This window comes from Limanda limanda, chromosome 1 (genome assembly GCF_963576545.1).
Source record: "Limanda limanda chromosome 1, fLimLim1.1, whole genome shotgun sequence".
Taxonomy (NCBI): Eukaryota; Metazoa; Chordata; class Actinopteri; order Pleuronectiformes; family Pleuronectidae; genus Limanda; species Limanda limanda.
In genome coordinates this window covers 15,490,237-15,632,867 of record NC_083636.1, presented here as the reverse complement: position 1 = coordinate 15,632,867, position 142,631 = coordinate 15,490,237, and the positions used below count along the sequence as shown (strand labels likewise).

Here is a 142,631-nt window from a genome sequence, read left to right as displayed (position 1 = left end):
AAATGGGCAGCTATACACTGGAACCTGACAGCCAAAGAAAATTGATGAAGCAATGGCAACATAGCTGACGTAATAGCTGAAAATAGATTTAGTAGTTTAGAAGTAGAACTTGTGAAAAGGAGGTTGATTTACATGAATTGTAAAAAAGTTAGTGTGAACAATGTATGAAAATATGAACAAATCAGAGAAATATGATTACTGCACTGATAAACTGCACTGGGGAGGTGTATATTTCCATTTTGGATGAACTACTACTTTAAAACATCTCATGAGAATGAGGAATTAGCTACATGGCCTGAAGTATTTATCTTTTTGCTACAGTTACTAGTACTTACCAAGCACTTCATGAAAAACTTTTTGGTATCTTCGCGGAGGAAAATGGGCAAGCCTCTCAGTGCTGCTGTCTTTCGGTGTGTAACAATGTCAGATGTCTAAAGAGTATCCAGTGGAAAATAAGTATTTCAATAAGTATAGTACTGTACTGAACATACACATAATGCAAAATCAGAAATCTTTTAGTACTGAAGATGAAGCACACACAACTTTACTTTAACAAATTAAAATACTGTTAAACCAAATGCCACCAAAACACAAAGGAAGGACTGCGGACATCCATTTTTACTGAAGCATATCCACTAAGGTAGTTTTTACAGCAGCCAACATCTTTTTCTGTGTCTGTTATAAGAAAGTATATTCATGCTCTTCTAAAAATGCCAGGCAAAGGAGCACTTCACTCACCTGATCATCGAGTTTATCAAGGAGGTCTTCCATTTCTTGGCCAAAACCACCCTTCTTAGTCCGGTAGAGTTTTAGCAGGCCAGGTCCAAATCTTTCAAGAGATGCATTAAAAGTCCCCAGGAGGTCTTTGCTGGTGATACGCCGAAATTCTTCAGATATCTAAACAAGACAATCAACAAAATATTGTAATTAATTGTAATTGCAATTTCAATTAAGCATGGGGATTTTTTTTTCTTTAACTGGAAGAAATGGGCTTCCATAGGAATGAGATGGTTAGGGTAAGAAAATTAGGACAGGTCACAGAATCAAATGGATCATAGATTTAAATGTAACACTGGCAAGACAGAATTGACACATTTCCCCAGTAGATACTGTTCTTCTTCAAGAAAAGCCAATGTAGTTGTATAAGACAATTGCTAAATAAATTAGGACATCCTTACCTCCTGAGACGAAAACAGCGCAGGCCACCTCTCTTGGACCTCAGATACCATAGGCTGACAGATCATTATGTTTTCCTTCTCCTGAGGAGAGACTCTGTCTAAAACGAATGCTTGCACCATGTTGTTGTGATCGTTGTTGTGTTTTTTTTAAATGAAATGCAGTCTTAAAGGGCAAAAATACCGTCTGAAAGTTGCAATTCCGTTTTTCAACTTTTTTTTGTTGAGGGGGGGGGGGGCTCTTGCATAGAGCGCCAAATATGCTAGGACCGCCCCTGTGTAGCGCAGTGATTCTCTGTATGGTGCGCTCCACCGGTGCGGCGCGGAGGCATAACAGGCGCGCAACCGGGAGGAGGAAATGAGAGGCGGATCTAATATTATAGCCGAACTAATGTTTTGATGTCCGCACTCTTTAACGGCGGAGCAGTAAACAAACAAACAAATCGCTCTTTCGCCGTAGCCAAGGGTCTGCAGACCGCGGCTCTGCAGCCCCTCCGCAGTGGATCCCTGTGCAGTGTTGTGCCTGTCGCGCATATTTTTCGCGAACAGTGAACTTTACGATCAGTTTTCATATGTTGAATGTGCACGTTAGGGAACGTCATCCACTCTATGCAGCATCTACCACTGCAGTGAGAATTGCCTTGCCTTTCGTTACTTTACACCCTGACGAACACATACACAATGAAAGAAACAGAGCGTTCCTTAATAACATACTTTTTAATCTTTGGGTTTTGGGGAAAGGAGCAAGTCTCATCAAGTCAAAAGGTTCCAGTCCAAGTGAAGTCACGAGTCATTGATGTCCAAGTCCAAGTCGAGTTGCAAGTCTCTTTACATTTTGTCAAGTCGAGTCTAAAGTCATCAAATTCATGACTCGAGTCCAAGTCATGTGACTCGAGTCCACACCTCTGGTAAAAACGCACTTACCATACCTTCTTGAGCAAAATTGTTGTGGGCTCCGTGCGTTGTCCATCCAGAAAATGTCCGTCGCTCAGGTTCAGCAGAGAGCCGTTAAAACCGGTTTAAACTGGAATCTACTGAGTTGGCCCAACTTAACTCAAAAATCTGCTCAAAAATTTACAAATCCTTGTTGTGCTGATTTAAAATAGTAGTTAGGACAACAATGAGAGAAAATTGCTGGACAGACAAGATTTTATAGATTGCATATTGCAAAGCCTTATTTCTGAGTCAGTTTAATTTGAAAACTCTTACGAGATCAACAATTACTAGTTACCATTTTTACAGTGCATGCAAGTGGAAAACTATCTCTGCCTCTGTAAACAGCTAAACAAAAAAAAGCTCAAGTCTTTCAAAAGTTTGATATTAAGGCCATCACTTTGTTATTCTTTGCCACCTGCTTCTATCATCGATTCCCTGGAGCTTCTCTCCACAAGGTGAGCGGCAAAAAAAATGAATATGATAATAGTAAAAATACACAAAAGACAAATCTCCCAACATAAATGAAAAACACAGCCAGGGGTGAGTAGATAAGGAGCTACACATAAATGGAAATTGTAAAGGTATAACTGTTCCACAGACTGCAGGTATAAATATGTATTATGAACCTGCTCTGCTGGTGCATTGCTGTGGGCTGCCATTCTTCCACATGGAAAACAGCTACGGATGCCGTGTTTTAACCAATCAAATTTGCCCCTGGGCAGGTCGTTTTTGATGCAGTGGAGCACAGTAATCTCAGCCAATCCTTTTGCGTGACTGCTGGGGCTTCTGGGTCAGAGACGAGGGAAGTGGTATGAGGAAAACTTGCCAGGCAACTGCAGTCACAGCCTGTGGCTATGAATAAGCAGTAATGCCCTGAGAACTAGTGTTTCTCTGTTACTCTTCAAGTTCATCACTGCAAAGTTCACCTGATTGTATCACTACAGACAGTTTAATAAAAGGCCCAATATTTATATATATTTACATTGACATTTATTGCTTTTATGTGTTTTGTATCCCGCACTGAGGCCCAAATATAGGAAATATTACTGCGCTCAGTAGTCGACTTGTGGCTGTTGTGATTGTACGTCATTCAGCAGAGCCAGCTTCAACAGCAACTCTTCAGAACAACAACGCTCTCAACGTTTTGGTGACCCTTGAGATACTCACACCGTTTGTTACAACTTATTTTTGCGAGCAATACTTTTCGAGGATGGTAGACATGAAAATTAAGAAAAGGAACAGACTTGTGTTGTGAAAATGATATGAGAGTGGCACTTGCCAAGGTGAAGCCGCGCATTTCTGAAGCTGTATCTGAAAGGCAACAGCAAAAGTCACATTGATTTGCAATAAATATTATTTATTATATTAATTATGTTTTTGTGTGAAATTCCTGTTTATTGGTTTTGTCCTTTGAACACAGTGATTTTGTGTGCACCTGATGCATGGTTAATTTTGTGCACTAACAAAATATATACCTATGTTTTGAAGAAATAATATTTTATTTGTCCAATTACGAAGGGTTCGGTGAATGCACTGATGAAGCTTGCAGGGTTCAGTACCTCCAATAAGGTTAAGAACCACTGCTTTAGTGCAATACATAAGAATTACATAACATCGTAGGATTATTGTTGAAAAATGTTTTTAAGGCACCAGGTGATCAAAAGTGGCAAGTTAGTGTAGTAAACTTTAATGTTTCTAATATATTGTAGAAACAAACACAATTTCCTGATTCCGGAAGAGGGATTAAGAGAACACAGAAAACAGGATTTCAGTTTTTGTTTGCGTGTTAATTTGTACATGACAAAGCAGACGGGAAAGCCATGCTCCTTAGTCAGTGTCCCATTAAAATGCAAGTGTGTGTGTCTGTGTGTGTGTGTACACGCAGCTATTTTCATGTGAATGCACCCGGTTGCATTTGTGAACACATAAATAATGCAGGTCAGCTGGTATGCAAATTATGATAACATTGTAATCCTGTTAGAGCTTGAAGGACAGTTCAAGCTCTAGATGCACTTTGCCAGGTGGAAAGTTACTGTTTCTGCCCGGTTTCCTTTTCCCTGACAAACTACCTGCTTTAAACAGCCTGTACATCTTTACTCCTGACAAAAGTTAGTAAAATTCTTTGTTGATATTATTTAGCTGTGAAGAAAGGCTGTGCATTTCTGCTGTGCAGTTTGAGAAATTAGCTTTCTAAAAGGGGCTGTTGTTAAATGCTATTGATTCAGTGATTACATTGCAGTGTTTACCAAGGTTGAGCGCATTAGGGGGTCTGGTCCCTGTGCTTGTCGGGATGCATCGGTAAAACCAACAGCTCAGATACTGCCCTGGCGCCAACATGCACAAAACAATGCAGATATTCTGGGAATGAATTAAGATGTTTGGGGTTGACGTCCATCTATCTCTGGTTTTAGATTTATAATACAAGTTGTCTCTCTGCTCAACTGTGCACTGAGTGTGTTTGGAGCAGCAAAGAAACACAACGGTGAAACAGAAAGCAGAAGACAAATGCGACCATAAATGACAACATCCAACAGACTCTCACACTGAGCTGAAATGAAAAGAGTGCATATAAATTAGATACATATAACAAGTAGATTTTTGGGGGAGGGTAAGTGGCAGGTTGCCCCAAGCTAGGAAATTTAGAGATTTGGCGTTCAACAATATCATTCCATTGTTTACTGAGTGGTCTGGAAAGTATCTGCTTGGCCTCAACCACCTCACAGGGACTGAACTGAACAAGCTGATTCACCAGTTTTGGTTTGATTGAGTTTAAGAATGAAAAGCTTTGTTGACTTGGCACTGCCTCGTGTGGCAGCTGTTGGTAGACTCTAATGCAATGAAATTAAACTTCAGTGAACTGTAAACATATAGAGTGAGAAGTGCAGTAATGCAGTTGTGATGCAAAAGGTTGAGAAAAAATTTAAACTTTTAACAGGAGTGTTTGCTTACTGCCAGTCTGACAGAGAACACTCTGGACTCTCTGTTGTACAACTTGTTCCCCAAATCACTGCACTTTTGAACCTACTTGTATTCTTCCCATATTCTTAAGCAATTCTTTGGACTACATTATGTATGTTCTTATATTTTGTACAGGTTGGGATCTATAAGGTCTGTCCATTTACCCACTTATCTACCTATATACCCCCCCCCCCCCCCCACCAACCTATTTTGGAAAACATTTATTATTAAACAACAGCCGCCTCTAGGATCACCATTATGCTCTGATGTGCAACAATCATACACTACACTACCAAATCCATAAATACAGCATGATGCATTGCAGCCGAGGCATACAGTATTTTGTTGTGGTTGTTTTTTTGCCTGAGGGAAAAACATTCATTGTCCTACATGCGGCCACAATGTATGAGGTCTGGCATGACTTCATTCGTTGTATCACAGCGGCAAGTAGTGCAGCGTTTCCTTTCAAATGTCCAATCGGAAGCTCTGTATCTGACACAATCTTCATGTATAACAAAGGAGAAAAGGGTCTTAATCTTGTCAAACACAGCACAAAGCAATCAGAAGGGCTGATCTTCGATGAGGGGATGGATTATAATCAAATAGAGGCTCAGGGTCTGGATATCATCCCGTGGAATTAACTGTGGCACATCTGCGGACCACACGAAGAAGAACAGTATCACCATTATGAGAATGATGGAGTTTGTGCAATTGGCAAAAAGAGAGAAGATTGAGAAAACAAGGATTACAACATGCCGGCAGGAGAAACTCTGGAGAAAGTCTGCAGCATCTCACTCGTACATTTGATCTCTCCTCCAGAGAATGTCAGAAGATTATCCGCAAATCGGAGAGCAGGTTTAGAAGAGCAGATTTTAAACTAAAAAGTTGTAGCATCAAAATCGTGTCAGTTGTATTTATTGTATTTGGTATGAAAGCCATAATTCCCTGGAAGAAATGCAGGATGCTGGATTGAAAAAGAAAAAAAAAAAAGCTCTAATTATCTTTAGCTTACAAGGTGAATGTATGGCCGACAGTTTTATATGTGATAGCACCATTGTTTTGAACGCAGACATAATAATGAACTGTGTCGTTTACCAACCCCGACAGAGCTGAACATGCTTTCAGTTAAACATTGTACAGACATGCAGAAAATCTCAGCGATGGATCAATCGCTGTGGTTACATGGCCGGAAGTCTGATTGAGTTCAACCCCTCGATAAGGTGCCTTGCATTATTTATGGTTACCTGCAGAAGCCATTCATTAGCCACATTTCAATACCTGACACAGATTGATTGATGGTTATCTCGTTAGAGAAAAAATTTATTCATTTGGCACATTACACAATTTAAATGGATGGTTAGATAATGCCGAGCACCAGACTTGTTAGTGAGAGGATCCCTAATTAACATCAAAATCAATCCGACGTGTCTGCAAACAGGGGAAAGGCGCGGGGCTGAGTGTTGACAGGGTGACGGGTGGAGGGATGTTCAGTTCCAGTTCACACCTGCTCCCCTCTGGTCTGTAGATGAATGCTATTTTACCACATTACAATTGTATTAATGGAATTATTTTGTTGTTGAGCCTGTTCGGGCACAATATGATTTTCTATTGTGGCAGAATCAATTTCACACATAATTAATTAAACCTATAGTTATTGTACAATATTTTTTATTTTAAGACAATACTTAAATAGATACCAACTAAACATGTTAGAGAACAGAGAACAGAATGAGAAGCCCTCGGTTTTCAGAGGGTGGGTCTCATGGGCCTCTAGTTTCACAAACACAAATGTGTGCATGGAACCAGATGTTCTAGCAAAGAGAATCCCACATTTCAAACCCAGTTTGGTAGAGGTGGGTGAATTAATTTCAACTTTTCTTTTCAAACCATGTGTAAAACATCTAAATTGTGGAATGTGGGTAATTAAAATGTATTAAAAAGGCCAGAAACAATGTAGATTTTTGCTGAGTGGATAAGTTGTCTTCATTGAAGACAGACCATTAAATTAGTTATGATGAATATGCACATTTCACAATATACAAAACTGAAAACTTGTGCTAACTCGTAACAAATCTAGCCAACTGTAAATCCGCTAAAAAAAAGTAATTAAATCCTTACCCATTGCCACCAGAGGAGTTTACCTTTTATTTTTTCACATTTGTTATCATGAACACACAGAAAACTGAGGCGCTGGCTCACCTTGCTGCCAAATCGAGAAACAAGGAGTTGGAGCAGATGAATTGGTGAGCCAAATTTCAGTTTCTGTACCCGTCTGGGTTGAAAGTGTTTGGTGAATCATCTTATTGTGATATCCCATAGCTGTGTGAGATATAGCCAGGACCCGTGCAAACCATTTTGCAGAAGCATACGTTATTAAAATATAAATATTTCAGCCCTGTTTATTAGATATCCAATTGCATTTGTTCAGAAAGTCAATTAACATTGTGCACCATCCATCAGCTTGGAAAAGAAAAGAAAAACAAAGATTTTTTTTCCTCGCCTCATCATCCTGCTCTGGTGGAAAAGAAAAACACAAGATTCAATACTAACAAAACGTGTTTTTCCTCTGTATTAGAAGGACTGAAGCTCCCCAGGTGCCCATACTGTACACACACACACACACACACACCATCACCGCTCTGCTGCACAACAATGCACGCACACACTTCACAAGTCTTTACCCATATACGCTTAAGTCCTCTTTCTCCCTTCAATGCACACGGCCATAAGTAAATACGAGATGGAGGACATGTTTGTGAGTTTGTCTTTGAGCCCCTCAATAAGTCATGGGTCGTGTCAAGGAATTTGGTTTGTGGCAGCAGAGACGCCAGAAAAAAAGATAAACATGCTCAGCGTTTTCCTTTAGGGTTCATTACTCTGCAGATCCCGGGTGGGCCAGAGTTGAGGAGAGGAGTTAATTTCTACCGCGTGAGAGAGGAAAAAAAACACATTAACTGAGACCTATCCATCTTCCAAGTGCTGACACCTCCATTTAAATTTCTTATTTCTAAAGGATGTAGAGGGAGAATCCTCTTCTCTTGGTATGAGCCTGCATGTATGAAGAGTGTGTGTGTGGGTGTGATGGTCTATGCAGTAAAATCGTTCATTATGATATTTTCAATTTAAAGAGGCTGAGATTTCCTGCTCTTTTGAAAAATTAAGTGGCATTTTCTGTGGATTAATTTTCGACATCTGGGAGTGTATATTCATAATGCTAATGCAGGTTGCTGTCTTTTCATTTCGTCCAGGGGAATGAAAACTGTGATTTGGGGTGGGTTTCTATCAATCTATCCAAGGCCCATATTTTAAACACGGGCCACATTAAAATTAAACTTGACATTTCATCAACAAGAGGTCTATAACACCTTAAGGGCAAACTATATGTAAAGATGAAAAATGACATTAATAGCTGATAAGTCTTGAACATGAGCTCAATCCTCTAATGGAATCTTCTATACAAAAGTTTTTCTACCATTCTCTACAACTTTTAAGTGCCCCCCACCCTCCCATTATTTTTAACCTAAATCTCAGACTACCTGGCTTATTATATATGCTAAGTGGTCTTGTCATTGGGTCCCTAGTTGCCCGGTGTAATGAGCAGCCTTAGAAAGGGATCGGCTGGCTTTAATCAAATTAGCCCCCAACGTCACCAACTCCCCAACGAGACCAGCTTTTTGCCAGGGCTGCCAATATTATGCCCCATTAAGAAACGAGGCCCAGCTCCCTCTCTCTCTCTTTCCTTCACACACACACACAGATTAACACCAATCAGTGAAAGAGTGCTGGGGGGTCATAGGAGAGTTACTCAAATAGAGGTAAACTGATGAATGTTATAAGACATGGAATATGACACCTTAAACCCACTTGGTGTTTTGTACGTTCTGAGGAAAAGAAACCAAACATTAAGGTAAAGTGTAAATGCTCAACCTGTTTAGGGAACTTGCAATTACGTTGTTGTGCTGCAGTGGTGGTACATCATTAGAAACCTTAACCTTATAATTTGGTTAAAAGATTGTTGCTAAAAACAGTTTTTCTCCTTAAGGATAAGTATCAGCAGGTAGGGGTGTCCGATCCAGAAGATGGAAACTGACATGTAGATATATCTTTGGTTTGTTTGCTCCAGGTACACCAGCTGTCAAAAATGTAACTATAGACTGTCGAAAGACTGGCGAAGGATGGGAACGAGGTCCCGTTGAACAACCCGCTCGACCGAGTCAGAATCGACCGACACCAAAAGGTGATTGAGATGCTTTTGCTTGACCTATGGGTAGCTGTCATGGCGTATCTTTGTGGACAGTCTATGGTTAAAACTTGAGCCTTGTGGCAAAAGACATAGTAATTATCCACCAATGCTAAAAACTAAAAACTTTTTGCGCACAACAGAGCTGACAATCTGAACAACATACTACTGAGACACAAAATTCATTATCCCTTTTCTCCCGAGCAAGAACTGAATACCCACAGTACGTTGATTACTGAAAATCTACTGTATGGGGCTCAGCTCAAACTGTACCCACACGTGTGCACAAACACACGCGCTCCCACTGGACCTAACCTTCGGAGTAGCGAGACTTGCCTTTTCCACCTTAACAAAGTGGAAAATAATTTCCAATACATATTAATGAAGCAGAGTTGAATCCATGCCCTTGGAACTTTATGAGAGTGTGTGCCAATGCGATGCTGCGACAGAACCATAGTTTATGTGTGGCTTAGATTTTGGGGGGTGGATGCACAGGGTGGTATTGCTAGCTGGGCTCAATAGTAAGAGCCCTCATCTATCATGCTGAGCTCAGTGTGATGGGGCCTCATAGGTCCATGTGAGTGACCCTGACTATGAAAAAGCCTATCAAGTCTGGATAGGAGGACTGGCAGAGCTTCACAACTCTAGCATCTACTAACTGTATGTGTAAGCAATTTTAAATGTTGGGTTAATGATTCAAAACACAGAGAGAGCTTCCATCAGTGATGTGTGGATGTGCAGGCAATCTCACATGCACTCACTAAATGTATCTGCACTTGCACACGTACACACACAGAGAGAAGAGAAAATCCTGCTTCTGCAGCAAATCACGCAACCCGGCTTGTTAAACACGTTAATAACTACAGCCACTGGCAACAAGGGTAAACAAAAATAGGTGAGCAGACCGGCAATCATGAACATGTACACACCTATAATTTAAAATTGTGCCAGCAGCCACAAAAACATGTAAGCTTGTGTAGGCTTTTCAGTAATTAATAACTTGACACAACATATACGCATGCACAAGGTGTTGCGATCAGGTTATTCAGTCTCACAGGCATTAAATGAAATGTGCACAACAATGTACATTTTATAGAAGAGGAGGGTACTCAGGACTGTAATTAAAAGTTTTCAAACAAACACACACGCACACACACCCAATACTCCTTTGCTGTGTTGCTACTGTATCATGCTGATACCCTGGGGCAATTTGTTATGGACATCAGAGGAGCGGCGAAGGTCACAAGCAAGACAGAGTATCAGCCAGTCTCATCATGAGCGCTGCTGTTCCAGCACTTTTCAGACATCACCTGCTGATGTTGAGAAAAGAAAGTGACGAAAACGAGGGAGAAGTCAGAGACACGGTGATGAGAAGACACAGGGATGTGCAGGTGGACTGTAAAAAGGGCAGTGGTCAAATTTACAGCAGGCAAAACACCCCTGTCAGCTCTTATCACCACAAACTCGCTTGACACATTTGTCTGTGTCTTCTACGTGCCTGGCTCTGCTTTCTCACCTTGCCACCTTTGAATCCAGCGGAGGATGCCCTGCTATGTTCTCACATCAGTTTCTCCTGACTTTCTGCAGACTTTCTATCAGGGGGCCAGGCGAAGGTTCCCAGATAATCCGGAGGCTCTCACTCGGACATTTGTGTTCACACATGCACCTTCTCTGGAGATAGTGCGGATAATCTCTGGAGTTCAGTGCATGTCTGAAAGCAGCTGCTGAGATACTACTGATACTTCTTATAATTATATTACAGTGACAGAGAAACTAACAAAGTAAACCAGTTCATTAATTTTCTCCAATCAATCGAAAAACTTTGAACATGTTTTCTGCTAAGACTTAAAAGAAGATACCATCTTAGACTTATTTCTTCCAATCAAAAAACAAATTAGTGTGTTCTCTCAATTGAAACGTGAAACCAAAACTAACCAGATCAAATATGAACAATTTACCAAAGACATGATTGTTGGTTTTAAAAGAAAACAATATTCAAACTCTTACCCATGATTATTTTATGTGAGCGCCATTGCTAAGTGGTTGGATTAGTAATTAAAAGTGAAAACAGGAAACAATTAAGGACTTGTTTCTATTCAGCTATTCATTCAGTGCAATGACTTTAAAGGCCAAACATATCTTAACAACAATCGGATGGCATTACACACTCAATTTACATCACACTGACACTGAGCTACAGCATCTTCTACATAATCCATATTTCAATTATCTCAAAGCCTACAATTCATCTAGTTGTTGTTTTTTGTCTAGATAAATTGCAACTCTCATAGAAAGTGAATCGAGACTATCTTTTTTTTCCAAGTAGCGAAAAGGGCTCAAAAAGAATAAGGAAGACATTTCTGCCTGAGGGAATCAGGGTATGAGGGATTACAGGCAGTGTGGCCCCTTGATCATTCTAATTAACACTCACAGCAGTGTCACAACCCCTCACTACTACTTCAGCAGTCAGCCAAAACTGGGCAGATATCCACAATCTCCACGAGTGGAATTAAAGTGGTCTCATCAACTTAATACTTCCTGACCACTAAAAAAGTACTGGAAAGTGGAGTACCGGTGAAAGGATGAAATATTTGACAGTGACAATGTGACCACTAAAACTGCTAACTGGAGCTCTTTGGGGCCACAGGGAGACAGAGCGAGAGAGTTTGAAAAGAGATTGAAAGTCCCGTAAAGACAGAGAGAAGGAAGTAGAACTTTCACAGGGCAGAGCGAGACAGGAAGAGTGAGGAGTATTTAGGTCTCTTTAGTGCTGAGTTGCAGCCACTTCTTGACTTGGAAATGGAAAAGCTCTCCAGCAAGGTGCTTATCTCTGACCAGAGCTTACAGACTCAACCGACCACCAAACTGCTTCACCCCGACAGCAAGACACTCGCCGGGTAAGTTCCAATCAGGCTGTGAAGAGAAAACGTCCAGGAGAGATAGTTCCACCAAGCTTGTGGAACTTTTCTCCTATTTCAACATTTTCTCTCTGTACCAGGGCCGCTCCGAGGCCAAGAGTTGACAGCTCAGAGCACCACCTCCCAAACTGTGGGTTCAAGTTTGTATTAGGCAAAGTTCATTAAATAATGCTGTTGGATTCTTACAGAAAAAAAGAAGTTTGAATCCAAGACACCAAAGCAGATTCAGAGCTATTGTCTCAAATGATTTGTCGTCTTAGTCATCTTTGATGTAAAATCCATATGTATCAGAAATAGATAATGCATGACTCAATCTGATAATGTGTGACCCAACTGGTTTAAAATCGCTGTTGAACGAGTGATTCCAGCAAAGCCCTCAATTTAGGGCGTCTTTAGGCACCTTGGCGCTAACTTAACTACACTTGATTAAAATTAAATAATGTAACAGTATTAATAGAGCTATGAATAACTTATACCAAATTATTATGGCCTATTAAACTCACAAAATAAGCCTACGGCTGAGTGTCCAACCTAAACGAGTCTGAAAGCATCAAAAGCTCAAGTCTGTATCGAAGTCTGAGTCCCTGGTGCTTACGTCATGGAAAGCACCTGAGAATATAATTAAACATCTTCAAGTTCAATAGAACTAAGACCAATCGTTGTGATCACACATGGAATAAAATGCTTTGATTGACCTGATATGTAAAACCAACTGATGTAAAGCCGTGTTAAGAGTAGTAGTGTTAAAGTGTGGCCCTGATATGGGTCATATATGTCCCCAACCTGGTACAGAGTTATTTTTGAGACAGTCTTCAGTTGCTTTGTAGGAAACTCTGCAGGGGGGCACAAGAAGTATGCCTTATTCAGCAGAAATCTAAATAGAACAGTTATTTATTTCAATGTTCTTGAAAATTGTTCAATCAGTCTTGTAAATGGAAGATACACAGAGCAAAAACAAACAAATCTATTGTGATGACCCATATACCTTAAGATGCTGTGTAGGATAACGACTCCAGGGAGTTCCACCTGAAACATGACCCTTTACTTAAATACAAACATTGCTGAACATCAGCACATTCTAGTCGTCGCCAAAGTTCTCCTTCCTCTTTGCTTCTGTGAATACCTGCAATAGCTCTTTTGCCGCTCTGCAAGTCCATTATCGCCTGCATGTATGAGATGTTTTGGAAGTACCGCAGGGGAGCAAGCCGAGCCGCGGGTTGGTGGGCGGATGGATGGAAGAAAGAAAAGGTACAGTCCTGGGAGAGCAGAGGGAACGAGTGGCAGATAGAGAGTTAGATATAGAGGTGTGGTGTGCAGGGCTATGGGCCTCTGTGTCCTGCAGGGGATTACAGATGGCCCTCAGAATTAAATCAAAACTGTGCTGACTGCCAAGGAATGGGCTCTGCAACACATCGAGTGCCACATGAGAGGGGGGTAACACGAGTGCGGTGGGAGGAGGCTGGAGCAGAGGGCTGCAGACACAAATTCGCCTTCAAATGAGTTTTTGAAATATCTAAAAATAAATTGCCTTTGAAAAAGCTCAACAGACGAGGGCTGGATGGGGGCCAGGTTAAAAGTTGCCCTCTCCACTCCTCATCTCAGCGACTTCTGTACCTTGGCATAATTCACCTTCTCACATCTCACTCCCCTCCTCGCACACACCAGCATGCATGCAGGTAATATACTTACACGTGGGTTTAAACAGAGGTCAAGTCTCTAATTTGGTTACCAATTAGCAAAAGTTGGATTAGAAGATGAAAAAGCACCTTCTCCTGGCCGGCGATATTTATAAACTAAATACTGTACATGGGGGTTTGGTCCAAGGGCCCAACAGATGGTGTGGTCTATTTTTAGAGGAAAGGATTGAATAATGTGTAATTGACTGTGTCTGCTCATCATTTCCTTCATGCACATGCTGCATATCATACCACATCTACAGATGGCATTAGCATTATACCTGGCACATAAAGTTGATTTCTGTTGATAGGCGATTCAAAACATTAAAGCTGCCTATACTGCTTTAATTACACGCCCATTATAATGATGCTTATTTATTTAGCCTCTTTTTCAACTCGCATCTTTCCTCAATGAGGGAGCAGCACTTCATCTTTGAAGCAGGCCTGATGTCTCCATCTCATTCCTGAGCCCTGTGGAGATTAACTTCTAAGCGCAGTGTGTAAATTAAAATGTAGCATCTTTAAAATGCAAATGAACACACAAATGAGTCGAGGGACATTATAGCTTGACTTTTTGAACTCTGCGCCCAACAACTTTCAGCAAAGCAAGCAAACTACGATGGTTGGTAATCTGGGTTGGTAAACAACATTTTATGTCTGAGCTGAAGTCCCCAAATGTTTAGGTATATGGTTGTATTTGTGTACTTTAAATATTTATAATCTGATCACGATTGCTCTACAATAGCGAAATAGTAAGTGCACAAAAGGACACGATTTTCCAAACTGCATTGTTCTTATCAGAGAAAACAGATGCATCCTTTTGAATGGTAATTCTTTACTTTCACACAATCACAGATCACAGACCTTCCTAATAACCTAAATGTTAGATAGCACAGTTTATGAAACTGCTTCAAACTAAAACTGTCCCATTTGTAAACTGTGGCTGTGCACACTTTGTTCATTCCCAAAGCACACAATTAATTATATTTCCCCAGGCTTACAGTCTGGGTGGTGAAAGGACTTTGTCTTTTCAAAGACGCTCCAACACAAAAGTATAAAGGTACTGCTGCGCCCAAATTCAAAATAATGAATCCCCTCAAGAAAGCATGAAGCTGTAACCACAGAAACAAAATGTTAATCATTAGGGTCCATAGTCCATGACCTCAAAACAGTGTACTGTAGTTAAAAGGCAAGACATAGGAATAGTTTAGGCAATATAAATTTAGAAATATGTACTCATTCCCAGAAGCTTCTCTAATGCTCACTTAATTTCTGAAGTGTCTCAAAAGGTGGACGTCGAGGTGAAGTTGCCATTAAACATAGATTAAGAACACGGAGGCTTGTTGACCTCCATACAGTGGAGACCTAACCTTTAATACTGGCAGCCCATAGGAAATTCAGGTAGTTTCCCTTTAACTAAACAACTTCACATCCGCGTGCAAAAACACAGCTGTATCTATCAAAACTGAATATAATCAGTCAAATTAAATCAGCCGCACTACATCAAAAGGACACAGCAACGTACTTAGCACACATCAGCGAATTGCTCCCCATTCACGTGTTGACCTTTTCTGACAATATTTTTTTTTTAAATCACTCATTTGCCGACCAAATCTGAATACCATCTCTATCAGTCCTGGGTCACACTAATTGGCATTTGCAATATATACAAAGTGCTGCCATTTAGAACAGAGATAAACAGTATCAGTGGCAACAGGTTGCATATTTTTTTACAATAAATATTCTTTAGCTTGATGGTTATGACTTTTTTCTGATAGTCACATGTCATTGCCACTTAATAACATATTTAAAGGAGTTACCTGTTTGAATCAAGTATGGAACCAGGCATTGTGATATGCTGCCGATAAAGCATGGGGATATGCACTCATAATAAAGCTGTGTCTCAATTCAGGGGCTGCGTCCTTAGGAGGCTGCGTATGAAGACCAGTTGCATCACAGCGGGCAACTAGACCCAATTTCTAAGCCTCCTTCCCAACCAATGCCAGAACTCATAGCACTTCAGTGACGAACCTTTTTTTAAAGAGCCAATGGCGCAGGCAAGTGACAAGTTAGCCAATACTTGAGTATCAGGCTGCAACTCAACCAGTTAACAGTGCACATATTATAAAAAACAAACAAAGGGGGCGTGTCAGACTTCAGCTCTGTTGCTAGGCAATAGCAATAAGTGCATTACAAGCTGGTGACATCGATCACTGAAAGCCTGTGTAGACCAGACAGCGTCATTTCAGTTCAGTCTTCGCAGTCTATGCGGCCGACGAAGGAGGCGGTCTCCATGAACTGGGTAGAACGCGTCCTCTGAAGGATGCAGCTCCTGAGTTTGAGACACAGCTAGTGTGAACCCAGATAAAAACTAAAATTGGGTTCTCAGTCTAATGATGCTGCTTTCAATTTAATGGATGCTGAGTTTTACCCACTGGCCCTGCCCATGGTACCGCACTACTTCACTAACCTCAGTGAAAGACCCTTAATGCTCCACTCCCAGCTCCATTATTAAGGCTCATCTCAACTTTCCTCCACCTCTGACATAGTGATGCTTCATTATTTATCAATCACATCACTTTGTTTCTATTCTGAAGTAAGTTGAGGACAGATTAGAGAAAGAGTAAAGGACGTGTGTTGAATCTGTTCACCTTGGGAAGCACTTAATGATAAACTGGGTTGGCGCAGAAAGGCGTTTTAGGGAACGGAAGACCACTATGCTTTTTCAATATCTAACTACAGTCTGTTAAAAGCCAGCAATGGTCAGGGAGAACAAGTTATAGTTGAATAATAGAAAGCACTACATGTTGTAATTAGGAGACCTAAAACTAACTATACTTTAAAGGATCATTTTCCTAAAGCGTGGTAAATGTTCCCCGGTGAGGCTTAAGGGACCTTGGGGGGGAACTGCAAAGGAATAAAAAAAAAATGAAATAACTTTTTTCTGCAGTATAATAAGGAGAAGGTGAACACTTATTTTGAGTCACGCTGGTCAGAGTCTAACATAGATTAGAAAGACCACCCCTTTCTTGGTTTCCTGAAAGCCCCTTCACATGACACTCTGATCCATTAACACACTGAGCAGATCACTCCTCAGGAATATGAAACAACTGGGTGAGCAGGGGGAGGAGATGATGAGGGTAAAGAATACTGAAAATGCTTTTTGTCTGTCTGCGACGATGATGATGATGATGATGATGATGATGATGATGATGATGACGATGATGATGACAGTGAGCGTTGGGGGATCCAGGCAGTTTATGAGCCACTTTCTTAATACGCTCCACTTCGATGCTGCTCCCTGGTAAAATAGCCTATTAAGCTGATCATGAAAGCACGTCTGCCATCAAAATGGTCTCTTTCTGCCCGTGAGGGAGTCCCCCTCCCCTTCATTAAAATGACAACAATGATTCATCCTATGCATATGCAAATAGACAGAAATCCAGAGTAAAATGCAGCAGATCTCGTTACACTTCCTTCTTGTGTCTGCATGAATCAGAGCTTCAGTTTACAAAAGGTGGGATTTAAGACAGTGGCCTCTGCTCTCTATCCTTTACAAAGTCCAGATGTACTTGGAGACTCAAACCAAACAGAGCTGAGATTTATTTATGCCTGATCCTCCTTCTGGGAATTACTTGTAGCTTGCGATACTAAGAAGGCAGATGCGTTGGCACAGGCAGGGAGCAGATTTAAAATGGCCTCAAAGGAGACAGCGATCAACACGTCACTCTTAAAACTAATGTAAATTGTTGAAGGGCAGCGCAGAGTTGCTCCAAATCCCTTTGGTGCCATTTGGCTCCAGTGATGACCATAAAAAGAGAGAAAAAGGGGACGCTGACAGGCAGATGTATAGAAGTGCATGTGGCCCAACAGGGCTGGCCTAATAACAAGATTAGCCATTTTAATTTAGATTATTCGAGACTTGTTGCCACGTAGAGACGACCGCTGTCGCTCCAACTAGCACAAAGGCGTAGAGAGATCAAAACGACGAGAGGGTGTCATGCTTTCTGCCAGGGGTGGTTTGTTAAGCCAAACAGCTGGGGAAAACTGTTGGAGCTGGCACAGCCCCCACTGAGGAAGAAAAATGGGGTAAGGTCCTTCATTTGGAGGCTGATCACGCATGCTTTAGGGAGCTTACATGAAAAAAGACAAACCCAGTTACCAACTGTATGAGTTAGGACACAAATAGTAGAATTTTGATATGAGTGGAAGCGGTGGCACTAAAACAAGAACCAGAACACGGTGTTCTCAGGAAGACCATTCCGATTTTATGTGACCCAAGCAAAATCAAATCTCTTATCATCAGTCTGTTGGAGTCCTGTACAATTCACCACACTTTGAAGTGGCAGGATTCATTTGAACAGACTTTGCTCGCTCAGCAGAAGGCACAGGAACTTAAATGCTACCTCTGGAATAGGAAATGCCTCTGAGAATAAGCAAGTCAAAACTAATAGTGGCAGTAGTCTGTTGTGTCTTTCTACACAGTAGCTACAGCCACATCTATTATATCTACTGTGGACATCAAGTCCTATGCTAACATGTCAGAGCCTATTCTAACATTTTGCTATCACATATACAGATTGTGATTTTTCATTTCATACTCATGAGGGTAGAATAAGGAAATCCCAGGGTGGTGATCAATCGTACATGACCTTAGGCCTCGTCATAACATTGTCACTTTATCCAACCAAAACACGTGCCACTGTCTATGATTAATAAAGCTGACACTGTCTCAATTTCTTCAATTACACACACACACAGAAAGATACACAGCACCTCTGGCGGAGCAGCAGAAACATTAATACCACATCACAAGTGCATTTCAGAGACATTATGAATAAGCAGTGATTCACAGCAGCTGCATTCATTACACAAACGTGATTAAAGTGCTGGACCCCTCGGGCGTCCGGGGGCCTAATGATCCCACTCTGCCTTTTGTTATTCACGTCGGCTGAGGGCATGCGACTAAGCAGCAGCCCTGGGTGTCTGCTTGCGTCGAATGAGGCCTCATTAATAACAGGCCATTCACAAACCCTCACATTCATACCCGAGTGCGCGGCCATAGTAAATAAAAGAGGCCGTGCACCCACACCGAACCCCCCATCCCCACCCCTCGGACATACGGGTCTACCCCTGGCGCAGATGGGTCGGCATCCTTTCCTGCATGATGATGTCCATTTGTGTGTGTGTGACAAACTGACATGTGTTTTGCGGGGGCATTCATGGCGAGCTGTTAGATTGCACGCCTCGGGTGCTCTATTCAGACCCATCAGGGCACTCTTCCTCCTGAGACTGACAATGTACATATTTACATAATGCTCTAATGCCATAAAACAAATGAATACAGTCCTGTGTGTGTGCTGCGACAGGGGGCCTAGGTCTGAGAAAACACACCAGCCCACATTATTTGGACGTTGCAGCTGCATATCAAGTGCTCGTCGTACAACTACATAATACAGACAAAGGAGAAGCTAAACTGGTTGGGTCTCAAACTCCTTGTATATAATAAGCCTCATAATCCCAGAATGGCTGCTTGAAGATAAACTTTTAGGAATGTCCAGACCCAAGGACCAAACCCTTACCGACAAGTCTACCAGGTATTTAAAACTAGATTTTCAATCCCAGTAATACCAGCTCTGATTTATCTCACTGCCATTACACTGGAACAAAGATTTAAATACTGACCTGAAGAGTTGCTCATATAGGAACTGGATACAGGACATGTGTAACAGGACCTACAATACTACTACAGTAGTCAAAATAATTACGATAACAGTATATTGATGTACAGCCCCAAATATAATACAGTGCCATAGATCTTGCTTCATGCGAAGACCGTAATCTACAAACATGACTCCAGATAGACTCGATCCATATAGTACACATAGTGCAACAATATGCATTTTAATGCCCATTCAAATTTCCTGAACTGGATATACCTCCTGTGCTCTTTCTGCTCATCAGATGGATTCTGGATCACCCCTGCTGCTGACCATGCACTAAATTATTCAGCTGAAAATAAGTCCACATTAAAAATGCAGTGACTCGCAGGAGTAAGACACTGTAGAGCAAACTGCAGTGCTAAACATGTAGGAAGGGGATCAATGCATTTTTTTCCATTTGCATTTCTAATTTTGTACATACAGGTAACAGTAACTCTGATAGGGCATCATACCTTTTGTCAGATGTACAGAATGAATCTAAATTACAAAGAAAATGAAACACACTCCATTTAGATGGTTTTTACGGCTCCCTGAATGCATGAAGTTTTACAAATGGCAAATAATTTCAGATTATATGCAAATTAATAGTGAAAAACAACCATATCTATAAACATCAAGAGATTTTAGTTAATTCTCAGGAGCAAAGCAATTCACAACCTATTTCACAAAAATAAACCTTTACTCTTACAGATTTTAAGCCATACACACATACAAACACACGTACTTGTCACAACAGAAGACCAAAGTTGACACAAAAGCTATTTTACCAATGAATACAGAGGAACATTTCAGCTATTATTGACCTCCTATGTTTTTTTCTGGAGATAATCCAAATCAAATAAACTACTCGATACTGATGATACCGTCAGAAGGTTGTATTTGATACAAATTTTGTTGTCTTACATAATCTAGCCAATAAGACTGAAGGTTGTGCAATACAGAAAATCTGGCTGCAGCACCAGCAAAACCAAAAGTGGCCTGGTAGGAACAAAGGAATATAAAACTCAAAGCAACAATTACACCGAACTCCACATGAATGACACATAAGTGTTGGATTATCCTTAAAGTGATAAATCTCAAACAAGGACAATCTGCAGTGCAAACCAAGATGAGAAACACAACTAATTCCTTGTGTCTCCAGGGACACTAAAATTAAATTATGGGTCCCAGTATGTGGTAATAAGCCTGGAGACAGAGTCCAGCATGTTTGTATTAGTGGCTCTTCAGCAGCAATAGCTTTTTCTTCCACATATAACAGGCTCACAGAGCCTGCATCATTTCCTATAAAACTCTGTCCCTGTCTAAAAAGTGCAGAATATACCCCAAATTCAAAGGATTAGCATTGTGAATTTGCAAGTGTCATTCTTGATGAAGACCGTGAGACACACTCTTCATCTCATCTCGGAAGTTTGCTGACAGGACCAGACTCGGACTTTGCAGACTCTGAACTTTCATACCTGGACTCAGCAGCTTATTAAGCCAGGTTTAATAGCCCTGAGCCCGAACCCTGCGGTAGAGTCCTGGAACAAGTAAGGTCAAAGGTCATTATCCTTATCGAGCCAGAGCAACTCAGAAGCGTGTAGGATGTTTGGCAGGAATCCATCTTCGCTTCGACCACATAAAACACATGGAAGTTCGTAAACCAAGTCTTTCCCCAAGTTTCTCTCCTTGAAAATGTGCTCAAGCTCGCAGTCAAAGGCAGCAAGGTCTGAAAGCACCCTCTTCTGTGACCTTAGCCCAAAGCAATCCCAATTCTATTTGCTTTTAAAGGTTGAGCTTTTATAAGGCACAACAAAGTTATGAGCAAGAGGGGTGACAAAAGGTACTTGGCCAGATCCAAACCCAGATCACGAGGTTATGTCGAATGCATTTCACACCCAGGTAGGCTGGATACTATATACTTTAGATGAGAATGCATTAAAGTTCTCCGTTAGGTTATCGTCCTTAAATGCGACATTCAAGAAATATGGGAGCACTAACGTTTAAGTACAAGGCAACTGACACACATGTTCTGCAGGATTTGGTCCATATCATCTCAAATGTAATCTTTAAATATAAAGTGTTTATTTGGATTCATAAAGTGACAAAACACAGACATCTTGTCCTTTCATATGATTCCTTTTCTTCTTTATTGGTCTCTCTCCTCCACTCGCTTCCCTTTCTCCCTGCAATCCGTCTATTTTCCCTCACTCGGCAATCACAGTCCTCACCGTTTTCCCCTCGCCGCTTCAGTAAGTGTTACGGACGGCTGGAACTGAGGGTACAAGAAGAAAAGCAGTAAGGCCTGTTGTGAAACGGCTATGGGATCAATGGGGGTTTTAAGGAGGCAGAACACGTAGCCGCAACTGGTCAATTAGAGAAAGGACAGCACAAGAACACACGCACACACACACGCACACGCACACACACACACACACACACACACACAACAGAGAAAGTGGCTGGCCTTTAAAAACAGAGTTACTTTTTGCCTCTCGTCAGCTCCTTTTCTCCAGCTTTAAATGGATCAGCATCAGGGAATCTTGGCTGAGATAATATAGTCGGTTGCGGTGTGGACGGAGCCCAATTGACTGCGATAACAAATGGCTCGAGAGACACTGTACATACAAGAAAGACTGATGGCAAATGTTCCTCCTCCGATAATGAAGTGTGGAGCAAAGTGCTGAAATACATTGTGACACTAAGATTCAACATCATGGGCTACAAGGAGAAGACAAACAATGCTTTGTGTCACTGTTGTACTCTACAAGCGCTCAGTGTGAGAACGACACTTCCCATTATTATATTTTTAAAAAAGAAACTCAAAAGAGGAGTGTGTGAGAACTTAATGAAGCTCATTAAAAGTAATTAATAAATATTGTGCAATTAAGTATGACAGAGTTAGTCACTGGTGTCAAAATATGCGCTCCCTCCAAGTCGAACCAGGTTATTACCTCCGTCAAAGAAGTTGTTTTGTCAGCTCGCCAGGTATTGAGGTTACTGTGTCAGTTCACAGTTTACAGCTCACAGAATGTACTGCCGAGTACCTACATACAATACAGAGGGGGTTAGTTTTCACTGGTATTTGTGTTTTTTGGATAATTGCATTTTAATGCAAACACAGGTCAAGCAAACAGCCTGTTCCAAACAGACGTGTTTAGAGCAGGCACTGCAATATAGTTATGATAAAATAGAAGAACAATGATAAGGATAAACACCTTGAAGCTCCCTGTAAATGTATAGTACACTCAGCACAGTGATGATAAACCCTCCCATTTTGTCGTGTACATTCTCTTGTCGTCAGTCCCTGCAGTTGAAATATCACATCTGTTTTTTTACACACTAGAAGTTGCCTTTACAAGGTGTTCTGGACGCCACTATAGTGCCCAATTTCTGCTTTGCTCATGATGTTCAGTCTTGCGATGAAAAACTGAGCTTGCAGAATGCACGGCCGCCCGGCTTGGAGAGGCAACACTCCCTTGTTTGGCAGGCGTTAAAACGAGCGTTCGCGGCGCCACACAAGCCGACAGGGGCCCAATTATGTTGGTCCCAGTGATCAGCGCGTGTAAGGAGACATCAAAGTGCACCTGCAGCATTTCAAAGGGCGCAGATTCGTGACCACAGTACTAGAATTGCAATTGTCCCTCATGTATTCATTTCCCTCCATTCTCCTCTGCTTAGCGTTTTTCCTGGACGTTCGCACAATAACACTTTGCTAACAGGGAATAGTGTAATAATAAGTCAATAAACAGGTTCATTACAAGCACTACAGTCCCAATTAAGCAGGGGAGCACGTCATGAGGGGGGAACGAGAGACAATTCACAGTGAGAGACAGCTCACTGATGGTTGTTACTCTACATTTTCAGCTTGCCTTCCCTTTCACCGTTTTTCTTGCCCTTTATTATCAACCCTCTCCACACTCCTGTTTCTATTGACAACAGGCTGTGCTTGAAGAATAACAGCGAAGCCTTGACTTGATTATCTGTAATGAAAACACTACACTCACTCCTCTCTTCCCGTCTCACACACAGCAGCAGATTCGCTCTAAAATTCTTGAATTCACTGCTTTGAAATCATTGTTTCCATCTTTTATTTATAAACCTCATAGTTAAATCACAAATAATACAGAGAGAGAGAGAGAGAGAGAGAGAGAGAGAGAGAGAGAGAGAGAGAGAGAGAGAGAGAGAGAGAGAGAGAGAGAGAGAGAGAGAGAGAGAGAGTGGAGGGGAGCTTGGGGAGAACATGATGAAACATGCATCTTTGCAGCAGGTAGACCGAAAACTACAGCCAAGAGATGAAATCCAAAGTTGACTATATTCTAAACATTCAGCATCTATTATCATAGCTGTATGGGAAATAACAGGAGCCCTTCCAATCAAATATCCTGTTAGATTACATAGAGCATTCATCACTGACAGCGTCCTTCAGCCAAACCCCCCGGGGGAGTGGGATCTACACAGGGGGAAACGTGCAGCGGCTCCATCTGAGCCCGAGAGCTGTGAAGTCGTGTGATCACCTGGAAACCTCAGCTGCAGCATTAAGACAGGTGACAGTGCATCGATGCATTTACAACTCCACAACTAGCATTTATCACACTTTAGCTAATCCCACGACTGCTCCCAGTCACACGTGTGGTTTAGCATTCTGTACATGTTCTTTTTTGGCTGTGGTATGTTTGGCAAAGGAATAAAACCAATAAACATCCAGACTGCTACGTTCGGCTGCTGATATTGACTCTTACTATTGATTACTTGAGGTACTTAAACCATTTCATCACTACATTGTTTGCGCAGCAGACGTCTGTTCATGCATCTCTACAGCAGGTAAGGAGGCAATGTTCCCTAGCCCAGGTAAAATGATGCCTCAAAATACAAAATCAGGTTTTGTCTGCAATGTTTTGCATCTCGAACATTTTGTGGTTAATCAGATTTTTTTGGTGTCAGCTCTAAAAGGCTAGAGGCTTTAAAAAACTTTTGATGGAGCTACAAGAAAATCTAGGAAGAAGAAAATGGGAGAAAATATGAAAGTCCATAAAGTAAGAACTGTGTATTCAAAGAAGCTGTTCTCTCTGAGCTCTTACACAGCGTACCCACCACAATGTAGTTTTTTACTTTCAAGGTTACACTATACAGCCTTTCCTTTTTTCTAACCCTCATGTTAACACTTATTTTCTGCAACAAGAAGTAAATTCAACCAAACCTAAATTCCATATAATCCACAGGAAGATAACGCAGCTCAGATTGTGGATTAATTTTGCTCCGGGGAACTAGATGGACATAATCTTTGAATGTTCCCACAGTGAAATATGCATGAATGTGTCATTTCAACGGGCATGACTCTGCAGAGCAAAGTTTCTGGTTACGGGTCAATGCGTGGCGGTGCAGTGCCCCCTGCTGACGACTGGGAATATTTCACCTTTGCCTGTTCCTGAAAAGTCCCACCCTGAAGGAAACCCTTGATAGAATGAGAACTTTTCCTCAATCAGTATTATGTGTGTTCCCTGAAATGCACACACAGCGTTGATTTAAAGCACACAACGCAAACATTTACAAAAACACCATTTACTATTAAAACCTACGGTGCAAAACGACATTAAACTGCAGATTTATAATCCTAAAACAGATGCTATGTTTTAACACTGCTGGGCTGAAAGGATTTTGGCAAACAAGTGAACCCTTTCCCACATATACAAATGTTGAGGTGCCATTCAGCAAGGCAATAACTGCTTTAATATTATCCAGCAACAATACAGCTAGGATGTTGGGTTTTGGGCTACTATGGAGTTACAACAAGGCAATTCTACCTCATATCAACAGCTTTCTGACTTTTTTTCCAGACTGACTATTTTGGATTTACTGTATACTTCATGTTAATAATGTTAATGCACCTAGCAACTAGGGTGTTCGTGGATTAGAGGCTTTTAAAAATTATAAACTACAGTTCTGGTTAAAAAATTCAAAGTTCCATTATAAGTCATTACTTTTTAACTAGTCATGCGGCATGATTTACTATGAGCTCTACAATGATCAGGGGGAATTGGTGAAAAAATGTCAAGGTAATGAGGCCTTAAAAATGATGTCACACCAATCTTTTAAGTACATATTTCCTATGTATGACACAGTAAACTCTGAAAACAACCATACTACTGGAAAGACTATGTTTTCAATACAACAATTACATAATATGAAGTTGGTACATTGAACCAAAACTATATTTATCAAGCTAGGATTTAATACAGACAGAGCTGCCAACGACAGACCACATTAACCAGATAATACCTGTAGCTCATAGTCCTTATCATAATACTGCAATATGTAAACTGTGCACAACATGGTTGAGTTTATCAATAAAGCTCATCTCAAATGCTTCAAACGAATGAGATAGAAAACCAGAACCATCTTGCTTAATATGTGTGATCTCCAGCACTGCTAATTTTGCTCTTCCCAGTTGATTCCTGTGGCTCAAGAATCAACAACACACACAACCAAAGATTTATCTGAACAACTGCAACACTGGTTTGAAGCTGTGATTTAGATTCAGGCCGATCAATCTTGTTTTTTGCAACATTTAAAGAGCGACAACTGATGCCATAGAAATGTTGTATACAGTCGCTATAGGAGGACTACAGCGAGAATCCTTTTCTTCCCCATCGACCTCCTCTTCAGTGTGTCGCCCTCTCTCCAGTGCTTGCGAAGGTCCACACAATTACCTTCAATTATCCTCGCTTCCACCTCAGCAATTATATCCCTTATTGATTCCGGACCCCCAGACTGTAAGCCTTATCTCTACCATGGACGAAAAAGGTGGAAGAAGAGAGGGCAAATAAACGTTTATCGGATCCTGGACATACTCCGCACAAATAATTGCCAAAATCTACAAAGAAAGTTCAACAAATTCCCTCAACAAGATAATAAATAAATAATACATCCTGTCTGCAGGTTTCTAAACACAATACACACAGAGAGAGGGACAGAGAGAGAGCAACGAAGGTCAGTCCCACAGTATGGAAGCTGTAAAATGTGGAGTCACACACAGCAGCTCTCCTGCCAGATTTTTTGAATATGATACTCGCTGACATTTAGTGAAACACAAACATAAGCTGCTGTCACCACAGACTAATGTAAAACATCCATCATCTTGAATGCGCGCCAGGGCTCCTACAGAGAGGCGCATCGCTGAGGCCTCACTGCCATCTCCTGTTACTGCATCACAACCTGAGAGGCTGAGCTGCCGAGAGGGATCTGTGATGCAATGCTGCCCTCCTGAGGGCTGTTTGGATTACAGCTGTCTGCTCTGTGATGCTTGTCTCCAGGAACAGATTACCTTATTATCCCTTCAGCCCTCTTCTTCAGGAAGGATGTCGTCTTATTGGATCCGAAGCAGAAGTTGAGCACCACAGGTTGTGTCCTTTTAAACCTGAAGTGAAGCATAAGTTAAGTATTGTTAGTATGGCTGGGTTATAAAACTATTTATCTATGCTATTTTCTTCAATAGCAATATCACAAATGTTCTATTGTGTATATGTATTGTGTTATAATACATAATGCATCTACCTCAGACTTATATATATTTAAGTGTTCATCATGCTCTTCCCACAAAGAAGAGTTTCAAACCACAACCTTAACTTAGGAGCATAGTTTACTTAAGATGTTTTTCTTTTGTTGTTTTACCCTTACCCAAATTTGAGAATATTACTTTCAGATAAGGATTTCTCTCATAACTGTATATTATATACAATATTTAAGTAATATTTGATCATGATATAATTGTGGCCATATTCGTTTCAAATATGTTTATTGGGAAACCAATCACGTAACAGAGAAATTAACAGTCGACAGTTATGTTTCCTTTGTTTTTTACAGAAGGTGAAAAAGTAATCCCTGACAAAAAAGAGTAATGACAAAAAAGAACAGTAAATAAACAAGCAATGCCCTGCATCAACAAAACAGATGAAACAGAAAGGACAGGACAAAAAAGACAACAGTGTGTAGCCCCCCCCCCCCCCCCCCCCCCCTTAAGGAGTGCATCCAACTAGGGACTCAATCAGATTCTCTTTCGAGATGAGAGACCAGAGGTTGCCAGATTTTATCAAAGTCCCTCAACTTGTCTTTTAGAATAAATCGAATTCTCTCCAAATGTAAGCTGTCTGTCAAATCAGTCAACCAATGCTTAAATGAAGGGACCTCTCTCTTCTTCCAGTTGAGGAGGATCAGTTTTTTTGCTGTTATAAGGCCATATGTCAGAAGGTGCTTTTGTGCAATTGTGGCCATATTCACCCTAACTATTAACAGTACATTTGTATATCTGCCAACAACACAAACTAAAAGGACCAAAGTCTTTAATAAATCGAATCATTTATGAATTAACTATTATTAAGATACATCTCGTTAACTGACTGTGACATGCTAAACATTTCCCTTGTGAAACTATTCATGAAACACAGTGCATGTGTTGAGTTGGACTGAGAGTTTACCTGTAGACACGTGAGAAGAGTTAAGAGAACAACCTTCCGCCTTTAAATCACTTCCATGTCCCAAACACAGATTATTCCTCGAGTATAACTAATGCTCGTTTCACAAAGCGTAAAAGTCTTTAGATGAAAAGTTTCCTGAGGATGAATCATCGCTTCCTGCAGAACCCAGCTGTTCCTGATTGGAGACGCGTTCAAGGTTTGTCTTGGTCCAGTTTTCTGTTGTTTTACTCACGACCGCGTCATTAACTGAAACTCGTGTTTGTTTGTTTGTTTGTTTCAGGTTTCTTCTCTTGATCATTGATCTTTTTCCACAGAGGAACCTGAGGAGATCAGCTGAGGAGCAGCACGCCGGTCTGCAGACAGGGGGCGTGGTTTCACAGGTCTGATGGGGCGTTCAGGGATCGCCGGAAATATCACTATATGTTGTGTGAATGAACCGATCTGGATTCAATAAAAAATGAGAGTACTTTTGTGTGGATTGAAAGATAAAACTTCTAATAGGTTTATCGTGAATAACATAAAGTGAGTTATTCGTATTTTCATGATTTCTTTAATGTTTTTAATGTATTCCCCAAAACACTTTTGATTGTTTGTATGTATGTGCATCCATCTATCTATCTATCTATCTATCTATCTATCTATCTATCTATCTATCTATCTATCTATCTATCTATCTATCTATCTATCTATCTATCTATCTATCTATCTATCTGTCGATCTATTGATCTTTTTATTTATCTATCTATCTATCTATCCTTCTCTCTATCTATCTATCTATCTATCTATCTATCTATCTATCTATCTATCTATCTATCTATCTATCTATCTATCTATCTATCTATCTATCTATGTATCTATCTATTTATCTCTCTATTTATCTATCTATCTCCTGTTTTACCTAGTGTGACGCAGTCGTCAGTTATCACCATACAATCATGTGTGTCTTTCTAATAAAATAAAATAAATAAGAGTATTTCTGCTGCAGCACTGTGGATGTAGTTGTGTGTAAAACCCAAATGCACCATGAACCGTGTGACTGTGTCTCCGAAGAGAGTGTGCAGGGGTCCTTGAACGCAGCACTAGTGCAGCTCAGTGTTGTGTGCGCGGGGCTGAGCCTGTGTGTGTGTGTGTGTGTCTTTGTGTGTTTGTGTGTTTGCTGCTGGCTCCCCCTCTGTCCTCCATTACAGCTCGGATCCATCCCGGCTGTACGGCGCAGGCCCGAAGCAGCGCAGCCGCTCTGAGGTTAGTGCCCTACCGCGCAATCTCCCTGCATTCCGCCCCGGCGCAGCCTCACATCGACCCGGCAGCGTCCGGGCGAGGAGCTCTCACCATCCAGAGGGTTCGGGTGGTGACTGGAGCCTCGTTGTGATGCTTGTGTGTTTGTTTTTCACCGGCGATGGAGTGTGTTGTAGGCGGGTTTCGACATAAAGCTCACACATAGAGAAGAGTCGTGTGGATGAGTCGGGCCGCTGGGCCTCGATTTGGTTTGATATTGCGCGGGGTTTCGTGTTGGAGGCTGCGATCACAACATGTACCTTCCTGTTCCCTGGATTCACTTAAACCCGGTGTTCGATCCCCACCGACCCACTGTCCCCCTCCACCACAGCCTTTGTTCATTCAGAGCACCGAGAGCACACCGACAAACGCTTAGCTAGCAGGCTAATTAGCCGAGTGTAGGACGTTGCTAGCTTAGCTCTTCGTTGTCAGGCAGCCGGCAGGCTAGCATCGGACTGTAACGCTGCAGTAATAGCGTTATGCGTTCAACTCCAGATATTAACTCTACGTGTGAGTTGAAAATCAGCCTCAGTTTAGTGTGTGAATAAGGATATTACGTGTAAATGTACATGCATCATGTAGCATGTCAGCAGCCACAGTGCATGTACTCATCACAGGCGAGATCACATGTAAACAAACTCAGTCCCATCACAGATGTGGGACTCCAGATGTGTTCTCGTTTTTTTAATACTCGCTCTCTGTCTCTAAAAACAATGATATATACTTGCCAGAATACATATTAGTATAAATCAGCTGCCCATTATGAATGCACAGTATATTAAACTGCTTCACTTCATGTAAACAGCCTGTCTCCAGTCACCATACATCAACTGAGTGTGTATTTATATATCATAATGTGTGATTTTCCCCTGACACTGTAACATGGATCCATCACATCACACACATGTGCATAATACCAGTGAATATACAAACACCAATACTACTGTTTCACACTGTAAAGGCTTGCATATTATATTTTTTACTATCACCAGTCACTGCAGGATTTGAATGTATCACAGCCAGTCTTCATTAATGTGCTGGATACATACTGCTGATTTATCTTTTGTAAGATTTAACACGTAATAAATGGGATTTGTAAAACATTTCTTTCTTGCTTTTATTAAAGTAATGTTTTAGTGAAGCTCCGTGGTGATAGATTTTGAAGCCTCCTTGGAGCAGTGGTGCAATCGGTGAACTCAGACAAGACAAATAAAAAAGCCGCAGGCATATTTCTACAAATATTGGAGACTTGTTCTATAACCTACCAGACAATTAGATGCTTTTTCATAAGCCTGAACTAGGGCACCACCGATTTATTTAAGAATATATAGCCAATAAATATCAAACATGAACTGGCATGTATATTTGCCAGCATGCGGCGATATGGAAACTCTTATTTTACAGAATGCAGTAAAGATGTGGATTCATGTTTATTTTCTTTATTCAAGATTTATTAATGTGGTAGCATTTTTGATATTTTTTTTGTAGATATTTATAAACAAGTTTCTGATTTAATTGTACAATATCAAGACTCAGTTAAATTTCTTATTGAGAGATATATTGGTATCCAAAATATCGGTGCTGGCTTCAGTCGGGCTCCAGTCTGAATTTGTTGGAGATAAGCACATATACTGTCAAGTCATTCTGATCAACATAAACAATAGTATATTTTTGAGGACCGATGCTTAACATGCAATACTATGCATCTGAGGAACTGTATATCAATAGTCAATACAAACAAGATTAATCCCATACAAGGTCTGTGTTGATATAATGAATAAATAGAAATTATTCAGACATGATATGCGGCTAAAGCAGTTGCTACGGTTATCTTATGCTCCATCTCTGCTTTTCCTTTTGCTCCACTCAGTCATTGAACTGTCGATCTAGCTGTGTAGACCGGGTGACCAATAATGGAGGAGCACAGCGTTCACCATGAACACATGACGACCATCGAGGCCGGCGCTGTCAGCCAACAGGTCCATCAGGTAAACTGATAACCCAAATAATGAACTAGTGGAAACCAGTAAGAAAGATAGACGATCATGATTGATTGATTTTACCAGCCAGATAGATCATTAGATTGAACCATTAACCCTCAAACTAATCCTATGGTATTTAGTTTGAAACCCATTTTAATTGGCTCTTTACTGTGCACAGGTACACGTGACCACTTACACTGAAACATCCATGATGAGTGCTGAGGAAGACTCAACGTCCTCGCCAGATGACGATCCTTACGACGACACGGACATCCTCAATTCGGCAGGCACCGATGAGATCACCGCACACCTAGCTGCTGCAGGTAAGTCTAGACACTACTCGATAGATAGAAACCCAGCATTTGGGTCTTAATACAATGCTCAGTGAGCAGATGTGCATAACTTCCATCTCTCTTGAATTCAACGAATCCAAAACCAAACATCCAAGACGTCCTGATATCAGTGTAATGTTTTTATATGAACAACAGGTGGAGCCAGTGTACTGTTTAGTGGAGGCAGTGTGCCACCCTTTCAATGTTGCCTCCTGTCAAGCTCAACTGTTGAGGGAAGGTGTCAGGGCTGACCGATAAAAAAGTTTTCTGGCTTCAGCTTTCAGTCTCAGTTTGGTTATGTTTAGACAAGTAATCTACTACTTTCTGGCAGAAAGCCTTGAAAGCAAACAACAGCTCCTGACTCTGCTTTTTGTGAGCCACAGTTGCAACTCAGCTCCCCTTCAAACCCAAGTTTCACGATTTAAAAGCATATTCCAATATCAAATATAAAGAGAATAATAATAATAACAACATCCATAAAGTCCATACATGTTGGAGTCATGCACAACACACAGTTTAGTGGTCATTTAAATGAATCATCTACCAGTACACAAGCTTTCTTTTTCTTCTCTTCTCAGGGCCAGTAGGCATGGCGGCAGCTGCTGCCGTGGCAACCGGCAAGAAAAGAAAGAGGCCTCACATCTTTGAGTCCAACCCCTCAATCCGCAAGAGGCAGCAGACCCGTCTGCTCAGGTGAGCTTCAAACACCAAGGAAACAACTTGATCCCCCTTTCGTGTAAAACAGCTACGATGCCAGAAATGTCACTTTCAGCACCTTAGATCATTGTGCACTCAGAAGGTGGTGTACTGTGTTGCTTTTATTCTGAAGCAGACAACAAATGTCGGTGTTTGTTTACAGGAAACTAAGAGCTACACTTGATGAGTATACCACCAGAGTGGGGCAGCAGGCCATAGTGCTGTGTATTTCTCCCTCCAAACCCAACCCAGTGTTCAAGGTGTTTGGTGCTGCTCCTCTGGAGAATGTGGTGAGTGTTCGAGTCTAGCATGTTGAGCACATCTATCTGCTGCACAATTTAAAACAGTTGAACAACCATTTCTATTTCTTTCCAGTAAACATTTGCAACTTAAGTGATCACAAGGACACATGCAGAACTAACCTAAAATGTTGTGCCACAACCTTCTGCCCTCCAGGTGAGGAAGTATAAGAGCATGATGTTGGAGGATCTGGAGAACGCTCTCGCTGAACACGCCCCTCCAGGTGGAGACATGGCCTCAGAGCTGCCCCCCCTCACCATAGACGGCATCCCTGTATCTGTGGATAAGATGACCCAGGTCAGGCTCCTTACTCTCTTCTAATCTATTACACTTCAACCCGCCAAGTAAACATCATCATATATGCCGCAGTGTACAGATGCTCCTCTATCTTTTGCCACCAGAGGGCATTAGTTGGAAACAAATCAGAATCCCAGGTTATTTTATGTACATTGTGAACAAGAACTTAGCATCATAGTTGTTTGCACATGTCCATTGTCACTTAATAAGTTTTTTTCATCCAATGTCATTTAGCCGTACATTAGTTTGATGCATAGGTCTGACAACAAGCCAAGCTTCTTGTGTTTGTAGACAGGATGTGGCAGCAGTGAGTGGAGCTGCAGTGCACGCTGCTCATTGTAGGCCTTTCAGTTTCACTGCAACATTAGCACCATTGGCAGCCTGAGTCCTCTCATCACCCGAGGGATCCCAGCTTGTTTACTCTGCCGTCCCAGTGCTGCTGACGCATTCTCTGGATCATCGTCAGAGTAGCCAGCATGACAGTGGCCCTCGGAGACTTCCCTCAACTCTGGGAGCACGCTGGCCAATCCCGAGGCAGGATGAGTCCTCGGAGGGCAGGTTCTAGTTGGTGCTTGTTTTTCCGGAGGTTGTAGGATGCGATTATCTCTAGTAACCTGTTGCCTCGCTCAGCTTGACCAAGCCAGGTGGAATGGTGTGGGCAGGTGTTTATGGAGGTGCCATGTGTTGGAGACAGGATGTTGTCTCGTCCCTCTGGGAAAAGGCCGAGGGACCTTGGAAATATCAAACAGGACAATGAGAGTGGTGCGATGAATGAGAACTAAGCTAACTTAGTTCTCCTGATCTGTATCGAGAAGACCCTGTCTTTTTTACTGACATGTGCAGTAGATTTTGTGCAGCTGAAGAAATCCCAGTAAGGTTTAGTGACGCAGGCAGAGGCCCTGACCAGTCCAATGTACGGAGCATCTGTAGCAGGTGATCCATGGACTAGCCTGAGCCCATAATTATCCCCTAGCCTTGTTAGGGCCAGGAACCGGGCATCATAGTCTCCCTTCTAAATGCTGATTGGACCATTGCTCTGAGGATTAGGAGTGGGGTGGTGGGTGCCAGGACAACATGCCACTTAACTCACTAGCCACTGTAATTAGGCCATCTGGCCTTGTGCACATGCATCCACATACATCCACACCAGCCACAGGTGGAAACGTGAAAACCTTTTGGGTTCCAAGACCTTTTTTTTATTGACCATCCATTGTCAATCAAGAGCCTTTTTTGTATTAACTCATTGTAACATACTAAGAAACCGTGAACCTGTGTTTTGCAATTGTGAATTATAACAGGGGTCTAAAGGGGGAGGAGAGAGGGATTTATTTCCTGCGGAACCAAATTTAGCCCGTAATGTCATGGCAGGCAGACGCTGCAGTGCCTCATTGTGCAATATAATCCCTCAGTGATGCTTGCATATTACCAGGACACTGAGGACACTGGCACTAAACCCCACCCTAGCCTGTCAGTGAGTGAGTGAGTGAGTGAGTGTGTATGTGTGTGCCTGGTCTGGAAGTGTTGACGTGATGGTGAGTGAATATATGTCTGTGTGCCACTCACTTGTGCACCTATAGTTGTGATGCTGGTGGGTGATCAATAGCGAACGAATCAGATTAGCTCAAGACCACACATGAAACAAGGAAGCTAACATCTCTCTCTCTTAGTCAGCTGCCTTCATTGAACCTACACTCAGTTGCACGTTGCTTTGAAAATGGACTAAATAACAGACGTGTGCACTGCCTCAACAAAGATCATAATGGCATCTCCTCTGAAACATATCTGAACAAAATAACCTTGATAAATGAAAGATTTACTGTAGGGCTTTAGTATTAACTTTAGTTTGAACTAGGTTTATTTTATCAATGAATACATATTTAAAATCTGATACGACTCCCAGGGATGAAATTAAAAATTAACAATTTAAATAGACATGACTATTGGAGTCAGACGAATAAATTGGATGAATACATTTTTGTATAATTTACTCCATTGTCAGTGTAATGAATTGGCACATTTTAACAGCTGAAAAGTAACAAGGAATCGCAGCAGCGGTCGGCCCACGTTTCCAGTTCACTTGTCTCCTACTTCATTGTGAATGGTGCCCTCAAATATAGTGGACCAGCTCTCCCTGATACAGTCTGGTGCAGCCACAGTAATGAAATGAGGATATAATAGTTCACCCCATGAGTGATCAAAGTTAATCTAATGTCTTTGCATTGATTGATATTTTTTTTTTTTTTACAATATTGACCTGCTTGTCCTTTTTAATATATCCGCTGAGTGTGCTGGGACTTTGCTGGGACAGGTTGACTGCTGAAGTGTGTTGGATCACCCCTGGTGTTCTCATGGTGTCTGTCTCACACATCAGGCTGGAGCCACAGCCATAGATTGGTCTGTTAATAAACATGAGCACATTGTTCCCTTTATAGAAAGACTGTTTCTATTTGCAGACCCTGACCACCTCAGCACACAGCAGCAGGTAGCCAATCAATAGCTGCCTCCTGCAGCCTGCTCAAGGGCATGTGTGTGACACTGCAGCTCTCCACTTTGGAGTTTTGGTGTCTGTATCATATTTTTTTCCTCCTATCCATCTGTCCTCTGCTTCAGGCCCAGCTGCGAGCATTCATCCCAGAGATGCTGAAGTACTCTACAGGCCGAGGGAAGCCTGGCTGGGGTAAAGAGAGCTGCAAGCCAGTGTGGTGGCCCGAGGACATCCCCTGGGCCAACGTCCGCAGCGATGTCCGTACAGAGGAGCAGAAACAGAGGGTGAAAAAATAACTGGGAAATACTGTGTTTGATTTGGAAAGTTGCTTTTAGAATTGGTTTTATCGTATTCTGTCTCTGTCACAAATGGTATCTGATAACCTGCTATCTATTCGACAAAGAGTTACCTATAAGACAGTAGAAAATCTGTAATTTTTGCATTCAATACCAGTAGTTTTAAAGTCACTCTGTAGAATTAACTCATAGTTTGAATGGCCCAGGTTTCTTGGACGCAGGCGTTGCGAACCATCGTGAAGAACTGCTACAAGCAGCACGGACGTGAGGATCTGTTGTATGCATTTGAAGACCATCATATAACGACGGTTACCACCCAGCACCACCACCTGACCACAGCGCAGAGCATCGCTCACCTTGTGCCGTCACAAACTGTGGTGCAGACCATCAACAACCCCGATGGAACAGTCTCACTCATTCAGGTACATTTTCTTGTCGCTTGGACGTTATACCCTCGAGTGGCACTTTTTCAAATCTTTATCTCGTTCAGTTTCTCTTTAAGTGATTTCACTTTCTGTATTTTTTGACTCTCAGGTTGGCACAGGACACACAGTTGCCACTCTGGCAGATGCCTCGGAGCTGCCGGGTGTGACGGTGACACAGGTTAACTACGCTACTGTGACGGATGGAGAGGTGACAGCCACTTGCACTCAAACACACACATCTTAATCAAAACATGCTTGTGTCCTGATTGTATAAAGGGCTCCTGAGTTTCCTAGAACACATTAATGACTAAAACAAAAGAATGTTGCAGCACATTAGATTATGATATTAAGCATACTCTATGGGAGCTGTCCATTCAGCACCACAAAATCAAAACAAAAATGTGTTCACCAACAAACATAGTACCGCAGTTTTTATGTTTACATAACATTTATCGTCCCATTATTGAAAAATTTTTTGGACTACTTTTCTCCAGGTGGAGCAGAATTGGGCCCTCCATAGCGGGGAGATGACAATCCAAACCACTCAGTCATCAGAGGCCACGCAGGCAGTAGCATCCCTGGCTGAAGCTGCTGTCGCCGCCAGTCATGAGATGCAGACTGGTGCCACCGTCACGATGGCTCTAAACAGGTGAGAATTGAACATTTTAAAAGGGTTCAATGGTTGTAGAATTAGAACAAGATGGGAAAGTTTCAGGGGAGATTTGTTGGAGAAGTGATTTGTTCAATTGTAGGTGTACAATCAGACCACTGTCATCAATTATGAAGAGAACATTAGTCTAATAGTTGAGCTTACTAAGCCTCAGGTCCTTTATCATACACCTACCAGTTAGTTTGTCAGCAGCAGTAAAGCAGAGTTGGCACCGTAGAGCTCTCACTGCAAAACTGTCACCACTTTTTTGGGGGGGGTAAAAATACTGCAGGATTTAGTGTTTAGCATTCACTGATGCAACCTTCATGGGTGTTCAGTCCCTGTAGGTGGAGCCAGCGAACACTGCAAACCATAAGAGGAATCCGTAATTGCACAGGCAGCTTTAACAACTGGATGAGAATGAGGCAACTGTCAGGGCAGGTCACTGGGGTCCCCTCTAGATTAGTGAACTACAGCTGATCCTGGTTCAGCATCTAATTAATTAGCCTGTGGCCTTTATAGTGGAAGGGAGCGATGTGCACATATTAACCTGTGCTAATTTTGCTTATTAAGTGACACCAAGGCAGGTGATAAATGCATGATTCCATATAGTGTGACAAAGTCAGTAAAGGTCTGAAATACAATAACCCATAACCTGTTGTAAAAATACAGTGAGCATTGAGTGTACAGACTGTCGTAATAAACAATGCACATGGGTTGTGTTGGACCGTTTTTCCTTTTGGGAAATGTGCCGCACACATTTTTATTCAGATGGGGCCTACAGCGGGATCTTAAAGCGTGTCCCATGGAGGACCGGTCGTCTGCAGGATCGGGTTACATCACAACAATACAGCAGCTTGACAATCTCAGGTAGATAAATACAATCTTGCCGCAGCCTGGTTTAAATGAAAACCTACAGCGCTGTAGCCACTTCTGGATCCACAGTTTTGATATTCATGAATTTAAAAGGTCTTAAACTCTCAGTATTTATCCTCCCGACTGGTTTTTCACTGCACTGGTGTCATGGCAATAATTTCACGTGTGTGTGGGTATGTCCCAGTGGGGCTTGTTACGTGCACCCACCTGAGTCCTCCCTCCTCACCCCTCACCTCCCCTCCTGCTGTTTACCTGTGCTGAGTTACCTTCTGCTCCACAGGCTCTGGAACATTGTGTCTCTGTTTTCCAGCTCCTGGAACATGGCCTCCTCTCACTGTCGTTTCTGCTGTGTTGAGCTAAAAATTGACACCGTATAGACAAAATGAATCAGACATGGTCCACTCCCACTGTGGTTATATTTTTCATGACAAAACATCAAGGCCAAAATTGCCTGACTTTATTGCCACCATCATTTCTCTGTTCTCTCTCAGCTCCTCTTCCTTATCTGTCCATCTGTATTTCTATCTCAGATGTGATTATGAGCCAATCTGTGAACACTTCCATTAGTTCATAACGAAGCTGGTGTGGTAATAGGCTCATGGTAAATCCACTGGAGAGATCTGGTTGATAACACTGCTTTGTTAGACCTGTAGCACCTGGCGTTTAGGGAGATGTGACAGATTTCTCCATAAGTCCAGACTGGAAAAGCCTCTTACATCTCATACGCTCCTAGCTCTTCACCCCACATCTCTCTAATAACCCCTGCCTTTGTGAGCAGACTGTGTGTGTGCGCCCGTGTGAATGTGGTCTAGGCATTACTCATGTTGTGGGGACCTAACTGTTTTATATTGTAGGGATTTGACTTCCTTTTGAGGACATTGAGCAAGTCCCCATAGCATGATTCTTTAAATTTTGAGGTGTATACATTCTTATGGTAGTTTAGGTCTCCACAAAATAAACCTAAGTATTTATGTGTGCACTGTGTGTGTATTTGTCCTTTTTGTACACATGCTTCACAATATCTGAATGTATGTGTGTTTCTTGCAGTGAGGCAGCTCATGCTGTAGCGACGTTGGCAGAGGCCACTCTACAAGGTGGAGGTCAGATCGTCCTGGCAGAGACGGCAGCTGCTGTCGGGGCACTAGCTGGGGTTCAGGATGCCACAGGTACATATTTATCCATAATGTTATCATCAGCACAGCAATCCCTGAGGCACCGTGCAAAATACACCTCAGATAGTTTTTCAATTTTTCAGCTATTTGGCTTCTTCCTTTCATTATATCAGTTTCATTTTATATCATATATATATCATTTTTTTAATGAAGTCATATTAAAAGTAGAAGGTTAATGAATGTAAAAATGATAACACTTGAAAACCTAAGGAGGGATGTTATTTGTTAAAAAATATATTAGGAATATTTAGGAAAATAGATTTTTTCTATGGTGACCAATGTAAATATAGCACAAGAAATGGGCTTCTTTTCAGCTTCTCATTTTTTTTAAATGGTACTTCTGCTGCCAATCTTATTTCTTAAGTCTTACAACGTGGAAGCTTTCCTGTACTGACGCCTCTGAGCTCATACACTCATAATCTACTCTGTGCTGATGTCAGACAGACACAGTGTGGTTTTGTATCTTGTAGCTGAGCTCCCTTCTTTTAATGTTATTTTTTGTTAGCTGCATGACCCTGTAGTGGACGTGACAGGATCGGACTTTGTAGCGACAGCTTCACATCCTTGTGGTAAACAATTAGCAGCCGTTCAAAGCATATGCTCAGTCAATATCAGTGGGCCTTAGGGCAACTGTCTGCAAACAGGAACATCAGAGGAGGCAATGCTCACCTAACATTGATCACCAAATGTAGTAAGTATGTAGTCAATAATGTGAGTGTCATATTGCACATGAATATAAATATTTAGGTGACGCTGACGATGAAATACATTTTATATTGAGTAATTCCTAGTGACAATTTTTTGATTTAAAAAGTATTTATTATAATTTACCGAACAATTTATAAGTTAGATTCAAGATGTTATGATGTTTCTTTTATTTCTAATTTCTGCTTTGAATCATGGTTATTTACAATCAGTGTAATGATGCAATAAACTATATATTTCACCTAAATTCAAAGTGTGAGCTACACACATCTTGTGAAGTCTTGTTCTTATTCAGGATTTCTTCTGACTAGTGCCATCCTACACAGGGATAAACACAAAGACACACACTTATACAAATTACACTAGTTCCAGAGGCATCAGCCGGCCCCTCGGGGCCCCACCTAAAGAGCTTTGACTCACTCCATTATCAGTCCATGGACTAATCACTTGGCCAGCTGTCAGCACACAGCCCCAGGTTCTCTTGCTCATCTATAAACATAGACATACATACACTACCAGTATATAAATTCATTCTCTATCTCCTCCTCTAACTGTCAATACTCTGCATTAGCATTAAGAAAAGCACAGAACTAAAGCATGTTCACATTGAATCATTGATTAAATCAGTCTGTGGTGTCACAGCTGCACCGTTGACCAGTGGTAACTTACTGCCTGAAGTAGCCTTCAAGTTTCACATTTTAACAATTGGCTCTGAAATTGTTGTGATAAGCAGCACAGGCTGTTGCAGAAATATGGGCTTTGTTCAGACTCCAGCTAAATCAGATTTGTTTCTCAAATCAGATCTTGAGGACTGTCCACACTGTTATTTCTAAGCAATCAGATCCGATTTGTGTTACCAGACAGCAACTTATCTGCATTGCGTAGATAATACCTAAATAATACATTGTGCAAATACAAATATGTGAACTGTGTGCCAGTGTTCATTTGCACATTGTTACTTAAATGTAAATTCAATTTATTCAAATCTAAGATCTGCACCTTTTGTTGTTTGACATCTTGCTTCCTACAGGGTGCTTTAGCTGCAATAGCTCACTTAAACAACTAATGGAGCTGGCAGAGCCAGTCCTTCTTGCAAGCTATTGACCTTAGCAAATCAGCGTAGTGCTGCACAGGAGTGAAGAGCACCGTTTGAAGTGTGCTGGCCCAGACACTGCTGATTGGCTTGTATAGCAACCCTTCACCAACACAGACATTACGACCTGCACACACACCGATACGTACACACTGCGGCACCAAGGCACGGCCCTTAACGTCTTAGTAACCATGTTGAAGTGGCAGAGGGAGGCACTTCACTCAGTAGCTGTACTGTGTCTGTACATCACAGTGCCATGCCCTGTTCCCAGTAAGCCCTCCTCTGTAATCACCGCCAGCACAATTACCTGCATCAGCACAACTTAACCCTGTCACAAATCACTGGCAAGTGGGCTTAGAGGCCAAGAGGACCAACACTTACCGACCTGACAAAAGCGGACGTTTTTTTAATTTGGGAGAACTTAAGAGGAATAATAATGACGGTGAAGTTTTTTAACCCTCAAATTAAATCCTTAAATATTGAATGGACTAAAATACATTTGAAATCTGGCCTGTGTCATGTCACATATGTATCTGAAAGGATTCATGTATAATTTGTGGGTGAGGCATTCGGTGTCCAGCCTCTTAGCTCACACTAATGGGAGCAGGCATGAGCCACTGCCATCCCCTACACTGACCTTCTTGCCTGCCTGTGACACTGTGACAGCTTGTAGGGTGGGGCAGATGCCCACGTGAATGCAGCAGTAATCCCTACAGGCAAAGACACACACACATACACACACACACAGCTGGGAATGGGGGTAGCAAGCTAAGGACGTTCAATCGGACCATTGTTCAGAAACATGGCTGCCTTCTATCACAGACATCTTCATCGAGTGGAGTAATAAAGAGGAGAGATTATTATATTGATCATTTCTGTGCGCCTAAAGCAATATGTTCAAATGACTTGTTTAGCAAGATCAACAGAATTGAATTAAAATGATTCCAAAAAAGAGAAACCAATAAAACTCACTCGAGCAAATGACTAACTATTTGAAATAATCAAAGTTGTTGTCAATGAGTTTTCTGACCTTAACATACAGAAAAATCGGCACGGTGTGTGTTTGTGTGTCTAAATCCAACATGTCCCACCTCTCTTCCTCAGGTTTGGTCCAGATCCCGGTCAGCATGTATCAGACTGTAGTGACCAGCCTGGCACAGGGGAACCGGCCTGTCCAGGTTGCCATGGCACCTGTCGCCACACGCATAGAGAACACTGTCACTCTGGACGGCCAGGCGGTGGAGGTTGTGACCCTTGAGCAATGACTATTGGAATCCTGAAAGGAGCAGAAGGCACTGATTGGCCACCTTGGAGATTTGTCTGTCCTACTGCGCGTTGTTTATTATGTAAAGACTTGACTTGTTGGTGTAATATTTTTTTTTCCCCTTTTAGCTTTTTTTAATTTTTTTTTAGCTCTTTGATGTTGAGTATTTAGTATTTATTTCTTACAAGTCCACCTTTACTTAAAACAAAGATGAACCAAAAACCCCGGGAGGAAAGCCACCACTGCTTCAGTGTGTTGTCTATCACTGTTCTGCATTTTCTACATTGTCTCTGTGCTTGAATGTTTTGTTTTTAGGATGCATTTACGATTAGGTGTAGTCAAGCAACCACTGCTTCCCACATCCTCCATCACTGCTCTGAATATCACTCTTTCCACTTGGGCTCACTTAAACCTCTGAGCTGTGGACACTCCCCGACTTTGTCCTCACATTAGATGGTAATTTATGTTGAAACACCATGTTGTCGTGTGCTTTTCCCCTGTGCTGTTTTAATTGTGGTCCATGCACGTCCTAAGATTTGTGAAGACTCAGGATACACATCAAGTTTTTGTCTTCGTTCCTGCTGGATTGCTGAGCTGACTTCTCGCAGCGGCCATTTTGACGACCTATCCATTTTATTTTCAGTGCATGGATAGAATCAACTCCTCTAAATGTTATTTTTTTAACATGAACTTCTTTGTATGTCACCTAAGACTCGGAAGTCAACATCACTTTGTATATGACAGAGAGTTGGTCATACGTGGACAGGAAGTGCAGTCTATGAAAGGCAAATAATGTAAAATCTTGAAACAAAAATAATTGCTTGCAAAGAATCAGCTTATTTTGATGCAGCTGTAACAGTTGATTCCACTTTCACCAAACATGTGTATTTAAAGAAATAAAGTCCAATAGACTGACTGCTGTTTACCACTCGCACTGTGTCTGTCTCGGTTATTAATACACTGTTCACCCAACAATTAAACCATTAATAAACTATTAAAGCAAGATTTGTTCAGTGTTTTAACATTTTAGATTACATATAATTAGGATTACATGATCAGTGGAGCGCATATGTCCGCAGGAGACCAATAAATCTGTTGAAATACTCTAGAAACTCTAGTAAAATGTTTATAGTGAACTGTTAGCCATGTTTTCAATAGCTGATGCTAATCGAATAAGGCAAGCTGTATTGGCAGGCGATAGCTTATTCCATACAAATAGCCACTAGCCCCAGTCTGAACATTCAAATTCAAGTCGACCTTGTTGAACTTAAACTTGACCGCTTGACTGTGAGGCAAACGAAATGGAGGGAAGGTAAGGCGCTACCTAGCCTAGCATGGTACACTTTATGCACGCTAAGCTAGCATAGTATAACATACACTTTATACACGCTAAGCTAACAGGATAACAAACACGCATTGTGTGTACCTGTGTTGCTTGTGCTTGAGGATACGCCTCATTAATTCGGTCACATTAGCTTGTTAGCTTACTACATGCTAGCCTACGAAGCTAACACTCGTTAGCTCTGGCCCCTTCCGCACTGTTTAGGTCCAGGCAGAGTCACAGCTTTTTATTTGAGCTAATTAAAGTAGACATTTACCTCTGGGCCAGTGCTGTGTGGACGTCGGTTGGTTTTTCCAAAGGACTTTTCCCATATTAGAGATTTTGAGGTAAATGGCTCAAGTCCTGTTTTGTGCGTTCAATCAAATATCAGCTCATAACAAATGTGTAAAAAAGTGTATAACTGCACAGAATGTCTGTTTGTTGAATGATTATATATAAGATTTATTGATTTATTATCTATATACTAGTGCAGTGCCTATTGTCTGTTTACTGTTAACTTGACCTGTAGTGATGCTACAGAGTCACTTGAATTTAATTATTCCTCGTCATTAGTGAGTTCCTCAAACAGTTCTACAATATACCGTCACTTTTTATTTTGTGTTCATCCTACCTGGTTTATCTGCAGTGAAGATTTTATAGTCTTTGTTTTTCCTAATATTCACAGCTTTTCAAAGTAAAAGTTTTGTAATTCTGTTCGATATAATGCATTTCAGCAACTAAGTGAATGTGGGGTTTTTACTCTGTAGACTAGTTGGTAAAGATTTTATAAAAGTGGTTGCCATAATGGAGATATATGAATATCTGTGTCAGTCCGATATGGTGAAATAAAAATAATAATTTGCTTGCCCCTGCTGTATTTCAGACGTAGAAGCGGACACGTTCTACTGGGTCCACAGACCAAACTCGCACCGCCCCGCCCCCACTGACTGCTACAGAGCACCGTTGTCCTGTTTGTGAAATCTTTATTAAAATTGAACATATTACAGGATATTTGACACTGCGCTTCCTGGGGTCATTAACAATTCACGTGCCAAGTGTGAAGCCGATAACATGCAAGGTTCCATAGATATTCGTTCCACATACAGACAGTCGTTTGTGAGATTATTGGGTAGACATTGAGCAGTAAAAAAAACAAATAATGGCATAACAGTTTAAGAAGAAAACATAATAAGACTTGACTACAGATACAATTTTACAACCATGTCTATCCCTTTTCTGAGCGATACATTGCCACAAAACCCGATAAGCCCCACACTAGCCTGCAGCTCCCCCACCTTCCCTCCCTGCCGTGACCGACGAGGCCATGATTACATCATAAGCTGCCCGAACCTCCTCTGCTTTAAAGCCTGGGATTTGCCAGCAGGGCCCTTCTGTTGCAGAGTAGGACGGAGAGAGAGGGAAGCGTTCAGTCCTTAATCTATCAGGCGTCAGTGTATATCCCGTTCTTCCTCCAGATTAAAGCTGGAGCAGGTTGCATTTACCACACATGGAAAACTATCCCATTTATTCCTTCTTGTTTTAGGTTTAATTCTCCTTCTTGCAATCATTAGATTGAAGTCACTGGGAGCAGTGCATCGTGTGGGACGAGAGAAAGAATCGTAGGTGTGTGGCACGCATGTACATCCAAGTCACTGCAGATTAAGGCCTTATTAGCATCCTTTCTTGGAAAAAGACCCACATGCTAACTATAGCCTCTCCCGCCTCTCTCTCTGTCTGTGTCTGCTTTGAAATCGTTCAGATTAGGAAGAAGTGACACAACTTGTCTCAAAGTGACATTGTTCTCTCCATCCAATTAACTTAAAAATGTTCAGTATTTACATATTTCTATTTGATTTAATATTCTCAAAATAAGACTTGAAATATATTTAAACAGTGTGGACTCTGCCCTTCATTTGCAAAATGAATAAAAGAGAATTCCGTGTTTGACAAAGACATCGTCCAAAAATTGATTATTTCTTTTTGGTCTTTTGTGATCAAACTGAAGAAGAATCTATTTCCTATGTCTCTCAGAGATCCAGCGCTAGTAAAATGATTGGCATGGCTTTAATATAATAAATTCAACTTGTTAAACTTAAACATACCATCAATGACCCTCATGAAGGTCATTGTATCCCTAGTGGTAAGTACACTGTAGGTTTTCTCTTTTATAACATTCTTTAGGGCTGCGATGACAATAATATTTATTGGTCAATCAAACCACTCACACTATCTGCCTCCTCGGCCTCAGAGCTTTGACGAGGAAAGAGCTGCATTGCATGTGACAGTGTTACAAGTTACATCATCGTGCAGTGCACTCTTCCAGTCGCCACGTCCATCAACTGACTTTGAACCTGATTGGATGTCGTGAAAAACATCCAATCTGGGCAGTCGGGCTGCGGAGTGAGTGCTCCCACTCTGCTCAGGGGGGCAATAGGTTTAGTGGTGGAGGATCAGTGGGCAGAGGAGAGGCAGCGCTATTGATCCTCCTCAGTCGGAGGACGAGGCTGCAGCCAGGGCTCCACAGGGGGCACTGCGGGGGGGTGGAGGGAGGGGTTGGTCATTCTTGTTGCCTCAGAGTCGTGCAGGCAGACTCCAGGGCAGAGCTTTAATCTCCACTAATCGTTTCTTAATACGTGCATCCCGGGCCCTACACCCCCCCTTCACGCATTCACACACACACACAGACACACTGCTACATGGGCACGCACACATACGCACAGACCGCTTGCTGCTGCCCCCACTTGCTTGAAACAAGAGATAATCTCCTACCCCTCATCCCGAGCCTAGGGTTAGACCACATCCCTCTGATACCAGGAAACACACCCTGCAACCTGCAACACTGACATCATGTTCCTCAAAAGGTGAATAATTGTCTAACCATGCAGAACAAATACATTCCTGCTGCTGCTTCTACGGGCTGGAGATGGAAACAGCTCTTATCTGTGGAAGCAAAGTGAAAAAGAGTGGAATTGCTGCAACACGATACAACAAAATCAATCTCAATATACATCCGGCCTCATGCAGACTTTCCAGTGAAGCCTGGGCATCAGCAGACATGTTGCTGATGAGGCGTCTTCCCCATCATGTAGTCTAATGGTGTAATAATGGAATCCTCACCTTCCCAACTCACACCTCTGTCCACCTCCAGCCCAGACACTGCGTAAGAACGCTAATAATCTCATTTCACTAATGCTCTGCAGCCTGCATTAGAACACAGGCGAGGCACTGTCTCGGCCCGACTCTACCCAACCCAGGGAGCTCTCTGTGTGTGTGTGTGTGTGTTTGTGTGTGTGTATTCCAGAGTGTGTGTGTGTGTGTGTGTGTAGGTGAGGGAGAGAGAGATGGAGAAAGGGGCCAGGGGGGCTGTGGGATAGAAGGGGGCACTGAAAAATGCGGTGTAACCTGAGCCACTTGGCCCATCTGGAGAAGGCCTCACACAGACAAGATTTTTCCCACAATGCACTTTGCTGCACAGAAGATGGTTAGAGGGAGTCCGACACAATGGAGCAGTCTTTTGAAAGTATTTATTTGCATCACAGATAGAGGAATTTGTATGAGAAAAAATATGACTTTCAGGGGAAAAACGGAGAGCAGATGCACACACATACTGAGAACTTGTCATACTGTATGTGCATATGTTCTGTAACATGAGACACAACCACAGTAAACATGAATCAGTTGTTCAGTGACTAACAGCTCTTTATGTCAGCTAGTCTGGGTATCACCACAATCTCCGCACTTACCCGCTCTCCAGACCTTGCACAAAAGCAAAAACAGCCTGGGCACGGGTCTGATGTCGACGTCCACCATGCAGCTCAAACATAGCCGGCCTGTGGGCATACTGGTAACAATACAAATCATATTAGCTAAAGCTGAAGTGTAGGCTATAAAGCAGGATTTATACAAAGGCAGATGAAGAGATTTTAATCCCAAGATCCCCCTGTCACCTACATTAGCAGACCCTGACCCAGATATGTGCAGCTCAGGCTGGAACAGCTTTTTGAGCCATATACCGTCTACGGACCTTTACAGCGTAACAGACCAACATCTCACAGTAATCAGGCTTTTTTTGTCGTTTGGAAAGGGAGGAGGGGAAAAGGTCACATCGAAACAGAAGGGGTAAAATGACACCGCACAGTATGGCAATTGTGCCACGGAGCTAAGAGAGGAACCCCTGGATGGTTGGAGCTGAGCAGTCGGACATGAAGTCGAGCACAGGGGCCGTCGTGCTGCACGGCTTCACCCGCATGACCTGACAGCGCTTGTCAAACATGATCAGAATGGAGGAAGCTGCAAGCCAGATTTAATACATGTAAAGATGCAGCCAACGAATACCTTCATACTCAGTTAATTTATTTTATTCTACGTGAGGAGATGCCAATCAATAATCCATAAAGCCCGAGCTGACCTCCCAGAATTGCTGTTTTTTTTCCCAACAATAGCAAATATTCACATATAAAAACCTAGAAAGACAAATTTCAAGCGATTAATCAATTGTAGGTTATAAATCACGTATGAAGGTTCACAGGTTTGGTCTCAGTTGGATTTAGAACGAAGATGGAGGACAAGCGCTATTGTCTATGCAAGTAATGTACAGAGCAAACATTTGAGGGTGTGCTGACAGACGTTTTTGCATTGATTGCATTGGAAATTCTTGTTTCAAGAAACACTTATATTGATTTTGGATCAAAATTTCTGCTGGAACTTTACCCATCCTCCTCATCCTGCAAGTATTTTAAAATATGTTACAGACACCTGATATAGCAATTGAGACGTATCCTTGTAACTGAGTTATCACCCCTTTTTCATATTTCAGTTGTACAGGTCTTTTTTAAGTCCTCAGCATCCAAAGTATCTACAAATCCTCAGGTTTTGATAGATTATGGTTTTTATTATGGATTCAACTAATCAGCATAAATTGACTTCCACTTCTTGATAATCCAACATTTCCACGTCTTGTCCCGTCTATGTCACGGCCTCCATGTCCCTCACAGAGTCACTGGAGTTTTGAGGCCAGGGTGCGCAGGGTGAGGAACAAGATTCTCACCCCACCCTTCACCACCGTCAGCCACTCACTCATTCCCTCACTGGCTAAAATTTTCCTTCAGACGTTTCTCCTCTTGGGACTGGAGGGGGTGCTGGTCGACGCTCTCAGGCAGTAGTTGGCAAGTCTAGAACCACCGGATCCATCTACCTCACCAGTGTGAGTTCTACCATTGCCAAACACCACCAGAGAGCTGCCGGGCCTTGTCGGACCCTCGAGAGCCAGACACATTGTTCCAACAGGGCGTGGAGCGACTCAGATTGTAAAAGGAACCAACAAAGATGAGATGGCATTAATCTTAATTAAAAAACGCTCAGCAAATGTGTCAGCCTTTAATAAACAGAAAAAAAACACGAAAATTGGGTTGTTTCATGAAATGTTTGGGTCACATTTGCTGACTATATCCTCCTGGATACAGACTGGCATATGTGGTGTTATACTATCCAATCGATGTTCCTATACAGTCGGGTAATGAAGACCAAAACACATGAAGGACGACCGTAAGCAGAATATGTCTTAAGGGGACAGGGAGGAGAATTCAAGGGTCAATCATGATCAATTTATACCTTGGAGATACCAAAACATGCACCGACACAGAGAAGATTACCCTCCACAGTTATGCAGAAATGATGGAAGTCTGTCTTGTCCTATATTGGCACTACACATAATTGCTCAAAGTATATATACAGAAGCAAAAATGTGCTAGTGCCAAAATGGGCAAAGAAGAGGAGTGACCATGGAGGGGGGCATCCAAACACGAGATACACCAGCGCGGACGAATGTCGAAGTAAACCCAGCGAGATGGGCACAGCTCAGCTCATGCAACTGCACCGGAGCCATTACATCACACTCACTCCACCCACAAGCAGCGGAGGACAGAGCGTAAGCCGCTATAGACGGGGCATCGTCAAGTGGTTCTTTCTCTGCTCTGTTTATGGCCCTATGGTAATTCACTGATAGTAAGCTCTCACAGTGAATTCTACCAGTGCCATACACAGAACAGGAGTCGTTATCATCCCAACACCCGGGCACCGGCTAGTCTGCCCATGTGAGGACGGCCAGCCAGGAGAAGCAAAACTATGCAAACCACCAGCGACCCTCGTGAGGCGAGCAGAAACAACAGCCTGGAGAGAGAAGGTCAGAGGAGGAGGAGGAGGAGGAGGGGTCAGAGATACAGTACGAGAGAGCTAGTGAATCAATTATGTGAAACAGTGTTGCAGTGACGCAGCTCAACTGAAGGCGGACTGCACTGCAGTGGGTGGATCCACACGTTGAGTAACAGGTCAAAGGCTGGTGGGTCTTAATGTGGGCGACTAAATATAGGTCCAGTCCATCCTACAAGTGAACAAACATCCTCATCTGAGTGTTCACCGCTAATCGCCTGCACCGCCATCTTTAGATTTCTTGGAAGGGTCGAGTTGAGGCTAAGTTAAGGTCTGTGCTGCTGCTGCTGCTACTAATACTACTAATTATACATAAATCGTCAAGTATTGTAGCTGGCGTGACAGAACAAGTCTTCTTATTTAATATTTTTGCTTAGTTTGATGCAGCAACAGCGGAAGTTACGGGATTGTTGTGCGACACCAACACTGAATGCCAAGGTCTTACCCACACATCACCCATCAGAACGCAATGAAGGATTTTAGCTATCTCCTAGATTCTGGTTAACAACCTGTCTGCTTTGTTTTCCTCTGAAGATCAACCAACTGTCCTTAGTAAAACATAATGAAAAATTGGATTCCAGTGAACAAAGGTCTGAATATACCATGAGGGAACAAACTTAAATTGCCTGCTCTATTGAGAACCCTACTAAACTTGAGGTCAGTAAACAGAGAGCTCCTGTAGTTTAGAGGTAATCTCTTTACATCCTGGCTCCGCTCTGCCCCTGCTCCCCCCAGCTCGTCCAAAGGGGCGACACCCTAGACTTGACCTCTTAATTCGCTCCGAGGCTTAGCGTTGTTTCATTGAGCCATCAGTGTCCTTCATGGCTGCACCGACAGAGACGTGGTACCCACCTCCTCTACACAGCATGTCGGCATTAGGCCCTGTTTGATCTGTGTAGATTTAAATAGAAATGTATGGTTCAAATATGCAGTGAAGCTAAGTTAAAAGTAGTTTAAGTCTAATTCTCAAGTTAAATTTACCACGCGTGTCTGTGGACTGATGCACGCTTGCAGTTCACAGGTTTCATTCTAATCTAACTCACAAATTCCAATTGCAATTCAACTACTATTGGAAAAAAGCGTTCTAATGATAAAGGCCTTTAATACAATTATTACAACAACAAAAACGCCTCAGCTCAATATTAATGCTACGGTAAGTTTAAAAATCTGTATAAATAATGGTAAACGATCCTGTAGATGAGTGGTAACCTTCAGTCCACCTCCTGACCTTGTTGATGTGTCGTCAAAAGCATCAGCTGCAGATAATCTGACTTATATGAGAGGCTGCTACGTTCCTCAGCTCCAGGCCCAGACGCCCCACCCTTGGCTCAGCCATTAGCTCCCCCTCGTCCATGGGTGCTGCAGTGCACGGAGCTCCCATTGATCCCAGCGATCAAACCATGTACTAAGTGATTCCTCAGACGCCCAAATGGCTCCCTGAGCAGGACTCCCATTGCCATTTCCTGGGGAAATCAATAGCACTAAAAAGCCTGAGTCGAAATGAACCTGTGTCCTTTAAGGGCTTGGTCGTGTCGAGTTTTTCCATCAACCTTAATTAGTTTAGAATGGAGGTGCAGGAGATATTTGAAATGTTGCATAAGGGTGTTTATGACCCATGACAGTGGATCAGAGGAAAAACAACTGTATTAGATTTCAATCAGCCTAAGCGATTCTATTAATATTAATTCATAGTATGTTTAATCAGCCTTTTAATCAACATTATTTGTTCAATATCAACACAGTCATTTTGTTTTGATTTGTCATCGAGGCCGACTGTCGAAATACAAGCTGTGGAAACTGGATCCACCCTTTTCTCAGATGAGAATTTATAAACCGAGAAAATGTATATGAAAACTATTGTGTTTTAAGGTTTGTATAGTTTCATTAATCATGAAGTGCCTCTTAAAAGGGTTTGTAATTCCTGCTTTACTGCTTGATGAACAAATTGTACCATCATAATCAGTTCTAATAGCATTTAGTGCCCAATAAAATCTGAAGATTGATGTGAAATTAAATATTGCAAATATGAACAAACTGACTTTAGCAAACATATAACAAGTAAAGGGTTGTTTAGAGAGTACTAATTAATTTGTCCTCCTCTTCCTTAAAGCAGCATGTGAATTTACCATCATGCTTTATTCCACTGAAAAGCTAACAGTGACTGCATGGCCCCGGATTTGCCTTTTGTCTGTGCCATCGTTAATTTAACCTCGGAGCTGCAGCGCCAAAGTCCCTGCACTTAATCGCATTTGTCTGAATTCGACAAAGTCCTCAACTTCACGGTTATTTCAGGAGGATTTATCATAAGTCGCGCAGCGGGATCCAGATTCACTATCAGTCATGCGACCTGACATGTTTGACTGAGAGGAGGAGAGAGGCCTTTAAGACGACATGCAAATATAAAACACTTTAATTCCTATTTCATGGCCGATGTTTGCATTTACAGCGAGTTGAATTGTGTTACTTTAAATTACAGGATCATTCTTATTTCAAGGACATGCAGTTTTATGGCAGTTTTAGTCAAACGATGTTAAATTTAAGGATTTATCATGCGTACAATAATACAAATATATACAGGAATACAGGCTTTGGAATATATTCTTTTTGTTCGAAAAAGAAAATAGTGGCAGGTGCAGCAAGGTGCATCCAGCATTATGTAAAATATTGTTCAAATAACCATGACATTTTATTAATTTAAATAAAAACAGCAGTGGACAGATTCATTTAGTTATTTCTTTTCAATTGTTTTCATTTAATTTGATCCAAATCAACCTGTCGGACTGTTTCAGTCAGGTCAGAGGATATATCTTTTAATTCGTATACTGGAAAGCAGTTCAAAAAATTGTCTGATTTCAAATTCTGAATAAATCCTCAAACTGTTACAATGCTAGGTGTTTTTTTCTAGTATAACATCGAGTATTAATCACATCTTAATCTCCTTATTTGGGCTTTAACGTGGCCTCTTTATAATCATGGAATCGTCAGTTTCCTCTTTTTTGTCCCGCACAGTCCTCGGACTTCCAGGTGCATCGCATAAAAGCTCCTAAAAATAATAATCAATGGTCTAAACATGCGTAAAAGCGCATGGATAAAACGTTAGATTTCATACCTTCCTCCGGGTCCCCGGCTGTGCGTCACGTCTGCGGCTTCGAGCTGCTCTGAGGTCGGATCGTGTCACATTTTAAACCTCAAATATTTTTATTTACTCGGAGGCTGTTTCTTTTTTTCTTTTCTTTCCTCCACAGTTTAAAGTCGTGTGGGAGCGACTCGAGCCTCCAGCAGCAGCGCCGCAGAATTACAATGAAACAAAAGAAATCCAAGCGGCGTCCTCAACTTCCTGAGTATCAAATGTCAATTTCAGCCCCTGCGCTCCTCTTCCTCTCCTCCTCTCCTCCTCCTCTCTCTCTCTCTCTCTCTCTCTCTCTCTCTCTCCTCTCTCTCTCTCTCTCTCTCTCTCTCTCTCTCTCTCTCTCTCTCTCTCTCTCTCTCTCTCTCTCCCTCTCTCTCCCTCTCTCTCTTTCCAGACCTCCTCCCTCTTTACCTGCGCGTCCTAGCTGCAGCTCCGTGCACCTTTTTAAAGGCGCAGACGCACAAAGAGGAGCAGCCGGTTCCAACTACAAAAATGCTCAACAAAATAGCAACATTATACGAATTAGACTTTTTAAATTGTAACTTTTATAGCTCTAGTTTTTTTTTAGATGAGGCCCTCGTTGGCCTGTGCATGGTTCTAGATATTTTTCAATAGAATAAAGACGCACAGAACCTCTCAGTCTATCACAGGCCTCCTCTACACCTCTCTTTCCAGCCTCCATCCCTAACTCTGACCCAAACCCATCCAGGCATTTCTACGCATTAAACCACTAATCCACGCGGCCCTCCAGCGTCCCTCCTGCTCTGCTGCCTCTCTGCGGCCTCTAGCAGCCTGCACCCGGGGCGCAGTCTCTTTAAGGTGGATCCCTGGAGGAGGAGGAGACCTTAAAAGTAAAGTGGTGCCGTTTGAACTGCTGCAGTGGGAGCGGATGAGCACTGGTTTTGTTGTCGCCCCCCGGATTAAGCGATTTCTTGACGAATCATTGGGAACAACCCCTTCAGACTGTCCTCGGGAAACATGGCCAATCCACATCACTCTTTTGTTTTATCTTTCTATCGAATCATTCGATTTAAAATATATATATCAATTAACATTTACCACATTAAATAGATAAAATAAGAAAAATATAATAAAATTATTATATGCACATTTAAATGAAGCTTTTGATAACATTTTCACAGGTTGGCCGATATTATTTCTAGATAATCGATTCACACAGTTAATGATCAAGGGATTTCAAGGATTTCTAGCCTAAATAATATATAATTCTAACATCTATAATATACTCCAAGGCTTTATGTCTGTGTATTAGTCTGTAAAAGGCCTTCTCTGTTGGAGAGGAGGCCTGCAGGCCTGTGCTTCATGGGTAGGTCAACAGTGCAGCCTGCAGTTTACACTTCAGCTCACCAGCACCTGCACATGCACAATGCTTCCTCTATGGAGGGAGGAAGAGGAGGGGGGGAGACAACCTAACACTCTCCTGCTGCTCAGTTTTATTCATCTATATGTTGGAAATTATGAGAATTAACACAACATTCTGCTGAAATACACCTAAATCAAGATACCCCGTCAAAGTCCGGTATTAAAAACCCTGCATGTGCTAAATGATGTGAAACCATGCTCTCGAGCATCAGAGAACATATTTGGCGCATCTCCCCAGCCCCCCCAACCCCCCCCACCCCGGGATTAGTCGGCTGCTGCTGTTGAGGCTGCAGTTCTCGGGTCGAGATGCTGCAGGATCAAATGACCACGTCCAGATGGCTAATGATTATCAAACCCTGCATTTAAAGCCTGCACTGGTGGGAGCATTACACTCTGCGCAAATTGCGTAACGTTTCCTGTTTGAGGGATGCAGGGAAAAAAATACCTTTGCTATAAAGTGCAATTTCAGACCTGGGGTAAATCTGACTCAATTTTCTGATAAGCTATCAAGAAAACCCTGAGAGTGAAAACCATACAACCTGATGTTGACCTCCCGGAGGCCGGCCTCGTCTTCCTGGGTCCTGCAGGAGCCCCAGTGTGGCTCCTCATCCCCCCCCTCCAAGTCTTTACGCACCGGAGGGACCCAAGCTGGAGGGTGAGCCCGAGCTGTGTCCCTCCTCCACTGCAGGGCCCCCTAATATACGCGGCCAGGTTCCACCCATGCTCCTCTCCGATGGCCATCCAGAGTCCATTTACCTGCTGTTGGTAATTAGGCAGATAACTAGGTGTACAAAACTCGTCTAATATTTAGAGTTGACGGGGCTGGGTCCGGTTTCGCTCCTTTCACAGTGAATAGCGACAGTGAAATCCATCCGCGGTGAAGCGTCGTGGCTGCAGCAGCGAGGAGGAGAGGAGCCTCTCCGGCCCTGACGCATGGGTTCCACCTGGAGGACGCTGACACCAGAGCCGGGGATCATCTGTGTGACAGGCCGGACGCGTGTGCATAGGAGATGAGTATATAGCCCGGCATGAATATTTAAAATACTCATTTGGTTCTGTGTTATCGTGAAACAGGTGCCAGCAGTAGAGAGATCAGATGGATGCATATGCGTGGGTGCGTGCCACCTCCCGTGAAGGGATCCAGGCCATACGATAGGACGCTGCAGATGAAATAATAATGCGATACGATTCCGTCTGTTGCGCAAAAAGAAAGGAAAAAATATAAATGGCAACAGATCACTTTATTGAGGATGTAAGGCCATGCATGCTGCAGGAAAAGGGAGGATGCAGAGGCAATATTTATTCATGCGTGCTTAAAAAGTGTGGAGAGTTAAGGATGCAGAGGCCTAAGTTATTCATAAATCTCCCAAAAGTGTAGACAATTTGGGATGGAGAGGCTATATTTCTCAATAAATTCTCAAAAAGTGTGGACAAATTAGGATGAATGGGCCATATTTATTGTTAAATCCCCCAAAACTGTAGAAAAATTTGAATGTAGAAGCCATATTCATTCGAAAATCCCCAGAAAGTGTAGAAAATTTGGGATGCAGAGGGCATATTTATACATAAATCCCCAAAGAAATGTAGAAAAAAGATGATCAGTTAGCATTTTATAAAAATAAATAAAAATTTTGCTAAAAGAGAAGGTGCTGAATAATACAGCCTTAAGTTTCCTCAAAGCTGTCCAAATTAAAATGATTGATCCAGGTATTATTGTAAATCTTTATTGTAAAATAAATAAAATGCAAAAGACTTTAAAATAAACACATGTAAGAATGGTGCTTACTAATTTCTTCGGGGGCAAGATTCTTTCAATATAAAATTGCGTTTTAGCTGCAACTGGCCTTACTTCTTCAGGGGATTAGTGCTCGGGGGATTATTCCTCTGCCTTCATCACATGCAGCATCATTACTCCGAAAAATAAAGACGTCAGTGAAAATAAGGTCATGAAACAAAGCCAGCAATAACACACATCTGTTGGAAAAGCAGATGTGGGCAAAGGAACACGAACAATATTTGTTCTGCACAGGGAGAGATGTGATATTGGATGTTGCTGCTCTGTCAGTAGCCACGTTTCTGCAGCGTCTCCTCCACCGTGTCTCCCTTCTGCTACAGCAAGGAGGTGGACGCGTGGGTCGGGGGGGCCTGTTAATCAGTGGATCATCTATTTGTAAAGACCCAGGGATCATTGTAGAGCTGTTGCTGCTGCGGCTGCTGCACCTCCACCACCTCCTCCTCCTCCTCCTCCTCCTCCTCCTCCACCCCCCACTGTGCCACTGAAACAGAGCTTGTAACCCGAGAGAGCCCATTGCCTGCCACCGAGCCCCAGCCGGAGAAACCCAACACTCCACCTGCATGTTATTGGTGATGGTTCATCCAGATTGGTTTACAAGCTGTCGGGTCACCATGGCAACCAGATAGCCCAAAAGATGGGGAGGAAAATAATCTTAAAACATTTCAGGTAGCCTCGGTCATGGATGTGACCCAGTGCACTTTTCCTTTTTGCACCATTGTAAGTTAACAGAATAGCACAGAAAGGCCTGACTGAGATGCTGCAGTGAGGATCTGCAGAGGCCTCAACACTCTTATAAACACAGATGAGCAGAACCTGCATTCATTAAAGAATGCAGGCATACGGTAGATTTGCTGCTAAAAGCTTTGCTACGGAAAGTACCGCAGCCAACAGTGATTGATCATAACTTGCAGCAGACAGTGCATGAGCCTAATGTGGAGCCTCTGGGCATCTTAATGCCTTAAAAGGCCTCAGCGGCCCAGGTCACCTGACTAGCCTGCTCTGCGCAGACCAATCAGGCCTCTGCTGTGCGGCATTACGTCATTGGAGGCCTGCAGTTTTTTCTTCTTGACCAGCGCACTGCGGATAAAACAGAAGCTTTAAATATTTCATTGAGGATCTCAGGTTGCTGGACTCGTGGAGGTCAGGGCTGTGGAGAGACGAGAGGGCCTCGCCCTGTCCGCCCTCTATCCTGCTCTGAAGCAAGGGGGGGGCTTTTAAAATGTGAAATCAAGTTCACAATGAAGGACATCATCAGCTTCTGTGTTCATGTAGTTCCAGCATGAACTGTGGCCTCCTAAAATGTTATTTATCAAACCATAATGGCAGGTGCCGCAAGAATTATTTGTATCCATCAGTTAAACATGTACAACACCAACTTATAAATGTTAAAGTCTGATTGTTTGTCATGGTTAGGCTACGATATACAATAGGATTTGATACATGACAAAAGGAAATGATACGACAGGATACAACACCAGTTACAAGATGAAAACAACACAAATGAAAGTCTGTTGATTTGTCAAGGTCAGTGCTCTGATACGATACGATATGTAAATGGTACAACACAAATGTATATACATTAATTGGTCAGGGTTAATGGTAAGATGTGATACTACACCACACTATATGATATGTGTACTGTATTACCATTAATGGCTGTGATTAATCCCTCAAGTAGGAAACTGAATATCACCTTCCACAATCATCATGATCATCATCGTCATCATCCCTGACATTCGACGACGATGCTCATTAAAACACTTCACTACTGATTGAAAAAGATGTATCGCTCATTGGTTACCTAATTTTCTACAAGTGTACTACCACTTTGCTGGAGTACTCCTTTACTTTGTACCTGATTTAGTACGTCTACCCTAAAAACCACCATCTTTGCACAATAGAATGATCATTTGTCTTGTTTCTCAGGCCTTATGTTGGGGAACAGACACATGTCGATCACATTCCTGCTGAGGATGACGACCCTCTGGGGCTCTGATGTGGACACGCTGGAGCCTGTGGCCCGGCAGAGGATTTACAGTGCAGAGAATGAAGTAAGTAGGAAGAGCACTGAGTGATAACCCGTTACATGATAAGGGAATGAGTTAAATCCACAAGCGTCAATAACACTATTGAGAGTGTAGAGTAATGTCACATCTCAGCACCGCTTCAGAAACACAGAGCGGCAGGAAGAGGGAGCAGATTGCTGCGTGACAGAATACATTTTTTTTTTAGAGGACAGAGGATTAAACAGCCTTATGTCACAGCATTTATTTCCCCTGCTGTGATTATACAGAGGGACTTTCAGCTCAGGATGGATACAGGATGGACGAGGCACAGTGCCCTCATCCGGCTCACGTGAGCACCTGCAGCCGTCCGTCACATGCAGAGGCTGCCCTCACTGCAAGGTTAATCTCACACAGTCCAATGCAATGTCCCTGAAAAATAAAACCGGTGGATCGGATGCTTTTGTGCAGAATACAAGACTTATGCAATGCTATGTACAAACCAATGTGCACAGAGACACTGGTTTCCACAACAAAAACAGCCTGTGTAACCTACAGTAGTCTGGCTCAGAAGGGGAATTCATGCAGTAACCAGTGTATGTGTATCTGTATGTGTGTGTGTGTGTGTGTGTGTGTGTGTGTGTGTGTGTGTGTGTGTGTGTGTGTGTGTGTGTGTGTGTGTGTGTATCCATTCATCAGCACCAGTCCAGCATGGGAGCTGTGGGGTACCAGCCTAGGTCTCATGTTTCACAGCGCTCATGGGCATCGTGGTAGACAGAGGTTCATATTGTGCAGGCTGAGAGGAAGCATGGCACATGAGAGTGGTGCTACACTGACACCTTGTGGACAGAACACCACTGCAGGATTTCTATTTTTTAGTTCAGTCATTGATAAATGCATTCTTCAATATTAACATTGGTATATAATCACACCTGGATTTATTATAGATAGTTTTATATTTATCATAATATTCTTTGACATAGTTTCCATGTCAACAATGTGTCAAATCAATTTAGTTCAATCTTCAGACATTTACTGTTTGAAGAAATACGAGATAAATTCCTCCATTAAAATACTTTCTAACAATTATAACAAATAATTGATCTTCTTTACTTGTGTTTATATTGTGTTAGATGGAAAGTTTCTATTTGGTTTAGCATATATTAATTATACATACAAAACTACATTTAAGATCCTGTGGAGTCCGTCTATTCAAGTGTAGTGAATACAGCGAGCATGTTATATTTATAGTAACAAACTCATGTAGTTGTAAAGCTGAGTTTGTGCTGAAATAGACAATTTTGTAAAGTATAGAATTGAAAAGTGATGCACACACACAGGGCTTCCCAGAGTATAAAAGAACTCGTCATAAACTACAACACATGAGAAGCATCAGCATCAGACAAAGACCATTTATACACATTGAATGTTTTATTAAAAAAGAAGTTATAACAGTTTATTTTATACACAACTATTTATGGTGTTATAAGCCTATTAATAGAGAGCATTTGTCTTTTTGACAAGCATGCCCACTTCACAATGCAAAGAAAAAAAAAACAAGGAGGGCAAAGAGGGTGATGAAAAGAAGACCAAGGATGGACTTTTTAGAAACATAACAAAAAAAACCTTTTGACTTTTTAACCCTCAAGTATCACACACAAGGTACCAAATACACCGTTTTTCCCGCCCCCCAATATAAAAATCTGCCATTTTCCATGCGGCGTGTGCCAGCGAAATCCCCTGATGGCAGCGACAGGCCAGCACAGGGCACAAATCCACAGGAGCACGAGTCAGAACGGGAGATGTGCACCGGTCGAGCCTCGACTCCACACCAGAAGCATGCAAGTGCACGAGTAGACACAGTCAACGCATGGGGGGGGGGGGGGGGGGTAAAATGGACAACGGGCCCCGGACGTCCTGTCTGTGGATTAATGATAGACCAGTCCACGGGTGTGGGGTGGGGGGGAGTGTGCAAGTACGGTTGCAGGGACTAAGGCTTGATACACCACCATGTGAGTTCTAGTTGTCTGGAGTCACTGTTTTTGAACTGTGGGTGTTTAAGACGTTATCTTAGAGCAGAAGAGGTGCAGAGGAGAAAGACAAAAGGGAAATTAAAGAAAAAGGAGAAAAAGGAAACATGTTTTCCCATTCAAAAATAATTTAGACTTCAAGTTGCAATGAGAAGAACAATCCTTCACTAGTTTGAGGACATTTTCGTTAGTTGTTGAGTTGACGACAACCTTTAACACAAAGGCAGTGATCATTTCTCTTGACGCTGAATAAAAGTGAAGGGACTTAAAAGATGGGATCAGATAATCATCGTGTTTCACGAGTTCAACACCAGGCCACAGTTGAGTCTGTCATTAATTTACTGCCCAGCAGATTCAAATATAAGTATTTACCCAAACACAAGAAACTTCTTTTTGTAAAAGACAATCTGATTAGTTCCCTGCTGCACCACTGCACAATATTGTGCTATTTTATTACAATTCTCAACTCGGAGATACTGTATTTGTCAGTACTCAAAGTACAATACTGCACAAATGTAAAAGTAAAACAAGAATTTCTGAATTACTTAAAAAGGACAAAGAAAACCCAAATTTCAAGTTCCAATCGAAGCGGAGTCATAACTTACAAGAGTGGCACTTAATGAAGATTAAAAACAAAAAAGGAGGTCTCTGCGATGAATGAATAAATACACACTTGTAGGAAGCTGACACACAGGCCAGTTGTGAAAACTGTGAGGCTGCGTTTAAAGGTTTGTTCTGTTTTCGAGCGTCACTCTGAAGACGTGGAAAACAATGACGTGGCTTTGCGCTGCCTTGGACATGTCGAGGGTCGGCAGGAGCTCAATATGCTGGAAGCTAACATCAGCTTAGCGAGAGAAATGATTAACGCATGGCTTCAAGTGAGGCAAACTCTGCTTATAGATATTGGAAATTGAACATTTTAATTTTGGGCACAGTGTGTGTAGTAAATCGTGTTTTTTGGGGGTCGGGGGCAACAAGGTGCTGATCGTTACCTCTGATGTCTGTACAGTTAGATCTTTCAGGCTCACTTTAGCTCAAACAGTTTGAAACCACTCACACTTGTCTGTACAACTCTGGATCTGCAAGAAGAGGACACGCAGGCACATCTATGGAGTATCTTACATTTAACCACACGACAGACACTAACTAAAGGTCAGATGGAGCAGTGAATGCTTTATCAGGTAAGCACACCATACTAGCTAAACTCTATCTGTAATACAGCCATATAGCATATGTTGTTAAGTTGAAGTCACCACCCAGAAAAACTAACTATCCTGACATGTCAAAGAAAACAAGAACACGGCTCCACATGTATCAGCATGATTTCCATCCACCCGATACCTTATGGGTGAGAAATGTTTCATCCCTATGCGAGATACAACAAAAACTGTATTTCAAAACCTGACCCATAAAAGTCTAACAGTCCTACATTAGCTCAGATACGCCCGAGCCTCTCAGCCCCGGGCGATTCCCCTAATCTGCAACAGAGTTGGATGTGAAATCACAAGTTTTGGAGGAGGAGAAAAGTGGGGATGAGTGAAAACCAGTGTGCTTAGTTATTTTTGACCTTCATGGCTTTTTTGGGGACTTTTTATTTATTTATAAAATAAAAATGTCTTCTTGTGATGAGGCACAGAAGAGGGAGGTCAGAGTGGGACTCAGTTTTCAATATCCCACCACGGGGATCCACAAACGAAAAAACAAAACCTGTTTGAATACATTTCAAGGTTTTCTAGTTAGTTTGACTGATGTTCGCCTCGACGGGCAACACTCGGGTCAGTGAATCGGGCTCAACACTCACTTCTCATGAGGCTACAGACAGGTGGCTCTTCACTGTACAGGGCAGTTTGCTGTACACATAAAAAGAAAATAAAAAAACCAGGAGGGAAAATGTGAAGCGCACAAAAAATAAAACAGTCAAAAACCCAAAGTTGTGATAGAAATCTCTTTCCCCGCATCACAGGTTACATCTCGACCCCCCCCCCCCCCGCCAAATCTTTATAAATTAAATTACATCACCTCAACGAATACATTGCTACAAGCCTAAATGTCATAAACTTGGCTCTTATTTTGTTATCTTCTCCAAACAGAGATCCTGGTAGGCAGACGCTAACGTGTGGGGGGGGAGGGGTCCGTTGGATGCAGTTGGGTCAACACCACAGGTCCGACCAATGAGTCCGACCTGAATCTTCAAGAAATTGCTACTCAGATCCGCTCAGTAACCATATGACCACTTCTGTTGTTTTTCGCTTGAAATTAAAAGGGACTTTGGTGCCGTGTTTAGCCGATTGTTACATTCTTCTTGAAGTTGATCAATGACACTTCTTGGAATTTGTTTCAGAAGCCAGAGTACAGGGGGATGAATGTTCGGTGCTCTCCTGTTCGAGGTGCGTCCCGACAGAGCTGCATGAAATATGAAACTCGGCACATGTAGGCATGTAGCTGCAGCAGATCAATAGAGTGTAACAAAAAGTTTAGTAACAGCCAAGTTATCGTCCAAACTGAACCAGAAAGAAAGGCGTTTCTTTTTAATGGCTCAATCAATATCAATACATGTTTTTGCTTTTTATGACTCCAAACACCTCGTATGTGTAATTGTACGCCTTGAAAATACTGTCTTGACTACAGGTAAATATTGAAGAGCTGTGCAGGCAGTGACCTAAGCAGCTCTGTGGGGGGGGAGCTAATGAAACATTGGTCGGATTTCGGTCAGCGTCGCGGGAAAAGAGAGGAACTTAGGATTCAGGTAAAACTGGAAAGCTCTTTTTTAAAAAAAGTAAAATTTGAGTACAGAACTGAGATGCTCACTGGGGGGGATTTTTCCTGCCTACCACTACGTAACACACCTTTAAAATGCGGAGATAACAGGGAGAGAATGTGAAAGCATTTTGCGACATCTTTGTAGGGAAAAACAGCTACAGAATGGGAGGGTGTCTGTCAAACACACCAAAGGCTAGATATCCATAAAAATCCTTGTTTAGTAGTAATAATAATAATAATAATAAAAAAATCAACTTGTTTAAATATGAATATTATAAGTCTGCTTTCTCATGGTTAGGAAATCAAATATAGTCTTTGTGGGGTGGGGTGGGTGTGGGGGGTTAAAGGAGGGAGAGGGATGGGGAGCCCTCCCATCACTACAACTCCATGTCCTGGGCCTCGTCTTCTGAGAAATCGGACATGGAGCTTTCGGATGAAGAGTCGCCTGCCCCGTCTTCCTGCTCCTTCAGAGCCTCCTCTGTTGCATATTTCTGGATGTACTCTGTGGAAGGAGAGAGGCAGAGAGGAGACAGAAGGAGAGCAGGGTCAGACAGCAACAACTGGAAACCAAAGATCAGTATGTTATATTGTTGGACATAGTGTGCCCATAGAGGGATGTGGGATCTACATGAGGCTGAACCTTTGATTTTCTGCTTGTACTCCTCTGGCCGGTGAAGGTACATGGCAGCCGCATCTCCGTTCAGGGGGTCGATGGGGTTGGGGTAGGCCAGGAGCTGGGGCAAGAACGACTCGAAGATGTTGGTCAGATCTGTGGAAGCAGACGAAATGATATCCCAACTGACACAATATAATCTGGCATTTTTTGGCAAATACTACCAGGCTTCTTCCAAATGTTATTAATCTGAAGACACATTACAGAGAAATGCACACCCAGCATTTTGGCAGTTATATGTCAAATAGAAATCTGCCATCTCCTATAATTGGCCACAGGAATGCTCACAATCTATTTATACACACATCAGTCAGAAGTAATAACACAGACAAGTCGTATGATGTATATATTATGGGCACTCCTCAGCCCAGTAGCCTCACTAAAGGTACCGGCACACTAATCCTTTTCCCTCTCTGCTGTCAGGCCTCAGCTTTCTCTCTGAGGCCTGGTAGAAAACATGTGATTCCTGTCTCATCTCCTAGGGGTCACTGTTGGGTCCAGGAGATGAAATAAACATATGTTTTCCTACAGTCTGTTGAGCAGCATTATCATGTTTACACGATTCAATCAGTTTCCTTTGTTCTCTCTCCTTTTGCTGGAAGTCAGTACACACAATGTTTGCTTGATTGGCCAACTCTTTCACTGTTTGTCCAGTCTGATTGTATTTAAATCACTCAACACAATAAAATGTGCAGAATTTTACACACGTTCGTACAAAGGCAAAATATCACACATGAGATCCTTGTGAAGAACGTAGGACTCGATTATAAAAGAACAGAACAAGCTGCGTCATTTGTTAATAATCACATGAGAACACCTGAACCTTCATTTTGAATCATGATACTCAAACTGGATCAAATTGGATCAACACTCTGTTCTGAGCCACACGGATCATCACTGAACACAAATAGTGAGAGATGCTCAAACATCTGCTGGGGATATTATAGTTAAGTCATTTATATTGCTCAGCAGCTATCTTAGCCCCGTGGAGCAACTGTAATGAGAAATTAATTGGGAAATTTAGAGGGAGAAGGGCAGAGAGATTATGCTGTGACAGTGAGAAGAGCAACTGGGTGAGAAAATGTTAAGTGCAATCGCTGCCATCGCTGAGAGTTTGTGGGCATGTCGCTCACAGCTGACAGGCAGTAAATCCGCCCTGTCGAAGGTGAATGTTTTCTGACCTTGCTGGGTGAGGGTATTACCTCATTAGTGCTCTCTTCTCCGTAAACAGATTAGGGCCAATTGTGCACCAGTGCCTAATGTTCCCACTCTTGGGCATTAGGGGCCGGCAGTCACCTTTTTGGTTCTGATGGCATCGGGTCAACATCTCCGCAAATAATCCCACGCCCCAGTGAGGAAACCTAATATGAACACATACGCAGCGGGGGCCACTCACCATAAAGGGCTGTCCATGTCTGGTTGATGACATCTAAGCACACTGTCCCTGACCTGGGAAACGGAGAGGAAAACAAGAGTTACAGGGGTCAGGCCCAGAGGGAGCTGAGCTGGAATCTATGTGTCTCTGCTCAGGGCACAGGATCATCTTACAGCCATTTTTCAATAAACTGAGTTCTTTAACTGCAAAACAAGACTTGTTCACTTTCAAAAGTGGCTAAAATTTGAGGACAAAACCAGGTTTGTCCTTCCCGCTGTTACAATCCCATAATAAAGAGTGGGGTAGTCGACTGTACAATTCGTGTGGTACAAATTGTTAAAGAAAAAAGTTCTCAGTCGTTTCCTGTTTATAAGTACAACACAGAGTTTGTTGTTTTCGTGAGGGCAGAACGTCTCCTTTAGGAAGGAGGCACAGGTTCAGCCTGTCAGTCCTCACAGAGACGCACCCACCTTCATGTATCCTTCAAGGGATCTGGCCACTAAGCAGTGGATTAATGGAGCCACAGAAACAAAGTGCTTAGCCTAGTTAAATATTTGTGTGATTTGCTGCTGTTAGCTGACGGTGCCAAGATCCAGTGGCTCGTTCAAAAGTCAGAGTGTAGCACAAAACGCTAGTTAATCTTTTTAATATCGTAGTGGCGTGAAAGATTTAAATATGAAGAAGAAATGCAGAAAACATCAAGTAATATCCACAAACTCAACAAATGCTTTGGTTACAATGCCCAAATGTTTACAACAAGAAAATACAATGATACAATAAAGTGGATAACACAAGGTCTTTAAATAAATGCTTATGACCAATAACCCAATAGTTGTTGTAAGTAAATAGCTTGAAAATATGATTTTATAACTTGATTTCACTTACGCTTCGTCAATGTTGGGATGAAAAATCTTGTTCATGAATCCTGTAAAAAAACAAAACAAGATAGAGTTGACAAAAATGTAAAAAAAAACGAATGTGGGATCTTACAATGCCTCGTACAACACTGGAGTTCCTACCTATTGATGGTGATTTAAAAGGGTATTTGTCGGGAAGATCTACTCGCACCTTCCACACACCTCCCTCGTACGGCGCTGAACATGAGGGGGGGAGGGGGGGGACACAAAGAAGAGAACAACGTTGACTAGAGGCTCCGCTGAACCTCATTTCCCATCCTTCATGCTCTCCTGCAGATCTAGACACTGCAGGTTTATATCAATGTTCTCCTCTGCTCAAACACAACAGGGAAAGGGGCCGCTGGAGAAACGAGCTGTGCCACTTCTCTCTGCCACTTTATTTTATTTTATGCAGTAACATTTTTCCGCCCGGGAGACTTCTTTACCTCCAAATCACTTCACAGAATAAACCAACATCAAAGCGGAGGAGAATGAGGTTGTGATTGAGTGTGCGGTGCTCTCCCAGAATAGCTGTGTGTAACAGGACCCTCTGTGAGCGCCCCACCAGAACCGAGCGACACACAGATGAGTGGAAACACGCTCGGTGAGGATGGATGGCAGAGATCATGTGCCTACACGCGACACTGCCATATCAATTGGCAGAGTTTGGAGGAACCATAAACAGGGTCAAACACCCACTTCCTCTCTTTATTGGTGAGTAAGTGGCAGTGGTTTCAGTACGACAGATGCTGCGAACAGCAGGCGAAGGAAGTGTTTCTGCAGATGAGGCCGCTCTCATCGTCCAAATTCCCCCTCAAGCCCGACTCCTCGCTGTTTTACACTTTGTGGCCTCGGTCCCGGTTTCAGTCCTGGCCTGGGACGAACCTCTAACAGGAGCATGACTGACGTAGAGGACACTCAAACAACTGGTTTTTCATTTGTGTGAATTATCTTGGAACATGGAAGATAACATATCAGATTTCTGGGACATATTAATTAGCCAAAGAAAGTTTAAAGTGTGAATTGGGAAACTTTTTTAATGTGACAGGACCAAAAAATCAAATTTTTTATCAAATTGAAAAAAAGTAATACTCACTTCCTTGTGGTCCGAAAAACTTCACTACAAATTCATTGAGTCCACTGAGGATGGTGACTTCATGCTTGCTCTCGATGCTGTAAAGGCCGTTAAGGACAACAACAGCCACATGTGACCTCACACACATAAACAAACACGAGCCGAGGGATCACAATGATGAACAGCTCTCGAATAATACTCAGGGTCACTCGCAATTTGGCCTCTCTACAATGTTAATTCAGCTGCGGGTGTTTCCAGTCTAATGCATCATCACATGCTTTGTTACAGCGAAGACAAAGACGTTAACAGAGTCCGACGTTTCTCCTCTTTGCTACCCGACATCGTTCTCTCCTAGCGTACAGAGTTATGAAGACTAAAGAGAGAAATGATGGCTTTTGACACACAATGAAAAACAAATCAATGCATGAAAATTACACTTGGGTTCCATTCTGATCCCTGGTCCTGGAGACATCCTTTCAACGACAATCAATAACTGCGTGCCAATCAGTCATTGTGCATGCTGAATATATACAACAGACTGAACATGAACAAACTAGAGTCCCTCAAATATGGATGTCTGGGGTCTGAAAAAAAAGGTACCGATATATCGGCCAATATATATGAAAATGTTAAAAAGTATGGGTCAATGATTCCTAAGATGTTGTTGACAAAACCTTATAACAAAGACATGTAATCGAGGCTTGATATTTTACAGTTAAACCATAAACTTTACTATAAATAACTATTAAGTATAAGACAAGACCAAATATATAGAGCAGGAATTGGGAAAATAAAAACATTTCTACATAGTTTATTCTGTGAAATAAAAGGCAAACACAAATGCCGATTCTGATACGTCTGTGAAAATGCTCATATCAACCAATCGATAAGTTGGGCTGGGCTCTAACACAAACGGAGGCGCACACACACAGGTCACAATAGGTTGGCCAGTGGATCATATTCACTCATTCCTCATAACCACGCAGGCCTGTCTCCACCTGTCAGTCGCTAATAGCTCAGCTGGACATAAAGCACAAGCCCTGACAGAGCAACACAGTACAGATTGTACCGGTTTATGTTACCACCCACACTGGAAACAAACCTGATATATAGAACAACGCTGCTTTGTCTCTAAAAACTATTTTCACTTTGGTTTTTAGACTTTATATAGTCGCTGTGTAAGGCTTTGTTGAGTTTGAACACAGTACCTGTACAGTTATTCCTATTGCTATTATAATGTAAATAACGACTTGACAAGAGGAATTTAACTTGTTCTTTTAGTTTGACGTTACCGATCTTCCAAACACTGCATGGTTGAGATTTAGAGAAACTTCATTTAGCCAGGAGAGATGTTTTCCAGCAGAGGAAACAGTCACAGTCTTTTCCTCTATAGACATAATTACAATAAAAACAAACCACAAAGAATGTGCGCTTAGTTCTCTTCAGTGTATCATATACCAAATCCCACATTACAGCTGGGTGGAAATTATATATGCTCGCTATGATCATTTTTGATTTCCCACTATTAACACAAAGTCATCACAGAGAAATGATTTCACTTTCAAGTGAGCAGAGGGAAGAGGTAGAGGAAATTAAGCTGAATCAGAGAGACTTGGGGAGATGATAAACGGCTGTAAAATGAGTGAGAGAGCGTCAGAGCACATTAGAGACAGAAGGTACAAGAGATGGGATGAAAATCAGTTTTCCAATGCCTGCACAGCAGCAGATGGCTTGTCAATCCTGATTGAGTGTGTATCCCATTAGCAGTAGCACTGACCCCCAAAGGGTTAAATCAAACTTGAGGTTATTTTAAGCTCTGGTTGAGTCTGCAAGAGACTGAATCCCCGACTTCAGCAGGGAAATGTGTCATTGTCAGAGAGATGAGGAACCTGTCTGTTCGGACTCGTGCTGGAGGAGCCACTCTGAGGCTGTCTGAAGCAAAGTCTGAGGCAGCATGAACAACTGCTAACATCATATATAAAATATAATCCAAAGCATGTTAGCAAAACAAGAACTAAGCAGTTTCTTAAATATATGCTCCTCCTTTGTGCATTAGTTTTACATTCTGCAGCTCTCCCACTTCTGCCCTTCACGTAAGGGCATCTATGAATGCACCCACCCAGTGGTGAAACCAGTGGTGTGTGAGGCAATGTGTGCACGACCAGGAGTGGGGGCAGTGATGCAGAGAAGGGGGATGGTATGGACTGTGTCTGTGGTATGTTATGGAGGATAGCAATGTCGCAGGGTGGGTATAAACTATTAATGGGGTTGAATCAACATTGATTATGCTGCACTGGCACAACAGAAGCCAGGGAGGAGCTGACCTGTCTATGCAAAATGAGATTTTAACAGTCACCTTATGGATGTTTAGTTTAAGGATGAGAGATTTACAGGACGCAGTGATAGTAGAATGAGGTCTACAATTAACAAGCAAGCAAAAGTGAAAAGGTCAAGGTCTTAGAGGTGTGTGAATATATATATGTATAATATAGTAGCTCATGCTGCAGCAACTGACTTCTCACATACTGTTAAACTCACAGGACGATGTTAACAAAGTTCACACACACAAGTCTCTTAAAGGGACATTTAAGTGTCGTCTTAAGTCACAAATATTAATGCCCACTTTCTGTGGCTGGACTGAGCACCTTCCAACTCCCTCCTCCATCGCAAACACAATCACCAACCAAACCTGCTGCCTTCACAAAAACCTGTGGGCGATTCATATTAATGTAGGTGGGGTATTCTCGTGTTTTGCCTGGAGAAAAACCATTGCAGCAACATACACACACGCACACATGCATTACTCATACAATGGTTATCTTGAGCAACAATCTCTGGCTTTGAGGTCAACACTCACAGAGGGGCCAGAGGCTTCAAGCACTCTTTCCTTCCACCTTATAAACAACTACAAGTCACTGTCAACACCAGGTATCTCTTAAATTAAGTAGTTTAGCAGGTCTGTTAGATCAGTTCCTGGCCAGACAGGAAGATGGAGGAATACAGTTCAGACCAATAACCTATGCATTTTTTGGCAGATTTGAATGAATGTGACATTGCATTCTAACAAAGGAAGGCAAACTGGTTTCAGCTCAAGAGATGACACGAAAGGAAGACAGCAACTGGGTTATACAGGGATGTTTACATCTTATAGTCCATATTTCAATGAGTCACCCAACCATGATTCAACAATTTCAACAAATTATAGGTCAGTTACCTTCTTATGACAGTATGTTGATCAAGGTTATATATTTACATCTTCCTCGTTCCAACAGGAACAACTATCTGTCCATCCCCCCACCTTGGATTAGAAAAGATAAGTCATAATCTGTGGATAGCACCAGGTCAATATCCTTTTACACACATATATAATCTGATACACTGGGCCCAATCCGTCATACGCATTCCCTCATTGCGCCATCTCCGACAACCTCGAACGCCGTGAAGTGTAGCAGCAGCACAGTCAGAGTTCATGTCCTTCCACTGCCAGCCTTTCTTCATACATTAACACACTGGCTTGAAAGCCATCAATCACATGTAAAAAACACTGTGATGACAAAAAAGCTCTGAGACAGTTACCAATTAGCCTCCTTACAATGTTACAAAGTTTATCCCAGGACCAAACTCAATGTATTATATTGAATTTGAACTTTATAAAAGCACATTTTAAGGCTTAAGTGCAAAAATATGCAGTAAATAGCATTTCATGGTTGTGGTCTAGACAAGTCTTGTTTTCTTTCTGGTCCATTCAGGCCACAATCCTTGAGTAACCCCAGATCAAAATATCCCATCCAACCGACTGCTGTCTAAGTATGGAAAACAAACATGATGGAGAATCATAAACAGTCCTCTGTCAAATGATGAAAGTGTCAACTACGCTACAATGTTTCTCTCTTTGGAGACAGAAGCTGTTGCTCTGGCAATAGGGAGGTTAGTGCATAACAGATGGGAGACCATGCAGAATTTCCAGTGATTAATGGGAGTGATCAGCGAAGAAGACTTTTATATGCAGGACACAAGAAGCACTGCTTGTGTTTCAGGCTATGGAAGCAAAGCTAAGAAAGACACTTAATTAAAAAGAGGGTATGAAAGGTATAATAACAATATAAAGGGGCAGTAACATGGGAGAAAACAGCATAAGAACATGATAAAGAGAGCTGTTGAAGAATAAAGTAAAAACGAACATGGAGAAACTGATGCCAAAAGGAGGGGCAGAGAAAGAACGTGATGCAGAGATAATGAAAGAAGAGAGCGAATGCTGATCTTGCCTCGCAGGCAGATCTGTGGATGTGAATGACATCATCGCTGTGGACTACAGGCGAATGATGACAATTTTGCCTGAGTTAAGAGTGCAGACACTCAGGCAAAACAAGGGTCTGGGCTGGATAATAATAGTGAAGAGTGGATCCTGTTTCCCAGGTGATTAATGCAAAAAACATGAGCATTATTATAGCAATTATTTTCTGGAAAACTGGTTTGAACGTGGTGATTAAATTAGACTGAAGAGATGTGGGTGCACTAACCTAATCAGGGACAGTCCCTGGTAAAATTGTCACCTGAATAATATTCAGTCTCAGTAATATTACAGGGACATTATTGATAATAAAGAAGAAAATAGAGAAGGACCAAATCTAGAACCCTGTGGAACCCCTTTACTATTAAGTTGCAACTTAAAGACAAATTTACATGTTTACTGTTTTAGCCACAGCAATGTAGGTGTTTTTTAAGCAAGAATGTTTCCTAAAATAACTGTTAACTTTTACGCACAGATTTTGAAAGACACTATGATCACTGCAGAAAGCTTTTGACATACAGTGCTGCACCTGATAACACTTGATTCCCAGTACACGTGACAAACACCTGGCAACCCAACACGCTAATGATGCACAGTTTCTAGCATTAGTTAAGCAATGTAGCTTAGCGTGTCTGCTACAGGCTGAACAGTATAATTAACACCCACAGTGTATATAGCAGGCTTTATCTCCACACTATAAATATACCCATAATATTCAATGGCTATTAATAGCAGTGGGACTCTTATGCCATATCCTGCCACTGGTGAATACATGCTCAGTTTCAGGGAGGTGGAATGGTTTGCAGCACACCTACATTTGGTGAACATGATGCAGACAACAAATAGTCTTTGTTTGTCCTAGAGCGGTTGTATTAAGAACTTCAGTGCATAGGGACAGGATTATGTAAGTACGTCAATTTAGTTCGTTTGAAAAGCAGAATAAAGACGAGAACCTTCACAGGTTCGGAGGTGAAGAACTCTGAGGCCATGACCTTTTCTACCGACGAATGTACAATCAAAGGCCTTGCAGATGAAAGGCAGGAAATATAGCAGCTGTCCTCAGGGTGTAGGCAATGGGGAGGCTTCCTCCACGAGAGACACAACTATAGATTCTAGAATAAAATGCACAGGCTAATATTCATTATATATAAAAGATAAAGAAAGAAAGCTAACTTTAAAGAAAGCAAGCTACATTCGTAACTAAAACAATGGAAAGCAGCCTTGTACAGCTGAAAAACTGAAAACAAAGTCCATACCAGTAGTATAACAAGAAACCCTTCTTCTTCCTCCTCCTCTCTCTGATATGGGGCCTTAATGAAAGCGAGGCAGAGGAAAATTAATTTTTCATGCTTAAGTGTGTAACCGTAAGGAGGTTTGCTCGTCTGCAGTCTCTGCCAGACTAAAGCTCCATCCACACATGTACCCTCGCCCGTACGCAGATGTGTTATTGTCTTCAACTTTATATGTATTAGTGCACTGCACTGAGCCGAGCAGGATTACTGCGTGACCTCCACTACACTCTGCGGCCTGAAAACAGAGGCAGCTAGTGTAGCGCAGCAACCATCCTGCCACAGCAGGCAGAGTGAGTGATAGGCTGGGTGTTGCTGTGAGAGTGTGATTTAATCAGCTCACCACCAAACCAACACCGCTCCCCCTGCAGCCATTACCAGCCAGACCGACTGACCCTCCTCTTTGCTAACTCCCTCTCATACTGAGGCCAACTTTTATCCCCCCCATCTGTTTACTTTCTTTTATTACTCATTAAGTCCAACTCTCACTACTTAATATTAATGGATATTTGGTGCCTTACTGGAGCCTTTCAACCACTAAAAAACACCTAACACCAGTTCACTGTGTCTGTAAATAAAAAACCCTGTGAATACAGCTGAGTAAAAGGGAGCGAAAAGGAGAATGAAGACACAAGAAGGCAGCAGCTTCCTTTCAGCCACGCTCCAGATGGTGCTACACAAAATTTTAATTTACAATACTCATGTTATTACAATGAGTCTGAGCAAATTTCTAAAAAGGAGATTAAATATGTTTGCATCTTTTCTTGCCTGACTTTAAAAGGATGGTGCAATACGCTGCACTGGACTCTAATGAGAGAAACTAATGCTATGCATACTGCCAGTTATTCATGGTCCCAAATCTGATTTAGACAAGCTCTGCAGTAACCTTAGCCCACTTCCCCCCACTGTCAATGTATGGCCTGTTATGGCCCTCCTCTCCTCTCTCCATTGAGACGATGGCGTCCTGGCCGGCTCCGATAAGCTGGAGAGGTGCACTAGTATGATAATAACAGCCCTCTGGTCATACCAGCTGCTTTCACTTTTCCAGATACAGGCGATGCAGCTATGAAGACCTGAGCACGTTTACATAGCTTGAGGGGTCTTCATTACCTGCACTACAACATACTTGTAAACACATGCGATTGTTATTTGTGAAACCAAAACAGATGAATAAGCCACAAGGAGGGATCGTATCCTTCGAATACCTGACTAGAATAGTTGTGATAACGTGTACTGAGTAGAACTACATAGAAGATATTAAAATACCCACAATCAGAATTTTACTTCATCTTATTTCTAATATACAACATCAATATTATTGATATTTAACAGGTAATTAGTTACAAATCTGTGAAAAATTCATCCTATGACTAACCCTGAAAAAAAACTATCCCTGTCATCTTCATATTCATTTTCTACTATGACAACCACTGGCACACAAATAAATAAACTTGCCTGGTTAAACACAATTAAGTATTTTGTTCAGATCCTTTAAAAGTTCCTATGTTGTCATATGTTGTCTGTGGCACTGGGCTGTTAATGGTTCCAATTTCCACAGTGTGTCACTTTTACAGGAATTGTTGTGGTTACTAATAACAACTGTGTCAGTAACATGGAAGGAAGGTGTTAGTTTCCGCCTTATCTGCCTTTGAAAGACTAAAATATGCAAAATAATTACCATGTTCAGTTTTAACTTCAAGGCTACAATTTGGACAGCATTCTCCTTTAATGTACTGACACATACTTCAAAATGTTGAATCTAAATAATCTTTTCAACAACATAAAAATCTTAAAAACTGTCCGTTCTGGAAGCATTCAGCTCCTTCTGATGTATTAAGTGTTTGTATACTGATGGACCGCTCAGTGCCAGCGGCCTGTGCTAAAGAAAAACTTGCAGCCTGTTTTACATATCAATAGGCATATGGCCCCAAATGCCTGACTCACTAAAATCCACATGTAAATGTCTAGTAGCTCTTAGGCGCTGCACTCACTAGATGTTGGATGGGAACTAAATTAACTACAAGTCCCCTAGTTCCATTTCTGCTCTGAAAATGTGTGGTGGACATCTACAGATTAAAGGATAAGGTGTCTAACAGTAATTTGTATTTGTATATGTCGAACGGTAGGTGTTGTTATATTACACCTTATCTCAATTATAAGTGACCAAAACTCTACATTAACTCACCCCTGAGGATTAATTTCAATAACAGGTTTCAAAATTTGCATGATTCCTAAAGCTGCATAGCCAAACCCCAAATTTTTTCATTTTGCATAACGCACATTTAGTGACACAAAATAAAAAGGCCCACTTTTGAAAAATCAACCTCTAAAAAACCCAGCTCAAAGCTCAACAGTCAACCCAAACATCATGATCAAAGCAGAGCCATGCAGATTTCCCATGGATAGACGATGCTAGCTGATAGCTACCTCCCTGTGTGAGAGCTGGGGCAGCACAGCACTGCACAGGCTCAGCTCTTTGTCTTCTCTGGTGAGGGATGAGAGCCCACCCACTGCAATCAAACGTGAATCCTTCAGCTGCTTCTGTTCTCAGCCCTTTGCTAAATCAACAGTCTATTTACAGCAATGTCGGCAGAGTCTCCTTGTGCGTGCATGTGCCGGAGCTGCGTGCATGTGCACACAAATGAAATGACCATTAATGATCACAAAAACTGAGCCAGGAGAAACAATGACCTGAATCTGAGGCATCTGTCTAATGAGCAAATCTAACAGACAAGATTTGCAGTCTGTTGTGAAGACACAAAAAGATCCTTCAATTTCAACAGTGCCATGTTGAGAAAGCTGCAGAAAAACCTGAATTTCAGCATGGTGAAAGACGGACAGCTAATTTTATCACCTTGATACACATGAGACACTGGCAGAAAACCAAATACAGTGGAGTAAAGGGTGTGGGTATTGCAGGTTACGCTTTTGATAAAGCTGGTTTGCTTCACAGCCTAAACAAAAGGATAATACAATTTTAAACCATCAAAATTCAGTGTCTCTGGCCCACACAAATAAACGTGCTCGTCACTGTTTCGATTTAAAGCAGCAATGGACGAGCGCGGCAGAAGCAGGCTGAGCTCCCCGGTGCCAGAAAAAAAAAAAGCATGCGGAACAAAGAGAGGAACTTCAGTCCATCTGTTTTTCTAAGGGAACTCAGCCATGCGTGTGGGGAGCTCCACTGTTTGTACTGTGGGATTAACAGTGAGGGCCTCAAACTCCTACTGTCAGGGATGCCCTGCTCCTGGACCCCCGAAACAGGACTGTCAATCAAGGTGGGGGCACCCCCATGAAAAGAAGGGGCCTCATCGGCTATTGAGTAGGCTACCTAATGTTCACTCATGAAGAAATGAACGAGGAAAACGAGCAGGAGCTTCCCTTGGGGCTGGAGGATGTGGTGTATTCTACCTGCACGGATGCAGACAGACGCATACATACGCTCAGCAATCACACAAAATGAGGACCAGCTAAAGAAAAGCAGAGATGGGTCTATTTTTAAGGTTTCAGCCTGACAAAAATACACAAGACAAAAACAGGGGCTTCACCTCGACATTGTAAGATATGAAGTTAGAAGTATTAAAAAGCTAGAAAAATTCGGAGTATGCCAAAGCTTTTTTACAGCAAATGACTTGGCTGGAGAAGAAAAACATTTTTTCCTACAATTACATTCTTTTCATGACTTTTCCACAAGCACCCAGCCCAAGAACCACAACATATAAATCTTTTGACGTACACTGTATTTCACTGTATACAAAACAAGGCCATTCGAATTGAGGGCATTACATTTTTAGCGTCTTCGTCTGTGTTTGAGGTTCTTTCTACAGATTATATATGAACTTTGAGAACATGGCTGAGGTAAAAATCCCATCTCCAGACAAACTGTAGACTATTTTTCAAACAACATACAATTTGACTGACTCAAATTATATCTGTTTTATGTTTTTCTTGGCCAGATCTAGTTAAACCTACTATACCTGTTTGCTCTCAGTATAAATGGTTCGGGGGGGTTTTAAATTTGCTGTAATTGTCTCTGCCTTTTTATCCACTACTGTAAAGTAGTTATTACACAATTACAACAAAGCGTGTAGTTAGCTTTACGCAGCTGCATCACCTAACCAGAGCTTTCCTGACTCTTGTCATGGGTTCATCATTCTGCTGTTCATTTGATTTATCCCTCAGTGTGGCATGTGACATAGAGCTGCTGGCTCCTTCACTACAGTGGCACTGCTCCGTGTTGGTTCGGACCAGCAATACAGCGCTAGGTGCAGATTAGCCAGCTGCGACTGTAGGACACTGTCTGACAAAGCAGCAGGAGGTGGAGGTCTGAGGGGGCTCCTGCTAACGGGGAAACACAAAAGACTGTGCTGCTTATGCTATCCGGATGTCATCTTACAGTGGGTACAATGGGGCTTGAACACCGAGCAGAGAGGAGAGAAAGCTCAGGATTGGTATTCTACTCCGGGAAGGTGGAGGGATGTGGGGGAGGACATTTGGAAAAAGAAAAGAAAAAAAACAGGGAAGTTGTGCACACTGCCCCTATAAGCCTATCCCTTTTGTAGACAACTGAAGGAATGAAATCCAAGTACTGAGCAGTCCATTCATGGAGAAGTGAGATCCTAAAAAATTGGTGAAAGATAAAGCACTGAGATGACAAATAACATACATGTATCATCTGATTATTCTGATTTGGGGCAAGATGATGACGACCCATATATATTGGAATCAATGCCATGTATCATGATGGATACCTGCCACAACAATATCACCACACTCTTGGATATAATTCACTGGTGGCCATACGTCATAGAACTATCCAGTCCCTTCTGGAACAAACTGAAAAGTTCTCTTGGAATGGAATTCATATACGAAAGATACACACCTCAAATAATCAGGCCCATGAAACATGGAAATTTCAAGATAACAATGGCCTTCACTGAGGATAAGTAGTAGTTTCAAAGATCTGAACAAAATGAGGTCTACCTGTGGACGTTCTTTGTATTATTCCTGATTTATACAAACCGCTGTACCGCAGATAACCCCACACATTTCCTTTTCTGGTTCACTCATTGCATTTAAATCCATATAGGCCATACACCACAAGAGCCTGTGTTAGCGCTCACTATAGGCAGAATCCTTTGTAATCTACCTGTGCTCAAATTCCTGCAGCTTACAGCGTGAAAGCATTTGTAAAGCGAGTAGACCAATGATGAATAAATGCAAATAATAGCACAACTACCTACACAGTAGGTGCAGTCAGCCCCACACAATAAGCTGAATCTAAAGCTCTTTTTAGAACGGACCCACTCTGCTAAGACTCTTTTTCAAAAGCGCCATGTTCCAAAAATGAAAGCAACATGTCTGAAAGCGAGACTGAATAGCCAGTGGTCAGAAGTTATGCAGGTCACTGGAGAAAAACTCTAATGTCAGGTTTGGGAATACAGCCTGGCAAATACTGGACAAAAAGCAAGTTGTTTCAGGGCCACTCAATGCAAGTTGTGAAGCGGGCTGAAAGAGTAAGGAAAATGGAGAAAAAATTATTGTGAAGTCACTGTGAACCAAGTCTTGTATCTTTCCCATGACAATTTCATCAAATAATACAAACAGTTCAGGCTACTGGCAACACAAATGCAATGCAAACACAAAGGCTGTACATTTGGTGCTAAAAGCAGGCTGCCATTCATCTGTCTGGCTTAGGTCAAAGCTTAAACCCAGTAAAACAACATGCTTAGGTCATTCTGACATTCATTTTCATGAATTCCCTGATGGTCCCCGCTCCAGATTCTCAGCTCTCCGGTGGCCACAGCAAATTAATGCTGAGGGCTCTCAGTGTCAGTACATTAGAAAGAAGAGGCTCCTGCCTAAAAGGTAGTGTGAGTTTCAGGTTCTGGTTACAGCAGAGGGAGACACAGGCCTAAGGAGCACAGAGAGGAGGTTGTTACTGCTAGTTCTGCTCTGGGGACACAAACAGAAGGAAGGAACTGGTGCCCATACCAGTCCCCGCTCCAGCCCTACAAGAAAGCCTAGTCAGCAGTGAACCGATGTGCTACGTGAGTCAGTAAAAATCTCCATTTGCATACCTACTTTTAAACACTACAGCTGGTGGGGTATTTTGTCAACATTTGCTACCCAATGCTGACCCAGGGTATCCTAAAAACACTCAGGTCATTGTATGGATTCAAGCAGGTGGCTTTCAGCAAACCTGCTCGTGCCTGTCAGTCAAGTAGATCAAGAAAGAGAGGGCGAGTACCATAGACACTGCATGGCTCTGTGTGAGTCTGAGTGCTGCAATTCTTAAAAGCCCTTGCTCCGTCTGCTTCAACACTCACAGCTCATAGCCGACACATAGGCAGAGTCGAGTTGGGAGAGAAGAAACTTGCTCAAACTAGCTCTCTTGTTAGCTAGCAGATGTAACAAAGAGCCTTAGGCAACAAGCCAAAATAACAAGAAAACTTGAGTTAAAAAAGAACATGCTACAGCTGCCTCTTTGATGTGAATTCACATATTGCAGACATATGCAGTTGCAAAATGTATGGGCTGGTGACATTCTGACTCGTATCTGGTGGCATGAGGCAGGATGTATTATGAAATGCAGAATTAGTGTTGCATAAGTCAGAAATAAGAAGTGTGTATGTAAAAAATAACTTGTGAATACACTTGTTCTTCAATACAATCCTAAACTTTAACAAGAACTCTTAAACTTTTCATTCGTAACGATGGTGTTAACAAAGTTGGGACGTCCTTACCCTTGTGTTTGATTTGTTTTGACCAGCTCAGTTCTAGCCCCATATTTGACTAAGCTTTACTGCCATCCCATCAGCTGTTCTAAGTCCCTCCTCTTGAGTTTCCGGCTAGTAACAGGCCACCCAATCCCTAAGCTGGTTCCCACTGTGCTGGGACAAAAACACAACTACCTGTTCATTCTGTTCTTTAACAAAAAAAACACTGCCTGTGCTGGAAATGTGTAGTTGGGGTTTATTTTGAGAGTCTCCCCCTCTGTCAGGCCCCAAGTGACACAAATGAGCAGGGTCAAAGTAAACACTGTGACAACGACAGCACACTGGATGTTGCCCAAAAGTTCAAGCATTTCACAGTGAAAACAAAAGACAACGTGACACCAGCTGTCACCCTTCACTCCCCACTCCCACCAGTCCTGGACCGACACATCACAACCAGTGTTTCCAACTGGTGCAAGTTCCACAGACACTGAAGTACAGTGAGAGACACACAGATCAGGTGGCCATTTTGATGTTGAAATTAACCAGCTCAGCAGCGTCACAAGGCAGCACACTTCCAAGTGGCAGATGCAATAACACAACCTCGAAAAAAAACCTGAGCTAAGCGAAGCTAACGGGATCCAGACGTGCACACACACACACATGCTGCAACGAGGCCAATGTCTATTCTTCCTTTTGCCAGAGAGGAACAAAAGACAGCAGCGTATCCAGTTGACGTTATGTAAACAAGCTCCTGTGTTAACGTGTAAAAACAAACAAAAAAAGGCCAGTGTGACTCACAACTCCCCTGACACACAACAGGCTGGACAAAGAAAGCAAAGTGACATGATGACCAGCCCACCGCTGCCAGATCTACTGGAGGGATGGGAGAGGACATCCTGGGAGGAGAAGCAGGACAATGTTCGTCACAATATACACAAGGAGCTCATCAGATAACGTTAGAAAGAAACACACACACACACACACACACACACACACACACACACACACACACACACACACACACACACACACACACACACACACACACACACACACACACACACACACACACACACACACACACACACACACACACACACACACACACACACACACACACACACACACACACACACACACACACAGTACTGGGATTCAAATACCCCAAAAAGAAATGGAAGGACACTGGACCGATGAGCTAACACAACTGTCCCGTGGAGGGACTCGCAGGGACAGACATAGCTAACACTTGGCTTTGCTAGCAAAAAAAACGTTGTTTACACAAAAACACCAGTCATTCACAACGAGAGCCCCATCTTCTCTGGGCTGTGGAGACAAAACAAGCGGGGTCGACACACAGTGAATCAGCCCGCCACACAACACAACACACACATGCAGGGTTTAGTTGAGCGGACAGCCACCGAGATGTTGTCTATGCTCAGAAAGGATACAGTTTGACCACATCGGTGTCCATTCGCCTTTTACCCGGACTTGGAGACGACATTTTTGGGGGCTATTTCCACCGCAGAACACCAGCGTAGCGACGTGAAAGCTGGCTCCGAACCCCCCCCTGGTAACGCTAGAGCAGCCCAGCAGAACGGAGACTATCCGGAGGTTAACATTGGCTCGGTAGAAACGTCCACAGCTGTGTGTCTCCTCGGTCCACTGTCCCCCCGTCCTAATGAATAGCTGCTGCTGGACTAACGGTGGACCTATGCTGCTCACTGCCTCTCAACCGTGGTTCTGACAAGCTGGGATCCCTCCGCGACCCGGCGTCACAAGTCTGCGACCACACGTCACCACCCGTGGCCGTGTTTGTAGTTTTGTTTTGGAGCCACTTTCTTTTGCTAAGTTGTTTTTCCAATTTATAGAAACATTCAAAGACTCAAGTAACATCAGCACTAATACAGTTTATTTGTGCTGTTGTATTTAAAAGGATAGTTCACCCACTCTACTTGTTGCAGCCAAATCCAGTAAGTAAATGGTAAAAAAAACTCAAATAAATGCCTCGATACTTCTCATGTGGTGTCATCTAAGAGTCTGGAAGCCCTGACATTCAAATTCAAATCGAAAATGGGTCATTTACACCATGTGTTTAGACTAAATGTCCACTGTTATCCTAAGCCCGGAGCAGAGGACATTTAGAATGAAAACCTGGTGTAGTATGGAGGCATGTTATGTGTTTTATTCTGTTGTTTGTTGTGTTTGAGGAATTGGTCACCAGTTGCTTCAATTGTATTGGATTTGGTCTGTCCCTTTAAGATAAGATGAGATAAAAATGTATTGATCCACATACCAGGGGAAACTCAGCGGCAGGTCAGTCTGAAGTAGACAAGAGGTTAAAAAATATATTTTTAAATGCTGGGGGGCAAAGTATAGTCATCCTGAGACTGTGCATTATTCACACTAATCATGCAGTCCTCTATTAAGAGTTTGTCATTTGTTAAGATAAATAGCTATATCAAAGCGATAGGGATTTGATGTTTGTATAAAAAGTAGTTCATGTTAAAGTCAAGCTTTATTGAGGACAATCCAAAAGACTAGTTGAATATAATCTCACCTTTAAAGGGCTATATACTGGTCCTTCATATGGATATTAAGATAACACTGGTTTTGTTTTCCTCTTATGTGTGTTCACTGTTCACAGCATGTCTGGAGATCATTGTGAACCATTAGTAAAGAGAGTCAGACTATGATTAGCCAAGGATACTACACTGAGTATGTACATTATATACACATCTTTCACTGGAGTGGTTTGTGTAGACATGTTATGAGGTTAAGTGCAGGGGCACAGGATGATTGCAGAGCAAGTAGAAAACTGTCATACATAAATATAGGGACATATTGTGATATGCAGATGACACAAATGTGCAAAACGTTATTTTCCATCATTTCAGATGGTGTTGTAGAGTCTGACGGCTGTTTGAATGAAGGACCTGTGGAATCATTCCTTCATGCACAGTGGGTGGAGCAGTCGGCTGCTGAAAGAGCTGCTCAGGGCCCCCAGAGTGTCACGTAGGGGGTGCGAGGGTGGTGTAGTTCAAAAGGTTTCCCTCATTGCTATGGTGATGGCTCTTTGGATTGGTTTTGATTAGCTGCTCTCCATGAAGAGAGAAGCGATGCAGATATGCACTCAGAAAAGGTCTCACGCCAGCTCACAACCCTCTTGAGGAGCATACTCTCACAGCTGTGCAAACATGGAGGAAACGTTGCTGCACATACATTGAAAAGCTTTTCTTTGGGGCGGTGGAGAAGCATTAAAATAGTTTCTTTCAAATCAGACTGAGGCTCGGTTGAAATTTACATGATGCAAATACCATCTAGCCGTAATTATGTTTTCAAGGACATGACTGAGAATACACCCCGAGAAGTGCTTTGATAAGAGAAGTGTTTTCTAGTGTCCTTGTTATTCTTTCAATTAAGTAAACCTATTATAATGATTTATATAAAAGAGAATTATAAGGAACATACTGTACTTTGTTTGTGTAAGTATCATGCACAGGCCTCAAAATGGCTACCGCCGAAACCAGTCCCAGAGGCATCAATGGGTACAAAGAACATTGCCACACCTGAATTCAAGTTTCCTGTATGCGCAGTGAATTTAATTAAGTTCTTCTTCAGTTTTGCTTTTGTGCTGTTTGGAGGAATGACACTTAATCTTCTGAAGAGTATTTTTATTAAACACTTTTAGGAAATTCTACTTAACTAAAAGCACATGCAGAGGAGTAAGAACTGCATCAGTAAGATGATGTCACAGGGAGGGGGAAACAGGGAAATACAGGATTCCCGAATCAAATTTAAAAACAGGTTTGACATCAATGGCACATGGTTCTACCTGCTTGTATTCATCAGGATTGTAGCACTAACAAATATTTCACTTCTCAAAAAAAGAATTGTTCATTAAAAAGATATCTCTGACCAGAGCAGGACAGTAGACACAAAAAAGAACTTCCTCACAGTTTTTTTTGCTGATATGTGGTTAATGTTTCACTTCCACAAATGACTCAACATACAATGAAGGTAAACATTACCTATCCAGTGTGAAGCCATTTGGCCCGTTCTTATGATCACTGATTCCTCATCTCCTGTTCTCCCCAGAAATCGCGTCCATCACAACTTCATGAAGCACTACTGGAGCAGACTTCATGTAAGATTATTACAAGGTGCCTTGTTTGTGGCCAATTTTCATACGGAAATGTGTTTTTGTACGTGATGACTACTTATGTATACTACTTATGCAAGCCCTGTAGAGGCCAAAATAGTTACACATCCAAATGATTTAAAGCCTTCCAGGCTTCCTTCACATTTCAATGTTCACAGAAAAGACACTTGTTTATTTGTCTGAAGACACAATCCACTTCCATTCCCTCCAGAATCACTTTGACTGTAAACGCGACTTTAACGGATGGCATACACTGATATCATATGACACTGCTGTCCGATTCTGTACTGCATAAAGGGGGCAGGTCAATTTGTCACATCAGTGCTCCAATTCTGTCTGGTTGGAGTCAGTCTGCTGAGATGGAGAGCAGGATACCTGCCACTGACGGAATATAGCAAACACCCTTTTAGACTTGTCACGAGGGCCCTGCAAGGAAAGAGAAAAGTTAAGTACCAAATATTGTTAATATGATGGACAGAACACAGAAAAGACTGAAAAAAAACAAATTAAGTAGATGTGATTGAACTTTAAATAGCTTGAAATGCATGTGGTTTTGAAATATAATTATCAGACATTTAGACGTGCCTGTGCTGGACTGCCTCCTGCTGTATCGGAATTCTTTTTCATGGGCATGAGGAGATCGAGGGCGGCCTTCCAGCCCTGCTGATGAAGTGCTGAACCTCCATCTAAAAAGCGGATGGCCCCTGGATGCACGTTCTCCTTTCCTTCCGAGATCCAGGGACACCAGTCTCTGTGCTGAGCGAGAGGGTCAAAAGTGTTCCTGTGCAGGAGATCATCCTGAAATAACAGGAGAACAAGTCAAAAAGCTGTTTGTTATAGCAAATTCAAAACCTTTCATAGGATTAGGATTCCAGTTTCACTTAAACCCTGCCAGAATAAAATGACAAAGCTATTCCAAGGTAAGCATTTCAGCAGTAAAGTTAGTTCTTACAGGACCACCAACTGATGAGAGGCGCAGGCGCTTGGGAGGTTGTGGCGGGCTCGGGGCGCCATCAGGTGCAGAGGCGTCCCCCAGTCCTCTGCCGCGGGTTGCAGACCTCTTGCCCCTGGTCAAGGGACTTGGTAGCTCTTCACTGGGACTTGGGGAGTCTCTGCTGCGGGATCGCAAGCCCACAGGGGAGGAGTTTCCCTCACCCTGTAACATACACCAGAACACAAGTGTCAGACATGTGTTAGAAGCTTCATCAACCCAACCCACTTGCTCCCAGCGGGGATCCCCTGCTGTGTTTCAATCAAACTTGCCTGGTCAGAGCGTGTGGAGTCTTGGCTCCTCAGCTTCATGCGACTTGGTGTTGTAGCAGGGGTGGGTGAGGCAGATGAAGAGCGGTCTGCCTGGCCCTCATGCGTAGGTGCAGGGGCAGGAGCTGCTGTTGGGACAGACTGGCCTACAGATATGGAATCTCCATCACCCCCTGTTGCCTCCATCTGGTGGAAGTTCCACAAGCCCACCTTGCGCATACAGTAGGAGCAGGTGAGGATGGGCAGGTTCATGGCGTGTAGAGCTGGGCTAAGAAAAGATAAAACCATGGAACAGACACGATTTGATCAAGTAGAGTTTGAACAAATAGTGTCACGTTTGCCTCAGATAAAAAAAGTGTCTCCCCCGTTCTTTCATCAACATCAATTTGTGTATACGAGACAGAGTTCAGAGTTTCTTCTCACCTTCCTGCCCAGCCACAGAGTGAAACTATGCATGCAGCCACCTGGACACCCAAAGATTCAGAGCACTGAGTCCCTCCCTTTCTTTTCTGCTCCTCCTCGACAAGCTGTAGTATAGCACTGATGACGTCTTCAGTCAAAGACTGCAAGGGAAAGTAAACCAAAATTACACGTGAACAAGTCAAAATCCCAGAGTTGATATTTTTCTGCAATAAGCAGATTTATCCTGCCTCACCATAGATTTTAGCTGCTCTGGCTTCATGGCTGGCAGCTGCTGTGCAAGGAGACAGGCACTCTGGAAGCGCTCTAGGAAGGCAGTGAGAAGCGTTGATGGTTCACATGCTGGAACCAACCAGAACCGCTCTGTAATCAAATCGATATTCACAATGAGCATCGTGTGGATACCTCTGGTTAAAGTAATATTGTCACGTTAAAAGTTACTTATATCAATATACAGTACATGCTAGAATAAGTGTTGAACTTACCTGGACAGGGGAAATCAGGCCAAGGACAAAACTTCTCATGCTGCGTCTGAAGCTGCCTCAAAATCTCTGCAATGCGGGATTCATCTATTCAAAGAAAGAAAGGTGATTGACCATTTATTTTTTGGAGCTGACTGGCAACATCTGAGTAACCTTGCTTAAACAGTGTGTGCTGGCTCTGACAGTGACTTTTTCTTGAAGTTCTACTTACATTTTTCAAGGTCTAAAGTCGGTTGTAGTGTTGCACAGAGGAAAGCGTTGCAGCTGGAGCACTTGAGCATATCGCAGCCAATGTTGATCCAGCCATACCGGGCGCACATCAGAGGGGACAGTGTGCGGGGTTTGCCTGCCCATTTCAAACAGTGCTCTGCTAAGGAACTATCACATTCATTATCCCTCTGAAATAAAGTACGTATCTATGCATGGACAATTATAGTTTTGTATATAACATGTAAATACATAACGTATTAACACTACAGTGATGTCTTTATTAGTGTATCTCATGGGGAGAAAACCACAAGATGCCTCAAACTGGGTCAAAAGTGCAAAACGATTGAAAGGATATTGAATAAGATTCCACTCTTGAGAAAAAGGCTTCTTTGTTAGTTGCTTCACAAGGTGCAGGAGTGTTGCTTTTTACTTCCAGAACTTTCAAATGTCCTTGACCACTGAAAAGCAAACAAAAGGAAATGTATACGGAACAGATGTTATTTTCCACATAGAGATAGATCAGTTTTACTACAAATACTGTACATTGTAATTCACATAAACTTCCACAGCTTGACAGAAATGCACGGTCCAAAGTGAGGCCTGTTGACTGTAAGTAAATAAGTGACTGACATGGGTCTGGTTACTTAATGGAAGAACACAACTCAAGAAAAGAGTTCAAACTGCACTTAGTGAACAGAGCTTCACTTGAGTGAATCTTGCGTAACAGCAGAGAAAACAAAGCAGTGCGGCTCCATCACTCTTTTCAGACTAAATCCATCGACCTTTTCTATTGATGCACAGCACAACTTCACGATGTTGGAGTAATCTGGCCCTGACCACTGTGCAACATGTGGAAATTGATCCACAAACTCACAGCAAGCCAATAGAACACCATGTTACCGTCCGACTACAGGTCCCCACCCCCTCATGGAGACAGCGTGCAGAGAGGAGCGATCGTACAAGCACCGCGGAGCAAAGCGGCTCCACAGGTCAACACGTTCAAAAAGCACAGTCGAGTATAAACTCATGTTCTGGTCTGTAAGCTCCTGGATGTGAGGAGACACGAGGCTCAGGTCCAGGAGAGGAGGCGCTGAAGTTGCAAGCGCTGCCAGGCTAAGTGGCTAACCAGCCGAGCTAACCACTTCTGCGCCGGTCCGCCACACACACACGCCGTCGGGGGGGGATCGGTGAACCCACCTGGTGGAGCCGCCGGTCGTCGACGACACCCCCTGGTTCAGGATCTCACGAACTTTCTCCGGAGAAACCAGAGACGCTTTCTGGTGGTTGGAGTTGGCGAGGCGATCCCCACGACTGCCGCTGAGAGTCGCCATGTTCGGTTCTGACGTCCCCCGGAAAAAAAAGCCCGAGAGCAATGGTTCCGCTTTGAATGACCCTACAACAGCTCAGACTGAGACACCCCCCCTTTCTGCCTCTCACTTATTTAGGACCCGAGCACTGACAGAAAGTGAGGCCCTTCCTTCTGCGCACATCCAGGATTCATTTAATTTAATGTAAAAAAATTTTTTAAATATATTTATTTATTATTGTTTTTAAATTTACAAAGTGTAAGATATTGTGCAATTAATAGGTGGTTAAAAGTCCTGCCAATTTTAGGGGTTCATTATCTTGTCAAGGACACTTCGGCATGCAGATGAAGGAGTGGGAATTAAACCCTCAACCATGGGCTGGAGAACGACCACTCTACCCCCTACACCACACCGCCTGCTCAGTCCCATGAGAAACTAAGCACAAGAAGAAAATGTATTTGTATTGTATTTTCTACTTGACTACATATATTTGACAGCCTTACTTAAAAGTAACTTTTTATATTTTAGATACTGGATGATTTAACATGCTTTAAAAACCTATTGTTAGAGAATAACCCAGTAGTTTCCAACTTTGGCTTCTGGCGCCTTACAAGAATCACAGTGTGGGACACATTTAATTGAATATAATTCTGAAAAGTCATTCAAAACCTTCTAGCTTATATTCAGTGATCAAATAAATGACATATTGTTCCCATCAACTAGCACAAGGAGTAAGGGTCACTCATTACTCATTAATCAAATCAAACCTCCGGCCTCCTGAACTTTTACTTTGAAGGTGAGCTGTCTCTCTGTCCCCCTCTGGATGTCCTCGTTCAAGTGTAGCTTCTCAGGTTGACTTCCACTTCCTGCACAGACCAGGGGCCTCATTTATAAAAGAGTGCGTAGGATTCATCCTGAAAGAGTACGTACGTACAAAATCCGGAAATGGCGTACGCAAAAGATAATTCCGATTTATAAAACCGCGCGCACGTACACCTGAACGCAATGTTCGCTTTAAAAATCACAGTCCACTTGGAAACGTTCGTACGTGGATCTGCCTCCAAATCCGCCCTCCACACGCCCACTTTCCACCATAAATGGTCAACGCAAAGCACGGCGTGAATATTAAATGATGCTGCTGACCAATGGGTTTCTACCGTGAGTCCTGACGGAGTCACGGCATCAAGCGATGTGAAGAGGAAGTGAAACTTTCTGACACTGACAGCGAGGTGTCTGTTAGTGAGGTGGAGGTGAAGACCGACTTTATGGGACAGCAGCGATTTCACTAATAAAGAAAATACACTGACACTCTGCCGCTGCTGCTGTGGATAACACAATGTGTGAGATCAGAGATCACATAACACACTGTGTGAGATCAGAGATCGCTGAACCCTCGCTTCCTCCTCGTTCTTTCATTCACATGCACACATCGAGCAGTTCCCCGCACCGGTGTCACGGCAGTATTTATTTATTTAAAGCATCGGACCGATTCCCTCACATCAGTGGATCCTCACCTCCTCTGGGATATTATTTGGAAAGTTTCCTCATTTCTTATAAGTAATCTCCAGTGTGCTCTGTGCTCTGTGCGCTCTGTGGCTCAGTCCCGTTCACTGCAGCGATCTGATGATACACGCACAGTGTTAGAAGATATTATTAAAACCTATTAATGACTCGGCTCCGTAACTCTGCCGTTAAATCGAATCTGAACCTAATTTGCTTAAAGTTGTTTTATATTTTTTTAATTAAAAGGCTCATGTGGAGCAGATACGTCGCGCGAGAAAAACTGTTGGTTTTAATGTAAATTATGAATTGGATCAATAATCTGCTGCAGTTCACCACCTCACGTCTGTGTCGCCGTTTTCCCGTCTCCCCAAAACGCTCGTACGGGAGGGTCTAAGTTTGCGTAGAAATACGCACATTTTCCCGTCAAGTTTGTTTTTATAAATCCCAACGTTGGCGTGAGAAGTGGCGTACGCACGTTTCAGGCCCGTTTTGTGCGTACGCAACGGTTATAAATGAGGCCCCAGATGAGGCCTCACTGCACAAATCCACAACAACAACAAATCCCTGGATCTTTGCTGCTTAATTTCCAAGCAGTCTGTAGCTGCAGTCTGCTACAACCAGCCATCAGTGCACGACAAAAATAAACCAATATATACAATGTAAATAAAACACAATATAAAAACCCTATAGACTAAGTAGAGCTTTTATTTAATGTTGTCATCATAAACTACTGATTTTATTGACTTCATATTTTGTATTGTATGTGTTTTCAAATTCTGAATTGGCAAAGTAAGCAGTGGCCTAACTGAAGCTATGAAATACATTTATAATAGAATATTTATGCAAGTTTCTCGTCCATTTGTCGGTTGTTTGTTCTCTGTCTCCTTGTTTGTAATGTAGTTTGCCCCTTTTGAATAAATAAAAGTAATATATTATAGTATAATGAATACATTTCTGAAGCAGAAAATGGAAATACTCAAAAAAAGTACACCCTCAGAATTGTGGAGCACAATATTTGAGGGTGAGAACTTGGTTAATTTTCAATACAGACCAATCAAGATTTATAAAAGAAAAATACAAATGTACTCAACAAGCCACTATCTGCAAATAATTTTAAAATAAGTATAAATGTCTATTTAAAATAAGATTAATAAAACTTAAAAAGGAATCTCACTGTCATGCTTATAAGTAAATGAAAACCAAAATGATCAAAGAACACCTCAATGTTAAAATGCTGCTGAAAAAAAGGTGCTTGACTGATCCACAATAAAACCTTGACAATTACAATGTTGTTTTCATTGGTGGCTAAATTTGGGGAAAATGGCAAACAATAAAATCAATGGTTCCATATTATGTTACAGAATATCTGTGTCTTTTTTGATGTCACCTTCTTAGGTTCTGTTACAAATTTTTATATTCCTGAACGAACATCAAAAGCAATATTTACTGCGAAAGAATGCTTTTACTTTTAGTTCTATCTTCAGCTGCTCACACAACTGCACTCCTCCTGTGTTAACACCAGGACGCAGTCATGCACTTGATAAAAGACAGAGGGCATCTCGATGAGACTTTGTATGAAATTCATGACCATGAGAGCAGCTTGCTAACTGTGCTGAGAGGAGACACAAGCAGATAAAGAACATATTGTAGGAAGATTGTTGGAGGCTAGATTGTGATCATATTGTAAAGCCATGTCAGACAGTATAGAATCTTGCAGATGAAAACCCACAATACATATCGATGAATACATTTTATGAAGTTTTATTATCTTCTTTTTAAAAACCATATTCATCTAATCATACAACCAAACAGTAAGAATTCGACTTAATCAGATATTTTGAAAGTGTTTGTGACTTTCCAGTGAGCCATTTTTTTTCTTCATTTTTCTCTGTATGGTATGAAAATCAATTTCCAGAAGCTTGAAACTTCAATCACAGACTTCCCCCTGCATTACTTCAAACTCATTTTAAATAACTGAAATGTTTTCACGGTCAGGGATTACTAACATAAAATTTCAAGTCTTTTTATGTTGTAAAATTTTACAACCAAACAGTAAGAATTCAACTTAATCAGATATTCATATAAGCAAAGTTAAGACAAATGAAAAGAAAAAGTTCAGGAAATCCCAAACACAGAATGAAATAAATGATGCATAAATGAGGCAACTTAAGTAAAAACAAATGAATGTAAAGCACAATTCTACAGTCTTGACAGCTTTTTTGTTTATCATCAAATATATATATATGATATTATCTGTACGTTGTGTTGAACTTAAAAACAATAAAAGACAAATCAAATCTAATAATTGTGGAGGATAACTATCTTGACTCGGCAAGAAATAGTGTTGTTGTTTTGGGAGACGGCGACACGCGCAGCCCCGCCCCTCTGTGATCACGCAGCCTCCCAATAACAAGCCCTCTGATTGGCTAAGCGGGAGGGGGGGACAGCAGGAATCTGTGAATGGCGTCAGATGGATGAGCTGCGGGCTGATGTATGATGTTTGATCTGCACCTCGGCGGATGTGGTTGTTCTTCGACGTGACTGGATTGTAAACGGGGGAAGCGATGGAGGCGGAAGCTGTTCGCGCTCCGGACCAGCTGAATAAATTCGAGCGACTGACAGGGAGGCCCCCGCAGAGGCTAGCAGGTCGGTCAGCGCTAGCACCACATGCTAACGACATGCTAACGACATGCTAACGACATGTTTAACTCGCTCACATCCTGTCAGTCAGAGCTAAAAAAAAAAAGACTTTCAGTGTGATCGTCTGTTCAACGTGAAATGCAATGTGTGCACGTTGACCCTCGCTGGTGACGTTGCTAATCATAGCATTCAAGCTAGCAGCCAGTAGCTTGTTTATCTTTTGATAGCTTGTTAGCAGTCACATCAAAGGCTCCTTAGAACATGAAAGCAAGCAAGTGGTTCATCGTACATTTAGTCAAATCCTGTCTTTTAGCTGTAAGACCAGTGTAGGATGGTGCAGACCCCACTCAGTCATTGATTACCAGGACTATCATCAGAGATCCAGGGCTGTTTTACTGCACCATCCTCTAATTCACTTTGAAGGCGTTTCGACATAAATGTTTCTGCTTTTAACAAGTGCAGCTAATGCCTGATGACTCAAGATGCACTCAGGTACAAGTTCACACCCAAAGCAGCACATGACCCGATCAGGTGTGTTGCTAGTGCTGGATGTGTGAGCTGCAGCGATACTCATCATGATAATCATCAATAATCATCGTGTGCACAACGCAGTGCTGGGTAAACAGATATGATCTTGATGTTCCACCATGTTTGGAAAAAAGACCAGGACGCACCGACCCCCTCTCTGATTTTTAACCATATCCACTTGGCTTGATGGTGTGTGTCACAGATACAGTCTTCACAGCTGCCAAGGTCAGTCACACCAGGGGCCAGCGACGTGCACCATGGTACACAGTCCAGCTCTGGTCATGCTGCAAAGAAACATGACCCAGATGACTGAGTGACTGAGTCATCGGACTCGACTCCGCAAAGGATTTGTGTTCTTTATAGTGCAATCACTTATTTTCATCTATAAGTGAACATACCAGATACTTTCCATAGTGCTTTTACATTTGTCTGGCCTATTAATTGATTTATAATGAGCCCCAAGAAGTCAAACACTTTCTGCAAGAGTTTGAGGATGTTTTATTTTTTAATCTTAGCGCCTTTTTCTTTTTTCGTCCTCTTACAACTTTCCCTCTGCATCCAGCCGGCAAATTTCACATGTCAAGTCAAATACATTTTCAGCCTGTAGTCTTGATAGAAGCACCTGGGCAACCACATGTGCATGAATTGTGTTGATTTAGAGCAATGTTAATAGATCACTAATAATAATTGCAACATTACTGCCAAAGTAATGGTATGTGTTATTACTCGCATTAGATTTGTATCAATGTGGGTGTGTGGTCGGGTTCTACATTCCTCTGCTCTCTCTCTATAAGCCTTGTTTCTCTGCTGTGCTTCAGAATCCATTATAAATCCTGATTAATAAAAATGCATTTGCTGGCTGAAACATCAGAGTGGAGTTAAGGGTAGGGCTCTGGGCTATTCTTAGCGCTTTACTAGACTTCTGTCATCATGCCCCTGCCGAAAGAAACCTGTTAAAGCCTCCGGCTGAAAAACTCAAATAGTGAGATTTTATTTTGCATAGTTTTTTTCCCCAGAAGGTAAAACATGTGATGACGTGAATAATGAATCAAAAACACGAGATCCATGGTGCTGTTTTTATGTGGACGGCACTGTATAGGAAATATACAGTATACCAGAGTAAGTACCTCTATTAACATGCTCCCCCTCTCTAGGTCAACGTACTCCCCCAGCCCGCAGTGGGCATCGCTGTGTCGCAGACAACACTAACCTGTATGTATTTGGAGGCTACAACCCTGACTACGATGAGTCAGGAGGCTCAGATAATGAAGACTACCCACTGTTCAGGGAGCTGTGGAAGTACCACTTTGCCACAGGCTGCTGGCAGCAGATCCGAACAGAAGGCTACATGCCCACAGAGCTGGCGTCTATGTCAGGTAAAACAGATCCATTAATGTTAAATATTTTAATTCTTCTTACTTGTCATGCATTTGGTTCTCATCAGGTTTTTTATACACAAACAAAATCGTATTTTCCAGCAATTGTGGATGAAACATAAATGTAATGTTTCTGTGTTCCCTCAGCTGTTTTGCATGGCAACAACCTCCTGGTGTTCGGAGGCACTGGGATCCCCTTTGGTGAGAATAATGGCAACGACGTTCACGTTTGTAACGTGAAGTACAAGCGATGGTCCCTGCTCAACTGCCGTGGGAAGAAGCCAAACAGAATCTATGGACAGGTAGCCTCAGAAATCAGTCGGTAGTTTGAAGAAGAGAGGACTATAGAGATCAGTTTCTTTTCAGAATCTAGTCACTGGGTATTCAAACTATTAAACTGAACTTCCATGAACTAGGCTCTCAAATCTTTGTTCCTCCAGGCAATGGTCATAATAAACGGCTTCCTGTACTTGTTTGGAGGGACAACGGGGTACATCTATAGCACAGACCTGCACAGGCTGGACCTGACCACCAGGGAGTGGATCCACCTCAAGCCCAACAACCCTCCAGACGACCTGCCCGAGGAACGGTGCGCTATCATGCTTCTAAACAAGCTGGGAATCTTTTTCAGTGTTGTAAGAACCCTTGACATAACTCTATGTTTTTTGTGTGTGTTCCACAGGTACAGACATGAAATAGCTCATGACGGACAGAGGATCTACATTCTGGGAGGAGGCACTTCCTGGACATCTTATCCTCTAGACAAGGTACTGCTATACACCACTAAGGGTGAACTCTAGTCACTTAGACCCATTCTGAATACACTATTGTTTTTCTTTTAATAGGTGCATGCATACAATCTCGAGACCAATTCCTGGGAGGAGATTACCACTAAACCTCATGACAAAATAGGTGTGTATCCTGCACTGAATTTTAACCTATTGCTGTCGTGTTCTCGTGCACACAACTGTAAAATGTCTGTGCTTCTCCCAGGGTACCCTGCTCCTCGGAGATGCCATAGCTGTGTGCAAATACGAAACGGTGAGAATCTTTTTAATAATGCCATTATTCTTTTTCAAGGATAAACAGTCTGTTACATGCGTAACCTTCAGTGTTGAAAGTAACTCCCTGCCGGCTCGCACATAAACAGCTACAGTATCTAACCATTTATCTTTCTCGGTTACAGATGTATTTATCTGTGGAGGCTACAACGGGGAGTTGATATTGGCAGATCTGTGGAAGATCAACCTGCAGACTTTTCAGTGGAGTAAACTACCAGCAATGATGCCTGAGCCGGCCTACTTCCACTGTGCTGCTGTCACCCCGGTTAGTGCAGAGTATTAGCTCCGTCTGCTGAAATGTTGATGGTTTACACATTTTTCCTATAAATCCACAAGGTTTGCCAATGGGAGGGGTTTGAATTGCTCTATATTATTCTATATTTCATATAAAACATATGCTTCGGTCTGTCCTTCACTGTCTCCAGGCTGGCTGCATGTACATCCATGGTGGCGTGGTGAACATTCATGAGAACAAGAGGACTGGCTCTCTGTTTAAGATCTGGCTTGCGGTGCCCAGCCTGCTGGAGCTCTGCTGGGAGAAGCTCCTCAAGGCGTATCCCCACCTGGCCACTTTCTCCACCATCCAGCTGCTGAACCTGGGCTTGACACAGGAATTAATCGAACGCTTGAAATGAGCCGCACAGCGGAATGCAGACAGAGGAATGGATGGCCTGGGCTGGACTGGGAGGAGACGAGGTGTGACAGAGCACAGAAGATAAAATTCACAGCAACATTTCCTCGGGAATCGCCCTCTCGCTCCCGTGCCTGACGTAGCCCCGCCTTAAAACCAAAAACAATGGGATGCCTTTTTTCGTTTATTTTTTCTGTTCTTAGGTTTTTCGCAGTTCCAGTGATGACGAAGAAAATAGACGCGGAATGTTTTATTCCTTACATGATGCCTTTGTGTCAAGCTACGTACGAACTCCCGCCCCCTCATCAGCCAAACCGTGACTGCTGGAAATACTTTATTTTGCCCCGTCATGTTTTCAAAGACTGCCCTCTCCCAATTTTTTAATCCTACTTCTCTAGTACTTTTACGAATTATGTGGAAAAGAAGAATGCATGTATATATTTATTTGAAGGACAAAAATCAGTTTTGGGGGAATCACCTGAAATTGCTGTTTGCACATGTTGTATTGCATATTTGTAGACATTTACTTTTTTAAAAAGGAGGTTTCAGTCTAAGTGGCAGAGAGTGTTTTTGCACGTTTTAGTCAATTTGTCTGTATGGTATGAAAATCAACTTCCAGAAGTTTGAAACTTCAATCACCGACTTCCCCTGCATTACTTTGAACTCATTTTAAATAACAAATGTTTTCACGGTCAGGGATTACAATCTAAAATTTCAAGTATTTTCATGTTGTATGAATGTAAACAAGTGTTTTCCTGGATTTAAGGAACAACTTAATAAGTTACTTGTAGTAAATTGGCTAAAACGTGTTAAGAAAAAGTGAAAATCTGGTTTTACCAATGACTGAGCCCTTCTATTTTCCATCATACATCTTGTTACAGAGAATCATCCACAAAAAAAAAGATCGAAGGTGGGTATCTTCAATAATAATGAACTTTCCATCCCGTTTGCTTGCAGCTCTCATTTGTAAACCAAACCATGCAACACATCACTGTGAATCTGGTGCTCTTCAAAAATTAACTTAAATGCTTTTATTCAAATAAAGACTTGCTGTTGTTCCATTCAGACATGTTTTTTACTCCCTCTGTCGATGGCTGAGTTTTGTCGGAGGGAGTTGCTTTGGTAGCAAACAGCTGCGTGTACTGCAGTGCCTTTCAAACTTTTAATGAGGTTGAAATAAGTATAGGCAGTGGAAGATCTTTTTCATGTTTAGACAAACAGGTTTTATGTCGAAGATTTGACCTTTGTTGTAGAGTTAGTCAACTTTTTAACCACTGAACAATTCTGCCATTACACAGTATAACCACTCAGCATAATGGGGGCCAAAATGATGACTGTTAATATAAAAGTATTTTGGTCTCTTCCCATCAGGAACCAGACAGACATTTCCAGAACAGGATGCAGCAAACTCAGTCCGACACCAACATTTAATTTCACTGATGCCAAATAACATTGCACCCTAATCAAAGTATAATTATGAGTAATGAGATCAGGATTTCAGTCAGAATGGGATGTCACTAGATGTTTTGATGCCTCCTACACATGCATGAACCTGCTTGCACTTCTACACCTTAGCACCTTTTATTTACCTTCTGCATACAAAACTACTCGGTGCATGACGTCACCTGCTTTTTATATTTACCTCATCAGATCTTTACTTTTGGACGTAGGTTTAAAACAGTCACCATTTAACTGTTGTACAGTGGACTTGTGTGAATGTCATGGAGTTAAATATTAATAAAGTGTTCTGTAAATAGCTCTCGGTTGCCCCCAATTTCCTTTGCCTGACTAGTAATTAGCATGAATCATATTACAATGCTGTTTGCATGACTTGCTGTGGTCACGTCTTTCCTGAAAATGCAAATTAGGGTCAATGCAACACTAAATGTGCCAAAATGCCAATATCAAAGCCATTTTTTATGAGAGAAATTATGCCCCCAAACTAAACTTTATAAACAATGCATTTTTTTTATTTCAATATAAATCACACAGTACAAACCTTACAAAGACAGCACAAAGACACCACCCACTAATATACATGTACAAAACAGACTTTCAGGGATTTTTCTTGATCAACAGGAGCGAGGAGAGGGAGCGAAGAAGTAAAGAGCCAATAGGATGAGGTAAACCACCACTAGAGCGGTGCCTGTGGAACAAAGCAAGAGCGCTTTACATATGCAAACAGTTTCAAACCGTGAGAACTCATGTTCACCTCTGCTCTGGGGAAATGACTTTAGCGTGACTTACCCTGAAAGTAGTCACATTTTCCATCCATGAAGATGTAGTTGACCACGATGACACTGAAGATGCTGGCCCAGAGATGAATGTCACTGAACACAAGCACAAATCCGACATCCTGGGGAGAAAATGTCAAGTCAAGTTGTAGAAAAAAAAACATGCACGAGGAAGAAAATCATCCGTTGCAAAGGAAAAAGAAAGATCCAGTTTAACTTACGTAAAATGCATTGAAGAGGATAAGCAGTGGAATCTGGATCATACAGACCTGGACAGCAATGCAACTGCCCACCTCAAGGCTGCGGAAGAAAACTAGAATTACCGTCGTATGTCCATGGAACTCTGATCAATTCATCCATCACGTTTCAGATGACACAAACATGCTTTGTGAGGCCAACGTGACCGAATCCAATCGGAGTCTAAATAAATTATCATCTGTGCCTAATTTGGGAGCAACTGTGAACGAGAAATCGGATCTTTGACCATCAAATTCTAATCGGTTCATCCTTGAGTCCAAGTAAACATTTGTGCAAGACATTCCTTCGAGGTGTTTGTGAGATGTAACTTTCACAAGTATGGTACAGACGGACAGACAACTGGAAAACATAAATGCCTCTGGCCACTGACATGTTATTTACGAGGAGGCACAAAGATAGTTCACACATGAAACATTTCCAACACTACTTATCACCAAAATGCAAATTCACAGGTTTTTTGCTTAAATAATTGTGTTCACTCAGTAAATTTGTCAAACCTCAGGCTGATGTTGTTCTGCAGCGCGAACTGGATTCCATTGACGATCTCCGGTAGCTCTGGCACCATGGCCAACACCGTGACACTGATGAAGTACTGCAAGAAAGAAGCCGCACACGACCTCAGTACAAAGAAACCTATGGCACGATACGACCCACAAATACATCATGCACAATACTCCAAGCCCCTCGGGTCACATTATATCTAAAAGAGGAGTTTATATCAGTTAATCACATCTCCATATCGCAAACAACCACGCTCTGTTGGGCGTTTCAACCCAGGGTGTTAATTCTAAAGGTTTCCATCATCCACAAGCCAAATTGGTCTCGTGAAGCACAGACTCTTTATTTCCGTGTAATTCTCTTCCCTTCTAAAAATAAACCATTTTAAATACAGGCTTCTATTGTGTGGAATCATCTCCCAGCTTCAGTCCGGCAGGCAGATAAACTGCCGACGTAAAAGAGCAGGTGCAAAGCGTCGGCTCAGGCCCCGTCTGGAACCAGCTTGTAGTTATGCTGCTGAAGGCCGAGACTGTCGGGGGGACACATGACACATGGAGCTGCTCTTTCCTCCTCTTCATCACATTACTGTCTCATTAAGACATGTTACTGACTTGGCTCCTTCCACAGAAATCAAGTGCTTTATTGTTGCAGATTAGGGATCACAGCTGCAGCCACATCGTGGATCATGGATTATGATTAAAACAAATCCCCCCCCCCGATAAAGCTTGATTGTTTTTAATCCAGTACCTTAGAGATTGAGCTATTGGTCAGAATGGGCTTGACATTCTCCGTGCTGAGGTCAGCGCAACAGGCCATCAGCACCGTGGCAACGATCAGCACTGCCAGAGCCCTCCACCGGGACCAGAGAACCACATGATGACCTACTGGTGATGACACACACACACAGACACGCCATCAGCTCACCGACACACACGTTTAATATTATGTCTCATCTTTTTCTGTTAAGGGACGTTGGCATGCACAGGCACAACGTTACATCAGTGCATCTTTCCTTCGGTGACTCTCATGCACGAGCAGGTTAACCAGGTCGGTGACAGGCAGTCAGTTGTTAGGAATTATTCTGCATTCCTTCACCACAAATAGAAAGACATGCACACCACATACACACAAACCTGTTGTAACCTGGTTGCTGGCAATAAGGCTGTCATTAATACAAGAGTTGGCAGCGTGAAGATGGCCAGCAGTGACCTCACCAGTGGGGGGGCAGGTGATGGCGTCCTCTCGTGTATACTGACCATGTGCATGGTCACCTTGGGCATCACTGATATGGATGTCATAGATGTGGGAGTGGGTTTTCAGTGTGAAGATGAGGCCGATCAGGTAGGCAGTGGGCAGCAGCACAGAGATCGTGTACACCAGAGGCCTGGAATGTTTTTAAATTAATAATTAGTCAAACTGAGGTTGAGAGTTGAAAAATAAAAACAACTGAAGCACCTGGACTTACTCAATATGGGAGAGAATCAAATGTGGGTCAGTTCGACTCTGAGAACAAAGAAAGTAAAATAAAAAGTTTAATATATTCTAGAATAAATCTTCTGCAGTAAACATGTTCCTCTTTAAACAGTCGTGGGACCAATCAGATATGGATCTTCATGGTGAGAGCGTCTGAACTGTCTGAAACATCAAAGCAATAATAACCAGGACTCAAACTGTACTCGTTATTTGTGCCATTACTGAAACTGGAGGGAAACAAAGTACTCAAACTTGCTAGAGGCAGCTTTGTAGCTTGAGCTGATCTCAGGAAGTAAAAGTGTAAAGTGAGGAGAAGCTGCTCACCGTGTCGTAGTGACAGTCCTTGCAGATGAAGGGGACGCTGGTATTGTTTGGGATGTTGGTGCAGCTTTCACACACCAGATAACCGAACGCCTTGGAGAAAAGGGTGGGAGCAAACACCCCTGTGGACAAGCGTCACAGCACAGGACTCAGATTGATCAGATCTAGTTTGTGGCAGAGGAAGAGTTGTGTGTGTGTGTGTGTGTGTGTGTGTGTGTGTGTGTGTGTGGCAGCCATACATACCTCCTATGGATATGAAAAGCAAAGCAGAACTCACTCCAGCTGAACGACTGTTGAACCTCTGCTCCCGGTGTTTAATGCCCCCAATGATCATACAGATCCCCTGTGCATGTGGAAAGTCACCGTATAAAAAAAAAGGTTTGCATGAGCATCTGCCCACAAGCTGCATCTTACAGGAAATAAAAAAGCACATGAACTGGGGAATGTTGGCAGATTTGTGTCCTTCTGAGGCACTCACCGGTATGAACAGTATACATCCAAGTATGGTTCCGGTGAGCGCTGCCTTGACGATCTCTTCGTAGCATTTGTTGTTAGCGTGGTATCCCTGTAGCAGAGCTGTGATGTAGAACGTCATCTCTGTGATGGAGCCAAACGTGGCATTCACCACCGCCCCCACTGCAAAGTTACTCTGTGCAGAAATGCTGTGGGAGCATACACAAAGAAAAGGAAATAGAACCATCAACTCATTAAATTATATACATTGATCCAGGTTGACAGGGTTTCCTGTAGGTTTAACTTCACCTGGCTATCCCCATGCCGATGAAGTAGGACAGAGGAATGATAGAGGTGATGGCTGTGGCAAACTTGGTCTCTGCACTGAAGTAATTATGTTCACGGTCAGTATAGCCAACAATCAGAGTGATCAATACCAGTGGAAGCAGGTCTGCAGGGAACGTGGACTTAAGGAGAATAAATAAACAGTGAACAGAGCAGAACAGCTCCAGAACACAAATCTGTCTCGTAGTGACGGTACTTTGATAAATATCGGGATTAGGGATGGAAAATGTAAAGAAGTAGAAAAAGATTAGATACACATTTTGTGAGCACATTATATTTAGATGCAATCTAATGGTAGCCAAGTTAGATCAAACAACTCAAAAAAAGGATACTGAGAGCGAAAATGTTGATTCCTTGTACGGTGTATTTGCAGTAATGCACATTAAATGCTCGATTACAGTATAAGACGACTCTGATCTCACAATTATTCATCTGGAAAAGAGAAAACAATTCATCAAAAGTTATAAATTCATTAAATTCAAAACATTTCTTAACCAACACTGATATCCAGCCACACAGCCTCTCTGGTAATAATATCTACAGATTTCAACATCAGTTTTGATCTGGAATCTTTATCTATAGAAGTCAATTCACAAATGGAGGCATCATGGAGGCTATAAAAAGAAGTTGTTATCATATTTACAATGCTCACAGATTATTACGCACATTCCTCACCTTCACTTCTTTCTCTTCCTCCTAAATCCCCTTCTGGATCAATAATCCTTTTACCTTTTCCTGTCTGTGGATCTGGACCTCCTCAGGTGCCATGAGCAGCACCGTGGTCAGGGTGCGAGCGTTCATCTTGGACACAGGGATGGTGAAGATCAGCAGCCAGGAGAGCACACAGGCGACGGAGTGGGCCACAGCCAGCACAGGGTACCCCAGGAGCAGCCACACATAGGTGCTGACCCGACACTGCAGGGGGACAATCGTCAAAAACACCAACTCGTAGATTTACCTCAACGCTTGAGATGATCCGTACTTCCTCACCCAGTGTTTTGAAGCTATCCTGACAGGTGGTTCTGGGACGGGGATCTCCACGGCGATCGGAGAAGACACCAGGAGGGGGGCGGACCCCTCGTCCTCAGTGTCCCCCTCCTCAGGGATGACCTCACACTTCGGGGGCCTCATGATGGAATTCCTCATTGCATCACTGGCCTGAAAAAAAACGAAATTGGTTGTCCATACACTACGTCACGCTATTGCAGCCACGATATCGGAAGAAGTGTTGCAAACCATGATACCTTTTCTATGGACTTTGCAAATGGCCAGATAAAGTACAATGCCAACTTCCAACAAAGTTTACCTGGAAAAAGCCAAAACAAAAGCGTCATTATCTTCCACATTTAGGAAAATCTACAGTATTCTGAACCATTTTTTTAAGAATACATACCATATGGAGCTCCTAAGATCGTTAGAAACATTATAGGACAAACGAGGAAGTAGATTAAAGATATCCACCATCCAAATAAAAATACATAAACGATGTTCCCAAAGGAAACCACCAAGCCTGAAAGAGAGGAGAAATCATGAATACATCTTAGTGTTTTCTTCTATAAAAGGAACTTCCTGTTAATCTGAATGCGAGTGCAAAGAGAGAAATGAAATAGAAAGACCTTCTTGAGGCTTAACAAGACTAAGATCAGCGTACAGCTCTTTGGTGATGTCTGATCTCTCTCCGATGGGCTTCTCCGTCACGTTGCCCTTCCACTTTCTGAAGCCAAACTGCAGGAAAAGACACACAGCAAAACATACAATATACATAGCTTAGTTGTATTGTCACAATATATATTTAACCATGAGAAATTTCGGATACATTAGTTCTACTTGGCTACACAGCAGAATTTAAATTGAAATGAGTGGATGGGAAAAAGCATAAAAACCAAGATCAAAGGTCAAAAACAGTTACGTGGGATTTCAAAAAGGTGAATATAGCTGAGGTGCAGTGGAGATCAATGCTCACCCTGTAGTTGTTGGCTTCCCTGTGAGCCTCCACCTCATTGTCAGCTCTGATGGTGGTCTTGGTGGTGGCGTCGTGCCAACCCTCCTCTCCATACTGTGACGAGGTCGTCCGGGCTGAGGTGCCGTGACCTGCTGCAGAAAATCACACCGTGAGACCGTTCATCCACAGCAGCGGATGATTCCTGCTCTCACCATTTTCGCTCTACTCTCCAAATTCCACATAAGCAGGACATATAACAAACAACCAACAAACACAACAGTTTTTCCAATGTTAATATGCTTACTTGTTTACTTCTTGCTGTAAACTAACGTGTCACTAACCTCCGTGGACGGTGAGGTAACATTTGGGCGTGTAGTGGCAGAAGTGGGCCACAGAACCATCTGGGGAGGGCGTGGTCATCGTCCCGAGCTCCGGATGCTGGGGGCCAACACAAATTCTGTCAGTTTGGGACTGTCGCCGTGGAAACCGACGATGCTGTTCAGGATCTACATAGATCTCTGGAAATATCACGGGAGACAGATTCGTACATTTGAAGAAAAAAAAAAGGACACGATACATAAAAAAATGTTAGTCACATGATCGACACATCTAATGAGGTGTCGGGTTCAAGGTGAAGAGGAGCGAAGAGGAGCGACATCCAGGAAAACCCATTTCAGCCGTGCCATGGAAATGTGTGTGACTAACAAAAACCTCCTGAGAGTCATGCAGTGTCCCCGCTCCCCCCACGCTGCCAAGTGCTGCCTGCCAAGACTGATCTCATTATCAATGCATTGCTCACACACACAAAAGAAAGAAAAGTGCTGCAGCGTTTTAAAAAATATGATAGAAGTTGCTGGTTATACTGGGAACTGTCTACGAGCTTATAAATGACAATCTGCAACAAATGTCTGATTTAAAAACATGCCCAGTGACAGTTAGAGGTTTTTTGGGGTTGCAAAGCCAATGTCTCCTGTCTTTGAGTGAGCATATGACTTTGAACTAAATCTGCTGAGGTTTGGCAAAAAAAACATCCACAGACATGCAACATGTATGGATAAAATCATCCATAAACTTTAAGGAGATTAGAAAAACATGGCTGAGGAACATCAGTCAAGATCAAGCTGCTTTAAACCTTCTTTCAAATGACCCAAACGAACATGATGTATAACACACACATATATATATATTTAGACATATACTATAAGGTTTTGATTATCACAAGGAAATAACCGTGATCCTCTGCTCCTGCCTGTGATTCCTGAAACACACTCATCCGCCCCTCAAACACTCTCTTGGAAAGTTTGGCAGCAGCAGGTACACTTGACGAGCACGCGCTTTCGCCATATTAAGGTCAAACTAGCACAGAAATTAATTCAAACCGAAGCCCCCCCCCCTCACCGGGTTGAACTATGAATACAAACAGGTGCAGTAGACCCACCTGAGGAGTCCTGAGCAGCGGATCTTCTCCGGAGAATCTCAACATCACCTGGCACTGACGAGGTCTTTCTGTCGGACATGCTGAGTGTTTACTACACGTGTCCACCCTGTGTGTGTGTGTGTGTGTATGTGTGAGCTTCTTCCTCTCTTTATACTCTGATCTGTCACTGGCTGCTCACTGACGCCCAGCAGGGGCGGAGGAACAGGGGGGGACTATGGGGTGCCGTTTGTAAAGCAGCTCACGCTGAAAATAACATGAACATTTTGTCACATTTAGCTTCAAACCATGTTTAAAAAACTGGTGTGAATTTTTGTCACTTTTTTGCACATTTACAACAATATTTGTCAACTTAGAGATATTTTAAATATTTAAATCCAAATGTTAAATGTTACACTTAAATGTTAAATGTTAAATCTAAATGCTAAATCTTAATCTAAATGTTAAATTTAAATCTAAATCTAAATGTTAAATCTAAATGTTAAATCTAAATCTAAATGTTAAATTTAAATCTAAATGTTAAATCTGAATCTAAATGTTAAATCTAAATGTTAAATTTAAATCTAAATCTAAATCTAAATGTTAAATCTAAATGTTAAATCTAAATCTAAATGTTAAATTTAAATCTAAATGTTAAATCTGAATCTAAATGTTAAATCTAAATCTAAATGTTAAATTTAAATTTAAATCTAAATGTTAAATCTAAATGTTAAATCTAAATGTTAAATTTGAATCTAAATGTTAAATCTGAATCTAAATCTAAATGTTTAATCTAAATGTTAAATCTAAATCTAAATGTTAAATCTAAATGTTTCGGGTGAAACTAAATATTTAACTAACACGCAAATTCAAATGCCGGTTACAGGAAGTAGTAACAAAATAAAACCTCGAGGAGGTCAGAGTGTGTTTATAGTGGCAAATAACAAATAAATCTTATCCGGGGAAATGGATTAGTCTTGGACATGGATTATCGTGATATTAACTACATAAAATAACAAACACGTTTGGAGAAACTTTATTTGAAGAGTACTTTGAGTTTTTAGTGTCACTTTTATGAAGGATGCGGGCAGTGTTGGCTTGACGCGAGCGTATCGCTCCAGGAAACACACTGAAAAATTATTTTAAACAATATTGATGTCATCACATTATTAAATGCCCCCCTCTGCCCATCCACTACAGACACACAAGCAGTCATAAAGATAAAAAGAGAGAGAGAGAGAGAGAGTGGAGAATACGTAATTTACCCTCGACACCCGACATTGAACGGAGCAAACAGCGGAGAAGTTATTGAAGATGGATGACATTAAATTAATAATTGAAGTGGAGAAGTACAGTGAGCTGTAGGAACCTCGGCACATGTTGTATAAAGACAACACCAAAAAGGACAAATGCTGGGACGCTGTTGCAGTTAATGTTGGAGCAACAAGTGACTATATGTTTTTATACTAACGGGTGATATTATTAGCGCTGCCCGGCGCCTCAGCGTCACTTCAGCATCCGGTGGCCTCTCTGGCCTCACTGGCCTCCTGCAGAGTCATGACAGCGGAGCTCTGGAAGCGCATGCCGGTCTTCTCTCACCAGGCGCTGGAAGGGCAGCTTGCGGATCAGCAGCTCCATAGATTTCTGGTAGTGACGGAACTCTCTCAGAGCAACGGTCCCGGGTCAGTAGCGGTGAGGCTTCTTCACGCCGCCGGTGGCCGGGGCGCTCTTACAGCAGCCCTGGTCTCCAGCTGCTTCCTGGGGGCTTTGCCTCCGGTGGATTTACGAGAGAGTGAATAAACTCGTGAAACAGAGAAGTACCGTCATGTAATCCACTGATTTCAACAATGTAACTGTATTCCGAATACCATCTATTTAATTTGTAACTGTAACGGAATACAGTTACTCATAATTTGTATTATAAATACATAACGCCGGTACATGTATTCCGTTACTCCCCAACACTGGCCATTTAATAATGTGATGTCATCAATATCGTTTAAAATAATTTTTCAGTGTGTTTCCTGGAGCGATACGCTCGCGTCAAGCCAACACTGCCCGCATCCTCCATAAAAGTGACACTAAAAACTCAAAGTACTCTTCAAATAAAGTTTCTCCAAACGTGTAATCCATGTCCAAGACTAGTCCATTTCCCCGGACAAGATTTATTCGTTATTTGCCACTATAAACACACTCTGACCTCCTCGAGCTTTTATTTTGTTACTCCTTCCTGTAACCGGCATTTGAATTTGCATATTAGTTAAATATTTAGTTTCACCCGAAACATTTAGATTTAACATTTAGATTTAGATTTAACATTTAGATTAAACATTTAGATTTAGATTCAGATTTAACATTTAGATTTAAATTTAACATTTAGAATTAAATTTAACATTTAGATTTTACATTTAGATTTAAATTTAAATTTAAATTTAAATTTAACATTTAGATTTAGATTCAGATTTAACATTTAGATTTAAATTTAACATTAGATTTAACATTTAGATTTAAATTTAAAATTTAGATTTAGATTTAACATTTAGATTTAAATTTAACATTTAGATTTAGATTTAACATTTAACATTTAAGTGAAACATTTAACATTTGTATTTAAATATTTAAAATATCTCTAAGTTGACAAATATTGTTGTAAATGTGAAAAAAAGTGACTCAAAAATTCACACCAGTTTTTTAAACATGGTTTGAAGCTAAATGTGACAAAATGTTGCTGTTATTTTCAGCGTGAGCTGCTTTACAAACGGCACCCCATAGGGGACAGGGGGGAACACTCCCAAGTTTAAATTGTATATTTGTTCTTATTTTTACATCTTATTTTCAACCAACTTGTGTTTTCTTTCTAATCATTTTCCAAACTGGATAATGGCTTTTTTAACTATACAAAACAACTTTGTGAAGGGTTTAAAAATCGGAAACTTTAGCACCCCCTAGTGGAAGAATCAATAAAGATACAGTAGCAGGAAACTATGAATGCAGGATTTGACCTATCCTTTATGGCAATCACAGAAACATGAAGGATTATTTTTATTTACACAAAAAAAAATTCTAATTTAATTTGAACAATTAAATTCGTAGGTAATGTTTTTTTTACACATTTGGTAGAGAAAATAAACAAATAAGTTTTAAGTCTTATTTTCTACAAACTCACCCTCTAGTGGAAGCATCAGTAAAGACACCTTGGCAGAAAGTTGTGAATGCTGCAAAGGCTCATGTTCAATTATATCACAGAAACAACCACAACAAACATGAAGGATTATTTTATTTACGTAAAAACAACAAAAAATACACTTGCGTAGTAAAAATGACAATAAATGTTTTTTTACACAGAAAGCAACACAGACTGGCCCATTGATAAATCTCTTGATGCCTTAAAAAGACACACTTAGTCTCAAAGATGATTTTCATTTGATTTCTTAATAATATTTGGAGGAACTGTTTGGACAGACTTTGCTTTATTACCTCCGCTGAGGACTTTATGTTTTCCTCCCTGTCTGTTTGTGTGTTGGTTGGTGTGTATGTTTGTTAGCAGGATAACACAAAAACTGAATGGATTTCCACACAACTTGGTGGAGGGATGTGATGTGGGTCATGGAAGAAGGCGGCGGATGCAGACAATTTTTTTTCACTTCCTTCAACACTGTGAGATTTTCAACATTTTCCCCACTTTTAAAGGGAATAACCAATGGATCCTGGACAGTGGGTCCTTGGTTTATGATCTACTGAGTTTCTGTTGCCAAACTACATTGTTGACTACTGAGAACATAAATAATCCTCTCTCATACACATGAATTACAAGACATATTAGACAAAGCTGGTTCTCCGTTGGCTAAGAGGCATCTAGCACCGTCTACTTCAGCATCATTTCTCCAAAGTGAGAGTAACATGACAACACAAGGGGACATTTTGGTTACAGCACAAGTACAGTGACAACTTTTTTTATAGCATAATCGACTCTTCCCTTTTTATACATGGTGTCAGCAGAGTATCAAGAGATTTGATGTATAAATTTGTACAAATTAGAAATCTATGAACAGCCTATGTACAGTAAACACATTTAGGAAAATGAGCGAAAGAAAAGCATTTTGTTCAGATAAAAAAAAAAAGGTCCATGTCCCCATTGCAGTGTAAAAGACAGAGGAGTTTAAATCTGGACTGAGGAGAAGAGGAAACACATGAAGCCCAGTTGAGACTGAATATATACAACAGATGAACTAATGTACAAACACTGCTGTAAAAAAATAACCCTTTTTAAAAATAATTGTAAAATGTTGTTTTTTCTGTAATTTACAAAAATAACGCATTGAAGACAAAATGGGAACTGCATGAAGTGTCCGTTTGTTGCACCAGGCAACAGATCATTTCTAAGTATTTTAACTCTGTAACATTTAGTTCTATGAGCTGATTGACATTAAAATCCTGTTTCTATTACTTAATGATGTTAAAAAATCAAAGAACTTAAGGACACAATGATGATTTGGGGCGATTATAATGAAAAGTGATGTAAATATCCACATTGTGAGGACAAAGTCACACATATAGATGAATATGGTGGGTCAGCGTTCTCCAAAGTTGAAGCAGATTTGCTTTATCGCAGGAAGCAAATGTTTAATTTGCCTCCTCGCTCACACAGATTGGAAGTGAACTGTTACGTGTGTGTATGAGTGAAGGTGACTGGAAGCTGTGAAACTTCAGTGAGTCAAACTTGACTTTTTCCTTCAGTTCTTCAGGCTTCAGTTCACGTCCCAGTGTGTAAATACAAAGTCTTAAAGAAATCAATCGCTTAGCGACAGTGATATTAGTCCTAATAGAGCAGGGGATAACGGTTAGTACCTCCAGTTAACTGTTCATAAACACATATTACTATTGGGTAAATAGTTTTGGGAAGAGCCAAACCAACATTAACGTATGATACAAGAGAAGGTATTTCAAAAGTATTTGCAGGCAGCCTTTAGTTGTGTGGTTTAACGTGTGAGTGGAGGTTTTTCGGCACTATGACACTAGAGGGAACGTTTTCTAGGATTACAGCTGAAAAACAATAGAATGTAGCACCTTTCATTGTGATCTCAAAATTTTGACGAGTGGGTCAAATAGCAATAACGACATTTTAGGATGAATGTTGAGCTCATAGATTTTCAAACTAATAATCTATATTGTTTCAAGCCACAAACAGTTTAGCTGCCTCATTTCTCATCATCATGAAGTTGCCTTTGAAATTTAACAAAGTACAAAAAATACTCTTTAACTTATTCACAACTAATGTTTTCACTTTATCCTTTCCTTTAAAAAAAAAAGAAGAAAAACAAAATTCAAAAGGAAATAAAAAATGCCCAGTGCAGTTTAGTCTTGACGTCTGGACATCAGAGTGTTGGTGCACTTTAGTAAGAATTAAGAAGTATCCAGCACTTTTCATAGCTTACTGTCTGTGTACCGCAAAGAGCCAGAAGGTACCAGAGCTTTAGTCTTAGAAGTCAGAGTCAGCGTCCATAAGCTCCGCCTCCATCAAATTGGTCCGGGAGTGGATGGGCCCGTAGTTGACCCTGCGGCCCGCCGGGACCCGAGCCACATGGGCCAACCTCTCTGACAGCCCGTCGGTGGGATGCACCTCCCGGGGGTAGTGAGAAGCTCTGCTTGGCTGCCAGCTGGAGGCAGAGGGCGGGCAGCGAGGGCCGAGACCCAGATCCTCCGGACGATCATTGAAGGTCAGAGGATTAGAGAGCAGGCTGCGGCCGTAGCTGTTCTGGCTGCTCTGGTAGGGCTGGTAGCGGCATCGCTCCTCACAGGACAGAGGTTGTGAGGATGGGAAGTCTGGGTAGCACCCCGGCAGGACTTCCTCCTCCAGCTTCTGCTGCTCCTGCAGGTTGGCGACCAGGCTCGGGTGGCAGGGCAGCTTGGGCAGACGAGGCACCGTGCTGCGGCACAACTCGCGCTCCGTCACCTCCTTCACCGGACGCATCTCCTTCTTCCTCTTCTTTTTCTTCTTCTTCCTCTTTATCATCTCAGGTGAAATCTCGGCCTCCACCATCCACAGTCTATTCCGCTCATCTGGAGGTGGCACTGTGGAGAAATAGAGAAAAGATGATATTTTTTGTAAATGTGTGATAAAGTAAAGATGAAAAAGGTAAAGTAGGATAAAGTTAGCGATAATGAGGGATCACGTGTATTTGCTATAGTATTTAAGAGGGGACCTGCAGCTCTCACCTGGTGTGCCTGTGGGGGTGACAGAAATGTCCTGAGGCAGGATGGCACCTCGCCGGGCCACGATCTTGGTCACGTGCTGCGCCCAAGCTGACGACATGTCATTGGACGGCTCGTTTATTTCAAAATTAATTCCAGCTACGAAAGAGAAAAGATGAGCAAAATGAAATTTAATGTAATGCTGGAGTAATCCAAATTGGACTACTTGCAGTTCCAGTTATTCACCACAAGGTGGAAGTGCAAATACTGTTTCAGTAAAATTAGACAACAAAGTAAATATCAATGTGAGTCAATCTGAGAAAAATCAATGTTAACTTCTCTGTATGAGACTGAATGACACTCTATTAGTTTAAGCTTTTTCAGAATAAATTAATGATGTCTTTTTAGATTTAATAAATCTCCTGAAACACTCACCCACTGGCCCGTCGTGCGACACCGTGTGCATGCTGAACGACAGCTCCTTCTCCGGGTCCTTGTGGAGCTCCTTCCTCATCGCAAACGCCTTGGCGATCATCTTGCTCTTCTTGATCCTCTTGGGCTCGTCGTCGCTGCGCCCGATAATCCTGACACAGGGGGGAAGGAGGTGAGTATACACAGAGGAGGAAAGAGCAGCAGGTGACCTAAATGTTCCTGAAGGATCAGGCGGCGTGAAGCTTTCTGAGAAATGTTAAGATTATACTTTCTCCTGATAGAAACTCTTCAGGGCACAACATACCTCCATATATATTTTAATGAAGGTTTATTTGGGACAAGCCTGGGTGCATGAAACTTTTTCCCACACTCATCATGACCTCTTTGCAGAATAAGGATGTGGACGAGCACGGGGCCACAATACGCTCACACACAGTAAGAGAATACAGAGAAACATACAGAGACACATTGCTGCTTGCTTACTTGCACCAGGTGCGTTTCCAGATGAGGATGGTGGCCTTGGTCCAGACCCAGGTGCTCATAGCGATTCCGGTCCCGAACATGGAGAACAAGTTGATTTTCTCCACCATTAGACTCGGCCGGTTTTTAATGGTGCATTCTGGGATCGGCTTGTTAGTCTGAGAGGCGATTGTCACGTTGGCTTCACACCTGTTGAGAGATATGCCATCGATACGATCGGTCAGTGTCCTGCACTCCTACACCTTCTGACCACTGTGACTGAGGTGCATTCAAAGAACGGGTGCTGGTGAATAAAGGCTCTTATATACTTCTACGTTCTCCGTTTCTCGGAGAGGTCTCAGCGGGGGGCAAAGAGTCTTTTTGATTTTTACCTCTCCGACCTCTCCGTACGTGAAAAAATTCACCGCCAAACCCATAGGTGGCGCAACGGAAGACGAGCTCAGAGAAGCCTACCCCAATTGGGAAGAAGAAGTCCACATGTCTCTGTTTACATGTTAGCTTGCGTCCCACACACTGAACCATGGCAACTAACAGAACTAAATAAAGTGACACCCAGCGTGTCAAAATGCTGATGTAATCGTTTCTTAGCGCAGCGGTTCTCCGGTCTTGTTTCTGAACTGTGTTGCTGATTCCACAGCTTGAATCTGCTTGAGGCTACATGTAGCTAGAAGCTACACAGACCTAGCTCCCCCCCAGCTTCCACACACAGTCAGCAGGGACTCCCAACACTAACTACTACACAGTGTTTGCTTCTAACCTGGCGGTATTATAGAAACAGTGTCATGATAGAAGTGGAATTAAAGTCGTGACGGCGGGTTCTTGCACTGTTACCACCGCAGTTAGCATGGTTGCTAGCCCGCTGGCCTAGCCTGCTAGCGCCGTTTTGTAAGCTCGTTCTAACCGTCTGTGACCGTGCACACATGCCGTCAGTGCTCTAACGAGCCACCGTCAGCCGGACAACTTCGCTGGCTCAACACACACGTCACATTAATCGTAGAATCGTAGTTGTGTTTGGGTTTTTGTGACAGGGAAGTAAACAGAAAAGTTTGAGGTCCGGAAATGACGTCGTAGGGAAATGATGTCGTTCGCGGACCAATCACAGCCAAGAGCTGTCCGTCGGCTCTCCGACATAAAGACGTGTAGTTAGAAAAATCAGACGTGTACGAAAAGCTCGGAGAGGCGCTCGGAGAGGGCGTTTCACGACGGATAGGGCGGTTTTATCTGTCCGTTTTTTCAAAAACGGACAGATAAAACCGTTTAGGGCGGTTTTATCTGTCCGTTTTTTCAAAAACGCAGAACCGTAAATTGGCCTTAAGAGGGACTGTTGCATTATAGGGACTGTTGCATGCTGGGACAGGAAAGAGCGGTTTTACATTTTTGAGGTGAAATAAACTGCGATCCGGCCAGTGTCAACACTGTGGGAGAAAAACAGGGCTGCATTCACGGATGTAAATTGGAGCGGTGGAGCAGCGGTTTGGAATTTTAACAGCATCAGTTTGTGGATTTCTGTGTGCCACTGGATGCAGAGGGGAAGGCTGAGGGAGTGGAGGCTGTGATTATCAACAACACTTACAGCACATATTCTCTGAAGCTCCTCTCCCACTCAGCCTGGTTGAAGAAGTCATAGAAGTGGCAGCCGAAGGTGATCAGAACAAACCCAAAAGCCAGGAAACCAAATATGCCTGATGAGGAGAAACAGAACGACAAATTATAAAACAAAATTTCAGACAGGTCACCACGAATGGAATATATACAGAATATTCAGAATGATGAAACTCACAGTAAACGGGAAACGTATATCACAGGCTGGTTAATCATATCAAACCATCAAGAGTATTTGTGTTCCTTGTTCACAGTGACACACAGCTACACACTCTTCAAACCTTTGATTTCTGTGGCACATGCTTAAGCTTTCTTCAAACTCCGGAGAAGAACTCAACTGTCTGAATAAGAGCCTCTGCAGCGGAATTTATTCATTAAGTCGTGCATACATTCTCTGGAGTTCATGTCTGAAAACGGCTTTAGACCCAGGTCTCAACCTGAATGGTAGAAATGAATAAAAGATATCAGAACACACCGAGTCTCAGCATCGTCTCGTTGATTTTGCTCGCCGCTTTCTCACTCAGCAGTCCTGGGTGTTTACTCTTGATGGAAAACAAGGTCATGACACCTGAAACAAAGAAGTACACGCAATGAATTTCATGTGCATGTGACTAAATAGAGTCTCTGTTATAGTTATAATTTACTTCTGACATGAGGAAATGCTGCTGCCCTAAATGTGTGTGCTCACCCCGAATCAGGAAGTAGCCACCGACAACAAGCACGACACCAATGGGTGCGAGCACGAACCCGGCCCGATATTTGTAGTTTTTATAACCCACGAAACAGATCCCGCTCACTGAGTCTCCATCCACCTGTGGACAACACAGACAGAAGACGTCAGTAAAGGGACAACGTAATCAAACCAAAACAAATAAATGGTAAAGGACTTCCTCCGCACCTCAGCAATAGCCAGGATGGCCACGGTGAGGACGAAGGGGATGGACCAGGTGACCATGTGGAAGTAGGAGGTTCTGCCGGACAGCGGCTGCTGGGTGGTGCCCAGGGCTTTGAAGGACGTGTGCCAGGCGTAGGTGAGCATGACGAACCAGATCACGCCGGACATCAGGGAGTAGTAGACGATGATGAAGATGGTGACACATGACAGCGTCTCTGAAGACCTGCAGGAGCCAATGCGAAAAGGTCAAACGCCTTGACTATGCTGATTCTACTACCTGCTAATTGTGGTGTGAAAGAGGCATTAGACCAAATGTGATCTAATTGAGGATGTTTTCTTACGATGGCTCCCCGAGTCGCATGGTGTTGTCGCTCTTGCACACGATCTCTTCACGCGCTCCGTCCAGGAACTGGGCCAACCAGCCGATGCTGCCCACGAAGAAGCAGGCGTTGATGTAGAAGAGGATGACGGCTGGGTAGCGGTTGGAGTTTTTCCAGTCAGCGAGAAACGTGGCCTGAAAAGGGAGGAAATGTAAACGTGAGGCGATGGTTGAAGTGAATAAATGAGATCAATACACACAATGCAGGGAGTCGTATTTCAGTTTTACCAGAGTGAAGAAGGTGCAGAGGAGGGTGATGGTGCCGAAGTAGGCGATGTAGACGTGCATGTCGTTGTGCTCGCTCACGGTGAACAGAGGGTTGTCGCACTGGATGCCGCAGCCCTCCACGTCTTTGTACCAAGACGACTGAATGTCCGTCTTCACCAGAGGAGCTTCACACTGGCCCGACGTGTTGAACTTCAGCTTCTGCACTTCATTCTGCACAGAGGGTAAGATGAGCTTTACCGAGTCTCGAGCACATGCAGCAGCTGAGCGTGACCTCTGACCTGCAGTGAAAACTTCAGTGATCAGTAAAGTATAACAAAACATGTAGGAATGAAGTGTACCGAGCATCCCAAGGGGAAATGGTCACATTTGAGGAAGCTTGGCCAGCCTCGCTCCTGGTCCACGATGCTGCACGGCCGACGCGTGGCCTGACACAGGGTCTGGCTGGGCAGCTCCACCCGGCCGTTCTCACACTTGGGCATGTAGACCGCACAGAGCAGCGGCTGGATGACCGACCAACAGCGAGGAGCGTTCCTCAGACCTGGGAGGTCAAACCACAGAGAAATTACGTGAGCTTTGTTTATCTGTGAAGGAGTTTTGTTGCAATTTCCCAGATGTGACTTCATTCAAGTGTCTCTATGTTAACTCTACATGTCAGAAACGCTGCTAACATGCCAGGATGATGTCCTTTATCTTGCCCAAATATCTTGAATATGAAAAACTACAATTACAGTACAGACAGAGCCAGTTTGGGCAAAGTCTCCTCAGTCAGAGCCACCAACTATTGGAATAACTAGTGATTAAATAACCTTTAAATACAAACTTAGAGCAAACCAAACTTGTGATCACGTGTAATCATTCCACTTCCATTCCATTTTATTTGATTATAGGCTATCTTGTCAAAACTGGCAAGAGATTAAAATAAGCATTTACAGCCAACTCTGATTTATTTCCTGTATTTTTTCTGTTGATTAATGTGTATAGAGGGATAAGGTATATAGCACCTTTAACTTTAACTTTGTAATGAAAGATCTTGCATGGTTAGGACTCGTTTGTACGACACATGACAAACAGTCACAGATCCGACATGATTCTGCAGTAAACAGAGTCAGACAGTGACAGGTCATTAGTGAGACGTCCTGAATGATGTTGTCCTCCTGCAGAATATCTGAAACTCTGTCACTGGTGTCACTCGTCCATTGTCTACTCACTAACACCTGGAGTGACGCCCTTTGTTTCCTTTAATGACTTCTAAACCTTCATTTCCTGTCCTGCCTCTCATCCTCTCGTTCCCCCAAGTACCTGAGACGTCTCATCGCAGCTCATTGTCACAACCATTAACATGATTATCACAATAAAGCGAGGAGAGCAGCAGGATTTCTGAGGAGTGGATCTTTTCTCAGATAAATTAATTTATTTAATCACAAGACAAAATTATTGGAGGACTGAGATTTAGGAAATTTGCTGCAGATCTGATTAAAAATCAGGATCTATTGAATTTAAATGTGGCTTCATTGGGAGACGGTTGAGCTCTACTCCTTTAATATGTGATTACTACAAAATAAAAGCCTGATACTCATGTTCTTTAAAGATTATTTTAATTTACTCCATAACTGGGGTTTATAATGTCTCTTTGCTGCAGTTTTCTTTATATACTAACAAAAAAAATGTATTTACAAGCTTAAAACAAACTTGAATTCGTGACACAAAGGAAATTAGTATTTTAAAATCAAAGTTCTTAATTGTGTTGATATATCTTGCTAATTTAAAAAAAATCTTTGTGATTTGTGTTTCAAACTGAGGTCATTTTCTATAGTTGATCAACAATTTTTTTTTCTCTTTATAAGCGACATGATGAATCATTGTGTACAGCAAAGTACCATTCTCAATGTCACATCCTATTGAATTAACATGAACAGATTTAGGAGGTGATGATAATCACTATGAATTAATTATTGAATGGCACAAACACGTGACACATGATAAACCCCACTTGTAGACAACATAAAGTAAACATTACACTAGGAATTCATATTTAATCGATTATCATCATATTTAGGAAGTGACAATAAGTACAGTTATCACTATAAATTAATATTTGTTGGCACAAACCCTTTAAATCATGTATTACTTGTGTGGGAATCTTGTAATGAATTAAGGTCAAATCAGAAGATTATATTTTTGTCTTTTAAAAGCAAAACTTTCTATAAATTGTGTGTGTGTGTGTGTGTGTGTGTGTGTGTGTGTGTTTAGTGGGAATATTGTGCGTCATATGCGGTAGGGTGACTGTTGTGGCAATTAATTCATGTGGAGCATCAATATGAATTTTCCATCTCATTTGTTTTCTATGCTTTACAGTGTGGTATGAAACATTCTTTACAGATCAAAACTGATCGATTGATTGATTCTGCATTAATAACAAATAGATATAACAGTGGGATCACAGGCTGCAGAGTGTGATCCAACATGTTTCACTGGGATCAGAACATCTTACCGGACCACATGGTCAGCTTCTCAAAAGCCTCCTCTTGTGTGGTGGAGTCCTCCGCCAGGGCCAGGGAGGTGTGGGTGTAGGGCAGCGGAGACCCCAGGCATGTGTTGTACTTCAGGGCCTCGCAGGTCGTGGTCTTCTTGCAGTGGTCCTCGAACAATGTCCCGTTCGGAGACAACACTGCCCCGGAGCCCGGGAGCCAGGCAGCAGCAGCCCAGACGCAGAGCATCCCAACAATGGGGCTCCAGCCGGGGGAAGACATCTTGGGTTCGAGAGAGAGACGCAGCTATGCAGGGAAATAAAACTAATAAAGCGATTATTCTTATATTCTGGTGGGTAAATGGTCCTTTGTCAATAATCCAGGCAGGACGTTTCCGTCTTTACATGAAGAAGGAGTTATTTCCATGCTGAAGAAAATCTCCGGGCCGCTTCAAAGTTTCCTCCCCAACTTTTTTTTGTTAATCCTCCGCTCTTTGCTGGATCCTCCTGAATCCACTCATTATCCAAACGGGCCCAACAAGACGCACGATGAACTTTTAAAGAACGGACGATCTGCTCCTGAAGTTTCCCTCGAGGCTGGGAATTAAAAAATAAATAACAGACATCGGGCCCGAGGAAAAAGTTGCAGCTTCGCCCTCCCCCCACTTTCCAAAAAAACTTGCCATGAAAAAGTGTGGATGTGTGTAACCAGATCTGCGGCTCACACGCACCACCCCCTTTGCTCCCACAGCTCCCACAGCTCCCACCTCCCCGCGTCATCCGCTGCAGAGGAGAAGGAGTAGGAGAAGCGTCCCTGAGCTCAGCTCTCTGTCCGGAGATGTGTCTGGAGTTGTGGGGTTTCTGTTGTGTTCAGATCCTTGTTGTCGTGAGTGTGTGTGTGTGTGTATGTGTGTTTGTGTCTGTGGTATGCACATGGTGGAGGAGAGAAAGGGCAACCTCCTCCTCCTCCTCCTCCTCTACCATCCCCCCTCTGCAAGTGGAAGAATGTGTAAAGGCCCTTTTCCACAGTGTCTCATCTCCAGGATCTCCCCCCCCACACCAAAACAACTCAGACCCCCATCTGAAGAGTGTAGTTTGAATCAGGGCCTGTGTGATTTTAGAAATCAGGTCCTCCACGAGATAAACTGATGAATGAAAAGCCCTCAAACCTTTTGAGAATCTGAGATTTAACAGAACAATCTACAGAAGCTGTTCACTGGTACACAAAGCACTCAGAGGTCATTTCAGCTGCACTACCAGTTTATATTTATATTAACTTGTTCTAATCCTCATTGAAGAGATCAATGCATGTATACTTACAGTATTCTAGACTTTTAACACTATTCTTGCAAAAGAAATCCAGAAATATAGTTCTGCCATGTTGACAGACATGATATGTGTATTACATATAATCCAAATGTTGCAGATGACATAACTAGAAGAGCACCGACAGAGAGAGTTGTTTACATTACACATTGTTGATGAAATCCATATTTCACTCTTGAGGGTGAAGATAAACTTCAGATAAACTAGAAGACCACTGAGAGACAGCAGACTCTCCTCGAGGCCCCGATAATGTCTTTCATCAAGATCCATGAATTACTCTGAGAAATAAACCAAAATGTTCTTTAAAAAGATCCTGGTTCTTTCCTGACCTCTAACACATCCTTCCACTGAGATTCATGGGCCAGTAGTTTTTCTATAAACCTGCTCAATAACAGACAAACACAAAAATATAAAAGTAATACAATAATATTGACATATTTTACATCAACAATGCAAATACATGAAATAACATAATCTTAAAGATGTTAAATGAACAGACAGACACTGTATCTGTAGCCCCCCCACCACCACCACCACCACCTATTCCCTACTACCAGATTACACTGTACCCATGTTTTGAATTCTGTGTCACTTTACACAACAGAGACACTATCACACAGACGTAAGAAGATTTCTTTTATTACATTAATAAATGCCTTCTATAATGAACATTGGCTGTTGTTTGTTTACCTTAAGATAACTGGAGTTAAAACGTATGTGTATTGTAACATAAACATTGTGAGTAGCTGTTGCATGTTTGTGTGACGTGGTGCAGGTTGGTGCTGTGTGTGGATCGGAGGGAGTGAAGCACAGTAACTAACTCCAAACTACACTGAACCAGTTTCCTTTGGGAGGCTCATGATGGACTAGGCTTCCTCTCGCCTGGTAAAGGCAGCTGCAGGGATCCTGAACACAAAACTCACACACAAGGACATTATTCTGTCACCATTCCACTGTGATGCTTTTGAAACCAGTAAAAAACTGATCTGGTCCAGTGTCCAGCATGGTGCAACTGTTGTTCTCACATTAACTGGACAGTGCACTTGTGGTATTTGCACGGCTGCACATGCTTTGTTTCTCCCCCGGTGTTCTGAGAGTAGAAATGGGTTAATGCTGCTCCCTCCACCGAGTGTGTGTGTGTGTGTGGGTCTGGACCTCCTTAAAAACCCCACAGCAACATGGCCGCCTCTGGGTGAGTGAGTCAGAGGCAAGAAAGAAAAAAAAGGGGGGGACCACACACAGAGCAACAGAGCCGAGGCCAACTGAAACACACACACACACACACACACACACACACACACACACACACACACACACACACACACACACACACACACACACACACACACACACACACACACACACACACGCACACAGGAGACAGGGCCACAAACTATGGTTTGCTCTGTAACTTTTTCACTGTCCTACTAAATTATACCATGTAGTGGCCCTAAAGTGAAGTGCTTTCACTCCTTTGTGCCTGATGCAGTAGATCCTGAGCTGAAGGGGGAGTAACCGCAGCTTTTTAAACTAACACAGAAATGTCATGTTTAGATTGTGGACTTGCGTCAAAGACTGCTGGACTGTTTCATGCTCCCAGAGATCGCAGACGTTTGGTTTCAGTGTGTGAGCGCCTCAAAACTCAGGGTTTTCATTTGCCAGGCGGAGAAATTGGGTGGCGATGAGATGAGGGTGTATCAGTTTGGGAATCTGCCTCAAATGAATACAAGATATTGAATTCTGACATTTGCAGCTGTTGATACAAAGAGCTCTGAACATTTATTACCATGCTGAACCTGAATCCTGACAAACATAGTTAACATACAGCTACTCTTTCCTTTGCTGTGAGAGGAAATCTAACTTTTACTGGTTCTGTACAGCAGGTAGAGAAGGATGCGATTATATCAACAAGTCTTGCAGCTTGGCTGGATTATGGTTTGGTTACGCAACATTCAGGCCTCAAAAAGAAACAGTACATACTTTAATTCCATAATTAAACAAATATACAATATTTATTAATTTGCAGCTTATGAGCATCTGAACTTACAAAGCATTTCCCTCACAGGGAGGCTTTCCAACAAGGTGTTTTGTTGGGAGACAAGTGTCTCTACAGACTCCCTTAGCCTGGGAGAACGTAACCTTGGTAGAGACTGCTTCATTCTCTGCAACTCAAAACACAAATAAACATTAGTATATTTTCATTCAAATCCTTTAGATGTGAATTTTATCAAATAACTGTAAAAATGTGAAAATATGAGCTGCAAAAACATGCAGATTTGTATCAAGACTCACCACAAAGCAGAATGAGAACGAGACATTCTTTCTTCTTAAACTGTATCCAAAAATGATGTTAAGACACAGGACAGTTTGTCTTATATCTTGAATAATGACCTCAAATAATGATAGGTAGATATTGAATAATTACCATGAGAACTGGTTGTAACTCACAACTTGTCTCCTTCATCCTCGTCGGAACAAATTGCACAAGGATCATAGTCAAAGCAGATAAAGGAGCACATTTATCAACTTGGGTCTTTTCCTATTTAACTAAATTTGTTTTATCTTTCCATTCTTCAGCTAATTTTGGTCGATACACAAGTTGATGTTTCAGCCTTACAACTTGTTCCTTGAGAAAACCTCCAGAGATGTTAGAATACATTTCATTCAGTCAAACTTTACATTCAAGGACAATTTCTTCACTTTACTATTGTCTCTCAGTGTTGTAGAAAACATGGTATTGGATCAACAGTGAAAATAATAAACTAAGACTGGACTCCTCTGGGAACCGAGAACAAGATTCACAAGGCCCTACAGGAATAGACTGTTCAGGAGCAGAAGGGTTTATGCTTTAGCACATTGCAAACACTATACAAACAAACACTCAAAGAGCTGGACAAAAAGCCAGCAAGTTGTCACCACTGTAACATCATTTAAAGACATGACCTCCTGCCCTTTGACAGCTTTGTGTTTCTTGCTGATGTTATTCTAGAGTATAAAATGATCAAGGATCTGGCTGCTCCTCCATCAAAATAATTCATATCACTGCACTCAGACAATGGGAGGAGAACTAGGACTGACAGAGGTGACTGTGCAGCACGGCACAGATCAACTAAACTGGGCAGATCAGTCTTCTCTGTTAGAGCCACAAACGACTGGAACTCAGCTCCAAGCGAGAGAAGAGAGTGGAAAAGCTTTGCTGGTTTTAAATAAAAAATGAGATCATGGTTAAAATCCACCCAATCATGTACCCATCACACATAAACCCAGACAGTGTATCCTAATGCTGTGAATTCCTGTTTTTGTGGTGACCTTATGTTGTGCTTTTATTGTTGTTGCTGTGGTGGTGGTGTCTTAATGTTAAAAATTTGTATTGTATTGTTGTTATTGCTGCCGTGTTTCAATAATCCTGCACATGAAAGTTTGCTTGTAGCTAACCCTGGCACTGCTAAAGAGCTGTACATTGTCCCTGTCAAATAAACAAATAAGTAACAATTAAAATACCATTGAATATATACCATGTGAAAAGGGTCACACTTACAACAGTTCTTCTGTCTCTCCATCTGTTCATTCACTTTTTATTCTCATCAACAGCTTAATCTACCAACTTCAAACTCTGTGGGTGTGTTGCAAAGGATATTTGGAAGTTTGCTTTCAACTGTGAAGTATTTTCTATGGCTGGTTCTCAAGAGCGAATATGAATAATTGGGGGTTGAGGGTTAAGGTTGGTGTTTCAGGGATTGTACTTTAAAAAAACGTTAAAGTCGGCACTGAACCTCCAATGGCCCTCAGCTCAATTTCGACACACCACGTTTAAAGTAAATTTGGATGAGTAGTTGTGAAGAAAACTAAGTGACAGACACATGGTGATTCTGCCATGTCAGTGACTGTTGTCTTAGTCTATTCAAAATGTGACTGTTGGTGTGTGGAATTACTTTAAACGAAATGTATGAGCGTGGGATTATCAGTTATCTGAGACAAAACTCAGAGCTCCCCTCTCATACCCATGATCCAAATACAATGGAAACAAGTGACTTTACTATTGCCCTTTAAAAAAAAGTCCAGGGGTCACCGCATCAAATACATTTACATAATGGAAGAATGATCATATACCAACTTCTTCAGTTAGGGAATAAGGTACAAAGGGTTTGTGAGAGGAAAAGAAAGATTTTGCTTGAGGATCATATAGGCTCTGCAGACCAAGACATAAAGATCAGTTTTGCTGCAACACTGTTTACCCCTGAGACTCCAGAAGTGTTTTATGAACTTAAATACTTCCCCCACCACGCCCTCTGCATCGTGGTGAGTAGATAATGAGTGGATTTCATTTTTTAGTGAACTATCCCTTTAAAAACTTAGGTTATCTAAGGAACTTTTTTTTCTCAGATAACTGAGATTCCTACTTTAACCTCTTGTCTCCATTGGTTGATCGAAATTATATCTATTTGGCAAAACTAACACTTTTTAGGTGACATATCAAGGTAGTATTATGTTGTGAATTATGTTTTATCACCACATCAATCTAAAATTTATTCTATGTTAATGTTTTGGTTAAAGTCATGTTTTCATTTTCTTTTTGTTGGGGACCCAAAATGATTGTCTGCTTCTGCCAACAATTTTTCATATGAACTACAAATCACGTTAAGACGCAAACACCAGTGAAAATAAAGTATCAACGTCAAGACGAGACAGATATGTAGATGTTTTCACATCAAAATGAATGTAAGATGATGGGATGTAGATGTTCAATGTAATATTTATTCAGCCATTGCAGCTGCATTCAAATCAGCAACAAGTCAGCCGAAGCAAATCCTCCACAACGATGTCTTCTTCTTTTGGTAAGAATTTGAGCATGTTAAAGCCCTCAAAAAGCCAATTCCTTTGCCTGAATAATAACAATCCTCACAATTTCAATAGGGCCTCATGTCTGTCAGTACCTGTCAGTGCTCGGGCCCTAAAAATAAAGGGTGGGAACAGGATTGAAAATACATCAGCCACGATATATGTGAAGTATATGAGCTGTGTGTGCTTTGGCAAAACATTTGTTAAGAGTGGCGGCCTGTTCAGACTCACACCCCCGCAAAAATCCAGCCGCTCTGCGGTCATGCCGGCCGTCGGCTGGATGGGGAGGAAGTGACATCACACTGTGGCGGTGTTAGGTCTCGGCAGGACAAGCCAGAAGCCCGACACGGCCCCGAAGTGAAGCTTCACACATTAGTTTGCAGCTCTTATTAAATAAAACATGTTAAAATCATCATGTAATAACAATGTTTATTACACTGTAACAGGGGTGTGAGGCATTTCTGAGATCCAGTATGTACGCCATCAAGTATTCTGGCTTCTATTCACACAGGTAATTTGTCTAGAAGTGACAAAATTGCATGTTGCAGGTCAGGAAACATATTTCTAAAACAAAGTGATCCATTAAATATCAGAAATCCCCTCAATAAGCTGCAAAATAATACATTGACAAAATGATATTTCCCTTTTCAGCTCTGCAACAGCGAAGACGTTTAAAAAACTCCCGCTCCAGTTTGGCATCTCATGGAAGAAGGAACAATAAAAGATGATTTGTTGATTAAAGTGACAGCAGTTGTTGATTTAATGTCAATCTAATTCGGTCAGTATGAGCCTTAGCTCTGCCCCTGCTATGAAATGTTTGGTGAATGCAGGCATGGTCTGTGTCCAGTGGGTGGCGACAGAGTGCTATATGTCCATTTGTTTCCACTGTCCTCCAACAGGAACAAGAGGAGACGCTCCTCCAAGGCCAACAGATGTTTTCTTTAATGAATTCTCCCCGTCTTCCTCCAGCTGCTTGTTTCACCACGGTCACGGTGTCATTCTGCAGCACCGGGTCCGGGTCAGCTCCACGGGTCACTGCGGTGTTTGGCGCTGTAGTTCTGCAGCACGATCTGGTCTTTGATCTGGTTGATGAGAATCTGGGACAAGAGGATCCCAACCAGCTGCAGAGGACAGAAACACAGACGAGAGGATTCATCAGCCGGATACAACGCTGCCCCTCACATGAACCCCCCCCCCGGAGGAGATCTTCCTGTTCTTGTTCACAAGTCTGACGAGGACACGCTGCCTTCTCAACAAGGCAAAGTCTGGATAATGTGCTCATGCCTGAAAATAGCTTCAGTCTCTAGTGTCTGATCACAGCTCACCTGTGGAATAGCCAATCCCAGTGCGATACCTCCCAGTAGGAACATGTTGCTGTGAATCCAGTTGACTAATTTATCTATGCAGCCATTGATGTAGATGTGGTTTCCAGCTGCGACGTACTCTAAATCCTGCATGCCCTGGCCACACATGGTGTTGACAACCTCCTGCACATTTGGACATATACAGATGAAAAGAATTAAATAGAAACAAAAAAAACAAAGCTAAATGAGTGTGTGATCAGCAGCGTGTGCAGAAGGCCGACCTTGTCTTTGGATATGATGCAACAGGAGAAGGGGACAGAACAGCGCTCTCTGCTCGGGTTGCTCACGTTGCAGTTGAAGTACATGTTCTGGGACCAGTCGTTGTAGGCCACACCCCCACAGCAGCCAAACTGAGGAGACGCACAGACGATGGACAGGGAAAAGATGAGACAACATGTCCAATATCTGTCATATCGATGTGATGAAAACAGATGATGCACTAAATCCTCACCTCCATCTGACCGAAATCGATCATGTTCTGTAGATCGATGTCCTCTCTGTAGTGGACGATGGCGTTGTTGATCATATGAGTAACTTTGCCCCGGGCCTTGGAGGAGAACAAGGAGTTTAGCAGCATTAGTATTAATGCGTTACATCCATTGTGGGACTAAACCAACACATATTGCAACAATGAGGACAACAGAAATTAATTTTGGTGATCAATCAATCATCCCAAATTAAACACAAAACATTACACGTATAAACATAAACAATGAAATGTATATGTCAATCTTATATAACACTGAAACTCATCATCTGTATCTACATTTATCTTAAAGTTGTCAATGTGAAAAAGTGTACTTTCTAGCAGATACATTCATGCCTGTACATTACGTATAAGAGAAAAATCCTCCATGTTGTTTCATTTACCGTATCAGAGAAGACGAAGCCGAGGATTCCAGCGACGAGCTGCAGCATGAAGATCACAGTCAGAGAGATACAGAACTGAGAGGGAGAGAGGGAGAGGGACAGGGAGTGAGAGAGGGAGGGAGAGAAGGAGAGAGAGAGAGAGAGAGAGAGAGAGATCATCTGTTTACTGTTCATTCTTCAGAGGACAGATCCAATGTGATCCTGTGTCTCCATAGAAACTCAGCTGTATCTTATTACACTCACAAGCAAGTCACCTTAAGATTTATTAGAATTTTTCGTAAATTTGTTATTAAACAATGTGGGTGTGCCTGTGTTTTATTGAGCTTAACCATAAACTGTAAATAAAGATAAAGGACGTGACAGCTCCCTTAAAGTGAAGCCAAATGGCCGTGATCACCCCCTGGAGGCTGGCTGCGGTATAGGTCGGTATCCCCACTCCCCAGAAAGTAAAGGCACACGATTAATAGATTGTCTCTGTCTTTTCAGAGAGATCTAATCACACTGATGTTGGTTCAAATGTTCCTGTTTGTGACACGTTTGATTTTAATTAGTTTTTCGATCATCGTCATGATCGTCACAGTTAATCAGAAACCGAATGGCTGCTGAGGAACTCCGGACTTACTGTCTGCAGGAGGCAGATGTTTTCTCGCAGGGAGCCCACGCAGCCACAGAAGGTGATGATGAACATGAGGACCCCCACCACCATCAGCATCACCGCAGGGTCCACTGCCAGACAGGCCAGTGCTGCCTCTGAAGGGAAGAAGAAAACAGGGGTGTGAGAGAAAATCTATCTTTCAGACAGAGGAAATACATATTTATAAGGCATAATTTTAAGAATACATTTACAAACAGTTTTCTTTCCCTTTGTTGCTTTTTTATTTCCTTGAATGAATCTAGATGTGACTGTGACTGTGTGCTCTCTCTCTGTGGAGGATCAATTACCTGCATGCTTCATCATGCGAGCGTACACGCCGATCGACACCATCACCAGGGCGATGATCTGAGGAGGGAATGAAATAAAAAGAGAGATTCCCTTAATGCACAGAAACCACAGACACAACAGAGGGCAAAGAGGAACCCTTTATGTGTTCATACTTGTCGAGGGAGTGGCACCATTCACCAGAATGCTCAATCGTGATAAGAGGAAAGAATTGGAGGACGTACAGAGGCACATGCAAGGCGGCTGCGCCCTTAGAAGAAAACACTGAGCACAACACTCCAGCGTCAAAGTAGACGAGCACAATGTGTCGGGGGGAGATTCTTTCTCCATTTGACTAAACTCGACCTGGCAGCAACCTGTACGCTTCCCTAAATAAAGACCCTTTCACTGAGCGGGCTCAATAGAATAATAGGGAGCCCTCAGAAACACTCTTCCCACCGTGAATGAAGTGGATCCAGTTACTACAGCTTCTCTGTGGTTGTGGAGCTAAGATTTGTCTGCCTGTTTTGGAAAAAAGGTTTAGTTTCAAAGAGAAGTGACACCTGAAGCCAACCAGGGGCTTTTTGAATGTGTTAAGTTAGGTTGAGGGTCAGGAAATGTTCTTAAAGGTTCAATTAAACTGCTGCTAACTCACATGTTGCTCTGGTAAGTTAACTGATTTCCTTATTTGATTGATTATCCTTCCTAGTTGCAAAGGTTATGATGGAAAATTAACGTTTCAAGGAGATCTCAGACTTTCAAAGATCACAGATGGAGAGAGAAGCAGCACAGACCTGCACACAGCTCATTGTAGCCGGAGGCAACGGAAAAGACAACAACACATTCCACATTGAAGAGCTTCAAGTTTTTACACAGCCTTTGTATGTGACAACATGTCGAGCTCACACACTCACACACCCACACTGGGGGGGTTTCAGACACGTTGCTGAAAATGAAGAAGGATGTGAGGAAACAAAAAGCTACGCAGACTTCATTATTTGTGGTTTCGTTCTGTTGTTTCCCCGCTCTGTTAGAAATAAGAAAATCTCATACTGAGCTGAACTTCAGAAGGTTAAAACCTGATCAGCTGTAAAAAAAAAAGAAAAAGAAATCTGCTTATGTTACAGTCACAAGGCACCTGACACCGAAACCCACTGGTGTGAACTTTGCTTTTCACTGCTGAGCTGCGTTGTTCATTTCCACACAAATTCTTCACTTTTAAAGCCTAAGTTAAATCAGTAACATCCTGTTAGTGTCCTACATACATTAAGTTTTTCCTCACTTGAAAAACTTTATCTCTCACTTCTTCCTGTAACAAGTAACCTGAGTTTTATTTTAGTTGGTCTTCAATTTTTATTTACTTACAAAAAGAGCAATATTTAACTTTAGTCATGTTATGTATGAAACCTGATGTGTGTGTGTGTGTGTGTGTGTGTGTGTGTGTTTGTGTGCATGCGGTGTGTGTGTGTGTGTTTGAGCTTCGTGACCCCCTTCACTCCCAGTGAAACTCAAACAAACAGCGCAGTGTTGTGCTGCAACTAGATCTCACACTTCTCCACAGAAATAACACTACACAACATCAGCAGGTAACACAGTGAGTCATTGTTTTGAATAATTCAAATAACACAGAAGTGACTTGTGCACTTGTGATTAAACAAAGTGTCAGTAGCAGAGTATATGTAGCAGGTTGAACGATGAACTAGTAAATACAGGTGAATACACTGTGATCTGTGGCAGCACTCACCCAGAATAACAAATTAAAGAGGAACAGCAGATACTTGACAAGGGGACTGACGAGGGAGTAGTCGTCGTCGTCACGTCCAGGTGCTGCTCGGCCTCTGCCTCCCATGGCGACGTCTCTATCTGATCAAACAAGTCAGACGCGAGTTAACTGTGAGGAAACACGAGAACCCACAGAGTCTTCAGCATGGTGAGGAAGATGAGGGGCGGCTGCTGCTCTGATTCCGTCTGAGAGTCGAGTTCACACGTTACAGGGTGTGGGACACAGGCTGCAGCCTCCAGGGTGTGTGTTCTCTGACTGGGCGTGTAGATACTGAGAGAGAGAGAGAGAGAGAGAGAGAGTGTGTGTGTGTATGCGTGTGTTTACGTGTGTGTGTGTGTGTGTGTGTGTGTGATCACAGGATATGATCATGACAAACACATACATATACACACATTCATTCTGGGTACTTTTATTTCCATTTACACTCATACAGTTAAGTTTCCTTTCAGTTTACATTATACAACATTATATTATATTATGTATACTAACTAGTCAGTGCATATTATGTTTTGACATTAAACTATGACACTCACACTTTTATCTCAAGCTGACGGGATGTACTTAAACGTATTTATCAAATATTTTTGATTGTGTATTTAAATACCCACTGGATAAATGCACAGCAGGTGAAACTATAATCAAAAGTTAATTATTATCCACTAGGCACTTATTTTATTAATGGCTTGAGTCAAGAACTTTGTATTTTCTTGTTCAAGAGACGAAACAATGAATAAAGAAACGTATAAATTTAGGATCAGCGGTAAAGATCGTGAATTAACAGAAATTCTGTGTCGCGAGGATCATCGATGAGATTGTGCGCCACCTACTGGCAGAAACTGCTATTTCCCACAGCGACATTTGTGTATTTGACACTTATGTAATAAGGGAAAATGTGATAATTAGCATTTTTCGTTATATGTAATACTTTCTCTCTTACCTCTCATCACTAACACTTGCTGTCTTCTAAAGTAGAGCTTTATATAGTCGGTCTATTTACTCTTATTTTGAAAGAGCACACACACTGAACAACAATGCTCACAACATCCGGTTTACCCGGAAGTGATATGTGTTATTTCCTGTTTTGCAGGATGAACGTTAAAGTTGAACATTCTTTGCTGGTCAGAGGATATTAAAGCTCGAGAATGTCGCGGAAAAGCAAAGGTTTGTCTGATCATTCACCGGAAGTGGGAGCCAGCATCAGTTTCCGGTTATTCCAGCGTTAAAACCCTGTTATTGTGACACCGTTGGCTGAAGCCCAGGCGTGTGGAGGGTCTGCAGGAGAAGCCACTAAGTGTTTGTTGTTGTTTGTTGTTGTGTGCAGGCTCCTCTCTGCCCCCGGCCTCCCTCCACCTCCTGGTGCCTCCTGTCCGGCTCATGTCCGCCTTCGTGCTCCAGACGCTGCAGCAGCGACGAGTCGAGCACTACGACAAACTGCTGGACTTCATCGGGCTGGTGACGGAGGTCGTCCCGGAGCTGCTGAGCCTCAGCCAGAGAGCTCAGCTGGTCCTGGGTCTGCGAGCCCGGGTGAGCAGGACTCACTCTCTGTCACCCTAGAGGATGTAGATCTGAAGTTTCCTGACTGGACTTGATATTTCAAACTTGAAAAACAATACACAGTGTTGTGATGTGATGCTCCGGAGCAGCAACTGAGGCAAACTCGTGTCTGTTCCTGGAGTCCAAACAACCTTCTATCCCAGCACGTCTGTTCAATTCTACTCTGCTTCTTTTTGTGTCTGAAGCATATTGGGTTAAGTTTTACTGTATTTATCTGTTTAGTGTCTTAATATTTGTTACTTGTCTGTTTTATCATATTCACTCTTGTCCCTGTGTTAATGTTCTCTACTGTGTCCTCCCCTCTGCTCTGTGGCAGCTGGTCCTGGAGCTGTGTCGCGGTGACGGCGTGGCCAACCTGCAGAGCATCCAGAGCCACCTGGACAAAGTCCACGCCTGCAGCGCTGAGCTGAGCTCCGAGGGCCAGGTGGCTTTTATAACAGATTCAGAGAAAATCATGGACAACATAGGTTTAGAAACCCAGAGATTACTCTGACATGAAAGAGAATAGTGTGTAAAATGTTTTTTTTTTTTTTATTGTTCTTCTTGACAGACCAGTGGAGATATTCTGAAGACGTCATACACCAACTTTGCGAGCCTGGTTCAGAACCTGCTGGATGTTCCTTTTGAAAAAGAGTTCTTCTTCCAGGTGAATCACACGCACATTCAACCTTAAGGGAGTGGAAGATGTGTAGATCTAATTTATGGCAAAGACTAAATGTTGATCAGCAGCGATGATGAATCCAAAGCTGTGGCTGTTTCTGCAGGAAGTTTTTCCTGCAAACTACGGCTCTGCCTACGACGAGAGACTCCAGCAGATGGTGTCGGACTTCCTGTCCAGGCTGGAGCAGCTGCTGCCCATTCCAGACCTGCCACAGGTGACCACAGTCATGAGAAGTCCTGCCTCTTCCCCCTTTGAGCTTTATGAGTATGTGAGTATTGCTTCAGCTGCCAACCTGCTCCTCCCTGTGTCTCAGACGGCAGCGTGGCTCACTGAAACAGCATCTGTGTCAGAAGACTTTGAACAACATCTGTCCGACCCCTTTGGCCTGAAGACTCTGCTGCTTCATCACAGGCAACTGGGCACAATCAGTTCAGGTGAGCTTGATGGAGATGGGGAGAGGATTTGTGTGAGACAAGAGGGAACATTTCTATCAGTTTAAAAAGCTACTTTGGTTCTGGCTCGTGCCTTTCTTCTTAAATTCTTTTTTTTCCCAGTCACTCTAATGTGTAAAATTGTAAATCTTCTCCTGTTACAGCTCCAACAAGCAGTGAGGAAGACATCCTCACACTGGCCCTCCCTTCTCAAACTGTAGTGGCGAGTTACACTGAGGCGTACAACGAGGAGGGCGACGATGATGACTATGACAGTGAGGAAGAGACCCTTGCATTGGAGGATTTAGAAGCTGAAGACTCAAGTCCAAGCTCGGATGTCACTGCAGATGATTGGTTACCAAAAAAGGAATCAGGTTAGACTAGCTGCAGCAGCAGACCTGAACTGGTTTAGAGGCTGTCAAGGTTTTTATATTAACTAATTGTGTTTTATTCTTTTCCCAGGTCCTCTGTCTCGTTTATTCATCTGCCCCGAGTGTTCATTTGTTGACCGTGTTAAGAGGAAGGTGCAGGAGCACATCCAGAGCGAGCACCAAATAACAGCTTCCATTATTAAAAAAGAACCTGTGAAAAAACCCTCCGCTAAGGCTCAGCAGAAAGGGAAAGACTTGAACACTGAAAAGAAGATATCAGAAGGCAACACGAACAAAAAGAGGAAACGCAAACAAAAAGACAGCGCTGAAAAGAAACGGGAACGCAAGCAAAAGAAAGACAACCTGGAAAACAAGGAAAGGAGGCGACAGAAAGGGACCACGGGCGAAGACAAAAGGTTCCTGAGCACGCGGCCCGTGAACAAAATCTTCACAGAGGCAAAGACCAAATGCCTGTCGTGTGACAAGGTCTTCGAACACCCAAACCAGCTGAAGACCCACATGAAGCTCCACGGCCTGCGGTACCACTGCAGCCAGTGTGAGAAGGGCTTCACCAGCCCGTCGGGGTACTATCAGCACCAGAGGCTCCACAAGCGAGGCCGGATATTCTCCTGCAGCCAGTGCAACAAGGGTTTCCTGTGCAAAAACTCACTCAAGCAACATGAGCGGCTGCACGAAGGCCCCTCCAACCTGTGCACCATCTGCGGGAAAGGCTTCAGCAAAGCGGGCATCACAAGACACATGCAGATGCACAGAGGGGAGAAGAATTTCCTCTGCACCACGTGCGGGAAGTCGTTTCTGTCCTCGGGGGAGCTGCTGCTGCACACGCGCTCTCACACGGGCGAGCTGCCGTACACCTGCAGCCGCTGCGGGAAGGGCTTCTCCAGCAAGAGTCACCTGATCGTCCACACACGCTCTCACACCGGGGAGCGTCCGTACGAGTGCTCCGAGTGCCCCAAGCGCTTCCTCACCCTGAACTGCCTGAAGAGACACACGCTCAGCCACAACGGCGTGAAACCGTTCAAGTGTCCGAGCTGCGAGAGAGAGTTCTCTCAACAGGGGAATCTGAAGAGACATTTGGCAACTCATAAACCTGACACGTAATGTCATCAGAATCAAGTCCGTGGACAGTTTAATACCTTTTTTAAACCTGTTGAAAAGGAAATGGTAAAGCCGTTACATATTTCATTCATCCTTTCTGAGATGGAGCAGATTTCTCTGTTCTGATGCAGATGTTTACCACTTGGAAGTTGTGTCATGAAGTTTCTAGCGACAATAGTAAAAAGTTAATCCTTTTTTAAATTCTCAGTGTTTGCTCTGGTGTCTTCATTGTATTCAGGATTCACAAAGCGTTTTCACAGCCTTGAGTTGAGTGTGTTTCTAACATTCAGCCGGTTTTAAGCTAAGAAAAGGTTTTAATTTAACACCAGGTTATTATAACTTCGTATCAGATGTATGTGGTTTGAGTGAAGAAACAGATGTTGACCCACAGACGTGCAAATGTAAAATGGAAGTGAAAAACAGAGCTGTAGGAAATGCTATTTATTTGCAATTTTTTAATAACATCATTCCTCAGATAAAAATGCAATGTTACAGGAATATACATCAGATATTAATTTAAAACTTGCTTTCAAGGGACCATACAGTCTAAATATACTTTTTCCTTTTTTATTTACTGTTAGCGTGCGTTATAAGCAAGACAGACTCTGTCACCAATGACAGACTGACAAGTTACAGATACAAACTGTACATTACTTATTTACAAATCAACTTTTTGTTTGGTTTTTCTTTTCACTTTTTATTGAAAATAGGAGTAGAAAAAGTGATTGAATTAATATTCTGATTTATTTCATTTGTATTCTTTCTTACTAAAATCTAAAATGAAATGAACGAAAAAAGAAAAAAAAAACAGGAACTCTCCTTTTGAAAAAAAGAAAGAGAAGCAGAAGAAGAAGAAGAAAAGGGTGTGTCAACTGTGAGGCCATGCAGTCATCACCAAGGAGACAAACGGTAACCGAGGAAACCAAATGATGTTGGGCCAGTGTCACTTAGCAACTTCAGAACCAATGAAATCCCTCGCAGAGCGGAGGGGGAGTGGCTTCATGTTAAAGAACTCAGTCACAAAACAGCCACCTGCCTCCAAAGCTACTGCAAGCACAATAACACACTTCGTTTTCTGACCATAAATAGTGCTGTTATTAAATACTACATTGAACAGTAGCGCCACTACTAATATTACCACAAGTTGGTCTCGGTGTGAACACCTCTCTCCACAAAATAAACTCCAGGGTTAACGACGGACAGGAAAAGAAGGGAAACAAGCGGCTCGTTCCTCTCGTTCCTCTCGTTCCTCTCGAACACTTTGCATGAGTAGTGAAGTAAGACTGGGAACAGGGTCAGACGCTAAGTGACCAGCAGAGGACGGAGCCACGGCATTCACCCGCTAAATAAAGAAACAGAAAAAGCCTTCATTGAACACTTCTGAATATGGAGATGTGGATCCCCGGCCACTGAATGGTCAGGCTGGCAAAGGGCCGGGAGCGACCCGCCTGGATAGAGTTTCAGTTTAACGCCTGCGTGCTGCAAGAAATAAACACTGATGATGTGCATGAGGCTGCCGATGCTCTCAACAACTCATTCATTAAAGCTGCATTTGCACACACAGGCACACAAGACCTTTCTGTCCTTAACTCAATGTGGGGTTATTCTCGGAAAGGTTGAAATAACAAGTTTTGTTAAGCTGCAACGTGCTGAGCTGCATCCAGATGATTCGTGTGTGTGTGACAGACAAACACTGAGACATCTGGCTAAAAGACCACCTTCCATGAAGGGCTGCTGAAAAGGAAAATATCCAAATATCAACCGGTCGACTAAATCTGACATTCAAATACTTCATGAGGAGTTAACAGAGCATCGCTGTGTCCTACATTCAAGGGATGACAGTGCTGAGATAATGATCATTTGTGTGACGTAGCTCTTATCAGTCAAAGTAGAGAGGAGACGTAGATGCAGGGATTAATGGATCTACTGAGGACCAGCTGCTGCCACACATCTGGAGCCGAACTACTGTCCTGAAGAACGTCCCAGTTAGAAACACTGGCTGGTACAGACAGTTCAAGTCAACGAGCCTCGGCTGCAGCATCCTCCTGTACCAACAAATGGTAAATGTGCAGACTGGGACTTCCTTAATGATTTATCAGTCAAACAAGTGAGGAAATAACAAGAAGAAGAGGTGAGTGAACAATGAGGCTTTCAAGCTCCTTAAAACACGAACACTCGACCTAACACGGCTGTAGTTGCTGCTACACAATGCGTTCTATCGAGCTCCTCCTACAAGTTATTTCTAAATCAGTCGGGCCAGTGCTTCTTATCTATCTGGTTTCTCCACCGGGGGGGCTCGACCTGCCAAGTAGAGAAAAGTAAAGGGGGTCGGAAATAAATGAGATTTTTTTTCCTCACCAGACTTTAACATGCGTCTATGAGAACTGTCATGCATCGGCCTATCCTATAAGAAAATAATTAAAGCCATGTGAGTGTTACTATGAGCCAGTGCAGAATCATTAGCAAAAAGTTTCAGTGCCGATAATGGTTTTGAATATTGTCACATCGGATTTAATAGGATTAATAAGGGGTGGGGGGGTCAATGCCAGGATGGTGTTCATGTCTATCTGTCATGTTCCACTATGCTTTTTAATAAAATGCACCTCACTTTAATCTGATAAATAACTGTAATTCCATCGTATTGAACTGTATCCTCCTTTTGCATTGGTAACACTCAGACAAAGGTAAAGCTTCACGTAAAGGAAACTTAACAGTAACATTGATTCTAAGCCTTGTGGAAACATTAAGCTAATGGTGAAACTAATGAAAACATTTCTCTTCTGGGACTAAAACTGAAGAGTTCAACAGTATTGCACCTTCAAACCAGCTCTTTAGATCCTCTGCAAGTCCATCTCCAAACTATCATTCAATATCTTATAATTTATAGTTTTTCTATATGTATGTATATATATATATATATATGTATAATATCTAAAATAGAAGATACTTACAATATAAATGTGTATTTAATAATAATATATACCCTCTGTCGCGTTCTGCTCATGTTCCCAAAGCTTTCATTACCATCAACATCAAAATAACATCTGTACAATATAGAAGGAGGTGATTTTCTCTTGTATCTCCTGAAAAGGGAATTCGTATTTTCTCTTTTAAAAGATATAATTCGATTAATTAAAATCCTATGACAACAGGCTAGGCTGATTTGTTACCTAGAATAAAAGAAAAATAAATCTATATTCAAAATAGTCCTCTTAAAATATTTTCTTTGTCAGGATCAGACGATGATCGACAAACACTTCGGTTTACAAGAAAATATAAACGTACATCTGCTGGGACGCAGTTAGATCCACACGAGGAGAACAAGACAGCCTCACTGTCCCTGAAAACACACATCTGTGTAAAGTTTAGGTTGAACAAGAAACTTGAAATACTTTTTAAATGGTTAAAACACACGATCGCCTACAGCAGCTCTTCTCCACGATGGAAGAAGGTCAGACTTTTTTTATCCTTCGGTGGTTCCTCAATGTCAAGATAACATCAAATAAGTTTGCAAGACGCAAAACTACTTGTTTACTTCCTGCTCTGCATCCGATGCAGATCAAGTCCTCCGTCTCTATCTTTTTTTGGGAAAACATAGAAGCTACATGGTTTTAATGGCTCGAAGCATAGAGAGAGAGAAAGATTAGAGAGAAAGAGAGAAAGAATAGTACTTGACAGGTTGAACTTTTTGGTTAAATGTCTTTAAAAGCTTAAACAAGATGTTTGAAAAAGTGTACAGTCTATATATATATATGTGTGTGTATTTCGCTGTTGTAGGACCAGTGAAAGAGAGACAGGTCTCTCAGTGCTACAGTATGAAACATCCAGACTTGGACCTGCGCTGACAGGCTCCTGGCAGGTTCGCATCTTTCAGCCCATTTCACAAAACACGCAACAAACACGAGAAAAGAACACGTCGGATTTTTGGATCTCTCTGCTGTTTAAAATTCAAAACAAGGTTTGAAATGTTGATATTTGTTTGGAGAAAGAACCGTGTCTACTCTCAGAGCACAAGTTAAAGTGAGAATTACAAAGTTAACTTGTAAAACAGACTTTCTGCATCAAATTAAGGACTGAAAAAACACTACGTCTGGGGAACAAGTCTTTGAAACATCCTAAGAGCCGATCATCTTCATTATTTCCCTTCAGCTTAAACATACAATATTTCCTCTTCAGTAAATATAACAGCTTTATCACCTGCTGCTTCTTTTTGGTCAAAAATACAGTCAATAAAGTTGGACTTCAATAAATTCATACCGACCTTCAGTAAGTTTCTCTAAATAGACCATGTTCAGAACCAATATTTGACTAATTACATTCCCAAATGTGTCTTGCCCTTTTCATAACCCTATAACATTCTGGTGATTAAATATTATATATTCATATATATCTTGCTATATAAAAATATACAATCATTGGCTAGTGGTGAGACAAAATATATTATCATTCACATAGGACCAATATTTTTTAAGGGAGAAATCCATGCACATTTAAAACATTACTTGAATTTATATGTAATTCATCATGTCAGATCTTAGACGGCCCTGAAATCCAGGAGGAAAAACAGGGGGAAACAAAACCTTCTTCGATCCCTAACAACGACATTCCTACACCCGCTGCTTCCCATTGTCATCAACCACCAATCGATTGTCATGAAGGCTTCACTCTGCGTCTCAGCTTTGACTTGAGGAGGAGTTCAATTTGAGAGGGTGTAGTTTTAGTGGACCTCTGGGTGGAGATGTTTAAAACACACTGTGTTCCAATTCCATATTACATGCTTATTGTATCCAGCATAACTAAATACTAATTTTCATAGGATGAGTTTCTGCTGTTGGCATAAAATGAATAAGCAAACTTAAGCACAATGCAACTTTTACTGAGCAACAGCGCCCCCTGCAGCCACACATGGGGATTCCTTCTGTTGGGTTCTGTTAGAGAGATTGGTGATAGAACAAACAAAGGCTAACTCTGACTGGTAAATATTACCCATGATCCCCGGCTTCCTGTTTAAAATTCTTCATATTTTGACAGTTTCCTTAATTGTAGATAAACACTGGATTATAATGACTGATTTGAATCGATCTACAGTTCATCTTTACTCTTGAACTTGCTGGATCTGTTTCTTTCTCACAGAAAATCGTACCTGCCCACTTTACATAGAGAAGCAACAGGCATTCAGGATAAAAAGGGAATGAGAGAGGCTCTATTCTCCAAATGTTGCTTTAAAGGGACATTATCATTTACTCTCACCACGTCTATCTGACCTGTTTAGATTTAGCATGAAGTATGGAATTGGGACACTGCTCCAGTTTGGTGGAACTATTCATTGCTCTGTGCTGGATACATCCAAAAAGCAATAAAGTGTGTATGTGCCAAGTGTTTGTCCACCATGTTGAAGGATTTGAATAAAAAACGACTAATTATGGCCCATTTGATCCATTTCATTGCCACTAGTCTGAGAGAGGAGGGACTGAAGACAAAGACTATGACAACACACTCAAAGAAAGTGACAGCTGTTGAAAGTGGAGACTAAAAATACTGTAGTTTAACATTTCCTTCATATTTCAACAATCATAAACATGAGCTCTGTCCTATTCAGAATTAAATTCAGGAAATAAACTATGAGCCCATAAGACACAAGATATGCAAAACCATCATCCTCCACTACAGTCCACTGTCAAGTGTTAATTTAGAGAATAAATACTGAATTTCATCATGTGTCTGTATGTACACTATAGCTACTCTGTCAAAATGTGTTGTGGTACACAAGTAAATCAAATTATGACAAAACCTGGAATGCTCTAATGTCGGCATGTGAAATGTGAACCTCATGCAAAAGTGCCAAAACTACGTGTTACTGGAAATAAACAAGAGAAAGAGATAAGCCAAAAAGTTCTGAGTCAGGGAAGTTGGTTTTAGCTGAGTCGTCAAACTAAATGACTTGTCACTCTGAGTCTCCATTGGTTGGATGTTGAACCACAAGCAAAGACACGGATTTCAGGTCCCTGTCTCTATGCAGCTACAGACTCGACACCCTCACACGAGAACTATAAATAAAAAGATCTTCACTATACTGCACTGCAATGTACCTGACTTCAAGTATGTTAGGTTTCTGTGGCGTAGAAACCACTGAGTTTACTTTAAAATTCAACAAACAGAAAATAATACATCTTCGTGATATAGATTTGTTTTCCACTTTCACACGTGTATATATATATATATATATAAATATATATATATATATATATATATATATATACTTCGGGAACCTTGTATACAGTCATAGTTATTGCATTGTTTTTGCATATCTTGTGGGATGCAGGATTACACCCACTCACACCTTTATACTGCAACACAACACCTCAAAGTTCATGCTAACTTATTTAGAACAAAAAAAACCTGCAGTATTACTCCATTCCACACAAGGGCACCACAGGCCTCTGAATTTCTCTCATCCGCATTTGAAACTAAAGAGCTTTAGAACACATAAAATATGAAAGTATAGATTAAAATTTATTAGGAACATAAAAGTGAAAGGTTAGAGCTGAATTTAGGTTCTGAGTGCATATATGCATCATTCATGTTCATGTGACACTGAACAAATTGGAGTTTTTTGTGATTACCCATAAATTCATCTGAAGGCTACGATGATAAATAAAATATCTGTTATGCAACCTTGTGGAAACCTTCCCATACAAAGTTTATATCCACCAGGACTAAGAGTAACTCTGTTCTTCCTCACATGGTTTCTTTATCAGAACATTCAGGGCTGCTGTTACACTGGATGATAAAATGGTCGATAAGAAGCAGAAAAAAATTCCGGGCCCAAAGTAGCAGCTAATAGGGGGATGAACCTGGAGGAGGAAACCCTGCTGTGGTTTAAAGTCAGGGTTAACTATTGAACTGATGCAACAAAGTGTAGAAACAAAACCCAAAGCACAAATTGAGATTGTGCGGCTTAAGCGCTGAAGCAAGATCCTGCCGTGCACACGAATCAACACGTGACTGTACTCAAATCCGCCGTGCTAGATTTTAGACTAAAATTCTGATAAGGAAAATAAACAGCTTATACTCAAACTGATGCGAGCTATGATAGTGTTGTGAAGCTAGTGTTGGAAAAAGAATAACAACAGACTAAATGCCAGGGAAGGTATTCCTTCGACGACACGGAGTTCTTCAGGGTTTGCTGTATGATCACAGCCACATTAGTACAGCCACGGAAAAAACATTCAAAATTCACATTTAATTTGCATAATAATGTCAGGAGTCCGTTACTGGCACAGGATGCAGTGTATGGCTGTGTGTTCATACAAACCCTTCCCTGCCACAAACCTGCTCTGCTTAATGCGGAGGAACGAGAGCTCAGCTGTGAGACCTTGACGAAAAAGTGAGGTTACAACTAACACGTGATAATGTATCTGGGATTGGATTTGCTGTAATTTAAGAGATAATTTATTAAATAGATTCTTAAATTGTCCAAGACTTTGGCAACATGCATTTATTAAAAAAAAAATCTGTTTCTGCTTTTGTACCTAAATATATTTATATATATGTATCTGCACTGGTCCGGTATTTTTGATACTATCTTTGTGTCTCGTTGACTTTGCATCAAGATTGTGGGGGTTTTCCAGATTTCCTATCATCTGAATACTGATAATAAATATGACGGTGCTGTGACATCAGGAATGGTTTTATGAGATATAATACTGGAGGGAGACCTGTTCCCTGTGTAATGTACTGAGGCCTGACTACCATAATTATCTATGGCGTACTGTGGCCATTAAGCTAAATACAAACTGTAATCAAGGGAGAGGCTATAATAGAGAAAGGTCAGTCAACAGATGTCAGCATGCTACCAAGGTGGCAATGGAAAAATAAAAAAACACCAGGAAATGTTCCACGACGCAACTTCTCTCCGACAGTTATCTGATTGATATCCAACAATTAATTCCATCAACCAATCGATTATCAAATCTCCTGTTTGAATTATAATTCCCCAGTTATTTGTTTTCCTGGTAAACTGCGCTACAGACAAGAACAAACCAACAGCGCTAGTAAGTCATGTTTCATGATGTGAACACACCTCGGCGAAAGAGGTGTGACAGAAGTCTTGCAGCATCTGTACACCAGCCCTAATAATTCATTTGTAGCTTTAACTATGCTTAAATGAGGAAATCATGTGATTACTGTTCTCGGGTTACAGAGGAACCCACCTCAGGTCATTCACCCGACTGTGGCAGTATGAATCTGGTGCTTCTCCCGTTTAGAGCGACCGGCCATTATGAGGAAAAGCAGCGACTGCCAAAATGGCGCACCTCCAAGCTGCAATGCCGATCACCACTGTAAACTCCTGTCCTGGCTGGAGACCTTAAACACTGAACTAGATCCAAAAAGAAATGTAAAAGAAACGTAATGTAATGAGAAGTTACACACAAAAAAGTGAAAAGATCTAGTGGCTTCTGACTGCAGCTTGGCTGAAAAGCAAAACACTGTGCTAAAGAAATCACAAAGCTTTGGAAGCATGCCTGTCCATGGTGACCCTGTGTTAAGGAGGCCCATTATCACACACACACACACACAAACACACATGCTCACAGACACATTCTCGCACACACACACAAAACACCATACTTGTAATGCTACCTTAATTTAGTGTCTAGGCTTAAAATCAGCTTTTTAGAATACTTAAGTAACCACACAAACACAGGCGCACGCACACAGACACACAAACGCTTATCCTCACACACGTTTTTTTCTCTTCTGGGAAAAATAAATAAATAAATAGATACAATCTGTAAAAGGTGCATACGGATAGAGAGAAAGACCCCCCTTTTAGATACACACACTATCTCGCACACTCGTACACGCACCCGCACATCCTGTACTAAAATTCAGACACACCCACACACACAAATATAGTTATGCACTTGCACGCAAACTCTACGCCCTGCTTCGATACTTAAAACCTCTTAAAAATTCTCCTAAAATAAACCAAGCAAAAAATACATTTATAAGACCAGCACCCCGATTGTGCAAACAAATCAAGGATAAATTAAACCAATAACATCATGAATATAAAACAAAATAGTCATGGCTAGCCAGTTTTGCACAATATTGAACTGTTAAATACATAGTGGGCGTGGTCTGTAGAGAGCGAGTGTGGCAGCAAATCCAATAGGATTCCACGCTGAGAGGAAGAGGAGGGTCTCGGAGAAGGAAGTGAAGTTGATTGGCAAACAGATCCTGTGTGGACCAATGCCCGCTAGTCTGTGTTCTTTCGAATTGCTCACTCCCGTTCTTTCCTCCACCATCTCTGTTGACTCACACACACGCGCCTCCTCAAGTGCTGAAAAAGCAAAAACCCAGCGATGGAGGTGGGAGGGATGGTTGAACAACCAAAGAGGAGGGAGGAAGGAGAGAGGGAAGAGTGAGGAATGGCGAGGTATGAGGCAGAAAAGAGGGCTTGCTGTCTCTGCTTAGCCACCAAATGGTCCTCCCATTCCGGTTTGGGACAGGAAGTGGTCGTGGCCAACCGTGGGAAACGTGGCAGAGGAGACAAAGCCTGAACTTGGTGTCTGACGAGGTGAGTTTGTCTCTCGATAACTGACCAGACGAAAAAAGAGCTGGGCGGCTTCCTGTTGGCCAGAGAGTGTCTCTCTCTGCCTGTTGCCCCTTTGATCAGCAGTGGCTGTTGGTCCATCCCTCATATCCTTCCCCCCTTTGGCTGAGCGTGGTGTGTCACTTTAATCCCATCCCCAGGCTGGCAGGGCTGTGCTCCATGGTTCCTTAGCTTTGGCAGAGGAGGAGAAATGACATTTCAAACAGGGGTTTCCTTGACCCTGTTTTACTCAATACAGCGCTTCGTCATCAGTGAGCTAAGAAAGAGGAGTTGACCTTTGACCTTTGACCCCCCCACAAGCTGGTCTGCTGTCCCCCACCATGCTTCATGGCGGCCAGGCAAACAACAATAACACAACACCAAAGTAGGCATAGGAAATGAAATCCATAAACCTGCGATATCGACTGCAGGAAATCTATCTAATCTCTGTTGTTTCCTTCATCCTACTTTCCTTCGTCTTCTTTGCTCGTCTCTACTTTCCTGCTCATCGCTCTTTGAGGACATGATAAAACTGTGAGGCACTTTAGAGACACACTGAAACATGTGTGGTGAGTACACACACACACACGTACATGTACAAATAGAGAAAATCATAGACCACACACACAAGCATACAGTCAGATAGTATAGAGTATAGTGTGGTAAACTTTACTACAAACATTCACGCACATACAAACTCATATAAACCAACAAAGTTGCAACCAGGTGTTTAAGGTTGCGTCACTGGCGGCCATTGTCCAGAGCAGTCACGTCTGGCAGAGAGGCAGACAGTGTGTGTGTGGGTGTGTGTGTGTGTGGGGGGGGGGACAGACAGAGCCAGCCGCGGCGCTGGTACCCAGCACTGACAAGCGTCAGTCTCTGATGATGTCAGAGGGGCCAGTTGGCCGATCGAATCCGACGAGCTGACTCCTACAAACTCGTCACACACTCCATATCCTCATCTTCCAACAGCCCGCTGTTCCTCTGCCGCGTTTCTCCAATTCCATCTGAGGCTCTGTGGTGCCCCTCCTCCCTCTCCCCTGCCTCTTCCTCCTCCTCCTCCTCCTCTTCCTCTTGTCTTCTCCCCCCTGCTAGTAGCTCCTGCCGTTCCTCCATAGAGGACGGCTCATGGACGGAGCTTCTGCTCCCTCCTGCCTCTCCCCCGCCCTCGCTGGGACTCAAGCTGCCCACTCGGTCCCTGTGCATTGATGCTGCTTCTGTGTGGAAGGGGAGGAGGTTGCCATTGGGGCTGTTCTGGGAGTTAGAGGAGGTGCTGGACGTGACGTTCGTGGTGGGGGTGGTGGTGGTGGTGTTGCCGTTGAGAATGTTGTTGGCGGCGTGTTCCATCTCCTCGATGGTCATGTCACAGACATCAGCCAACTCGGCTTTGGTTGCCTCGATGAATGACGGGTCCTGAGCGAAATGACCCAAGCCCTCTGATATTAGCACCTTGAGGAAGAAAAGTGAAAAACAGAGTTGGAAAAGGAAGGGGTGGAAGATGGGAGAAATGGAGGGAGAGTGGGAGAGAAAAGTTTTAACGAAGCAAGAGAAAATGAGAAAAGGTAAAAGTACTGTATGTTTTTAACTGTCTCCATCCTGCACACACATACACACACACTCACCGCCTCCACCAGACTGCCTGCGCTGCCATGAGACGAGCTGTAGTCTTTTCCCAGTAGGGAGGGCACTGTGAGTGACACCGGCCGAGGTGCTCTTTGATTGGACATTGACCC

The 142,631-nt window shown here is 42.3% G+C and overlaps 9 protein-coding genes across 15 annotated transcripts in view; 3 read left to right on the top strand and 6 right to left on the bottom strand.

The window, feature by feature from the left end:
* The first annotated feature begins 29,255 nt into the window (after nt 1-29,255).
* Nucleotides 29,256-42,857, top strand: nrf1 (nuclear respiratory factor 1). 3 transcript variants are annotated; one of them, XM_061081284.1, is made up of 13 exons: nt 29,256-29,321; nt 31,225-31,342; nt 31,515-31,659; nt 32,247-32,361; nt 32,528-32,654; nt 32,821-32,961; nt 35,572-35,730; nt 35,949-36,164; nt 36,277-36,375; nt 36,662-36,816; nt 37,588-37,686; nt 38,740-38,858; nt 41,767-42,857. In XM_061081284.1, exons 2-13 carry the CDS (start codon nt 31,268-31,270, stop codon nt 41,925-41,927), a joined length of 1,611 nt encoding a protein of 536 aa, XP_060937267.1. In that variant the 5' UTR covers nt 29,256-29,321; nt 31,225-31,267; the 3' UTR covers nt 41,928-42,857. The 3 variants fall into 3 exon arrangements, with proteins under 3 accessions (XP_060937267.1, XP_060937287.1, XP_060937278.1); XM_061081295.1 differs by lacking the exon at nt 29,256-29,321 and adding an exon at nt 29,426-29,453; XM_061081304.1 differs by lacking the exon at nt 37,588-37,686.
* Nucleotides 42,858-62,223: 19,366 nt separating this feature from the next.
* On the bottom strand, nt 62,224-80,601 carry ube2h (ubiquitin-conjugating enzyme E2H (UBC8 homolog, yeast)). 3 transcript variants are annotated; one of them, XM_061081361.1, is made up of 7 exons: nt 80,322-80,601; nt 66,596-66,672; nt 65,623-65,697; nt 65,489-65,528; nt 64,625-64,677; nt 63,196-63,324; nt 62,224-63,057 (listed from the first exon to the last, which is right to left on the bottom strand). In XM_061081361.1, the coding sequence occupies exons 1-7, from the start codon at nt 80,372-80,374 to the stop codon at nt 62,933-62,935; spliced, it is 552 nt and encodes a 183-aa protein (XP_060937344.1). In that variant the 5' UTR covers nt 80,375-80,601; the 3' UTR covers nt 62,224-62,932. The 3 variants fall into 3 exon arrangements, with proteins under 3 accessions (XP_060937344.1, XP_060937353.1, XP_060937360.1); XM_061081370.1 differs by lacking the exon at nt 65,623-65,697; XM_061081377.1 differs by lacking the exons at nt 66,596-66,672; nt 80,322-80,601 and adding an exon at nt 78,898-78,929.
* Nucleotides 80,602-82,529: 1,928 nt separating this feature from the next.
* Nucleotides 82,530-87,765, bottom strand: zc3hc1 (zinc finger, C3HC-type containing 1). 2 transcript variants are annotated; one of them, XM_061081316.1, is made up of 11 exons: nt 87,501-87,765; nt 86,602-86,743; nt 85,760-85,862; nt 85,406-85,556; nt 85,198-85,281; nt 84,948-85,075; nt 84,716-84,855; nt 84,296-84,560; nt 83,985-84,188; nt 83,618-83,830; nt 82,530-83,458 (listed from the first exon to the last, which is right to left on the bottom strand). In XM_061081316.1, the coding sequence occupies exons 2-11, from the start codon at nt 86,733-86,735 to the stop codon at nt 83,351-83,353; spliced, it is 1,530 nt and encodes a 509-aa protein (XP_060937299.1). In that variant the 5' UTR covers nt 86,736-86,743; nt 87,501-87,765; the 3' UTR covers nt 82,530-83,350. The 2 variants fall into 2 exon arrangements, with proteins under 2 accessions (XP_060937299.1, XP_060937307.1); XM_061081324.1 differs by lacking the exon at nt 86,602-86,743 and having other exon boundaries at nt 87,501-87,761.
* Nucleotides 87,766-90,659: 2,894 nt separating this feature from the next.
* Nucleotides 90,660-95,515, top strand: klhdc10 (kelch domain containing 10). Its single transcript, XM_061081336.1, has 9 exons — nt 90,660-90,860; nt 92,537-92,758; nt 92,906-93,060; nt 93,199-93,347; nt 93,441-93,525; nt 93,604-93,670; nt 93,752-93,799; nt 93,945-94,084; nt 94,245-95,515. Exons 1-9 carry the CDS (start codon nt 90,779-90,781, stop codon nt 94,452-94,454), a joined length of 1,158 nt encoding a protein of 385 aa, XP_060937319.1. The 5' UTR covers nt 90,660-90,778; the 3' UTR covers nt 94,455-95,515.
* Nucleotides 95,516-96,522: 1,007 nt separating this feature from the next.
* cax1 (cation/H+ exchanger protein 1) lies at nt 96,523-103,491 on the bottom strand. Its single transcript, XM_061081273.1, has 20 exons — nt 103,413-103,491; nt 102,316-102,492; nt 101,996-102,126; nt 101,649-101,757; nt 101,426-101,542; nt 101,277-101,338; nt 101,023-101,190; nt 100,762-100,947; nt 100,365-100,464; nt 99,997-100,138; nt 99,713-99,896; nt 99,478-99,577; nt 99,238-99,356; nt 98,906-98,943; nt 98,697-98,824; nt 98,188-98,321; nt 97,440-97,534; nt 96,906-96,984; nt 96,698-96,806; nt 96,523-96,596 (listed from the first exon to the last, which is right to left on the bottom strand). Exons 1-20 carry the CDS (start codon nt 103,489-103,491, stop codon nt 96,523-96,525), a joined length of 2,331 nt encoding a protein of 776 aa, XP_060937256.1.
* A 5,256-nt stretch (nt 103,492-108,747) lies between these two features.
* smo (smoothened, frizzled class receptor) lies at nt 108,748-116,371 on the bottom strand. Its single transcript, XM_061081223.1, has 12 exons — nt 116,088-116,371; nt 113,935-114,134; nt 113,597-113,806; nt 113,331-113,503; nt 112,993-113,212; nt 112,783-112,906; nt 112,570-112,662; nt 112,066-112,174; nt 110,496-110,681; nt 110,016-110,164; nt 109,605-109,739; nt 108,748-109,460 (listed from the first exon to the last, which is right to left on the bottom strand). Exons 1-12 carry the CDS (start codon nt 116,344-116,346, stop codon nt 108,868-108,870), a joined length of 2,451 nt encoding a protein of 816 aa, XP_060937206.1. The 5' UTR covers nt 116,347-116,371; the 3' UTR covers nt 108,748-108,867.
* A 6,266-nt stretch (nt 116,372-122,637) lies between these two features.
* Nucleotides 122,638-127,422, bottom strand: tspan33a (tetraspanin 33a). Its single transcript, XM_061081348.1, has 8 exons — nt 127,126-127,422; nt 125,405-125,462; nt 125,085-125,212; nt 124,463-124,537; nt 124,044-124,139; nt 123,814-123,942; nt 123,554-123,715; nt 122,638-123,349 (listed from the first exon to the last, which is right to left on the bottom strand). The coding sequence occupies exons 1-8, from the start codon at nt 127,228-127,230 to the stop codon at nt 123,248-123,250; spliced, it is 855 nt and encodes a 284-aa protein (XP_060937331.1). The 5' UTR covers nt 127,231-127,422; the 3' UTR covers nt 122,638-123,247.
* LOC133014106 (zinc finger protein ZFP2-like) lies at nt 126,906-131,501 on the top strand. 2 transcript variants are annotated; one of them, XM_061081261.1, is made up of 9 exons: nt 126,906-126,967; nt 128,252-128,325; nt 128,486-128,688; nt 129,035-129,142; nt 129,269-129,364; nt 129,483-129,593; nt 129,693-129,813; nt 129,975-130,184; nt 130,273-131,501. In XM_061081261.1, exons 2-9 carry the CDS (start codon nt 128,307-128,309, stop codon nt 131,301-131,303), a joined length of 1,899 nt encoding a protein of 632 aa, XP_060937244.1. In that variant the 5' UTR covers nt 126,906-126,967; nt 128,252-128,306; the 3' UTR covers nt 131,304-131,501. The 2 variants fall into 2 exon arrangements, with proteins under 2 accessions (XP_060937244.1, XP_060937236.1); XM_061081253.1 differs by having other exon boundaries at nt 129,483-129,813.
* Nucleotides 131,502-141,828: 10,327 nt separating this feature from the next.
* cacna1c (calcium channel, voltage-dependent, L type, alpha 1C subunit) overlaps nt 141,829-142,631 on the bottom strand; it is a 156,322-nt gene continuing 155,519 nt past the window's right edge. Inside the window, exons 50-51 of the mRNA XM_061081199.1 lie at nt 142,521-142,631; nt 141,829-142,347 (exon numbers count right to left, since the gene is read on the bottom strand). The exon at nt 142,521-142,631 is cut by the window's right edge and continues 55 nt beyond it. Of these exons, the coding sequence (XP_060937182.1) occupies nt 141,829-142,347; nt 142,521-142,631 (630 nt within the window). The remainder of the gene's footprint in view (nt 142,348-142,520) is intronic.

Excerpts from the sequence above, each read along its gene's own strand:
- nrf1 (XM_061081284.1), top strand. The coding sequence starts at position 31,268 with ATGGAGGAGCACAGCGTTCACCATGAACACATGACGACCATCGAGGCC. Across the intron at positions 31,660-32,246 it reads CGCACACCTAGCTGCTGCAG|GGCCAGTAGGCATGGCGGCA; the intron begins GTAAGTCTAGAC and ends TTCTCTTCTCAG. Across the intron at positions 36,376-36,661 it reads CTACTGTGACGGATGGAGAG|GTGGAGCAGAATTGGGCCCT; the intron begins GTGACAGCCACT and ends ACTTTTCTCCAG.
- ube2h (XM_061081361.1), bottom strand. The coding sequence starts at position 80,374 with ATGTCGTCTCCAAGTCCGGGTAAAAGGCGAATGGACACCGATGTGGTC. Across the intron at positions 66,673-80,321 it reads GACACCGATGTGGTCAAACT|CATCGAGAGCAAGCATGAAG; the intron begins GTATCCTTTCTG and ends CGGCCTTTACAG. Across the intron at positions 63,058-63,195 it reads GTACAAGCAGAAAATCAAAG|AGTACATCCAGAAATATGCA; the intron begins GTTCAGCCTCAT and ends CTCCTTCCACAG.
- zc3hc1 (XM_061081316.1), bottom strand. The coding sequence starts at position 86,735 with ATGGCGACTCTCAGCGGCAGTCGTGGGGATCGCCTCGCCAACTCCAAC. Across the intron at positions 84,856-84,947 it reads CAGAGCAGCTAAAATCTATG|TCTTTGACTGAAGACGTCAT; the intron begins GTGAGGCAGGAT and ends TTTCCCTTGCAG. Across the intron at positions 83,831-83,984 it reads TCTCATCAGTTGGTGGTCCT|GATGATCTCCTGCACAGGAA; the intron begins GTAAGAACTAAC and ends CTGTTATTTCAG.
- klhdc10 (XM_061081336.1), top strand. The coding sequence starts at position 90,779 with ATGGAGGCGGAAGCTGTTCGCGCTCCGGACCAGCTGAATAAATTCGAG. Across the intron at positions 90,861-92,536 it reads GCCCCCGCAGAGGCTAGCAG|GTCAACGTACTCCCCCAGCC; the intron begins GTCGGTCAGCGC and ends CCCCCTCTCTAG. Across the intron at positions 93,348-93,440 it reads GACGACCTGCCCGAGGAACG|GTACAGACATGAAATAGCTC; the intron begins GTGCGCTATCAT and ends TGTGTTCCACAG.
- cax1 (XM_061081273.1), bottom strand. The coding sequence starts at position 103,491 with ATGTCCGACAGAAAGACCTCGTCAGTGCCAGGTGATGTTGAGATTCTC. Across the intron at positions 98,944-99,237 it reads AGGACTGTCACTACGACACG|AGTCGAACTGACCCACATTT; the intron begins GTGAGCAGCTTC and ends CTTTGTTCTCAG. Across the intron at positions 96,807-96,905 it reads TCCTCTTCAATGCATTTTAC|GATGTCGGATTTGTGCTTGT; the intron begins GTAAGTTAAACT and ends TTTTCTCCCCAG.
- smo (XM_061081223.1), bottom strand. The coding sequence starts at position 116,346 with ATGTCTTCCCCCGGCTGGAGCCCCATTGTTGGGATGCTCTGCGTCTGG. Across the intron at positions 113,807-113,934 it reads ATTTCCCCTTGGGATGCTCG|AATGAAGTGCAGAAGCTGAA; the intron begins GTACACTTCATT and ends CCCTCTGTGCAG. Across the intron at positions 109,740-110,015 it reads GTCGCACGACGGGCCAGTGG|CTGGAATTAATTTTGAAATA; the intron begins GTGAGTGTTTCA and ends TCTCTTTCGTAG.
- tspan33a (XM_061081348.1), bottom strand. The coding sequence starts at position 127,230 with ATGGGAGGCAGAGGCCGAGCAGCACCTGGACGTGACGACGACGACTAC. Across the intron at positions 125,463-127,125 it reads TCTTTAATTTGTTATTCTGG|ATCATCGCCCTGGTGATGGT; the intron begins GTGAGTGCTGCC and ends TTCCCTCCTCAG. Across the intron at positions 123,943-124,043 it reads TCGATTTCGGTCAGATGGAG|TTTGGCTGCTGTGGGGGTGT; the intron begins GTGAGGATTTAG and ends GCGTCTCCTCAG.
- LOC133014106 (XM_061081253.1), top strand. Across the intron at positions 129,365-129,482 it reads AAAAAGAGTTCTTCTTCCAG|GAAGTTTTTCCTGCAAACTA; the intron begins GTGAATCACACG and ends CTGTTTCTGCAG. Across the intron at positions 130,185-130,272 it reads GTTACCAAAAAAGGAATCAG|GTCCTCTGTCTCGTTTATTC; the intron begins GTTAGACTAGCT and ends TTCTTTTCCCAG.